Source organism: Pleurodeles waltl, chromosome 8, assembly GCF_031143425.1.
Source record: "Pleurodeles waltl isolate 20211129_DDA chromosome 8, aPleWal1.hap1.20221129, whole genome shotgun sequence".
Classification (NCBI taxonomy): Eukaryota; Metazoa; Chordata; class Amphibia; order Caudata; family Salamandridae; genus Pleurodeles; species Pleurodeles waltl.
In genome coordinates this window covers 206,355,311-206,499,489 of record NC_090447.1, presented here as the reverse complement: position 1 = coordinate 206,499,489, position 144,179 = coordinate 206,355,311, and positions in this window count along the sequence as shown.

The window sequence follows — 144,179 nt, the reverse complement described above, 5'->3', positions numbered from 1 at the left end:
CTAGGTACCAACTGCTTCCTTTTGCTAGAGACCATAGTTAGATGTTTTCTAAATTTGTGTTGCTAAATTGTTTTGCATGAAGCCCAACATGCCAATTTTAATACGAGGATAGTTAAGGAATTCACTAAACGAACGCAAATAGACAAATGACTGAATCTATGCTTGGTTGAATAATGCGCTAATGATACTCTGCTAAAATTAACCCATGTTGACGTCATGCTTTGTTCTAATGTTTATGATTTTTGCATTGATGAAGTCTTATTCGAGTTGCCATATTATTACTGTGTTGATGTGTTTCCTGGTACTGAGACTAATAAACTAACTCATAGAGGTGTGATCAATAGGGAATAAATATCACAAATCATACTAAATCCGTGTGGTTATTCACGACTGAGAGGTCTTGGTGTGATTTGATTCTTACTTATGCCATTATCCAAATTGAATCGATTTGTTATAGTGAATATTGATGATGTTATTGATCTATTGATTGCTATGTTGATTAATTGTCTCGTCCTGAGGTGTCTTCATCAGGGTCAAAAGATTCATTGGCCTAAAACGAGTCCCAGACTAATTAAATTATCTAAGACGGGACGCGTTATCAGTTCCAACATGTTTGATATGGGTGGGTGTGAAAAGGGACGGAGCATTGGACTGTACAATAAGTTTGGGAACTGTGGCCTCTCAATCCATCATAGGTTTGTATTAAGTGCACAAAGAGAGTGGACACTCGAATGACTGTGGGATACACAGTGAAATGGAGGGCCCTATGTTTCAATTGGAGATGTTGCAGCCTAGAAGTGTCAGGTAAATGGTAGTCCTCCTTACATTGGTCAAAGGATTTAAAGTCCGTCCCCACAAATACATCACGTATCGTCCTACAGTCCCTGTCCATCCAGTGTTTAAAGGAATTAGGAGATTATGATGGCAGGAACTCTCGATTATGTGCAATAGGATTATTGAGGGAGAGGTAGGCAGTCAGCCCTTTCACAAGTGACACCCTGTCCCAGATGGCCAGGAAAGTATTAGTTGGGGTGGCAATCTAAGCACTATGGGGGTGAGCATGTTTGAGTAACCATGCTAACTCAAAGAGGGGGTGACAGGTCGCTGCTCTGTCCATGTGAAATCAATGAGCTTCACTCTACTGTGCCACCCAAGCAGAGATGTATCATAGATGTGCTGCCTAGCAATATTTCATCGGATTGGGGCATGCAACACTGCCCTTGTCCTGAGGTTGTGTCATAAGGGTTGTTGATAATCTAGTCTATTTCCCATTCCAAATAAATTTGCAGAGATCACGTAGTAATTGCACGATGTCCTCCTGCAGAATGGGGGTGGGTAGGGTCTGAAATAGATAGTGTCTGGGGTAGGATATTCATTTTGACTAAGTTAACCTGACCCAGCCAAGAAATAGAGAAAGGCTTCCACCTCCTAAGGTCTTCCGGAATGGCAAGGCGGAGAGTGGGCCAATTCACACTTGACCAAGTAGCAAGGGTAGGGTGTGATAAAGACCTACATATTTGATCTTGTCAGAACGCCATTGGAACGGGGCCAACTCCCGTAATGGGGTAGGTCAGGCACTGGGATGGTGAGGTTGAGTTTATATGATTTAGACATGTTTACCTTGAATCTCAAAATAGAATTGAACTCTTTAAGACTGGTGACTACTGCCAAAAGGGAAGGAGCTAGCTGTGACGGTATGAGAAAGAGATCATCAGCAAACAGATTGATCTTATGAATCTGCCCTCAAAGGGTATGCCCTTGATGTCATCCAGACACCGAATCATTATAGTCAATGGTTCCACAGCATGCGCGAATATTAGGGGAGACAAGGGGTAGCCTTGCCTTGTACCTCTACAGATGGTAGTATAGTTGATGGAATGTTCTCTGACTGGGACGTTTGCTTTCTTGAATCATGGTTGGCCCCAAACATACTTTGAGCAGGACTACCTGGAGAAAGGCCTAGTGAACACAGACTAAAGCCTTCTCTGCAACAGCGAGAGGAGGCAGGCCGGAATCTGGTGTCGCTGTGCTTTTTCCAACCAGGTGTGCCATTCATCAGATGTTGTCAGCCCCCTGTCTGTTACGAGTGAAGCCTACCTGTTCTGGGTCTATGAGGATTGAAAGGAAATGATCTGTCAGCCATTGCAGGAAATCATGTAAAGTCACTGTCTACATCTCGCATATAAGCAACCAAATACAAATTCTAACCTGAATTCTGTGTCTCACTCCCTCCACAGGTAACCTTGCAATTGCCACCAGGGAGAGCAAACCTGAGACTGTCGGCCCCCCTCAGTGTGAAGGCCCCAGTGAGGACAACACCTTTGGATGTCTGGACACTGACGATCAACTTGGCCAATCTTGGACACCTGTGCAGTCAAAGACTCTCAGCCTCACCATTCCCACCTCAATCCCTCCCACCCCGGTTGCATCGACGTCACAGGCAACCATTCGCCCCAAACCTGTATCCGAAGGACTGTTCAATCTAATGTGTGCCCTACAATTCAAGGACCTGAGTCTAACCTTGACAACCCTGATAATGATGGACATACAACCACTGGGAGTGGGCACACTGTGCCAGGGGCACATGCATGTGGGGTTAGGGCGTGTGGGAGGGATACTGTGGGCCAGAAGATGGGACCTCAAAGGGACACAACTGACCAGGAAACAGTCTAGGGAGCATACCAAAGTTCCAAAGATAGGATGGGCCAAATCATCACCATGTTGGGGGAAAATCAAAGGTTGCAGAGGGAACACCACGAGGAAGTCATGCAGCAGTGGCAGGCACAACATGTCTGCATGTCTACCATTGCAGGGGTGCTAAGGGACATCAATACCACCTTGATGACCTTCTCCACACAACACCAGGACCCTTGCACCAGCAATGTTACATCTGCCCATTCTACATCTGCAGCAGCTAGTGAAATGGAGCCCCTGCCAGGAGAACCTCATGTCTCAGACACCCCTCCCTCTGTAGCTGAAGAACCCCCAGCACAAACATGGACATCTACCCAGACATCCAGCTGGAGTAGATGCAAGACCAAACCCACTGCCAGGAAGTGAACCTCTCCTGAGTTGTCACCCTTGTGTGCCACAGATACAACCTGTTGACTGTTCTGAAACCCAACTCAATTTTCCTGTGGTACAAGGACACAGGACTTATGTAACCAACTGGTATAGCAGTTACCCTGATGAAGACATCAATCATGACTTCATTCATCACTTTTATGTTCATGTGTGCACTTTAATTGTTACTGATAGTCTTTAGATATGCACAATAAATAACACTTAAACACAGCTACTGTGTACATGCCCTTTATAATACAGGTACAATAGTCATGCTTGCCAACTGTGGTCTGGTCATGCCCCCCATTTATCGAACAGCTAGTGTAATGTTCATCAGACGGAGGTTCATTCAGCAGGAGATACGTTACAACAGAAATGTCACAGGAAAGATGTCAGAGAGGTTGAAATCCAATAACACAATTGTACAGACAGTATTCCAATCTGCAAATAGAGCATGCCAGAGAGTACTATCAGGATGTAATCCATGGTGTCATACAATGCACATATACAACTTATAGAAGTCAGGCTCATGGAAAACTACATACAAAGCAGGGGCACACAGATAGGTCCTCTATTTCACCAGGTAGAGGCTATTCACATACCTGTGCCATAGCTACAAATTCACATATCCCAGGGAACACACAAAGGACATGACAGAGGAACCCAGTACTCAAAACATACATTAACACAGACCTCATACCTTTAGGATTGTCAGTCACCTATGTCAGTATACAGTTACATGCACCTTGGACAGTAAAGTTAGAACTCAAACACAGTTAAGTCCCATGGCCATCACAATGTACCCCAACTATTGTGAAGCGAGAGGCCATGAACCAACCTTCACACATGTGCCACAAACTTCACTTGAAATGTCATACACCATTTTATATCCTACTCAAGCCCACAGGTAAAAGAAAAGGACTAAGCATTTGCCACCCCACTTGTATGAAGGATAAACTGACAAGTTTCCACCCCAATGAAACTGAACTCATTTAATCAGGTATCTGTCAGGTACACCTCTCATGTCTGTCAGCAATTACCATTGGCTACTGACGATGAATACCTCAAGTTGAGGTTGCAGAGGCAAACATGATATACCTAAGTCAGTGAATGGAAGGAAAAGAAGCTAGAAGATTGCATGAAACTTACCTCAAATCTGAGAAGTCTTTAAGAGAAGTGTGTGTTAACATCTGCTGAAACAATACATTAAAGAAGAACACACTGTCCTATACACATTACAATCAATCAGTCTCCATCCACAACTCACACATAGGCATTGGAGCTCATGAAACCCCCATTAATGAAGCAAGAAAGGAGGTGCAATGGCAGCATCTACTTCAAGTTGTGCACATTCATCAAAGCAAACGGTCCATTACACATACCTGTATGTCAGTTGAAGTACTGGTTGATGAGATCTGCCCTAGAGTCACCTGCTCCTTCTTCCTCAGGCTCTTCATCACTTGCCATATTAGCATTCCCAGCCACTGGTCCAGCTGCCCCCCCTCATCTGCTATCAATTGTATCTGACACCTCAGGGCTAGATTGTGGAGCATGCAGCAGGCAACAATAATTTGGCATACCTTGTGGGCGAGTAGAGAAGGTCTCCTCTAGATAGGTCCAGGCACCTGAATCTTGCCTTCAGGAACCCAAATGCTCATTAGATTACACTCCCTGTCCTCCGGTGGGCCTCATTGTAACAGAGATCCTCTAGCGAGGTTGGGTACCTCACTGGTTTAAATAGCCAGTGTGGGTTGGAGATCATGAGTCACCTGTGAACACAATGGTTGAACAACTCAAAAATGTATGTGGTACTGACTATATTTTGATGACAGGAGACATAACTCATAAACACCCTCTCCAAGGAAACTTACAAACCAGCCAGGCCCTCTCTGATGGAGTCTTGCTATTAGCTCTGGGACATTGCTGTTCCGCATGATGTAGGAATCATGCACAGATCCTGGATACTTGGCTGTGACTTGTGAGATGTACTGGTCTGCCAGACATACCACCTGAACGTTGAATGAGTGGTAGTTCTTTCTGTTCCTCTACACCTGTTCATTGGCACGGGGAGGGACCAAGGCTACATGGGTGCCATCAATGGCTCCTACCAGATGTGGAATGTGTCCCATCTCTGGAAAGCCTGCCTTCAAATAGATCAAATGTGCTTGGTGGGGAAACCTGATGTAGCTGTCGAGGTGTCTCACCAATGCACACAGTACATCCTACAAAACCAGACTGAACATGGGCTGAGACATCCTTGTTGTTAAAACCATTGTATTCTGAAAGAAGCCTGTAGCCAGGAAGTGCAGCACTGACAAGACCTGAATTATGGGAGGTATGCCATAGGAATTGCGAATGGCAGGCATCAGATCTGGTTCCAACTGAGTACAAAGACCCATGATGGTATGACAATTTAGACAATATGGCCCTCATTATGACATTGGCGGTAAATCCCACTTACCACCATGCTGACTGCTGCCAACATACCGCTGGGGTGGTGAATTACCACCACCCATATTATGACACACACATAGCAATCAGTCCATACCATACAGCCACACACATGTCGGCCAGCCGAAATGTCAGCGATAAACTTGCAGTACCAAAACCCACACCGTTACACCAACAGAACTACGCCTACAGCATTATGACCCACGAATCACTGCGGCGGACATTCAATGGCGGTAAACCATTTTCGGTGCATACCGCTGCGCTCAAAATACACACACACATACAAAACAACACTACATTGGACAATTCAAACTACACACACCTGACACCTATTCACACACTACACCCACACTACTATAAAACACACACCCACATTACCCACAACCCTTTACGACTACAAATAATTGACAACTGAGAGGGAGAGACAAAAAGAGCACCCACAGAACTAGTTCCACATTACACCATCACCCATACACCGTCCACACACCTTACAGCACGCACTCCAACACATCACCCCACACATCCTCACACACACCACTCACACTACACCCATGCCACCACAAAGACACCCCAGCTTCTCAGAGGAGGAGCTAAGGGTCACGGTGGAGGAAATCATCCAGGTAGAGCCACAGCTATTTGGAACACAGGTGCAGCAGACATCCATTGCTAGGAAGATGGAGCTATGGCGGAGAATTGTGGACAGGGTCAACGACGTGGGATAGCACCCAAGAACAAGGGATGACATCAGGAAGAGGTGGAACTACCTAGGGAGCAAGGTATGTTCCGTGGTAGCAAGATACCAGATAGCAGTAAAGAGGACTGGCGGTGGGCCCCCCCCGTCCTCCTCCACAACTAGCAACATGGAGCAAGTCTTGCCAGTACTGCATCCTGAGCGCTTGGCAGGAATAGGAGGAGGACTGGACTCTGGTAAGTCAAATCTCTATTACTATCACCCCCACACCTGCATGCCATCACAAATCCCCACCACTACCCTCACCCCATCAATCCACCACCTCACATACACCCCACCATCAAAACCCACCCATCCCAATACCAATCCCTGCACATAACACCAATGCACGGACTCCCATCCCAGACCTTCATGGTCACCCATCAATAAAGCATGCACATTATAGAGAATCACCTAGCCCACAAAATCACTACTCACACAAGGCAAAGCTGCCAGGGCAATCACAACCATAGATGGCAACACACCCATGCACAAGATGTCACATGCAGAAACAATAACACTGCATTTACATCCCCACAGGTCCCCCACCCAACGTCACCGGAGAGGAGGTGCCAGCAACATCCAGTCCCCCCACAGAAGAGGCCCACAATGATGACAGCAGCTCTGGACACCTGGATCTGGATGACCAACCTGGCCCATCAGGGACAGTCGGTTACCCAGGCACAGTCCGATACCACCACAGAGCCCCCCCCTCAGGAAACACCACCACAGTACCCACCCAGCGTGCCCATACCTCTGTCCCCAGGACACGTCAATTAGCAGTGGGTCCACTACTACAAGGACCCCAGGCCACCCCACAAACACAGGACGATCAGGTACCTGCGGTCAGTGGCAGTGGGCACACGGTTCAGGGGACAGACTCACAGGACAACAGGGAAGCTGGGAGGACTGCTGTGACAGTGGGAGGACAGGCCCAGGGAACCGACTCTCCAGGAGGCACTCACCAACATCCTGGGAGCATACTACCATTCCCAGGAGATGATGGGCCAGATACTGGACATGTTGCATAAGACTCAGCGGCTGCAAGACAGACAGTACCTGGGGATCAGGGAGGACCTGAAGGACATCCACACCACCCTGGTCACCATGGCAGGGGTGCTGGCAGACATGGCCAATGCCATGAGGGAGACAGTGGCACACCACCGGGCCCCTGACACTAGCCACACCGATGAACAGCCCTCCACCTCCTCTGCCGCCAGTGGACAGCAGGCCCTGCCACAGGAACAACAGGCCACCAGCAATCCCCCCTTCAGAAGGAAAACCCCACCCCACACACGGTCTCTGCGATCCAGGCAGAAGCCAGAGAACATTGCCAAGACTCCAGCCAGGAAATAGGACTCCCCTGATTGTCACCCTTGTGTCCCACTGTGTCACCCTGTCCACCTTGAACTGCCATTGCTCCACTTCCTATGCCCCCTTGGACAATGCACCTGTGATACAAATGGACTGGACTCTATCCTGGACATTCCTCCACCATCACCCCAGGCTATTGCACATACCCCTCTACTTATTGGCACTTAAATAAACACCATTAAAAAAAATACAAGTATGGAGTCTGTCAAATGATTGAACTATGTATTATTTTAACAAGCTTTATACACTGCAATACAACTGTAAAGGAATGTATACATAGGAATGACATGTAGTAGGCTGCAGTCAACACATCAGGGGCCAAAGTGGGGCACAGATATCTGAAAATAGAGATGCCAAAGGGTACAGTAAGTGGCCATAGAATTGGGAGAATCTGCCTGCTTACAATGTCCAACACAAAACTGTCAATGTAAAGTGCAGTTACAGTGTTTTACCTGAGTGTCACTGGAAGTACTGTTGTATTATTGCTGTTCTGTTGACCTCATCCTCATCCTCTACCTCCTCATCTTCACTGTCCACAGGGTCCACTGCTGCCACACGCCCATCTCCAGCCTCATCCTCCTGCAGAAGAGGCACCTGGCGTCTCAAGGCAAGGTTATGCAACATGCAGCATGCCACGATTATCTGGCAGACCTTCTTGGGTGAGTAGTGCAGGGATCCACCTGTTAGATGGAGGCAACGAAACCTGGCCTTCATGAGGCCAAAGGTCCTCTCGATAATCCTTCTTTGTCTGCCAAAGTGCCTCATTGTAACGTTCCTCTGCCCTTGTCCTTGCATTCCTCACTGGAGTCAGTAGCCATTATAGGTTGGCTGTTGGCGATTACTGCCGTGGTGCCCATTGCTACCACCGTGGCGGTCGGTATGTTAAAGTGGCTGTCTGTGTTAGCGGTTTCCGCTGTGGTCATATTTCCATTTTTGTTACTGCTGACCTGTTGGCGGTATTACCGCCGCTTTATCACCGACCACCAAGGTTGTAATGACATGCCTTCCCTCAATGGTGTGCAAGTCTACTAGTGGACAGTACACTAGTGGTTGTCTCACTCTCCTCATGGCAGCATAACTATGTTTGGACACATGAAAATACAATGAGTTATGCAGTATGCACACATCAGGCACACTTTGTTTATTACCTCACTCCTAACATCTGTAGAAGATGCCTAGCACATCTGACATAGACAGTACAGCCCATAGATATGCAACAATTTCACCCTCCTTTGTGAACATTGGCAACTATGACAATGGGATTGCACAAATGATACTAAAGTTAGAGGATATGTGTGTAAGACTTAGCTGTCTTGCAGTAATCACACATATGTCTTGGAATAGATCAATATATTCCCATGGACTATGAACCTTTGAGTAGCTGTACAAAGTTATCATCATATTTACTCACTCCACACAGTTTTTACTTTACATTTGCACAATATGTTACACAAACATAACGGCAGTAAATACAGATACACAGCATTTTAGGAGAGTAAGTAAGTGACGCAGATTAGTATACACTTCCATCTATGAAAAGAGCAAAAAATCTACTTACTGTGACTGACCACTCCTGTTGGTATGACGCACGTGTACGTGACTTTCTCTTTTTGTCTGGGTCATCCATGCAGGTCAAAGCCCATTAGAAGAAAAGGATTTTGCTTGCCATAGCCAAGCAAGTACAGACCCCGGGGGTCCATGGCCGGTGGGGCACCCATTGCAGAAAGCAGTGGTAGGACCAGAGACACCGGGCCCGGAAGACCCCTAAGGCCCAGCTGGGGATGTCCTCCAAATGAGGGAGGGGTGCCTGTCGGACCCTGACCCTCCCTCCCCAATGGCCCGCATTTTGGCAGTGGAGTACCCTGAGATGGATGGGTGTTTGAGGCCAGCACAGCAGCCACAAGTGGGTAAGTACTGACTGACTCCATGTACTTTTCTCTGGTAGTTAAGTGTTTGCTGTAACTCTTTAGCAGTTGCGACAATGTAGTAGGTGCTACATTTCTGTTGACTACTGGGAATACATAGTACTGAAGTTGCCTGACTAAAAGTTGGAGATCTAGCCTCAGGCTTGCACATGTGTATGTTTAGATCACCTGTGTCAAGGAAGTTCTACGACTGCATGTGGAGATGCACAAATAACAGCACCACATGCGTGACTCTACTCAGCCATACATATGTATGTAAGCTGCTGTATCATCCTACCCATCAAGTATTCCCAGGTCCATTATTATGAATATATGAATATGTAGCTCTAAAGTGTCTGACCACTACCATCTGTAGAGATCAGCTGTATTTGCTACAAAGAGCCTCACATATTTGTTACACGGCCTACTTACCATTTGTCTTGGTACATGTTTTGACTCTACTTGAGGCTGGCATCTCATTCAGTCAATAGGTATGGCCAGTATTGGAATGTTCATATGGGTTTGTGGAGGTGTCCCCATTGTCTCTTCACATTCATACAATGGAGTATGTGAAGGTTCCACGGAAGGACATCCAACTATGGGAGAAATGTGGGCAAACCAATTTTATCCCAATGGCTTTGTTTTAGAGGAGGTAAGTGGTTAGGCTGTCCTACCCGTTGACAATGTGCAATGTCCATGCTATATGTGCAAATGCCCTACCAAGAATGGTGCAACATATGGTATTAGCTGCCTACATCATGTCACAATGGTTACTAGGGGGCAGATCTTGTTGAATGGGACATTCATTGCTACCCTTAGTCTAGCTGATGTGGCTAGTTTGGACAGGAATTGGTTTTGTCTCACCTCATATTTTGAGATGTTATTGTTTAGCCGTACTACTATTTATTATACAGGTGTTGTTCTTGTGGGATATGTTGCCAGTCGTGTAGGTCCATGTGTACATTATGTGTACATGTCTTTTCAGTGGCATATGTGTGTTGTCTGGACTTAGCTACTGGAAATCACACCAGGAATGGTGTGAGTGGTGTTTGTGTACTAGGCATGTAATTGCAATGGCAGGTGCTGTGTCGTTTGTGAATTGAGTTGTCTTTATTTGCATGGAACATGACTTATGGACATGGACTGGTCAGGGGTTGATTCGGAACATGGATGATATGGTGTTATCAGTCAACTGCATTTCCTAAAGGTGATAAGATTTAGGAGATTAATGACCTGGGTTAGGATGAAATATCAGCTTTAGCCAGGGCATGATGACCATGCTGACATAGGTTTACAGATGATTTGATGGAATTCTCCAGTTATGCTACCTTACATGGACAATGATATCGGTGAGAGAAATGACAATAAGGGGTGGATAGAAGTAACATGTTTTGACATGATGTAGGATCTGTGGTTTTCTATATGGGATTCTGTTAGACCTGGCATCCTTGGTGTAGTCTCCCCTAACTTTTTGCCTCTGCTTCCCAGGTTGTTGATGACAACACTCAGCTCATCCTCTCCCTCACGAAAGACCCTACAACTGCAAAGAACAACCTCCATAATGGACTTCACGCCATTGGCAGCTGGATGGAATCAAGCCACCACAAGTAAAACACAGACAAGACAGAACTCCTCATCCTTGGCACGAACCCCTCAACTTGGAATGACTCCTAGTGGCCCACCTCCCTAGGAACTGCACCCTCACCCACCACCCACGCATGCAACCTAGGCTTCGTCTTGGACTCCACACTCAGCATGACTCAGCAGGTCAATGCCATCTCCTCTTCCTGCTACAACACTCTCTGCATGCTCCACAAAATCTTCAAGTGGATTCCCGTTGAAACCAGGAAAACTGTCACCCACGCCCTGTTCAGCAGCCGATTGGACTACAGAAACGCCCTATATGCAGGAATAACAACCAAACTCCTACCAAAGCTGCAAAGAATCCAGAACGCATCTGCCCGCCTCATTCTGGACATCCCACGCCGCAACCACATTTCCCCCCCACCTCGGAGACCTTCACTGGCTACCAGTATCAAAGAGGATCACCTTCAAACTCCTCATCCACGCACACAAGGCCCTCCACGACACGGGCCCAGCCTACCTCAACGACAGACTCACCTTCCACACCCCCACCCGCAATCTTCGCTCCGCCAGCCTCGCCCTCGCCTCCGTCCCCCGCATCCGCCGCACCACCACTGAAGGAAGATCCTTCTCTCACCTAGCTGCCAAGACCTGGAACTCTTTACCGCTCCACCTTTGCCAGACCCAAGACCTCTTGACATTCAGGAAACGCCTCAAGACATGGCTCTACGACCAGTAGCTCCCCCCCCCAGCGCCTTGAGACCCTAACGGGTGATTAGTGCGCTCTATAAATCCTTGATTGATTGATTGATTGATTGATGTGTGCTGGACTCAGTTTTTGCAGTTTTTGTCATTCTGGGCACTTTACCACTGCTGACCAGTGCTAAAGTGCAAGTGCTCCCTATGTCCAATTGTATGTGTAACTGGCTTTTCCATAATTGGTATATTTAATGTACTAGTAAATCTCTAGTAAAGTGCACTAGAAGTCCCTAAGGCTTGTAAATCAAATGCTACTTGTGGGTGTGCAGCACTGATTGTGCCACCCACATCAGTAGCCCTGTAAACATGACTCAGACCTGCCACTGCAGTGTCTGTGTGTGCAGTTTTAAACTGCCAATTTGACTTGGCAAGTGTACCTATTTGCGAGGCCTAACCCTTCCCTTTTAATATATGTAAGACACCCCTACGTTACGCCCTAGGTAACCCCAGGGCAGGGTGCAGTGTATGTTAAAGGTGGGACATGTACTGATGTGATTTACATGTCCTGACAGTGAAATACTGCCTAATTTGTTTTTCACTGTTACAAGGCCTATCCCTATCAAGGGTTAACATAGGGGATGCCTTTAAATATTCTTAAAGTGCAATTTCCATTTGAGAGCAGATAGTTTGGTGAAGTTTGGGGTCTCTGAACTAACAATTTAAAAATAAATCTTTTAGTGAAGTTGGTTTTTAGAGTGTTAGTCTGAAAATGCTACTTTTAGAAAGTAGGCATTTTCTTGCTTTATCCATTCTGCGACTCTGCCTGTTTGTGGATTCCCTGTCTCGGTCAGACTGACAGTTGGGCTGTTTGTGAATCTCTTCTAGACAGTGACACAAAGGGAGCTGGGGTGTAGCCTGCATACCCTGATGAGCCATCTGGTCTAGAGAGGAGGGAGGAGTGGTCAATTACACCTGAATGGGCTGTGCCTGCCTTCACACAATGCAGACTCAAACCCCCTGTTGTGTGTCTAGGGCCTGGCCTGGGCAAGGCAGGATCCTGTAAACAACAGACACTTTTCTTTGAAGTTGGGCAACTTCAAAGGCAGAAAAGGGTATAAGTAGTGGACTCAAAACCTCAGAGTTTAGATTTCTTCAAGATTTGCTTCTGGAACCAAGAGGAATCTCTGCTAAGGAGAAGAGCTGAAGAGCTGAGGAGAAGTACTGCCCCTACCTGTGACTGTGCTTTGTTGGGATATCCTGAAGTTGCTGCTTCTGCTTGTGAAAGGGGACAAAGACTGCACTTTGTGGTATATTCCTGCTTGAGAAGAATCTTCAAGGACTTGAACTGAGCTTGTCCCCTGTTCTAAAGTCTCAGGGCCATCAAATACTTCCTTTGCCAGCACCTGGACTTTCTGCTGCGACTCCTGCCCTGCCAAGTGGTACCTAATCCGATCCCTGGGCCCTTGAGAGGAGAAGCTGGTGGAAAAACCAAGTAAACCGACTTCGGCTGACTTCAGACTGACCCTGTTGTCGAATCCCATGACGTCTCCTGCAACCCAAGCCGAGGTCCTCGCTGGAGTGTGACGACCCCGCAGGCCTGATGCCGCTGGAGCCACGCTGAAATCTGCAACTCCATGGAAGTCATTGTACCACGTCATGATTGCCGGATATCAACTCTGCTGGAAGTGCGCGGATCCAATGTTTCGCACCGACCCCACCTCACCTCCACTGCTCTGCATCAAGTACACAACACCTCTTTGTGACGCCACCGTTCCTTTGGTCTGCAGCACTGGAACCAATGTCACCTGAGATCCAGTGACACCGCAATCCCCAACTCTGTGCACCAGCTTGTTTCCACATTCGCACAAGGTACTGTACCTGGTGGTCCGTGTGACTCGGTGACCGGCTTTTAATCTTTTAAAAATTCATAACTTTGCTTGTGTATTTTGGATTTTTGTTTTTTTGGTCTTGTTTTGTTTAGATAAATGTCGGCTATTCTTCTAACCTGGTTTTAAATCATTTTGTAGTGTTTTCACTATATTACTGTGTGTGTTTCTCCAAATACTTTACTCATTGTCTCTGGGTTAAGCCTTTCTGGTTGTGCCAAGATACCAAGAGGGTGAGCGGAATTAACCGGGTGTGTTTCTCCTTGGCACTGACTAGAGTGAGGCTCCTTGCTTGGACAGTGGGAAACCTGACTGCCAACCAAAGACCCCATTTCTAACAGATTCCCCAGCCATGAGATGTATACCTACAGTTGTGCGTGTTGTAAGGTGTGTATGTGTGTATGTGAAGAATGTGATGACCCTCTTTCTCCCTCTCTATCTCTCCCTTTCTCTGTGTGCATTAGCGCAGGTGAAGGAGATGGGGCACAGGTGAGTGGGGATTCTGCCAGCCACAGGACCCGGAGTGCTGATACCACAGACAGCGAGGGACCTACTGGCCTGGAGGGTGAGGGAAGTGTCATGGGGGGGTCTGGATCTAGCACATAATTTTCAGAATCCTCCTCCAGTGGACACTCCCTGGCGGTGGCGGACTCATCTGGGACCACCCCAGCACCATCCTTGTCTGCCACCCCCCTTGCCACCACAGCCCTCCCTGTAGCTCCCCACCCAGTTGTCCGTGCCTGCTTACTTCAGAGGGTAGGCATCTCCTTTGCCACAGGCACCTCTGCCCCAACCCCTGTCAGCCCTGCTGCCCTCAGTGAGGAGGCTATTGACCTCCTGAGGTCCATCTCTGTGGGTTTGTTGACTATCATGAAAGCCATCCATGGACTGGCAACTCAAGTCCAGCAAAATAATTCATTCCTGGAGGGCATTTACGCTTCACTGGCTGGCCTACAGAGATCCTTTCAGGGTCTGGCCTCAACACTGATGGCAAACATTCACCCATTGTCTTCTGTCCCCCCTCCATCTTTCTCTTCCCAATCTCAAACCTCTCTTCCCGAACACAGCCGAAGCACACAAACACAAACATACAAGCATGCATCCACCTCAACATCAAAGGGTAGTGCAGACAAACGCAAGCACCACAAGACCTACCACCAGCATGAACACAAGCATTATCCTCCTGCAGACAGATCAACAGTCACTACCTGCACTGACAACCCCCAACACCCCCAGCATCACATACACAGCAAATGACACACCTTCAGTTACCACACCAACAAACACCAATACAGCCACTACACCTATCTTACCCACAGACATCACAACAGGAGACCCACAGACATCCACTCCATTCAGCACATCCGCAGCCACCACAACCACAGACACACCTACATGCAGCACATCAACCATGCCTGCAGTCACTACCCCAACAGACAGTCACTCATCCACAACGGCATCTCCCAGCACCTCCACCCCCTCTCCTCCCAAGACACTTAAACGCCCAATGTCACCTGCCCAACAGACACCCAGCACCTACAAGCATACCTTGCACACACATTCACCCAAGACATCCACCAAACCACTACAGACAACCACTCTCTCTCCCTCCACACCAATGCCATTTTGCTATGATGATCCCCGTGTGTCTAAAACATTTTTCCTCTCGAAGTTGAACCTTTTCCCTATTCATCTCCCACCCGGTGTGACCCTCAAACATTCTGTGTCCCTCCCAAAGTCCAGCCTTCCACATCCACCACCTCCCCTGCAAGTACCCATGCCATCCCTGCCAGGAAGGCAACCCTTCCCAAGAGTTCCCAACCGTCCCCTAAGTATTGACCTAAGCCCCTCCTCCCAAAGCCCAGCCCAAAGGTCCCCGCCCCAACCCTAAGCCCAAACCCCCTTCTCTCTGCCCCCCAATCCTTGAGGTGCCTGCCTGCCCCCTTGACCCCAATACCTGTGTAGGTTACATGGCAGTCAGGAGTCAAGTTGGGACACTTACATTTGCCATAAGTACAAGCTGCTCTCGTCTATTGGGACTGGCCTGTGGCCTTATTCTTTTTACATTTTGATGTATATATATTTATTTTTATTTATTTATTTATATATATCATGGCTAACCAGTTTTTGGTTCAAAGGTTACATTTTTGTCCTGCTTTTATTTTCTTAGAGCAGTTTAGGTCTTGGCAGATTTAGTTGGTGTGTGAGTACGTTTTGTGTGAGTGGTGGTTGTGCTACCAGTTGTGACTGGGCAGCATGTGTGGGTGTGTGCCTAGCATTTGTCCCCCAGTGATGGGTGTATGTTGTTTGATGGGCATGTGTATGTTGGGGACATGTATTGTGTTGGTATTGTGTTGTGTTTGTGTTGACGTGTTATTTGCAGTGTGCTGGGCCTTTGTGTAGTTGTACTGTCTGCATGAGTATGTGTGAGGATTGGTATGTCAGATCCGTAGTGAGGTGTGTTTGCGGGGTATGATGTTTGCCTCATTGTTTGGATATGTGATTGTGTGTGTTTGTTCTTTGGTGTTGTTATGTTGTGTTGTATGTATGGTTAATCAAGTGGTGTTGGGCATTATGTGTAGTTAACGGTGCTTTGGTGGTATTGAGGTGTAGGTGTGTTGTTTGGTGGTATTGTGTGTTGTGTGTGACTGTGCCAGTGCTCTGTATCTGGGGGTTGGTGTTTGGTTTTGGCGCGTGTGTGTGATGATCGTCATTTTTTGTACTAAGTATGTACGGGTGTGCATGTGGCTGTCAGTGAGTGTTTGTGTCAGTGTGAGGTAACGTGTATGTGTGTGTCACCCTCGCCACCCATTCCCGATTGGTATATTGTGTGTGCGTAGGTACTTTGACATTTTGCAACAGTGACAGGTAAGTGTGTGTACTCACGGTTGTGTCGTCCTCGCTGGTTCGAGAGTCGTTGAGCAAGCAGGAGCAGCGAGAAGACGTGTAGTTCAGGTTCCATGGCAGCTCCAGATGAGTCAGGCTTCCTGAAAGTGAGTGTCTCTATTTATACTGTTGGTTTTCGCCAGAGTTTCCATGGTGGCGTGACTGCTGTGGAAATCTTGGCGGTGTGCAGCCTCATAATATGTCCGACAGGAACATGGTCTCTGCACGTGGCTACCGTCGACATTGGCGGTCTGACCACAGTGGCAGTGCCAGAGGTGGGTTGGCTGTACTCTGTTGAGAATACAGCCATGGTCATAATTTGATGGTCTTCTCCACCAGCCTGTTGGCTGTACGACCACCAAAATGGTGGTTCTGAGTCTAAAAAAATCGTAATAACCCCTTCTGTCTTCCTTTCATCATATGTAGGGTCAGAAACCTGCCCTCTTTCTCCATTGTGAGAATCATAATGTGACTTGCAAAGTGTCCCCACACCTACAGTCTTAGAAGCAGTGGAGGCCCAGTGCCGTATGTGATATCAAGGGTTTGTCATTCTGTGGCGGTCCTCCCCCCAGAGGCGGGTCTCCTGCAAGAAGATGATATCAGAATCCTGTAAAGGAATACAGCTCCAAACTTGCCTTCATTTACTGGGGGAGTTAAGGCCCCAGATGTTCAGGGATATTAATTAGAGACCACTATCCACAAAGTGGGGATGGAAAAAGGACCAACTGTGATTGCACACAGAGAAATTGTCCGTCCGGAGCGGTGTACCCACCATCAAAATACCTAGCACATTCCTGCCGCAGCCCATACAATATCCACTGTTGCTCAATGACCAGTAAAGATAAAAAAACACGCTTAACCAATTAACATTAGATGACCAACAGGGTCCAGCCTGTGTGTCTGTTTCCCGCAGAGCCCAGAACCAGTGTGCCTGCGTCTCATCAGGGGAGTCACCCTCTTGGGGTACAGAAAGTGGGGGGCAGCCATCACCCTCCCAAGAAGGTGAAAGAGTGTAGAGTGTCAGATTGCTTCTACAGTCCCCCCACGACATTGCCAAGGGAAGCATCAAGTGTCAGATAGAGTGCTGTCAAATGAGCAGCAGCATGGTGGCCCCACCGGTACGGTGTAGTATATGCTCAGCCGCGTCTGAACCAGGTCGCTCCGGTGACCATTCTGTATCCATATTTCATAGGTGCTAAATGATGTCTCTTTTTGTTTCCTGTGTGATTGAGTGCGCCGGGCTGTTATCCAATCTGTACTTGTCTGCCTTTGTCCAGGTGGATTTAAGGGCCCCTGGGGGGTGGGGGGCTTCCATACTGCAGAAGCGTGATCATTCTGTTCCAGAGGTGGAATCCCCAATAGGTGTTTTGCCTCGGTCAAGGAGCACAGGATTCTCCATTTACCCTCCTGTGTAAAAAGCAGTGCAGAAGGATGGCCCCACTGATACAGAATGCTCACGTCTCTCAGTCTATCCATAGTCGGGTTAAATTATCTTCTGTGCCACAGGGTCATGGGTGATAGATCTTGAAACAATTGGATGATGGGTCCCTTACAGACCAAGTCAGCTTTTGTTCGTGCAGCAGAGAGGATGGGCTCCTTCTCAGTAAAGTAGTGTAGTTGAGTTAGGATATCTGGAGAAGCACTGGAGCTGAGTTAAATCTATATGCCCTGTCCAGTACAGGGGAAGGGGTGTCAGGTTCTCCCCGGATGGCATGGAGCAGATGCTTCATGAAGTCCTTAATGTCACTGCCTTCCACCCCCTTCAAGAACTCCCAGTATGCAAATATCACTCTGGTGGTTTTCCAAATCCTCCTGTTTGGTATGAAGCTCAATATGTTGTTCCTCTAGGGCTGTGAATCAGTGCCATATCATTTCCTGTTCTTCTGATCTGGAATCCATGGTGTGGTCTATGTCGTTAACCCTGTCCCCCATCTTAGAGATATATTTTTTTATGTGTTTAATGCATGTCTTGAAGTAAGCTCTGATGGAGACAATCTCTGAGTTTATCGCTTGAAGAAAGTGATTCATGTAGTCTTTTGTCAGGGGAACAGGGAGGGTGTATATTTCCATCTCTGTTGGCTGTGTTTTAGCTCAGAAGTTGGTCACCTACGCCTCCTTGGGTTGCTTGTTGTGCGGCATGCTGAGGGCAGGAGTGGCCACTGAGAGTCCTTCTGCGGTTATCTCCCCCTAGATTACTGATTTTACATCTATCTTCTTGAGGAGTGCAACAAGGGTGTGGCACCACAGGGAGGGCTCAGATCAGGACAGGTGGGGTGCTGCAGTGAGGCGAGCTAGTGGAATAGCTGTAGTGTGGGCCACTGTGCGGTTCCATGCGCTCCATCATCCAGCAAGGGCAATCTTGGAATCAACCATGATATGGCACTGGTGATACCTCCGGGAATAATGTCAGAGAAGTTGCGCCATAGATTGTATTCCATTCAGTGTTGCAGGACCCAGTTATGCCCAGCTGATGAGGCCTTGAAAGACAGGAGTACTGGCAGACAGGGAGGGAACGCAAGGGTTTGGGCCCCCACCAGTAGCCAGGCAACAGGCGATGAGTCTCGCGTGTCAGCTTGATAAGAGTCATAGGACCAGGTGCGACAAAGTTTTGCTTTCAACTGTGTCTCTATACGGGTTTGGCAGTTGCAAGTCTCCCCAGCATAGAAGCTCTTTAGAGTCACCCATGGCGCTCTGTCGCTTATTCTTTGACCAATTCCCAGTTTTAAAGAATTCCCACACCTTTGTATTTCCATCAATTCTGTTTTTCCCTTTCACCTGCTCACCTGGCAGAAGCCTCTCTTTACTTTTCTCTGTTATCCTGCCTCTCACCCTTCATTTCCCCTTTCATTCCTTTGCTATTCTACAGCCTGCATTTCATTTGCTTAGCTTAGATCCTTCACAGGATTAGTTGTTTAAATAACTGACAGACTCTCTAACTGTTCAAATAAAGAAACAGCTTTAAAAAAGAATGCAGTTAGAAGGTAAAGAACAAACACTGAAAGAAGTGCAGAGGACATGTTATTTGAAACATTGCGAGGCACATAGAGTTTCATGTAATGTCACAATGGCAGGTGCCAGGCCCAACAAAGGGCCTGATTCACAAAGGTAAACTTAGACGTTTGGTCTAAATTTAGACCAAACATCTAAGTTTACCTTTGTGAATCTGGCCCAGTGCTGGCAGGGAACAATAACAGAAAACTAGATTTGGAAGCAGTATGTTAAATAAAACTAATGATTTACAACCATAAATCATAATAAATATTTTCTGTGCAGTATACTCTTCAGAATAGTGTGCCTTCCGTTTGGCACTTTTGACTATATCTACCAAGCACTATTTGCTGAAATTACAAACTAGGTCTTGGAGGTGCCTGTGATAAATTGGGATGTTGGTTTCCTGGGGTGAGCCCTGATCAAGCAACAGCCACCATCCCTTGCAGGGTGTATTACAAAATGTCGTTAAATTAACCTGTCCTTAACCCTGAGTAGCTTGCCACAAAAAGCAGTCAGGTTTAACTTACAGGCAATGTGTAAAGTCTGTATGCAGCACAAAAAACAGTAATAAAATGAAACACAACACAAGAAAAATCAAAAACCAATTTAGAGAAATAGAGTCAATTTTAAGAAGATATTTGACATACAAATAACAATATATCAATCAGTAGAACCCGAGTTATGATTTTTTAAAGAATAAACTGTAAAATAGTGGCAAAAAGCATAAAGCACCAACCAGTGATATCTGGGAACGCTGGATCAGGTCAAAGTCAAAAAGTCAGGCCAACTACAATGGAGTGCGGGTCAGATAGAGTCCCAGATTTGTTCTGCTGATGTTTATCTTCTCAGGTTTTGTGCCAAGAGTCCTGTTCACACTGAAGAGGGTTGCTGGGAGCAAGGAGAGCATCAAGGTGGGGGTCAGGCGCCATAGACGGTGGACTGGAGTTTCACATTGACAGCCCTCTTGGGCCAACGATGCTATTGTGCAAAGAGACGGTGGGCAGCGGCTCGCACTGATATTCGGTGCAAGCAGCCCAGTTCTGATTCAAAAGGGCATGTTTGTGGTTGCCTAAGGCCCTAAAACCACACTAAGGTTTCAGGGCATGAGAGGCACCACTTGGGAGGGTTCAGAAACTCACTGAAGACAAGTCCAGGAGCAGTGGAGGAGCCTTTTATGTCCCTGAAGGGATAGATCAGGAGGCCAGCAGACTAGCCATTCGAGTCACTCTGGGTCCCTGAGTTCACAATGGAGTTGCAGGTCCAGTTCTAATTCCGAGGCACGATGGCAGCAGGTCAGCACAGCAGAGGAGCAGTTACTTTACAGCAGCAGTTCACCAGAGTGACAGTCCTTGTGGCAGCACAGCAGTCCTCCTTCCTCAAAGTGTATCCACACTTCAAAAAGTGTACTGAAGAGTTGATGACTGAAGTCCTTCTTTTATGCACTGGTGCCCTAGTTCTGGAAGGTGTGAGAACCTTCTAGACAGTGACTCAGTACATGCAATTTCCTGTCTTTCCTGCCCTGGCTCCAAGCTGCCTGAAGTGAAAATGCAGGGTTGTTAGGCCCTTTGTGTGGAGACAGGACCCATCCTATTCAGGTGTAAGTGAGGCTGGGCCCAACTCCTCCCTCCCATCCTGCTAGAGATGGCCCAGTCAGCCCCACCTAAGCTCCCATTTTATGTGGCTGTAGAGGAGGATCACAGAAAGACCAACTGCCAACTACACCCAAGCATGTGACCAGAGACAGACTGCAGGGACCAAATGGCTATGACCTGCAATGGCCCCAAGCAGCCAGTAGTGCAGCAGTGCTAACAAAGAGCTGGACTGTGCTATATATTAGCGGAAATGGTGCATTTCTTCTCTCTGCCTTTGACACAACACTGCACAGCAACTTCCCTTGCTGTTTTGCATTGCGTCGACTTTAGTAAATCTGGCCTTAAATGTACTTATTTATCAACTGCATCACATAAAAATCAATGAGATATTACTGCTGAAACTCTTCATTGAAAATCACAGGCTTCCAAAAATGATTAAAATGACAAACATTTAAGAGGCAAATATGATTCAGCAAAAACTGAAAATGCAGAAAAAGCTACAAAATGCTGAGGTGCATGTTATGAGAATATAACAATAGAAACACTACAGATATACAGGGTGACCATATTTTAAAGCTGTGATTCACTATGAGGCCAGTACTAGAAAGTAAGCATTTATGCAATCACTAACTAAATGTTGAATTTGTGTATAGTGGCAAATACTATGAACATGATTCTGTTCACTCTTAATTTTACCGCATTAGGCAGAGGGGGGGTCATCACATCTAGTCCAAGGTCACACCAGATGGTAAACAAGGGAAGCTGTGATTAGAACTCAGTTCTAATTGTTTAAGTCAGGTACCTAACCACAATAGCAAATCCACCTTACCATAAATTAATATCTGTATAGCACATGAGAGGTTTAGTCATTAATTTGTCAGCCAAATAGTACCTAATCTATTTTGACTCTACAACAATTAGGCTGAAAGCATGTCCTACTATGTTTTTCCTCCCTCTGAATACAACTTTCAAACCTGGGGAGTCTGCTTACCAAGTAATTTATTTATATTTTACATGATTATCCTGAGTACCTGTATAACTCTAAATAACTTAACATTGACTTACTGTTCCAAGCATCAATCCGATCTCCTGTAAATAGAGTACTTCGCTTCCTGCCCTTTCACTAACTCTCCTTGATTGGGCCTCTCTCAGTGGTTAAAGATCAGCTGGTGTATATCTGCCCTTCACTTCACCATTACACAGGAAGAAAAACCATCTCCCCACCTACAGTCCTCAACTAGGAGGGCTTTATGGGAAAAAAACATAACAAACCTCCATACTATACTGCACACTAACTCATTTTCTCCATGTCGCAGGTTTAGCGACAATCTGTATTGTGACTGTGACTCCATTCAGTCCCTTGTCAGGAGCACGCATCCGAGTCAATGATGATTTTTATTTGAAAGTTTTTGAGGAAATGGAAATTTAATTTTGTATGACAACATAATCACACACATATTTTATGACACGCTGGGACAAGGGTCGCAAACAAAGTCTCAGGGATCACAACTGGTTGCCTAGGGGTCACACCTGTAACCTCTGGTCTCCCCCAGTTGGTCTCAGGGACCACAACTGGTTGCCTAGGGGTCACACCTGTAACCCCTGGTCTCCTCCAGTTGATGTCCATGATCCACCCATGGATGTTTACTCATTTCCAGATTCATTAAGACTAGTAAACCTGGGAATGTGTCAAAATGCTACACTTTCCCGGTGCAAAGAGGAGATATATCTTTATTTCTCTTTGTTGTTTCCTCTGTCTAAGTGTTCTGCATTTTGCATTGGGCAGTAGATTGTGTGCTAGCGCCGGCAGAGAATGCATGTTTGTAGGAAAGTGCCCTCTTCCTTTGCATGGTTACCCCCATTTTCTGCCTGTTGTCAGTGTGTTTGACTGTGTCCACTGGGATCCTGCTAACCAGGACCCCAGTGGTTATGCTCTCTCCTTTTTAACTTGGTAAATGTATCTTTTTCTTCCCACAATTGGCATACTGGTCCCCCCCATGCAAGTCCCTAGTATATATGGTACCTAGGTACCCAGGGCATTGTCGTTTACATGAGAGGTTTAGTCATTAATTTGTCAGCCAAATAGTACCTAATCTATTTTGACTTTACAACAATTAGGCTGAAAGCATGTCCTACTATGTTTTTCCTCCCTCTGAATACAACTTTCAAACCTGGGGAGTCTGCTTACCAAGTAATTTATTTATATTTTACATGATTATCCTGAGTACCTGTATAACTCTAAATAACTTAACATTGACTTACTGTTCCAAGCATCAATCCGATCTCCTGTAAATAGAGTACTTCGCTTCCTGCCCTTTCACTAACTCTCCTTGATTGGGCCTCTCTCAGTGGTTAAAGATCAGCTGGTGTATATCTGCCCTTCACTTCACCATTACACAGGAAGAAAAACCATCTCCCCACCTACAGTCCTCAACTAGGAGGGCTTTATGGGAAAAAAACATAACAAACCTCCATATTATACTGCACACTAACTCATTTTCTCCATGTCGCAGGTTTAGCGACAATCTGTATTGTGACTGTGACTCCATTCAGTCCCTTGTCAGGAGCACGCATCCGAGTCAATGATGATTTTTATTTGAAAGTTTTTGAGGAAATGGAAATTTAATTTTGTATGACAACATAATCACACACATATTTTATGACACGCTGGGACAAGGGTCGCAAACAAAGTCTCAGGGATCACAACTGGTTGCCTAGGGGTCACACCTGTAACCTCTGGTCTCCCCCAGTTGGTCTCAGGGACCACAACTGGTTGCCTAGGGGTCACACCTGTAACCCCTGGTCTCCTCCAGTTGATGTCCATGATCCACCCATGGATGTTTACTCATTTCCAGATTCATTAAGACTAGTAAACCTGGGAATGTGTCAAAATGCTACACTTTCCCGGTGCAAAGAGGAGATATATCTTTATTTCTCTTTGTTGTTTCCTCTGTCTAAGTGTTCTGCATTTTGCATTGGGCAGTAGATTGTGTGCTAGCGCCGGCAGAGAATGCATGTTTGTAGGAAAGTGCCCTCTTCCTTTGCATGGTTACCCCCATTTTCTGCCTGTTGTCAGTGTGTTTGACTGTGTCCACTGGGATCCTGCTAACCAGGACCCCAGTGGTTATGCTCTGTCCTTTTTAACTTGGTAAATGTATATTTTTCTTCCCACAATTGGCATACTGGTCCCCCCATGCAAGTCCCTAGTATATATGGTACCTAGGTACCCAGGGCATTGTCGTTCCAGTGAATCCATATTGGCTGCAGAAAGTTATTCTGCCACCTATAGGGAGCCCATGCACAGGGTTCTGCAGGCCTGCCATTGCAGACTGCGCGAAACAGGTGCATGCAACCGTTTTCACTACAGGTCACTGCACCAGGTCTCTATAAGTCACCCCTCTGGTAGGCCCTCTCAGCCCACAGGGCTGGGTGCAGGTACCTGTGTGTGAGGGCACCCCTGCACTAGCTGAGGTGCCCCCACAAACTCCACATCCATTTTCGTGGACTTTGTGAGTCGGGGGACGCCATTTTATGCGTGTACTGGACATAGATCACTACCTATGTCCAGCTACATAAAGGTAACTTCTAACCTGGGCATGTTTGGTATCAAACGTGAGAATCATACCCCAATACTGTTACAATTATTGGAAGTATGATTCCATGCACTCTGGGGGCTCCTTAGAGGACCCCTACATTGCTATCACCAGTCTTTTCTGGGCAGCCCAATCTGCTTCCACCCCTTAGAAAGGTTTCTGCCCTCCTGCTGCTTGATCTGATCAAGCCCAGGAAGGCAGAACAAAGGATTACCTTTGGGAGAGGGAAGTAACACCCTCTCCCTATGGAAATGTGTATGACTGGCTTGGGAAGCCACTGGTATGCTTTGAAGGGCACATTTGGTGCCCTCCATGCATAACCAGTCCACACTGGTTAAGGGACCCCCCAGTCCCTGCTCTGGCACAAAACTGGACAATGGAAAGGGGAGTGACCACTCCCCTGTCCATCACCACCCCAGAGGTAGTGCTCCAGAGGGTCACTGGGTTCTGCTATCTTGTTTCTAAGGTTGGCAGAGAACTCTGGGAGCATCTAAGTGGCCAGGACAGACAGGTGACGTCAGCGCCCCCTCCTGATAGGTACTTACCTGGCTGGTTAGGTGACCAATCCCCCTTTCAGGGCTATTCAGGGTCTTTCTCTTGGGTGGGTCTTCAGATGCAGCTTGAAGACTCCAGAAGGATTTCTCTGTTACCTCCACTTTGACTTCTGCCCACTGGAACTGCGACTGGACCCTCCAGGAACCGACAATGCTGCAAACCCACAAAGAAGACTATTCTGCAACTTTGTTTCCATAGATTCTGCCAGCTTGGCAACATTTCCCCAGCCGTGCCTCCTCAGAAGACAGCAACTCTTCAGCCTGCACAAGAAAAAGAAGGAATCTCCCTTAGAGTGAAGGAGTCATTCCCCTGCATCCGCAGGCACCTGCTGCAATGACGACCGGCCGCATGGATCTCCTCTCATCCTGAGCTGTGTGGATACTGCATAACGGGTCATGGTCTGGAGTATTCCTCTTGTCCTCTTTGCCAGCTGTCCAACTTTGGTGGAGGTAAGCCTTTGCCTTCCTACACAGGACATATCTCTTGCAGCTGCCAAGGCTTGTTTGCATGTCCTCCAAGGGATCTTCAGGCGATGTGTAGCTCCAGTCCCCAGCGCTCCTTCCCGTGATGCTCAGGCCTCTGTGGAGTTCTCCTGTGCTGTAGGATCCTTTTCTGTAGTGCTGTGTGGGCTCCTTCTGCTCCTTCTGTGTCCTCATCGTGTGGGACTCCTGAGGGTGCTGCCTCTGCTCCTGTGGACTCTCTGTGACGCTGATGGTCCCCTATGACTCCCCCTCCTGGGCTGAGCCCTCCTGGGCCTTGCTGGTCCCCGGCAGCACCACTTTTTCACTAATCACAAATTTGCCTTTTTTCAAGGCTTGTTGGTGGAATTCCTGTACCGATACCATCTGCAATCTTTACTCTAGTGTCAGACATCTCATGCATCCATGAGGATCTCTTCTCTGGCTCCAGGGCTGCAGTGCTGACCTGTGTTTCCTCACCGTCGACCAACTCCTGTAAGTACAGCTGGGTAGGTAGTCGCTCCTCCTCCTGGACTCCACTGTGACTTTTGGACTTGGTCCCCTCTCTCCACAGGCCCTCTTCTTCCTGAATCCACTGCTGATTTCCTGCAGTCTTGTCTGGGTGTCTTCTTTTCTTCTTTTTCTTCCTTTTGGGTGGTTTGGGGAAATTCCAGTGATGTACTCCTGCTTTCCTGGTTGCTGGGGGTATTGTGTTACTTAACTCTGTGGTTTTCTAGTACCCCCAGGTCCCCTCTACACATTCCACTTATCTAGGTGAAGGTCCTGTGTTCGCATCCCATTTTTTTAGTATATGGTTTGGGCTCCCCCTAGGGCCACTGTTGCCTAAAGCTCTTTGCACTGTTTTCTAACCTTTTCTATGCCTAATTAAGGTTACTAGTGCACATATTTAGTGTGTTTACTTACCTCCAAAGGGAGTATTGCCTTCTAAGGAATTTTGGTTTTGTGTCACTAAAATAAAGTACTGCAAGCTGTCTTGCTATGCTGCTTTGCGTTCAATGAAAGTTTGATAAATTTGGCCCATGGGATGCCTAAGGGAGTCAGGGTGCAGGCAAAAAGTTATTAATTAAAAATGTCTGTTGTTTCTGTAGGGTGCATAGGCCTCTACCTGAATGGGGGAAGGCAAAAATTAAGTTAATTAAAAACAGCAACCATATACTACCGACCACTACAATGAGTAGTAGGGTACAATCAGTTTAACAAGGAACAGGGAGGAGTCTTGAGAATCGGAAGAGGAATGCATAGTTGCCTCATAGTCCCCCAAAGCAAAAAAACAAAGGTGCATTTCACACATGACCATTTTATTATTACAGTTTCAGCAACCAGGCATACAAAATACTGTACAATGTGACCCTACGCTGTACATCCTGGAAAGCAGTGTTCTTCTTAGTTGCTTTCTTTTGAACATCAAATGTAAGCCAAGGGTTTTGGAATGAGCGCAATTTCGTAACAACCTGCTCTTCTTTTCTCCCTCAAGGACGACATTAACCTAAAAAAAAAATCTTGATGTTGGTATTCAAATTATAATTAAAAACAGTCTGTCTTCTTTCACTACAGTAGTCACCACGTGAGCACATGATTTTAAAAAGGTATGCATTCTGTTCTGACATCAGGTCAGTAAGGCTTGTAGGCTGCCCTTGAGAAAAGCATGTTTTCCTCCTTGTTTCTGTATCCATTTCCAAATGACTATTACTGGAACCATTTATTGCACTGCTTAAGGTGTAGTACAGTGGTTTGAGGAAGTTAGAACGAAAGTTAACTACATCATAAGTCGTACAAAACAAAACAGTGTGATAACGCGTCCAGTCCTTATAAATTACTTGTACCTGGACACGCTGGAGGTCGGTGAACCTTTTAGCCGAGTTGGGCTCTTCTCATCCTAGAATAGTCGGATCGCTTAAACCAATAATCAATAACTATTGTAATCAATACCCAATACTCTATTTCTAGGTCAGAATAACCAATTAGGAATCAATAACAGTCGGTATTTTGACGCAACGTGACCTTTCAGTCATGAATAACCACACCGGTTTAATAAAAGTTAATGAGTTTATTTCCCTATATTAACAAAGCTAAAACAATATATATAAGTCTCAATATCAAATGATATATGTATACGAACATTACTAGCTGTCCATAACGGCAGAAGAAACGCAATCTATGCAAAATCTGAATTATAATACACTCGGTTATAGCAATGCAAATCACTAATATGAGTAACTGAATTTGACTAATTGCATACATCGGTCAGCATAACAAGATTTCAATTCAACATGGTGTGTCAAGTGAATACCTCGACTAACCTCTAATTGGCATTAGCATGTGGGGCTTCATGCAAAACGAATTTAGTCAGCACAAATTTTGGAAAACTTCTAGCTTGGGCCCTATCAAAATAGCAGTTGGTACCTAAAAGGAAAAACACAATGCATAATACAGTTAACCTTTCATAATTACCAAATACAATCAGCATTCAAGAAAGACTTTGTCCTTCAGGTACCGGTTCAATCAGCATGGGGCAGATTTCAAAGGGGCAGAGTTAAGGGCAAGTTTCCTTGCGGCAGCAAGGAGAGTGGGGCAAAGTTACTGCATGGGCAAGACGGGGCAAATTAAAGTTAAAGTCTCTAGGGTGAAAATTCTTAAAGCCTCTTTCTCTGGAATAGAGAAAAGGGCATCAGGATGTCGTCTAAGATGGCGTCTGGCATTTGGCTTCAAAGAGGGCATCAAGGAAAACGGCTGACTTCTCTTTGTCTGGTGGGTTTAAGTAAGAAACATTCCAAATTCTGCAGGGTCTTCCATTGGAGGTTTCATAGGGTGGCTTCAATTTGACCAATGAATAGTGTCTTTCTCCTAGTACTTATTTATGCATACATTGTCCTTGGAGCCTTGGAACACAAGTTGCAACAAAGTTTGCCAATTAATTTTATCTTAAAGCATTTATTGTCTGCACCTGCAGGAGCTGACCTTGTATCAAAGGGGATGAAACCGGCCTAGCACGAAACCTTGGAGATAAGTGTATTAGTCATCTCTACTGGAAAAATACAGAATAATGTCTTTGTTAGTAAAAAATGAAAACCACGCAGTTAAATTTGAGACCAGGTGACTAGGCCAAAGCCTCTACTAAATTTAAGCTAAACATAAAACAGTTTCAACAAGAAAATCCTAGAACACATTTGCAATTATGACGGATTACTACAATTTTAAATTCTTCATGATTAATTAAGCTTGTTTATAATAATGGCGAACTACTCCGTGGGCACAATTTCCCATGTACATTATTTTTCTTTGCTAAAATCACACTACCTTATACGATTTTGGTTACATGATATATGAATATATGTTGGTCCTTCTTTTTCTGCGTCATCAAGTGCAAAATCATACATTTGAGGAAGTCAAATATTCAAGGAACTTCTACGTAGCATTTGAACATAATCAAATGTACTGCTTTTGGGAACATTTGCTCTGCTCTGGATTGCGTCAAAAAGTGAATGTGAGCTAGAATTCTAACCACAAAGATTGCTCTATAAATTATGCCCCCGATTTAAGAGGGCCTAGCGCCTCCTTGTGCCACATTAGCATCATTTTATTTACACTGATGTGGCGCAAGGAGGCCAAATTCCTTGTGCCATATTTGAAAAGTGCTGCAATGCATGCATTGCTCCACTTTGTAACCCCTAGTGCCACATTATGCCTGCACCAGATATTATGAATGCAAGGGGGACCTCAAAATGGCAACTACTTTTAACGCTGCACAGAGCAGATGTTAAAACGGGCACACCGTTGCATTTAATTGCCCCTATGATCTGTGATGGATTTGTTCCAAAATTTGGGAGCTAATCCTACACAGTACATCAATAGCGTCAAAAACGTAGATGCTATTGCCATTATCCTGCACCATGGTGTGCCGTATAATAACATGGTGGAGGTAGGGTATGCCAGCATGCGCAAGAAAAGTGGCTCTACATTGGATGCAGCGCTACTTTTCTTAAATCAAGCCCTATGTACTTAAAAATTAGGGAGTGAAAAAAGTTCAAATTCTTCCAACAATGTGAACCCACTGAATTATTTTTGTATGAAAGCTATATGCACTCTCATTGGGAAACAGAGCAAAAGAGTATTAGGTAATTTTCGTTTCCCTAGGCCCGATTATATGTACATTCTGATATGTTAAGTATGCATTGTTAAAACATATATCGTATTTCCGAGTTGTTCAGTTGTTACTTCACCCTACAATTTTCTCCAGGTACGTTTCCACAGCTCAAACACACTGATATCTACTGGTCAAAAGGCCTGGTAATTATCTATACATTCACAATTTCTTTACAGTTTTTACCGAACTCTCTAAATACCACACCACCTAATGTTGTTCAAATGCAAATATACTCAGAATTTGGTGAGGTCAACTCAAAACAGCTGTTACTTAGTGAACTCTTTAAGTACCTCACACCCTAGTGTTGTTAAATACAGATATATTCAAAATTTGTTGAGGCCAAACCAGAACAGGTAATTTTTAGAGAACTCAATAAGTACCTTGTGTCCGGTATTGAAATATGGCAAGGAAAAGTCAGAAAAGGATATATTTAACAAATCCATTAAATACCGCACCCCCGCTCCCACCGGGTGTTCGTGTTTATTGGGTACCCCAAATATACCATCATAACGCAGGGCATTTGGGATCAGAGCTTAAGGCTGTAAAGCATAGGTGCTTTCATTAAACAAGCCATGTTCATATCAGTGCCCCTAATGGCTGGTCCTATGATGACTTTTTCTAGGCCTTCATTAAACAACATTCGTGTGACTAGAGTGCAGTTCTTCGAGGTGTAGTTATTAATCTGACCAGTATATACATTTTGTCTAGTGCATACCTAGCTGGGAAGTAATTGTTTGCAGCAGGTGAGCTGGGTATTACTTGATGCTATCCACAAGCCTCGACAGCTTCTGGATCCAAATTCTCCCTTGCCTGGGTATCGTGAACCAGATGCAGAATTTGATCATTTGATTCTTTTTTGGTTGATCTTGATTTGTCCACTGATAGGAGGTATGTGGTGTAGAATTAGCATGGTTCTGAAGGGCTACGCTTCCATGGGCAGGTTGCTCGGACAGCTCGGACTGAGCATTTACACATCTATCACCCATTTGCTAGTCAGAACATTAAGCATGTGTGTAGAGTCATAACCTGCTAGACTGCGGTGGCCTACCAGTTTTTTAGTGACATTTTAAAAGTGTGCGTGGGGTGCATGGTTGTAAAAGCCCCCCGTCAGTGATAGAGTATGACAGTCCTTTGGAGGAGCAGATGCTTGTGAGTGAAAAGCACACTCACTCTTCCAAAATCGTTTTTCATATGGCTCAAAACAGAGTATTTAAACCTGTGTTCATAGCTATTTTGGCTAAATCATGATGAGGCTAATAAGCAGATGGCATACAAATGAAGTACTTTGGAAACATTGAGGGGCATATTTATAAATGTGCTGCGCTGCCCTTGCTCTATGCAAGGGGGACACAAGGTCGACACAACACTAAGGGAAGATTTAGCAAGCCACACAAGGCCACCTGAATGGCTCGGTAAATCTAGAGTAACACAACACAACGCAAATTGCAGCTTTGGGTTACTCTGCCACAGGGAGGCATTCCACGGGTGGAGGGTGGGTGTTTCCACGCATCCACCCATGGATTTTGGCACATTCCCAAATTTACTGACACTGGTAAACCTCAAAATGTGTCCAAATGCTACGCTTTCCCAGGTAAGGCACAGCAAGGAGAAATAGTTGAATTTCTCCTTGTTGTTTCCTCTTTCTAAGTGTGCTGCATCCTGAGACACACTTAGAGGAAAATGCCTCTGAGGATTGTTTTTGGCAGGAAGGTACCCCTTTGTGCACAAAAGCAATCCTGCCTACAACCAGGAACCCTTTCACAAGGGTGCCTGCATTGGTGCTAGGCAGCCAAAATGGCATCAGCAGAAGCGAAGGACAGGAATGCTCCATGTTGTGTTAAAGATAACACATTCCTGTCCTTTCCGTTTCATGCAAGGTGGTGATAGCGCGTCCAATCCTTATAAATTACTCATATTTGGACACGCTGGAGGTCGGTGAACCTTTTGACCGAGTTGAGTTCTCCTCATCCAAAATTACTCGGATCCCTCAAATCAATAACTAATAATCCTTTATAATCAATAACCAATACTCAATTAGTAATCAAAAAACACATTAGGAATCAATAACAATCAGTAATTTGACACACCATGACCTTTCAGTCATGAATAACCACACCTGTTTATTAAAAGTTAATGAGTTTATTTCCCTATATTTACAAAGCTAGCACAATATAAGTAAGTCTCAAACTCAAATGGTATACATATACGAACATTACTAGCTGTCCATAGCGACAGAAGAAACGCAAAGTACGCAAAATCTGGATTATAATGCACTCGGTTATAGCAATACAAATCACTAATAAAAGTAACTGAATTTGACTAATTTCATACATTGGTCAGCATAACAAGATTTCAATTCAGCATGGTGCATCAAGTGAATACCTCAACTATCCTCTGATTAGCATTGGCATGTGGGGCTTCATGCAAAATAAATTAATCAACATGAATTTAGAAAACTTCTAGCTTGGGCTCTGTCAAAATAAGCAGTTGGTACCTAAGAAGGAAAAAACAATGAATAACACATTTATCCTTTCATAATTACCAAATAAAATCAGCACTCAAGGTAAGTCTTCGTCCTTCAGGTACCGGTTCAATCAGCATGGGGCAGATTTCAAAGGGGCAAAGTTAAGGCAGGTTTTCCTTGCGGCAGCAAGGAAAATGGGGCAAAGTTATTGCATGGGCAAGACAGGGTAAAATTAAAGTTAAAGTCTCTAGGGTGAGAATTCTTCAAAGTCTCTTTCTCTGAGATAGAGAAAAGGCATCAAAGTGTCATTTAAAATGGCGTCTTGAATCTGGCTTCAAAATGGCATCAAAGAAAATGGCTGACTTCTCTTTGTCCGGTGGGTTTAAGTAAGAAATGTTCCAAATTCTTCAGGGTCTTCCATTGGAGGGTTCATAGGGTGGCTTCTTTTTGACCAATGAATAGTGTCTTTCTCTTAGTACTGATTTATGCATAAGGTGTCCTTGGAGTTTTGGAACACAAGTAGCAACAAAGTTTGCCAATTATTTCTGTATCAGTGTCTTTATTGTCTGCACCTGCAGAAACTGACCTTGCTTCAAAGGGGATGAAACTTGCCTAGCACGAAACCTTGAGATAAGTGTATTAGTCATTCTAGTGGGAAAATACAGCCTTTAATTTTAAAAATAAGTTTTTGTTAATACAAGTGAAAACCACACAGTTAAATTCGAGACCAGGCAACTAGGCCAAAGCCTCTGCTAAATTTAAGCTAAGCATATAACAGTTTCAACAAGAAAACCATAGAAAACATTTGCAATTATGACGGATTACTACATTGTCGATTCTTCATGATTAATTAAGCTCGTTTATAATAATGGCGAACTACTCCGTGGGCACATTTTCCCACATACATTATTTTTCTTTGCTAATAATCACATTGCCTTATATAATTTTGTTACATGATATATAAATATTTGTTAGCCTTACTTTTCTGCTTCATCAGTGGCCTCCTGCACTTTGCTGTGTAAAACCTTGATAAATTAGGCTTGGGGTATTCATAGAGCCCTTATTCTCCCACATCTTAACATGCTGATAATAGTGTTAATTTTGAGACACAGGAACCCCGTGATATTAGTGCTTGCACCCTAAACAGCCCCTGTGAAATTGGGAATTTGCTAGAGAAACCAATGTTTCTTGTCCTGGTGTCTGTGGCAATTATCCATTTCAGTAATTTTTCAACTATGAAATTTTACAAGTGTTGCAATGTCTTGGTGTACGGGAGAAAGCAGAGTATTATTTGAAGTATACATGCTCCTAATTTTTTTTTATTTGAATTTATTGTGAATTCAAGATAACAAAAATACCAAAAACTGTGATACAACAAGGAATAAAACACAATTTGCTCACATCAAATGTCTGCTTTTCTAGCAAGGTTTTTAAGCATAGGATTAGCATAGTGCCATCCACAAAGGGACAACGTATTTTGCCATTTATACAGCAAAGTCTTTAAACCTAGGGTTAGTACAGGGCCATCCTTGACGAGCTGTAAATGACAAAAGCTTTTCACTACTCCAGGCACAGTATTACAGATTTGAGTTGGTAAAATACCATCCAAGACACCTGGAAGGAGCTATAGCAACCCCTGACAAGTGTTTCACATTCTCATAGCTCTTCAGAGAGGTTTTGCTTTGGCCAGCCAGACACAATGGAGCACCCAGTATAAGTCCCATTTCAGGCATAAAGTAACTCATAAATTATGCAAAAGAGAAGAGAAAGGCCTGGGCAGTTCCCAAGTTTAGGTGGAGAATAGCTCCAGAATAGAGCACCTTACAACACCAGAAACACTCTGAATTTACTCACCTTTAATGTCTGCTTTTCTAGCAAAGTTTTTAAGTATAGGATTAGCATAGTGCTATCCAAGCTGAGGAAGAAAGGGACAAAGGGGGTCATTCTGACCTTGGCGGTCCATGACCGCCATGGCGGAGTGCGGCGGAAGCACCGCCAACAGGCTGGCGGTGCTTCCTGGGCGATTCTGACCGCGGCGGTAAAGCTGCGGTCGGAAAAGGGGAGCCGGCGGTTTACCGCCGGTTTCCCGCTGGCCCAGGGAACCCGCCATGGCGGCGCTGCTTGCAGCACCACCATGGGGATTCCGACCCCCTTCCCGCCAGCCTGTTTCTGGCGGTGTCCACCGCCAGAACCAGGATGGCAGGAACGGGTGCCGTGGGGCCCCTGGGGGCCCCTGCACTGCCCATGCCACTGGCATGGGCAGTGCAGGGGCCCCCTAACAGGGCCCCACAAAGATTTTCACTGTCTGCTTAGCAGACAGTGAAAATCGCAACGGGTGCCACTGCACCCGTCGCACCCCTTCAACTCCGCCGGCTCCATTCCGAGCCGGCTTCATTGTTGAAGGGGCTGTCCCGCTGGGCCGGCCGGCGGTCTTCTGGCAGTCGGCCGCCGGCCCAGCGGGAAAGCCGGAATGGCCGCCGCGGTCTTTTGACCGTGGTGCGGTCTTTCGGCGGGAACCGCTTGGCGGGCGGCAACCGCCGACCGCCGCGGTCAGAATGACCGCCAAAGTCTTTTGCCATTTATGTAGTTTAAATATACTACATAATGTTCATGTTGTATACTCACATTTGGTACAATTTATTCTATTTCTTGAACAGAAAGTTTACTTTAAAAAAGTTAATATTTTAGAAAGTTTGGCGTGCCCTCCTTATAAACTTGCATAAAGTTGGCTTTCCATTTATATAGTATCAACCTTTTTTCTGTCATTACTACTTTTTAAACTGTAACTTTGTTGAGCAAGAGAGATAAACATCATCTTCCTAAGAATAATTGGTTAATCGAATACTTCAATGACTCTTGCAGCGACATCATTTTTAAAAAGGATGCTTTTAACATATACTTATAAAATACTAATTTGCATACATATTTCCATGACACATCCAAGTCGTTCAACTGCAGCCTATTGGCTCCAGTTGGGGTGTGGACGAGGGAGAGTGCTCTGAGACAATTGTTCTACAATCAATAACTACTCTTGGAATGTTAGTCGGGAACCTATCCTGCTCTAGTTCTGACAGGTCAATGTCTAATTCTGTTTCCCAGTGAAACCTGAAAGTATCCAATGCTCCATTTGTATTATAAATGCAATAATATGTATCACTTTACAGATCCTTTGAATAATGTAGATGTTATTCTTCCTACCATAGAACAGATGAGACAACAGAGTCGTAATCATAATCTTGTTGAAGCAAATATGCTAATTAGAGAGAGTAATAATAATGATAAAGGGTAGAGAAAAATAATGTAAAAAATTAATGTGCACTTTGAAAATGTGCCCACGGAGAGTGGTCATCAAGATTCACAAATTATACTAAAAATGACTAAAATATGTGAAATGCTGAAAATGCGTAATAATGACGTAGTAATATGTCATATTGAGCTATGTTTTACATTATATTGTGAGCTAACTTAGCGGAAGTTGTGGCCTAGTTTCTGCCACGCCTCATGCAGAAGCTGAAGAATCATGCAATGTAGAGAAGTTAACGTGCTGAACTGACCCTGAACTGCTTGTGTTAACAAAATCTGCTTAGCTAGAATTTTCTGCAATGAACCGACGGACAGGAGATGAGATGTACTTTCCCAGGACTCGAACAATAGAGACACTGACTGGAGAAGAAGATGCAACATTTTCGATACCTGATGAGCCGGATGATGAGAACATCGTACAGCGAACCAATCAACCCCTGAGAATGGCATAATATTAGAATTTATAAATTTGAAAAACAAAAGTTATTGGGTAGGGGAACAACTAGTAATCAACTGACCAATTAGGAATTATGGGATGGACTGGGCAACTTTGATATAATGTCATGACAAAAGGGAAAAACTTCAGAGTGAACTGATGGGGAGATGTTAGAGGCAGATGATCGGGAGAGACCTTTTGCTGAAACTTATGCAAGATTCTGTCATTGGGGTCATGCTTTTGAAAGCCTGATGTGTTGCTGGTCGATTGATGACCAGAAGATGAAGACTGAATTTGTTGCTGATCCATACTGTGGATAGGTAGCTATGACAATGTGACTGATTTACTTTTTGTGCCTTTTCTTTCTAGGTACCAACTGCGCTGTTTACAGATTTCTCCAAGCTAGATGTGTTTCCAAATTCATGTTCCCAAACTGTTTTCACATGACGTCCCACATGCTAATGCTAATCAGGCCTAGGTAGAGTTCCTATTCTGACGCTGACATATATGGTGACAAATGATTGATGGACTGATTTGCCGAACTCTGCTATTTATGTTAACATATGCATCATTATTGGCTTATGTTGAGGCATTAGAACGCATGTTTTCTCAAGTTCTGATTAGATTATGTTATTGGTGGTCACCAATTAATTAATACTGAAGTGGATTGCATAAAGTGTGAATTAACCTCATGAACTAGTATTGTAACTAATAAGGAAATAAAATTGATAAAACATATAAATGTGTTGTGGTTATTCATGAAATGTTGACGCTATTGTCTGATGATTAGTGTTTTTCTTAAAGGTTATCGATTTGTGTATTGATTACTGATGGACATTGGTTACTACACAGCTAGGATACTCCATGCGAATCAAGAGGTTCACCGACCTATAGGCGTCCCTTGTAAATTTACTTGCTAAGGACCTAGCGTGCTAGCAATCTCTATCAGATGCTTTGTTTGTAACTGTCAGTGGAGAAGGGGTAAAAATAATTTAGGAGCAATTATTGTAAAAATAATATTGTTAAGAACTATTTTATATTTCGAACAGTGTAGAAGTGATAAGAGAGGTTCCATTTTAGGGAAGTTACTGGAAAGGTTTCGAAATTATGAATTCTCAATCACATTGAGTCAGACGCATTGTTAAAATATTAACTACGCTACTTTACGATGGGGGGATTTAAAGTTCTATCTGAAGACAACGAGGCACAAAATAATAAAAAAGAGTTTTATGAAGAGTAATTATTTTAATTAATAACATATTATGGGTTTTTGGGACCACACCTCACAGGGTGCTTAATCCAGTAACGCTAATTGCAATCCGATAGAATGTTATGGACAGTTTTTAGTTGGTTGAGGTATTATCCTGAGCGATTTTTTTGGAAAAGTAACAGCTTATTGTAAGCACATTTGGACTCCATTCATCAAGTCACAACTTGGTAATATGTACAAACAGGTAAAAGAGGCAAAAGCTTGTTCTCAGTGTAGCACGTGTATTGGAGATTTAAAGTTTCTATACAAATACATATTGGCATGCCAGTTTCTATTTCCATGTTGCACCCTTAAAGCATGGATTGCCTTGCTGGCCGTATGGCTTAATAAACTGTGAACTTACCTAGAGATATGCAAGTCATAGGTTCCCAAACAGAACACTTACACCTTTCATTTTTCTTTCTTAAAATTAATTACATTGTGCTACTGTACTCATTTTGGTTTAATCTTGCTCACTCTCCTCCCATGTTGAAAATATTTGGTAGCAGTCATCATTCCAGAACAGCAGTTAAACATACTACCAATGGTTATGAACGCATCAAAGCCTTTGCCATCACATTCGCACCATGATTGGAATTTCGACAACTACTCGTCATCTTCTTTTCGGCAAGTTCCTTTACTGACAGGCCAATAGGACACAGAGCCAGTTGCCACTTTCACAAGTGTGACGGTCTGCTATCATTCACTTAAATGTATCTGGAAAATTTCTAACAGGGCTTCTTGATCTCGTAAAAAACACAATGACCAGTTAGAAGAGCACCTTCCTCATTGGTGTCCTGAAGATCTGGCTACATAATTCCTGCAGTGGTTTATAGCACTGAGTGATTGGTCACATGGACAATATTTGCTTGTCGTAAAGGTTGCCTACCCCACCAATATAGTTATTGCTAGCCTAATCCCGACTCTCTGTTCAAAGTAATTTTTTGCTGTGGTTTTGTTTTGTTTAGGACCTATCCTTGTCAACCTTTCTGTCATTAAAATAATTAAACATCAAGAAACAAAAATGTGATGACTCAAAGCTGCACCTATTAATCATAAGAAACTCTCAGCCAAAAGCATTGCCTTTCTACAGTGTGAACCTGAACCAAGTATCCCAATCCATTGTTATTTTGAAATACCAAGAGTGTAGGATGCAACTTCTAGCAGTTGTCTAGTGGCTGGGAGTAATTTTTGCAGTCCATCCATCACGGTTTTTATGGTTTAGTATGTCGTCCTACGTGGGGTGGGTATTCCCAGATGTGGATCCTATGTACACTGTGCAACTGGAACCATACTATGAGCCCATAACAAGGGCGAAAACATTCCTAGGTTTCTTTTGTTCTGGTTCAGGGGGGTCCTGCCTTAGACATTTTGGCTGGACTGTTCGCATTAGAGCAGGGTCAATGCCGATTTGCATATAGCTGGGTCCAAACTGAAGTGGCATGGTGTGCAAAATAACAATGGCTTTGGATGCAGTCTGAGTAATTAGTAGTGGCTGCGATTATTTCAAGTATTCCATCCATCACTTCTTGAACACCTTAGTTATTTTGTCCTAGGCACCATGCACATGTAGAAAAGGTGTTCTAATGTAGCTGTATGGAGCAGTATGGTGAGATTCAGAGTTATAGAGGATTTCCAATGTTTGTTATTTGATTACCTTTTTAAATCTACTGGATATTCATTTAGCTGGCAAATCAATTTGATTTATTCTAATGCTATTTTTCAATGTTGATACCTCTTTTGGTTTTCTTATTATTTGAATCACATCTCAAAGATGGCTATCGGCTGTGTGACTCATGGTTGAATAGTACTGGTGTATTAGTCACCTTACATTTATCCGCCATTAATGTTGCAGGCTTTGAAAGGTCTTGGAATGGTCTCGTTCCCACACGTCCCCTAATCTCTATATTCCTATACAGGTCTGTCTTTTGAAGCCTTTTGGTTTTCATACTTCGGCCTGTCCTGTCCCTCCCATAGGGGGGGTTCTAGCGTTAATTTTCAGTCCCAGCCTATCCATCTCAGTGCCACTCTCCATACATGGAACACCACCTAGGTCGCCTCTGAAAGGGAAGCCGGGATGCGTGCCCCACAAAGGATACCTGTCACCACTTTCAAGTCAATGGTGAAAAGCACGCCGTGAAATGCAGGATCTCCCCACCCTCTGTACATATATTTATTTATGGTCAGCAGTTGAACTGCCAAATAGTAAAGTCTAACATCTTCCATGGCGAGCCCTTCGTTATATACCAACCGGATGCATTTGCCAAAGGCCACTCTTGGAGGCTTACATGCCCAAAAAAATCTGTGTCCCATTGCTGCCACTGTGCTAAACCAAATCTGTGGGATGTGGAGGGGTAGTTCTGAAGGACGTACAAACAACTGGGAGGATCATCTTTTTTTAAAAGGCTATCCTATCCATGAAGTTTACCCCACTGCACCATGTCATCCTGGGCCCTCCATATTGATGGGCAGAGTTTGAGGCACCAGGTAAGGCCCAGCTCCCAGGAGATGTAAATTCCAAAGTACACAAAACTATGGTGGCGTATTAGGGGCCGGAGGAGCCAAATGTGATCTTGGCAGTTGCCCCTAATAGACACCAGGAGGGCTTGTCTTAATTAACTCTCAGCCTGGAGGCTGCCCCAAAGGTGTCCAGGATGTGAATCATTTAAAGCCCTGATTATGCAGGACAAGAGAGGAACAGTAGCATATCATCAGCATATAGGACTACTTGATCCTCCATCACCAGTCCCCAGTCAAAGCCCCATACCAGTGTGTCACAGCGGATCCAGACCACCACAGGCTCAATAGCCAATGCAAAAAAAGGGTGAGAAGGGGCAGCCCTGAATAGTGCCCCTCTTGATGGGAACCCGAGAGAAATAACTCCGTTAATATGCACGGAGCTTGTAGAGTAGCATAGAGGACCTTGACGTCGGCTCAACATTTGGGCCCGAACCCCATCATAGTGAGGTTTTGTCTAAAAAATGATCAGTTTATAGTTTAAAATGCCTTTTCACAATCTATCAAAAGGAGTGTGACCAGGCCCCCTTATGGACTTAATGCGGGACAGTGCTAATTTTATCCAATGGATACAGTGTCTAGTGCTGAGGCATGGTATAAAGCCACATTGGTCAGGGTAGAAAACGATTGGCTAGGAGTTTTGCATACAATTTGACCCCCATGTTAATGAGAGAGATGGGCTCATATGATGCACAACAGGACTGTGGGTGGCCCAGCTTGGGTATGACAACCAGTGTTGCCAGCTCTATGTCTAGGGGAAATGAGCCCTTGATGCCTACCTCAATAAATCATTTCAAAACTGGTGGAAGGATGTCTGGCCAGAGGTTCAAGTAGTATTACACCGGGGAACCATCTGGTCCTGGTGTCTTCCTGGAATTTATATCAGCCAAGGCATCTCCCACTTCCTCAAGTGTCTGTTTTTTCTAAGGCTGGTCTGTCAGCATCAGGTCATTGGGATGTCCATGAACAGGGCGGCTGACAATTTACAATCCAGTTGCGCATGAGCTGCGTATAGCGCCTCATAGTAGACAACTGCGATCCCATGTGCATCTTCCTCTACCTGGCCTATCTCATCCACAATATGGGGTGCTACTCTAGCCTCCATGTCTTTCAATACCCTTTATCATGACTTTCCAAGCCCCTGACAGTGTCCCAGCTGAATCCACAGTACCCTGATTTAGGGCCAGAAATATTTTTAGCTCCTCAGCCAGAAATTCCACAAATTGTTCATCATAGAGAAACCATGCATTAAGATGCCACACGGTACCCTGTGTGAGGGTACCAAACTGGGTCATCACAGGTGTATGGTCCGAAATCCCACAACAGAGTATTTGGGATCCTGTAGTGTGTAAAAGGGCAGATGCCCATAGGAATAGGTAATCTGTGTGGGAGAGCGAGCCATGGGCTGCCAAGGCATGGGTGTTTTCTTGTCATTCAAATTCCAAATGCGCCACCAGTCACTGAGTCCCGTACCATCGACCATTCGGGCAGTGCCCCCTCGAGACCTATACCAATCCTACTGACCCTTGACATCTTTGGATTACCCCCACAATTGTCACCCTGGGGGGCAGAGCAGCTATCAGTTCCCTAAGGGTTGCCAAGGTGAACTGGTATGTGGCTGGTGGAACATATCCACTGATTATTTTCTATGGGGTTCCCCCATGGATCCCTCAAGGATCACGTATTGTCCCTAATATCCCATGTGATGGTGGTCACTACCAGAGGCAGTGCCCTATGAAGAAGGATGGCCATACTCCTGTAGCCCCATGTGTTTCCTGCATGAAACACCCTACTGTAGTCCCTGCAGGCTGCGAAATGGCAGTTATGGCTTTGCAAATGGGTTTATTGGAGCAGCATGAACCGGGGATTATGTCTTTGTGCAAATTGTCAATCAATCAATCAATCAGTTAATCAAACCAATCAATCAGTACTTGTAAAGCACAGCTTATCACCTGTGGGGTCTCAAGGTGCTGTTGTAATGCGGCCCCCCCTTTCAATCTGGTCTAGCAGACCCTTGACATTGAAAGTCATTACTAAGTGTTCCCCCATGCCCTCGGTAGTGAAGTGGCATTACGGGCCTGCTTGTGGGGTGTCCACCCTGCCCTACTGGGTCAGTCCCAAGGGTGTATGTCCCTATAACCCTGAAGTGTCAGGCATAGAGGCAAGGCAAGGTTGGGTGATGTACACAGTTTCAGTAACAGAAAAACTAACCCTCTGCCCCCCCAGCCTCCCATCCTATACTTCCCACCCAGAAGAAGCATCAGTTGCCCAATTCCAACTTAAACATAGACCTATCTAGGAGGTAATGGAGATAGATTGTGTGGGCAAATCAACAATCCACCGTCCCCCAAGAAACCTGATCTTTTCTGGATACAATGGTGCTGCTGTGCAGAAAAGAATAGGAATAAGCTATTAATCAACATTGGAGTAACAGCTCAGGCCTGTCTCCAATGCTGGATTCAGTTAGTTTGAGGGTCCATTGGGCCATAGTTGGACCTTCTGCTCCCCTTTGAAATCCGTGGAGATCTCTGGGGCTGATTGTCCCTTTTGTCCCTGATACAACCATTTCCAGTGCTGTTCTACACTTGCCCCCATTGGTTTGTGGCCTTTTATAATAGCTGGAGTTGCTGATTGCCATTTTGGCGGGTGATTCACAGTTAAGGGCAGCTGCTTAGTGAGCCAGATACAGGCCTCTTCAGTAGAATAAAAAAATAAAGATTTAAAGTCATGAATTACCCACAGCCTGGTGGGGCAGAGGAGCATACAGGACCCATAGTTTTTGTTTTACCACATCCTATAACTTGTATTGTGTGTAGACCAGCAAGGTGTAGTCAGGAAAGATCAAAATTCGTCCTGTCAGGAACAGGAATTGTCCTTTCACTCTTGGTCCTCTCAGGACAGCATCATGGTCTCTATATTAAAAAAAAGGGCTATCGACAGGTGAGGTGTGGCACCAGGCAGAGCCATCTGGGCTACTAATCTGTTGACCCTCTCTAGGATGAAAGAGCAGGATAGACTTTAGGGATTTACCCATGAACAGATCCATTGTTCCAAGAATGTTTTTGGGGCCGAACTCTTGACTCATTCCAGAAATTAAATCAAGCAGAGATTATTGCGATGGGCCCTGCTTTTGTCTTCTTTCACATGGTCTTGCGCATCATGGTGTTGTGGGTCTGATGGTCTAAGGTGGAACCATTTGTCCATTCAGGCAGCAGTAGCTTGCAATGACCTTTCTACTGACAGACTTTCAATCCCCTCAATTATATCCTTCGGGTTTCTGCTACAGGCTTATTTGTTCAAGGTGACAGGGGCAGGTTAACTGTGAATAAAAGGTGTGCTGTATGTGTAAATATCAAGTACATATCTCACATCATGAGAGATACAGAAGACAGGGAATTAAAAATCACCTTCTGATTGGAAAGTCAGTTATAAACAACAGAGTTAAGGCCTATCTGACAAACTGACATGATGGGCTCTTCAGAGCTAGTCATTGAAAATGTGCTGACATCCATGATAAGGATTTAAAAGGATTCTCACCCCAGGATAACTGTTGCATGAATCATCAGAGTCCTTTATCCACAACTATAATGAATCTGGATGGGCTTGACCGTTGAATGAATGAATGAAATAATAAACAGATAAATGAGTGAATGAATGAAAATTGCCTCTAAAGCACTCACTTTCTCTAAGGTGTCAGGGTGCTAAGTAATCATTTTATCCAGCTGGAAGAGTAGGCCTAAGAACCTTCTAGGACTGAAAGACAAAAGGGTAAAGAGACATGTTTTAAAGATTTTCCTAATTAACAGATGGTTACCTATCATAGTAATGGGATGCAGCAGAGTGTTCCAGAGCTTGGCTGTGGTGTAGGAGAAGGATGTACCATCCCAACAAACACAATGAACTCTGGGCAAATCAAGAGAGTTACTGGAGGCCAAACACAATTTACTCTGAGGAACACACCATTGGAACTTGTATGTGAGAAATTAGGGCCAAGATTATGTAATACTTTGTGTGCCATTCTCAGGACCTTAAACATGATATGCTTCCTAACTGGGAACTAGTGCAATAATGTAAGCTCCTGAGGACCTCTGTGAGGAAGCTCCTGATATTTTTATCTAAGGGATCTGATTTAGGTATATATCATTGATTAAAATTACAAGATGGGATATCCTGTTAGAATCCATTTATTTGTAGGTTCCCCTAGTAGGATTACATTTGGATGAAGGTACAGGTTGACAAAAGGAAGTGATAATTACTCCGGGGTCATGAGGTCTAAATGTTGCGGCCATTTTTCATCATAAATGTCACCCACCTTTTATTCAGTCCAGAAGATCCCTAATAATTTATAATTGTGAGCTTAGCCGTAGTTCATTTTTGCAATAGAAAACCTCACAAGCATGAGCACACTTTTCCATTCTTACCCTCCAATTTGAGTGTACCAGGTTTTTCCTCTGCAGAGGCTACAATAATGAAAGACAATTATATTATTGACTACGTGTTCATTGAGCTGTGTTCGATACAAAACATGCAGTGAAACAATATTTTGAAAAACCACTCACTGATGTCAGGGCATTCCTCACTCTGTGCTGGGCAAAAGGTAACACACAAGACGATAAAACTAAAAAACTGAAAACAAGCATACATATAGGACAGCAGGACCTGAATATTGACCAATAGGTGATGGGGGAAAGTTGCCTTTGTCACACTTTAGTTTAAACAAAGGAAGCAATGTTTAGTATTAGTGGTTTCAAGAAGTCTCACATGAAGGAAAGCATAGTAAGGAAAGTGAAAATACATTGATTAAGTGGGAGGGTTTCTTCAATTAGCGTTGTACACATTTACTTACTTTGTCAAAGGAAGTCACTGACGTCCAAACGTATATTGTTCCTCGCCCCTGAATGTTAGAAAGAACCAAGAGTGGTATTTTACTTATAGACTACAATCATCCAAAGCTTGTTGGATAGGGTGTCTCAATTTAGGGGGTGTGCTACATGAATGCATTACACATATTGCTCATTGCGATTGGACTGGCTTGCCATGTAAATGCGTTAAACATATCCAGCATAGCCATTGGTCAACAGGTTGCATTATGTCCCTAATGCTGTAATCTATCAACCTCATTGTGTGTACTTTGTGGAATATACTGTACTACTGATGGAGCCTAATGGCGTCATCAGGACCCGACCACAGTTATAAATATATGAACCTAGTTGCTACTCTATTGTTTGATTATGGGAGATAGTGTTTGAGTGAACAATATAGAAACCATATTGTCTGTGGTGAAGAACACTATTTTTTAGGGTTTTTGTCTACCCCAATTATGTTATGATCCTCTACAAGATATCCTTACTAGGGGGAGTGTGATGTAAATAAAGACAAAAAGAGGAGGGTCTCTCACATGAAGTTCCCTTTTTTCCATAGGACATGTTGTGTCAGCTTTTATTTTTTAGGGGCCCAATTCAATTAGTCATGATTGTTGAGTCTCATAAGTAGGATATTCAATTATTCTTTCATTATACACAAACAGTACTGTATCATACTGTGGGATTTACCAATTTGGTGTATATCATGGAAGTTGATCATCATCAAGATCTAGTTATCTTGCAGCTTTTTGCATTAAATAGCCCAAAATATGTATTTTTCTATATATGGGATATATTTTATACAGTGTGCTGTACCACTAAATTAAGTGGCTCCTCTATAATATTGAGACATGTCCGTGAGATATCATCATTAAGGCCTTCTTGGTGGGCCTTAAGTTTATAAATCCATTGCTGTTACTTCTCCAGGAGTATTTTAAATATGTTACTGGAGGTTTTACAGTCTCTAATTTTCTCAGTTACCACCCAGGTTTCATCTTTATATATGTGTTCTACTTTAATATAATGATTCGTAATGTTTGTGGTGTTTTGTTATTATATCTTATGTTGCTTCGGTGTTCGCAATTTTTTTTTTTTTTTTTGCAGTTCATCTTTATTTAAGACCCAATCATTGATTAAACCCAATTCTAAGCTTATGACACTTCCCCTAAATGGCCAGCAATGCATTTGGCTCATTTGGCTCATCCAGAGATGTGTGTGCAGCCTAGTTGTTCCATGTCGGTTTTCAGATCTGTAAATACTGCTTTCATTATAAATTATTCTCTCACTTTCATATTTTAAATGATATTTATTTGATCTTTCAAAGCTTTTATTTTGAAAACGTGCCTTACACTATGGTGACTGCTTCGTGTATCTGACATTTTTCAGCCATTTCTATTTCAAAATCAGTGAAAAGAAAATCACATTTTTGCTTGAATAATTGGTCCAATACCATATATTCAATAAATTTTTTTAGATAAATAAAATTAAATCGAGGCAAACGAGTTTGAAACCTGAGTACAATTTATCCTTGTCTGTCTTTCTTTTAAAGTACCCTGTCATTTGTTGGACTCCAAAAAAATGTAATGCATGTGCGGTGCATCCATTACTTTGAAAAAGCGCAAATGTATTACTCACAGATATCCCTCCAAGGTTTGATTTTTCAAGTAGGCTACCCTTCCTTTAACAAATTATTATCATTTGTTCAATTCTATGATTTGGATTTCAACCAAAAAGAATGATAGGAAAATAAGTGTAATATTTTTTATAAGACAAGTAGTAAATTAATGCATACACTACCGGCTCCTGCATGAAATCCAGCTTCTGTAGTGCAGTTCATTACATGCTGTGATTAGATCAGTCACTCATTACGCCTTTAGGCCCAGATTTATGCTAATGTGGTGCAGCGGAGTGCTGCACCAAAAATAGTAGTGCCTTGCTGCGCCACTTTTGAAATGCAGGAGTGTGGTGTATTTAGAGGAATACGGCGCACCCCTGCATTTCCTCCTGTGCTGGTGCTGAATTAAGCTGCGTAGCACAAACACAGGCATCCTTGCACCATAGTGCAAGGGTGTCTGCATTGAGGGGATAGATTGTTTTTGTGCCAGAAGGTGCCCCTTCCTGCACATATACAATCTATAAATCAAAATGCAGCACACATAGAAGTACCACAGCGTCATTTTGAATGATTGTTTATGTGCAGGAACTGACACCTTCCTGCACTTAAACAATCGTCCACGGCATTTTGCTTCTTCTATGTGTGCTGCATAATGCAACACACATAGAAAAAGCAAAAAACGAGGAGGAATAAAAGCATTCCTCCTTGTTTTGCCATGCTAACGCCACCCCTGGGGTGATGTTAATTTTTGGCGCTGCCTCAGGTTTACGACAACTCTTAAATCTCAGGCAGTGTCAAAAGCAATGAGTGTTCGGTGGAACACGCAAAGCAGCACCCATTACATGCCCCTCTGACGCGGAAAACTGCATCGGAGGGACCCATATTTACAATGAGGCGTAATACAAAAAAGTGGCAATACACCTCCTTGTAAATATGGAGGAGTGCTTAGCACCACCGGAGCGTCACACAAAGTGAAGCTTTGGTGGCGCCAGGGGATTTTAAATATGCCCCCTATTATTTAAAGTCTGGCTTTGAATAAAACAAAGCACATGTTCTGTGCAAAGTCAGGCAAAAGTGGAATATTTACACCACACATTTGATATTTTACAGATGACATTGCCGGTGACAGTACATATGGTATTAACAGATAGCCAATTTGGCAATCTTCCATATGTGCACAAGAGGCATTGTGTTTCGGTGCATCCTTATTATTGTGCTGCAAAGATATTACTGAGCTATTGAGCAATAAATAGTGGTGCATCACAATATTTTTTTAATTGCTTCCTAATGGACTATTTGGATATGTGGGCAATGAGCATTCTTTTATGCATGAGATAAAGCACAAGCAAGTATTCTAAAGATCAGTGGGTGACAAGGCAATTTAAAGACTGTAACAAACTCAAAGACAACAATCCTTCTTTCACCCCAGTCCTCTTTCTTTTAGCTGACTTCCGACCACAGATTGATCAAGAAAGAGATTGACTGAGTTCTAAACTTGGTGCCTTTTCTCTACAGAAAATGAACAATAATATGGAAATTATTTCAGCATTTCCTTCTTGCACCCCTGTCTAAGAGGGGTACCATAGACTAAATGAGTTACCGATCAGGTAAACCCTCTTCTATGTGCTCTATGTAACCCATTCTCTAGATGCTGGTGGTGTGGCTGGTTTTTGGTAGTTGTCAGATATTTTATAAAGGCCAGATGCTTGCAAACTAGGCTGGGCATGTTTAGGAGTGGCCTCAACAGGAGGGAAAATCTCTGGAGGATAAAGTCAGTCTAACATAAACTAGGATGCAAAGTTAGATACAGACTACTTGCTTGTGTAATCCTGTGGATGTGCAACGTGTCCACAGTTTGGCAAGCAAAGGGTCTGCAGGTTTAAGAAGTTGGTGTATTTGGCAAAAGACCTTTGTCACATTTGCCTGGAGACCAGAAGTATGCTTTAGGCAGAGTATCATTCTGGCCTGTCTGACGTTGTTGCAGATTAGAACTCTATATGTTTTGGAACAGGAATAATTTGTATCTAAACTACAGATTATCATCACCTTGATTGTTGAATTTTGCATCACAAAGAGATGTTCTGTGGACCTCTCCATGTATGCGTGTTCCATGTGTGCATGTTCACTTTGTGCATCATTCACTTCATAGTTCTTGAGTCGCAGACCAGAAACAACGACAATTGTGTTAGACAGGTTTGTTCAGCCACACTTTAACTTCAGTAGATATGCATTTTCTCCCTTTTGCATGATGCTTTGGACCCTGGCTCAAAACAATTTTTGCCCTAAGACAATTTAAAGGATTTTTAATTTGCTTTACTTAAAACCGTAACGTGATACTGAACACAAGTACAGGATCCCACCGCTCCCACCAAAAATTGGTAAGGGCAGGTAGGTACCTACACTTAGCAATAGGCCACTAACCTCCACTTAGGTCCAGTTAGGTCTCAGTAAATTAAACCCAGCTCAACCCTTGGTAGCTTGGCAACGAGCGTCAAGGCTTAACTTAGGAGACAGAGTGTAAAGCATTCAAATATTACAAAACAGTAATTAAATAAAACTCAGGAAACAGTTTAAATATCCCAAACCAATTTATAAAATAGATTATATTTTTCTCTTTGAAATGACGCAAAAACGAATAAAATCGGATAAGGGGAACCGGAGATATGAATTTTTAAAGAATTATTGTTTTTTTAGTGCCTAGAAACAAAAAGCGGCAATCGGGTCATCTGGTTGCACCTCACCTGGGGAAAAGTCAAAGTTTAAGGCCGACCGCGATGGAGCCCGGCTCGACTACAGGCCGCGGGAGGCCTCGGTCAAAAGTTTACCTTCGCACTTAGTCGTTTTTCTGAAGATTTTCTTCAGCGGGACGAACCTGCCAGTCCAATCTGACCTCCTGGAACTCTTCTCTGGATATGCGTCGCGGGAGCCCTCAGTGGAGATTTTTACCTTCGTACTTAGTCATTTTTTTGAGGTGAAAATCCTTCGACCGGGGCAAACCTGGATCTTGATCCGATGTCCTTGGAGCCCTCCTCAGATACGCTGGCTTGGAGGTCCCGGTCAACTTTGTAGGTTCGGACTTAGTCTCTTTTTTGGAGATTTTCTTCACCAGGATGAACCTGCAAATCAGGCCGGGTCGCAGTCGGTCCCTCTATGGAGCCTTTTTTCAAAAGTTCTCCAAAGTTCTCCAAACTTCTGGATCTTCTCCCAGATGTCCCTTTAAGGTTCTTTTGGGTCCACAGCTCACCCCAAGGGTCCAGAAGCTCTGAGATGATCGTTGGGGCTGTGGACTACAACTCCCAGAATGCACCTGGCACAAACTCCTTTTTAGCCACTGGGCAGTGGTCAGCTGGTTGATTTCTTCAGGAGTTGGTGCAGGGGACTCTGGTTAGCATTTTTCACCTGTAGCAAACAGGGAGTCCCTCCTTGAACCAGTTGAAGCCAGGCAAAGTCCTTCTTGTGGTGAAGCCCAAGGGTGCAGCTGGTGCAGTCCTCCTGAGTGCAGGTTCCAGGTGCACGCCAGGGGTCCAGCAGGGCAGTCCTTCTTCTCCTTTGGTTCTTCCTTGTTGGAATTTGATGGGGATCTGAGGTGTGGGTGCAGGTCTACCAGTTTTATCCTTGCTCCTGGGTGAAAAACAGGGGGATCCTGATTCTCCAATCAGGTGCAGGGTCCTTCCCCCTCTGATGACCACTTCCTGGGAAGAGTGGCAAAAATCAATCCCAGGAGGCAACATTCTTTAACAATCCATCATGGCAGAATCTGATTTTTGGAGGATACATCTGGCTGAGCCCACCCACTGGTGTGGCTAAAAATCATAAGCACACCCCTCTCCTGCCCTCTCCTAATCTAATCAAGGGGGCACCTAGTTGTCTGGGGTTGCAGGATGTGGGGGTGTTGCTGGGTTGCTCCAAATGTCTTTCTCTACCTTTGAAGACCAGTTTGGCAGCCCTCCCCCTTCCTGCCTCACCATCTGCTGAGGGGAGATTCCCTCCCACAGGCACATCCCTTTGTGTGAAGCCAGACCACTTCACACCTCATCGAGGCAGCATGGCCAGGCTGCCAGAGGCTGGCCAATCAGGACACAGCAGCAAAAACAATGCAGGGCTGAAATGGGCAACTTTTCAGGTAAAGTTAAAAACACTTTACCTGAACAAGTTATATTAAATCCCACAACTGGAAGTTGTGGTATTTATTATAACAATTAATTTGATACCAAACACTTGGTATCCATTACTTAAGGGGACTTTTAAAATTAAAATAAAATCTCCCCATTCTAGCCTATGGAGGCCATTCACTACAATGAGGGAAAAACGAGTTTGGCTGTTTTTACCTGACCAGGGCTTATAAAACCATTTTTATAAGGTCCCTGCTTATAGATATATGGCACTCAGCTCTAGGGGCACATAGGGCACACCTTAGGGGTGACTTATATGTAAAAATGAGGCAGTTTAAGACTTTGGAAATACTTTTAATTCCAAAGTCGAATTTGCATATAACTTTAATTTAAAAGCAGCCAGCAAGGCAGGCACCTCAGCAGTGCACTACCTATGCTGGGGTCCCTAAACCTACATGCCCTACCATATACTAGGGACTTATAGGTAGGTTGACTTAGCCAATTATAATTAGCCTAATTTGAATACTGATTTTACACAGAGCACACGCCCTGGGACTGGTTAGCAGTACCCAGGGCACCATCAGAGTCAGGAAAACACCAGCAAAAAGTGGAAAATGGGGGCAAAAAGTTAGGGGGCCTCTGCAATCAGCCCTGTTTTCTCACAAAGAGGGTCTTAGTTCCTTAGGTTCTGGCAACACCATTCAGACCATGTTAAGTGTTTTCCTCCATTCTCAGCCTTATCTCTAGATTGTCTCAAGGTTCTTCCAAATTTTGAGCAACTGGTTTTCTTACTACGGGGATATCTTCGTGGCACAGTCAAATTGATCTACAGCCTGACGCTTCGATAATTTCATTGTATTTTATTTTATTTGTTTTATTTATAACACGCAGAAATGCAAGAATTCAAGCATCAAGGTGCACATAAAACACAAGACGTAGTACAAAAATATAAATTAGATGATAAGAGCTAATGTTTTTAGTTTTAATGTCCAAAGCTTCAAATTCAAATCAGAGCCTGTCTCCTGCACACATTTTCCAGTTCTTATCGTTCAAAATATGTGGAGAGAAAATGATGACCTACTAACACTTTTATCACGGTTCCGAATGTCAGATTAAACACAAACTCCCATTTGAGCCCAGTTTCGCGTTTACTGACCAGTACAGAATCCAGGCCTCTATTTCTAGAAGAAGACCTACTCACTGCATTAAACAATGGCTTGAAAAGTGTCACATGTTATGGAGTGTAGTTATATTAATCGTTGAGCCCCTGCTTTTGAAGACTAACACGTTTGCCTTTTTTAGAAAGTACAACATTTTGAATTTTGTAAATGTCCACTTCAATAATGTGAACGGTGTATTCCAAATATTACTAGATGCGATTTACATACCAAGTTAACATGTGCTACCATGCACACAGGATGCAGCTCATTTCAAACATGGTGATAAGTTATATCTGGATGGAGTGCAGACAGGAGAATATCTTTAATTTATTCCCTCTACTATTAAGGTCACTTATGGTGGAATATTAAGTAGCTTTTAAGAAACAATTGAGAGAAACTGTCCCGCAGAATGCATAAGCATTATCGTAGGACCTGAAGTGTGACATGATGCAGGGCAGCAGCCTGGGTAGTATGGCACACAGATGTATGAACCTAGGGACCCAGTGGCATCAAGACTTGCTTAGTACATCCTGAATTATACACCTTGGTGAAGGGGCATATCCACTGCTCTGCCTACTCCTAATGTTCAGTCTAAGTTGATTTTCGTTCAGTTTATCATTCAAGCCATTATGTTATTTATACATTGATTCACATGGCACTGTGCTAGAGATTTAAAATCCATTAATTAAATAAGTATGAATGAAAACTAGGCGTAATCAGTAGCCGTGTTTAAACGTGCACTTTCCAGTCTAAAATTTACATTACCCTCATTTGCTTGACCTGCTTGATTCCCTAACATTGACAAATTCTACCATACTTTAATTTAGCAGAAGTGTTTCTTTTGTAACTTTTCCATGGCCTATCTATGACACATACTCCTCTGTAAAAAAACGAGCTATACTATTTGATTCTTTCTATCTGGCTGACCTGCATTGGACTTCCAAAAATTGCTAAACTAATGTGAAACTAGCTTGTCTATGAATAGGCTTATAGTGTGAACATGTGCGCGACCGGAAGTAACAGAATGAGAACAGACTTAAAACATATACAAGTGCCTTGCTTTTCAGAGATTAAAGCGCATGAGAAAGAATGCATATGTATCCAGATTAATGCTGACAGAAACACGATGTGTTGCATGTTTAGGCTGCTCTTTGTTCAAAAAGTCACATCAACAGAAAATGTTCCGCTCTCAAAAAAATGCGGCTCCTGTTTGGATGTCTAATATCTTGAATGAAACAACATTGCTAATGTGTATTCTTCATGTTAGATGTATAAAAGAGTTCCTAGGAAACAAACAGAAAGCCCTACTATCCTAGCCCTACCTAGCGAGAGCGAGTGTGTGAGCAGCAGCGCTAGAGAACCATTATTGCCAGCTTTGTTAAGGCTTTGATAGTCACTTTCAGACCCAGAAACTTTTTCTTTCTGAAAGCCAGATTTGCTTCTTGCCTAGACTATTCTCTATTAAACGTCTGCTACAGTATTCTTTATTAGTATTGTTAGCTCCATAGACTAAACTGTTACTAGAGTTGTTACTTTTGTTATTCATTGATTAAAATGTTTTACTTTTACTGACAGAATTTTAGAATAGTGTCGGATTGTGAGGCACACTTTATGCAATGTTCTGTACACTTTAATTGATTAATAAAAAGAAACTGTAAACGTATGATATAATAAAGCATTTAAAACTTAAATAATTTTTTTTTTCATTGACTCTGAAAATGACATTAAGGGCATTATTCATGAACAGTGGACATGCACTGGGTGCAGCACCACTTTTCTTGCGCCCTTTAGCACCCCCCTAATGCTGCCATGAGTACGCCGTAACTAAGATATACGGTGCACCATGGCGGTAGTTAGGGGAACTAACGTTGACATTTTTGATGCTAGTTCGGAGCTTTGCAGGATTAGCATCAAAAATTTTGCAAAGCTCATTGAGGACCATTGTAATCAATGGTGTGCCTCCTTTTAACACCTGCTCTGAGCAGGCTTTAAAAGTGGCGGAAAAAAATGATGCAAAGAAATCTCTTAGATTTCAGCTCCCTTAACTGTGGAACACCCCCTTTGCATATGTTATGCCTGACTCAGGCATAATGTAGCACAAAGGGTTACCAAATGGTGCAATGAATGCATTGCGCCACTTTATAAATTTGGCGCTACAATTTTGACCTCATTGGGCCATATTAGCATAAAACAATTATGCTAATGTGACGCAAGGAGGCACTAGGGGTTCTTAAATCTGCCCCTAAGTGGATTGTCAATGTTGAATTGCAGCTTGACCCTACTACCTTCTCAGGCCCTAAGAGGTGCGGAGTATTTGATAATTTTAGGATTCTCTGCTCTCCCAATTGCCTTGCTCTGAATTTGCATGAAGTTTTTGTCTCAACATTATTTCTGCATTACTTCTCTGGTTAGATCAATCTGTTATTATTATTAGGAGATTCAGGTGTTCATTCATAGTTTGGCAGTCATTACCGAAGACCGCTGTACAAGCGGCCGCCGAAATACCGCCAGTGACACAACACCGCCCAAATACAGAAAAAAAAATCACACAGTTGGCTGAAAAAATGGCGTGAAGGTGCGGCTGCACCACCAACACTGCCATGCAGATAATATCCCGCCCACCAAATAACGATTCACAAATCAGCACTGTGGTCCCAACACGGAGGCAATCCATTGGTGGTCCGAACTGCTACAGGAAAAAAAGGCACCACCACCAGAACACGGCACCACATTGGACAATACCATTACCCAACACCTGAGATACATATACACACCTGTCCACATCAATACAAAACACCCCCCCACACATACCTAGAACCCTTTGAAACCAGAAACTCTGACAGAGTGAGGCAAGAGCACATTGAAAGGAGCACAGCACCTAGATGCAACAGGCACCATCACACTGAACAGGCATCACAGAGCACAAAACTGCATACAGACACCACAGAGTACACTCACATAACACTACACAAACTCAAATCAAATCAAATCAAATCATTAGCATTTATAAAGCGCGCTACTCACCCGTGCGGGTCTCAAGGCGCTAGGGACAAAGGGGGTGGTTATCGCTGCTCGAACAGCCAGGTCTTTAGGAGTCTCCGGAAAGCGGAGTGGTCCTGGGTGGTCCTGAGGCTGGTGGGGAGGGAGTTCCAGGTCTTGGCCGCCAGGAAGGAGAAAGATCTCCCACCCGCCGTGGAGCGTCGGATGCGAGGGACGGTGGCGAGTGCGAGGCCAGAGGAGCGGAGGGGGCGGGTGGGGACGTAGAAGTTGAGGCGTCTGTTGAGGTATTCCGGTCCCTTGTCGTGGAGGGCTTTGTGTGCGTGGGTGAGAAGTCGGAAGGTGATCCTTTTGCTGACTGGGAGCCAATGCAGGTGTCTCAGGTGTGCGGAGATGTGGCTGCTGCGGGGTACGTCGAGGATGAGGCGGGCCGAGGCGTTTTGAATGCGTTGTAGGCGATTTTGGAGTTTGGCTGTGGTCCCGGCGTAGAGGGTGTTGCCGTAGTCCAGGCGGCTCGTGACGAGGGTGTGGGTCACCGTTTTTTTGGTGTCGGCGGGGATCCAGCGGAAGATCTTGCGGAGCATGCGGAGGGTGAGGAAGCAGGCGGAGGATACGGCGTTGACTTGCTTGGTCATGGTGAGAAGAGGGTCCAAGATGAAGCCGAGGTTGCGGGCGTGGTCTGCGGGGGTCGGTGCGGTGCCGAGGGCTGTGGGCCACCAGGAGTCGTCCCAGGCGGACCGGGTGTTGCCGAGGATGAGGACTTCAGTTTTTTCAGAGTTCAGCTTTAGGCGGCTGAGCCTCATCCAATCTGCGACGTCCTTCATACCCTCTTGTAGGTTGGTCTTGGCGCTGGCGGGGTCCTTGGTGAGGGAGAGTATAAGTTGGGTGTCGTCGGCGTAGGAGGTGATGATGATGTCGTGCTTGCGTACGATGTTGGCGAGGGGGCTCATGTAGACATTGAAGAGTGTCGGGCTGAGTGATGAGCCTTGAGGTACGCCGCAGATGATCTCAGTGGGTTCTGAGCGAAACGGAGGGAGGTAGACTCTTTGGGAGCGGTTTGCGAGGAAGGAGGCGATCCAGTCCAGGGCCTGGTCTTGGATCCCGGTGGAGCAGAGGCGGGTGATTAGGGTGCGGTGACAGACGGTGTCAAAGGCAGCCGAGAGGTCGAGAAGAATGAGGGCGACTGTTTCACCGTTGTCCATCAGGGTTCTGATGTCGTCTGTGACTGAGATGAGGGCGGTTTCAGTGCTGTGGTTGGTTCGGAATCCGGTCTGTGAGGGGTCGAACAGGTTGTTGTCTTCCAGGAAGGTGGTCAGCTGTTTGTTGACGGTCTTCTCTATTACTTTGGCTGGGAAAGGCAGAAGGGAGATGGGGCGGAAGTTTTTCAGGTCGCTCGGGTCAGCCGTAGGTTTCTTTAGTAGGGCGTACCGCAGTGGCACTAGCATTCCACACATGTACTTAGCAGCAGTGCATTTCCACTACCCCTCATGGTAAGTCACCTACCCTTCAAGGTCAGAAACCAATGTGGAAGACTGTAGTCCCCATGCACACCTTAATGTATGCAAATATTGGCTACAGACTGGCTTCAGCTATACATCTTCCATGTGCAGGTGACATACAATTCACACATACCTTTACATTATTGAAAGTAGTGACGAATCATGTCAGTCCTGTTGTCATGTGCCTCATCCTCATCTGCCTCCCCCTCAGCATCAGAGCCACTGGCCCCAAACGCTGCTCCAGCATCAATGTCCCCCTCCTCCAACAGTGGGATGTGCGTTCTGAGGGCCAGATTATGGAACATGCTGCATGCAACAATGATCTTGCAGACTTTCCCTGTTCAGTACTGTGGGGCACCACCAGACATATGAAGGCAACAAAATCTAGCTTTCAAGAGACCGAAGGTCAACTTAATCACTCACCTCGTCTTGCCATGTGCCTCATTGTACCTATTCTCCCCTCCTGTAGTTGGATATCTCACAGGTATCAGGATCCAGGGCAGGTTGGGGTATCCGGATTCACCTGTGTGGAAAAGGCAACATGACTATAGGTAACAATGCTAGGCAGAGTGCTGACTGTGTTATGAGGGGTACAAACGTCTGACATGGAGAGCGATACAAATACCTACGAGCCAGGTCCTTTCTCCCTGTAACTGTGACATCATTGCAGGGATACTGCTGTTCCTCAGGATGTAGGAATCATGCACTGATCATGGGAATTTTGAGCAAAATAAGTGTCATGGATTCGTCTGCAAGACACACCCCTTGTAAATTGCGCGAATATGTACTCTTCCGGTGTCTGTAGACCTGTTCATTGGTTCTCGGAGGTACCAAGGCAACGTGAGTCCCATCAATGGCCCCAATTACATGTGGGACATTTGATATGTTGTAGAAGACTGCTTTTACAGTGGGCAATTCTAGACATTGTGGGAACCTAATGTACCTGTGCACATGCTTGAGTAGGGCATCCAGCATATCCTGCAACACCTTACTGAACTGGGGCTGTGAAACCCATGCAGCCAGTCCCACTATAAACTGAAAAGAACCACTCGCCAGAAAATGGAGGACTGACAACACCTGGACTGTTAGAGGAATGGCATGGGGATTTCTCAAACCCCGGCAGGAGGTCTGGCTTCAACTGGGCTACCAGTTCCCTGATGCAGAAATGGTTCAATCGATAGGTCAGGATGATGTGGTGTTCTTCCATGGTATCAAGACCTATAAGTGGCCAGTAAACTGGTGCATTCATCATCACTACATTGTGGCGATATCTGTGCAGGGACTTAAACTACAATCTGGCAACCTCTCACAATGTAGGGTACCAATTATGACTTACAACAGTCACAAAGTTGTATTCATGCAAGTTGGCTGTCATGTTTTGGGATGACACATTGCTCCACACTCCATTCCTAACTAGACGATGGCACATGCCCCCTGTATCAATGGATGTATACAGTACATGTACACGCACACCTTCCATGTGTTCCACTATACTGCTCATGTATGCTGACAACTGTAGTGACAAATGTGGTGATGTCACCAGACACTCACTACATGTGTAATTATCCACAATGTGTGACCTAATGTATCTATTTGTGATGACATGCAGGTAATTACGCAGTGTGAAACCAGGACAGTCATTTTACAGACTAATAAGGCATCTGCCTGTCTGGCATGCATTGGGCATCTGGAAGTACAACTCCTCATTGGTTATCATTGACATCTATGGGAGACTGGGACCAATGACGATCACCACAGGCGGTGATGGTCATGATCGCTGTGGTCGTAACCGCCATTTTGTATGGGCTAGCTCACTTGACTCGTGGCATTCAGGCAAGACAGACCTCTACTTTGTGTGCTGCTTTGTCCTGTATCTTGGAGCAACGATGGCACGCACTGAAGGGGATAGAGCCCCAGTCTACACTACAGAGGAATTTGAGAAACTGGTGGAAGGGGACCCCTGTATGAGCGGTTGAATGGTGCTCCAGGGCAACAAGTCAGTGCAACAAGCTTTGTCCCACATGTCGAGTGGTGCTTGATGATGTATGTGTGTGCACATTGACATGTCATGACTGATCAGGTGTTTAGCATGCACATAATGTGTGATATATTGGCAGTGTGCATGGTCCGTGTTTGTTGTGTGTCACCAAAGGTTACTGCTGTATTGGTATTATTTACATCATGTCCCCCATTTTTGGAATGCTTCCCATGCAGGTCAGCGACTAACAGAAAAAAAAGGTTATGGAGAGCCATCGCCAAGGAAATGTGGACCCTGGGGGACCACAGCCGGCAGAGCACCCACTGCATGAAGCAGTGCGAGGACCTGAGCGCTGCGCCGGGAAGAACGCAAAGGCCCAGCTGGGGAAGGCCTTCCAACGTGGGAGGGGTGCCTGTCGGACCATGACCCCCTACTGGCAGTGGCCTACCCATAGTTAGATGGGTGCTTGAAAGAAGCACAGCAGCCACAAGGGGGTAAGTGTTGACTGTCAGGTGACTACTGCATGGTTGTGTACTGTGACCCTCACTGGACTTGGAATTTATGTAGTCAGATGTGATTTAGGTAATGTACAGTCCTGGTTGTGTCACACCCATCATGTAGGAGTGTGCCACATTAGCTATGTTGAGCCATGCAGGAAAAAAAGTGGTGGTACTGTGACACACATTCGTCTGTGCATGTGGGCTGCTCAAGTATGCTATCATGTCACTGGCTGCATCTTCCATCTCTGCCTGTACTGTAGTAGTACAAGGTGGTCATATTGGCATTGTATATGTGTACTGACAGGCATGTTACATGAACATTGCAATTGCTCCACATGCTACATCAATGGACCTCTGTACCACATGTACTCCACACATTCCTGTCAGTTAGTTAGTGTTCTCAGTCCCTTTGTGCTCAGATGTGCATCATCCTGTAATGGCTGACATGTGGTTGGGTATGTTCCTGGGCTGGATGACTCATTTAGGCAGTTGATAGGCATGTAGTGGTCTTCATTCAGGTGTTTAGGCTACAAGGTTGAGGTGAGTTTGGGTATCACTTTCATGACTCAATTGTAAATGATTGCTAAATGGTCTTGTGTTTCCCCGGCAGGGTCTGTAATCTGTATTGTTTGTATGTGAAGTGGATGTGTGTGTTATCATCATTTCCTCCCTTTCTGTTTCTCCCACCCTCCTTCTCTCTCTCCACCTCAGTCTATGTGTGCATTAGCATCATCTGGAGAATGAGGAAGGGCACTGGCGAGTGGGGATGCAGCAGCCCACGGGACCCAGGAGGCTGACACCAGTGAAGCCGAGGGCACCAGTGGGATGAAGGGGGAGACTGGAGTTACCAACACATTTGATACAGATTCCTCCTCCAATGGCGGCTCCCTGGCAGTGGCGGACCCATCTGGGACCACCCCAGCACCATCCTTGTCTGCCACCCCCTTATCAGAGCCACCCTCCCTGCAGCACCCCACCCAGTTGCCTGTGTCCACTCACCCAAGAGGGAACTCTGCCCCTGCCCCAGTCAGCCCTGCTGACCTCAATGAGAAGGCTATTGACCTCCTGAGGTCCATCTCTGTGGGGCAGACAACCATCATGAATGCCATCCAGGGACTGGCATCCTAGATGCAAGTTCAATGTGTTCCTGGAAGGTATTCAGGGTGCCTTGTCTGGCCTACAGAGATTGTTTCAGGCTCTGGCCTCCTCAATGACGGCAGCTAGTGTCCCTTCATCTTCAGTGCCCCCTCCAGCTACTTGTTCCCAATCCACAACCCCACTCCCTACACCCGTCTGAAGCACACCTACAGACCGGCATACACCCACTACAACAGACAAGGTGTGTAAAGACAGTCATAGGCATCACAAACATTCACACAGGCATGCACACACACAACACACATCTGCAGACACAACAGACACTTCCCCCACCACTTCCATTATAGTCACATTTCCACTCACACCTGCCAGCACTGCATCATCACACACTGCTCCTGTTATAATTCCTGTCATACTCTTAATCACCACAACAGCACACTCACAGACACACACCCTACACACCCCATCTGCACTCATCACGACTACCATCTCTGCCACCTGCAGCACACCCACCTCACTTGCACCCACCACCACAACATTCACTCACACATCTCCCATTCCCTCTCTATACCTCTCTGCCCCCTTCTCCCAATGAATGCACATGCACCCACTCACACACCCAACATTCAGCCACACACACATGAACACATTGCACACACCAGCATTCACGTACATTACACCAACACATCAGACAAGCACTCCCTCTACTTCCACTCCCAACAATCAAATAAGTGACTGGACCGTGTACCTAAGAGAGTTTTCCTTGCCGCCCTTGACCTCTTTCCTACTCCTCTCCCACCCCATGTTGCCCGTAAACGCCGTGTCCCCATGCCCCTCTAGGCCCTTCCACCTCCCATCCCTTGGTTTCCCCCTCTGGTGTTTACCCTGCTCCTCCACCCAGCATGAAATCGACCCCTCCTAGTGCCAAAGTCCCCTCTCCCAAGTCCAAATCGAAACATGCCCTTTCCACATCCAGGCCTCCCCCACCGCCTCCACACCCCTGAGGTGCCTGCCTGTCCCATTGAAGCCCCTACGATGTGGAGGCCTTTTTGCTGTCAGGAGTCAAGTTGGGGCCATGATTTATGGACAATGTGTCCTGCATTTCTGGACATTGGACTTGCCATTGGCACATATTGTATATAGTTTATTTTTATAATCTGTTGTATAACACAACTGCACTCATTGCTGTGGTTGGCAAGATGAGATGCTTGTCGTGGTTTCCTTCTACATGGTGACATCTGTGTGCAATGGGGTGTGAGGTCTGTGTATGGGTTGTGTCTGTTTTGTTGTATGCGCTGGGTAGATGGGTTGTGCCATGGTCATGTTGTAATGTGTCTGTCTGCTTGCTTGTGGGATTGTATGGGGTGTTGTGTGGATCCGTGTATGGTACTGCATGTGTGGATTTCCTTGATTGTTAATTGTACGTATTGTGTCACCTGTGTCATTGTTCGCATGTGTGTTCACTGCTATTGATTGTGTGTCATTGCTACATAGAGTCCATGGTGTGTGTGTGTATGTGAGGTGTCGCACAATGTGCCTATCTATGTCTGCATTGAGGTGTTTGTGGTCTAGTTGTCATTGTGTGGTTATGGGGTGTGTTGGTGTGCGTTGTGCTGTATGTTTGGCACGTATCTGCTTGGCTTTGCGTGTGTATTGGGTACTTGGCATTGACATATATTGTGTGTGCCTGTGTGTGGCCTTCGCTGCCTGAGAGAGGAATGTACGTTATGTGTCAGAGTGTATCACTGCCATTTCCTCCCCTCTGGGCTAGGCGTACTTATGGTTGTCATCTTCGCCGTTGTCGGTTGCCCTGAAGGTGTATGGTGGGATACAACGCTGGGAAGGCTATCAGTTCATTTCTCATGGCTGCCGCGGACGTGTCTCTGTGCCTGGAGGAGGGTGTCTCCTTTTGTACTTTCTTTTTTTGTAGCAGCCAGTCTGCCTGGGATATCCAGGCGGCGTGATGACTTGTAATATGGTGAGCGGGACACTGGCTTCTGCCTGCATGAAGTTCACGTCTGCCGTCGGATGCTGCTCATTGGCGGTGGCAGTGCTGGTGGTGAGTTATCTGTGTTGCATTGGGTTCACCGCCTTACTCGTTAAATGGCGGTCTGCACCGCCACCCTGGCAGCGGTCAGGTTACCGCCAAACTCGGAATGACCACCTCAGTCTATATTTCCAGTGGCGTTTGCCAGTGTAGTTTTCTGATTTTTCTCTTCAGAACAGTTTCTCTCCCATCGCTGCTATCTATTGTTTCATTCCTCATTTTAAACACATTGAATTCCTTCTTTCTTTATTTCTGTATGAAGGAAAAGTTTGAACTGAAATGGATAATCAGCTGACTTTGGTCCCTTTGTTTTTCTAATAGTACCATTCAGGCTGTGTTCTCTTAAGCCCACAATATTTGATATTTTCCTTTGAAATTTATGCTCTTCACTTTTTTCCTCAGTTTCACAGTGCTCTAATCCACATATGTTTACTTTTCTCGTTTTCCTCTCTGCATTATAATGCACCAATGAAGTTCATGTTCTTTCAGAAGCGTGCTTTTCCCTTCTCTATTACCACCATCACAATTTCACCAAATTTTACTTCCCTTCATGCCTCGCCAGACTGCTGCATATTTGCTGCATAGGGACAAGTGTGGGTTATGTTACTTCCTGCAAAATAAATGTTTGATGGGGCACAAGAGGTTAAGAATAGAAGCTTGAAGTGAAGAATTCGTCAACATTTGACTGGGACTAAGAAAGTACAATGGCTGGAAAGAGTTATGGTTAGACTCCGTAACGGGAGGGACTGCCTTTTAGCCTGCTCTGAGGCAAATGTCTACATTTGGTTGTAATAAAAAGTATGGTAGGGCTAGGATAGGAGATGAGAAGAGGTGGAACTTGCAGATGGCTGAAGGGAGCTGGATGAGCCGCAGAGTGGTTGGCGTTACCATCGCCCCTAGATATGTGGCTGTTAGAGTGTATAAAAATGGCTAATATTAGACGTATCACATCTGACTGAAACACTACCCCTTGTTGGCCATCATCTTGGAGGGAGTTAGTGCTAGCAATTGCAGGCCCTCATGTTCATAGTGTGGCGTTAAGCTGCAGGGGATATTGACAGTTGATGGATAGAAGAGTGGGAATAGTTTAGGTGTCTCCATTGTCGGTTGAAATGTCTTACAGACTTCTATTGAGAAAGAGCAATTTTGTCTGGGGAGTAAAAAGGATGGTACTAGAAGACTTAGGCCTCATACCATGCCAGTTCCAGGGCATCACTAGCCATCCCAACAAATGGAGATATGGAAAATATGTGGGCAGGGATTCTTAACTTTGTGAGGGAACTGGCATCCTCCGGGTTGAGGAATTGATTAAACGTGTGTTACTATGGCCACTGATGTTCACATCCATTTTGGGTTCCATATAGTGCCTCTTGATGTGTCTCAGCAGTTACTCATACCAGGTGAGCTCTGAACCGTGCACTGGATTCAGATACTATTCGATGGGTGGCTTGGGCACTTGACAAAGCAAACATAGTGTCTGTGCAAAGATTACGTGTAGTGATTCAGGCCAAGGTAGTAAGGTGCCAGGACAACTCGTCATTGAGGGGAAAGTCCAACGCATCATAATAATTAAACATTCTTCTGAACATAGATTTTCTCCTTTTCTTTATTGCATTGCAAGTAGTTGTTGCAACCGCAAAATATGATCCTGCTAACGGTTGAATGTGAAATGACCAGACAGTGTGATTTTCTTCAAGGTGTTATTTGTTGCCCACTTTGTTGCATAGTAATGTTTTTCCTAGAAAATAAAATCACCTAGTAAATATTGCACTTACAAGCCAAATAACAGAAACGTTGCTGAAAAAAATATTACCTTGTTTGTTTATATTTTAGAAGTTTGGGATTTATATAATTGGGTATTACGTAGTACATTTCTGGAAGGTGATAGCCAACTCTCCCCAAACGGTAAGCCATCTTGTCTTGTAAAAGGAAGGATGTTTTCTTTTTCTATAGAAGAAGAAATTTACCTCTGTGGCTAAAAGACTTTGTTTTAGATTAAGGATTTCACTATTCAGTAGTTCTTCTTTTGTATTTCCTTTTTGAGGTTCTTTTGTTTTATTTATTTATTTATTTATTTTTTCTCTTTCTCTTTTTCATTGTATTAAGGAAGGGGGGTGTGTTGGAATGTAAGTCTTAGTCAAGTCTTATTGAACCAAGTCTTATTAAGGAAGGGGGATGTGTTGTGTTGGGATGTACTGTATTGTGGGTTGGAATTGTGGGCTGGAATGCACGAGAGGGTGGAATGTACGGGAGTCATGGAGACACCACGTCATGGATTGTGGACGCGGGTGGAACGGGAGGTGCGGTGACAGTTGAGGAGGGCAGAGGAGGAATGACCTGTTCTTGCTTACGGCTTACAAATAAAGAAGAATACCACTTACGAAGTTTGCTGTTTCTTTCCTGGATCGAAGGACCACACACAACAAGGATGTTTTCTTTTTCTATAGAACTACTCTTTGTTTTGTAAAGTTTCCAAACACGTCCTCTTTTAGATACTCTGCCTGTTTTATCGCATGCCAGTAGATGTTTTGAGATGCCAAAATCCAGACTTTGTGGGATAAGGTGTCCAAAAACTGGAATAATATGAAGACCAGTTTTACTTAATCCTTTTTCCAGGGGTATTCACATTTTTGGGACCATTACACTGCCATTTTATGCCGCAATTTAGCGCCTGCTAGGACCAGCTATCTAATTGCAGTGGGGGAAAGCTGCGGGTTGGAGTTTGGGGAGGGGGGCATGGTTTGGGGGAGCATTGACAGCTCCATTATGCAGGAGGGTGGTGAGTGGTGTCAATGCTTTGCAGATGCATGCTGCCCAAGTAGCACCACATACAGGTCCAGGTCCTATGTTTCTGGGCCTGGCTTTAGCAGGTTCATTATTTCCAGACTTGTCATTTCCAGGCCTAGGGAGACCTGTATACCTAGAATGGCTCAACACATTATCGCCTACACCGTGGCACTCTGGCAGGCCACTCTTAAAGAGGACCTGGTGGTGAAAGGTGGTAGCATTCCACCACCAAGGACATGCAACCTGGATGCCACTTGAAAGTAGTAGTGTAAGTGAAGATTGCGCCAAACAGATGGCATGTTACTCAGTCGGTTCCAGTGGCCCACCAAATCTCTGCAATGTCAGGTTCAGGTTCTGGCACTTCCACCCAAATCTGACATTACCCAGTGGATAAAAATTTTGTTTTTGTATGGCAGTAGTGCCCGCCAGTTCATAGTTGTTGGTGGCCAACATGTCACTCACTTTGGGGATCACCAAATCCCTACTGCCTGCCAAAATATGTAGAACTCTGATATAAGCCCCTGGGACTCCCTCAGCTATATAGAGTAGAGGATGATTTCTGTCAGTGCAATCACATCCGTAGTTCTGTACATCTAATTACACTGAAAATTCCAAGGATTGCCTTCCCAGGGGCGCTCACCCACATCATACAAAGCTAGAATCCCATGGATTCCTTAGCTGACACTACATATATGGAGGGGGGAGGTGCATCAGGTGATTTCCTTTTGAAGGTAATCCTTGTGATTAGCAGTGCATGTTGGCACCTGTGTCCAGGGGTATTTCTTGGCACTACCTTGCTAAATTTGCACACATTTATAATTCCTGCTAGGGAGTACTGGAGATTTCCTTGTGCCGGAGTACCTCTAAGCGGATCCATTTATGCCAGGCCGGCCAGCAAGGCGAACATGGAAAATATGATCACAAGCAGGGCATTGCTTGCACTATCATGCTCATCACCCCATCCTTGTACTCAACATTAATGATGGTGGACAAAGTGATGGCCTCAGGTCAGCCTAAATGAGGCCCATTGTTCGCACTGTTGCACTGAAAAACCCGCTCAAGCAATTTTCTGGCCACATGACCACTGCAAAGGTGAAATTTACACCAGCTCAGGCATTTTGGGGCATATTTATAATGCCCTAGCGCCACCTTGTGCCACATTAATGTCATCATTTTTTACCTTAATGTGGCCGAATGAGGCCAAAATCCTTGTGCAGTATTTACAGGGTCACTCAATGCAGGCATAATGTATGAAAAAAGGGGGTTCCCCTATTGTGCGTTAATTTAGACGCAAACTTGATTTACCATTAGCTTCCATTAGAAGCTGAGTCTAACTTGTGCTTGCTTCCATATTCGACTGACACTTACCACCATCACTATCATTTTTAGCTGATAACAAATGTGACGGACACAATGATGAAAAACAATGCACTAACAGTGCGTGTTTATCTGTTCTAAGGTACAGAAAGCACCCTCACAATTTTCACCATGTGCAATTGGACACAAAGTTTGCGCTCAAACTCCATAAGGTGACAGATGAGCACTTGAAGTATAACCCAGATTAGGTACTTGCACAGGAGGTAGAAGGAGGGTGGATAATTGAACAAACCACAGTCAAGGTAATGTGCAAATTTGATTTGCGATAAAGTATTTTTTGCACTTGGTCACAACCCCAAAATCTGAATAAAACCTTTATTTATAAAACATCATTGACAACTTCAAATACACATGCAGGCACAATCAGTACTCCGTTAAATCTCTGCTAACATTTTTTACAACATTGCAAAACAAAAGAGAAGATATGCGACCCCAAAAAAGAATTTGATGCTTTAGATGTTACAAACAATAGGTTTTTAATGAGTGCCATGGTTTAAAATAATCAAACTCTCAGCATGATGTCACTAATGCTGGAGATGAATTTGTAATAAACAAATTGCATGTTTGGCTGGAAAATTGTAAGAACATTGAAATGAAAAACATACATATTGCACGATGAAAAACGCCTTGTACTAGGTGTCATTTGGAATGCATCAAAGCAGAAACATTTCCCCCTGTTTCATGTTCAATAACAGATTTCATTTTTAATGTTGATAAGATTTGTTAGAAATATTTTGTTTTTATCTGTCAACATGCTTCCAGCACATCTGGTGAAAGACAGAGCAGAGTCCAAGAAGAATGTTTTAGAAGTTAAGGAGTAAATTGAGGACACAAACTAAAACTTAGTAAGTGGGCCACTTCCAATCAGCAGTTTATTCAACACATTTTTAGATGTCTGGTATTTAAAGCATTTAAAGCAGAAGGGCACGTGACCCAAAAAATTACAATATGTGTAAAACATACTCCAAAATCATCAGCCACAGCTCAAAGTTACCATGCAAATAAAAAGAACATTTTTTACCTGCATTTTCCAAAATACTGAGCATTACATGTTCAAAAATAAAAAGTAGAAATCACCAAAAACAGCGAATATTGAGCTGTCAGATTGCACACAGTCATAAACATCTCCATATAAACATCATTAACAAATGCAGACGGTGGCAATTACCACCACTGTGGTGTCCTCTGCATGTGATTCTATTTTTAGAGTCACATGCAGGCTAGTAGAATGTGGAATGCTGAATGGAGGTTTGGAGTTATGGTTGGGGGATTTGAATGGGAACAATAAAAGGACTGTCGATGGATAAGGTGTAACGAATACACTTATATGACGTGTTTCTGGTTCATCTTTTCATCTAGGTGGCAATTACTACCACCTTTTCCAAAATTAATAAGAGAAAAAGACTAGCATGAGGAATACATCACCATGCCCACTCGGGAAAATGCATAGGAGAGAAAATAAAGTAGCGGAAAATGTATTGTTACCTCGACTACATAACCACAAATAGACACGGGCAACTCTGAATTCCACATTTCAGCAATAACATCTTCATAAAAAAGAATTATTGATCAAAATGTAGGTTTCAAATTGGAGAAAATCAAACAAAAAAGAACAAATTATGATTAACTGTTGTGAAGTAGCAATCATTGTAAACAAGGAAAGTGCTTGCTAACACTATCAATACCCAACTATCCCTTCCCCATTTAACTCACAGCCATTATTGCACATAGTAGCTTGACATTTGCTCTTATACAGTATTTCAGGGGCATAGGTAGACCCCCAGCAAGAAGAAAGTCAAGCACTCTAGATCTACATTGACAAAGACTGTATTACATAGATTTTGACTCAATAAGCTAATCATCTATGGCTATCCCTTCATCATGCGCCAGGTTACACCCCCCCAAAATACTTAGGTAACCTTTCATCTATTTATCTGCAAACTATACATCCATTTGGTACGTGATGCCCAACTTTACTGCACACCCTACACAAGTGATTCCAGGGTTCATATAGTGATGCAGTCACTGTGAAATGCATTTGAATCATTGCCGGAATGCAAATACTAGATCTGTGTTCTAATAGGTTATTTGGCCCCCAAACACAGACATGACTCAAGACCTCTTCCACAAGACACTGGAAGCAATAATAAATTCCAAGCAAACATGACTCCCTCCTAACCTCATTTGTGATAGCTGACATCTATTGAAGCATGACTGATGACACTGTGTACCAACCTCACAACTATTAGACAATGCAGGTACAAAGAGGCACACACACAAACATATAGCACCATAGGGCAAGATTTTGGATGGCTAAAACCGAGATTATTGTGCCTGAATCAGGGCACACTCTGCTTCATTGTTGTCAACAGAGTATTCCCTTATATGGATGACCACGGAAAACTCCCGCCACGGCCATCACAACTAGAAGCCATGAATGGAGTGATTAGTTAGAGGTTACCTCATCACTATAGTGTAAAACATGAACATCATTGGCGACCAACACCACAATTGTCCACAAGTTTATTCTGTGATGTAAGATACAGCAACTTAGAAGTGGCGCGCTGGTCTCATTTTGATGTCGTTTTCAAACTAAAAGGGGTGTAAAGTTATATCATTTGTATCAGAATGGCCAATATTATTATTGTCATGAAACGGTGAAGCATTTTCTTTAATTACCCATGTTTTTAACTCGAGAAAGAAATAGATCAAAGCAATTTTAACAAAGGTTGTTCATTCCATTTATGTGGGTGCTGAGCTTTCCTGTTTTTTCATACAAGATAATTATTTTTACATAATTTCTGTAAGGAACTGCATTTGCTTAATTTGTTACCCCATAAGTTTGTTCTTCCGAACCTTAGAAGTGGGCCTTGTAAGATGCTTTTCACTACCCCAATGCAGGACCCGCTATGGTGGGCTTATGATGAGATGTGTCAGGCCACAATCTAAATCTGTCCTGTACTAAATTAGAATGTGCCCCTCTAACAACTGTGTGTCATCATAGGAGGCATCCTTGTTTGTCTAGTCGAGATACTTGAATGTCTAGCTTGAGGTCTAGTGGAAAGTGCACTTACCCATACTATCTATTATTATGTTACCTGAAACTCTGATCACAGACTAAAATCATTGTTGCACTTTGAATCTCTTTAGAAGTGCTTTTCATTATTCAGAATACATTGATTTTGAATCAAAACAGAAATTATGCCTCTTTGGTTGAGAATAAATAATCTCTTGAAAAGAAAATCGATTTTGCCCCTGTTGCTGCTAAGCTTTATAGAGCTTATCATACAAATCAGGAGCTCAGAAGAGTTCTTACTTGATTTGCCTTTTAAGCACAATCCATCCATCCATCAATCACCTTGGGTAAAAGAGTATCTTCAGGCAGCGAATTCAGAGACACAAAAGAGGTCACTATCCAAGTGATAATTAACTTTATTCTCATTTAGACTGGAATGTGCGCCAGAAGGTAGGATTTGAGGGAGAGAAGATACATGCACACAGGTTCTGGAGCATTTCAGGTATGTTCTTGCTAACGCGTCCCTTTATTATAATTTATTACACATCAGGACTCGTTTTAGGCCAATGAATCTTTTGACCCAGTTGAGAGACACCTTAGGACGAGATAGCTAATCAATATGTCAATCAATACGTCAATAATGTCATCAATATTTATCACAACAATACATTTCAAAGTCATTAATCAATTCAAAATTACTACCATGGCCTTGCAGTCATGAATAACCACACCAGTTTAGTATAATTTTTATGAGTTTCATTCCCTATTGTTTACAATTCTAAAAGCAGATGCGTTATTCTCAAAACCAAGAAGCATAATAGCATAGTCACGATATGGCAACTTTGATAAGATTTCATTAAGGCGAGAATCACAAACATCAGAACATAACACGGCATGAACATAGATCAATTTAGCAGAATGTCAATAACGCGTCAGTTCAACAAAACATAGATTTGGTCGTTTGTCTATTTGCGTCAGTTTAGTGAGCACCTGTCCTAACCACTAATTAGCATTGGCATGTTGAGCTTCATGCAAAACCATTTAGAACACCAATTTTGAAAACATCTATCTATGGTCTCTGTCAAAAGTAAGCAGTTGGTACCCAGAAAGGAAAAGCAAACAGACAAATCACATATGCGTTGTCATAATAACCCTCCAAAGTTTAGGTCAGCGCACAGGTTCAGTCTACGTCTTCAGGACATCAGTCAAATCGCCATCTGTCAGAACTCAGCTCCAGAGCAAAAAGGGGCACTTCCCTCATAAGGAGGTAAAGTGTAATATGGACAATCTAAGGGCAAGGATGGTTCTAAACGAACCAATAAGTCACCAAACAGAGTGACAAAGTTTCTGGATAAAATCAATAGCATTCCCTAACCCACCTAAATGGCTCCCCGTGTCATGGGTTTTTACCACTTTTTTGTTGTACATTCCCCCAAAATTCTATTGGACATTTGTTATACCCCACTATCTTTAACCTATCAGAAAATACATTAGGTCATTTATCTTTCACCCCATATTATTTTACATGTCTCTCATTGGTTCTCCTGTTCGATGTCTTCAGAGGTGGCACGTCCGGTATGATTTCATCTTTCTGTAATTCTTTGCACATCTTTTGGTCAGTAGCTCCATTGTCTTCACCAGTTTGAATGACCTTGTACATTACATTAACCTACACTGTTGCATTTTGTTTTAATATCCCCCTACAAGCAATGAAGAATGCATGAGAACGGATCTAGCATGGTTACATTCGGCTTCTAGTTTGAAGAAAACAAGAGGTCATGTCCTTTTGCGAGTCAGCACACTGCAAGATAGGAAAAATACATTTAATATGAGAGCCAAGCAGCTAAGTTCGGCTCATGCTAACTTAAGGCCTACAAGGATTTCAGCACAAATTCAATAACACAATGATTATTAATTAGTGTAGAACCTATTCAATATAATATTTTATAAACATTTTAGTCATCATTATTAGTCCAGGTATACATTGGCAGCCACTCCCCGTGGTCACATTTCAGGTGCACATTTAAGCAAAATTTTGTTTTCTATGCAGTATTATGCGTGCCCTCCCCAGGCCCCAGGGACACCCCTACCCACACCAGAGGGACAGCAGAGGATGGGGAACCCCATCCAAGGTAAGTATAGGTAAGTATTTTATTTTATTATTTAAAATGCCGTAGGGGGCCCTGGAATGGGACCCCGTACACGGCACAGGGTGCAATGGCCATGCCCAGGGGACCCTGGTCTCCTATGCTGGCCATTGGGGTGGTGGGCATGACTCCTACCTTTTCTAAAACAGGAAGAGTGTGGTATGGATGGTTTTGCATCAGAAAATGACTCTAGGCAGGTTGGAGTCGTATTATTTTTACCTAAACTGCCTAACGTCATTTTTTAGTGCAAAACACCCTTCTTCCATACCGCCAGCCCCACCCAACTAACTACCCTTTGCACTGGCTTGCACCATTCCATAAATATGGTGCCCGGCTGATGCACAGAAATGGTGCAAGCCAGTGCTAAACTTTTTGGTGCAAAACTGCGTTAGTGCAGTTTTGCCCCAAAAAGTATAAATCAGGGCCTAAGGGCCAAATTCACAAAGGTAAACTTAGACCTGAAATATAAGAGCCCAATTCTCAGAAGTAAACTTAGACCTCAAGTCTAAGTTTAGACCTGAAGTCTAAGGGCCTTATTCACACAGGTAAACTTAGACCTGAAGTCTAAGGGCCAGATTCACAAAGGTAAGTGTAGACCCGAAGTCTACATTTAGACCTGGTGTCTAAGCTTAGACCTGGAGTTTGAAGGTCAAATTCTCAAAGCAAACTTAGTCTTGAAGTTTAAGTTTAGACCTGAAGTTTGAGGGCCAAATTCACAAAGGTAACCTTAGAACTTACCTTTGTGAATTAGGCTCAAAGTGCTGCTGCAAATCTGTCAACTTAAGCTTTAATGATTTGCTTAACATTATTAATGTTCTGTCTCTGGCAGGGGTGTGTCTAATGCTAGCAGTGCTTCAGACTCGTTAAAAAGAGATAAAGGCCCTCATTTGGAGATTGGTGGTAAAAAACGCTTACCGCCGCGGTGACGGCCGCCAAGAGACCGTTGCCGCGGCTACCAGCCGTCTGCCGTATTATGACCATAGCTGGATTTCCACCAAAAGAATGACGGAAATCCAGCTGTGGCCTTGTCGGCAGATGGCAGTAAGGTGGCGTTGCTGACACAAGCAGCTCCACGCCAGTAGACCACCGCCAGCCGTATTATGACCCATAATACGGCCTGGCTGTGTTCTGCTGGTGGCAGCAGTGCCCCATCCCATCTCCTTCCAGAGGACCCTCTGACCACAGTTAATTTGGGACTCCGAGAGGGGAGGAGGGTGGGTGTTGTTGTGTGGGGGGGGGGGTGTGGGGGTCTGTGAATGTTTGTGTGTGCATGGATGCAGGGGGTTTTGCGTGTTGAATGCGTGTGAGCATGTATGGAGGTGTGAGTGCGTGTATGTGAATGCATGTCTTCGTGTATGTATGTATGTATGTATGATCTCGCGTTTACCGGACAGCTCACCACTACGCTACTACTCGGTCATTTTATAGGCTTATCAGGGCCTTCTCATATCTTCGATTTCACGCAAGCCTTTTACACACGCACCTGCAGCTGCCTGGCGCAGCCATACCTATTTCAGTTCTTTACCATTTACTTAGCCTTGATAAAGTCACTTGTGTGACGAAACACGTGTTGGCTGTATCTCCATGATGACTCAATGCTTTCTAAGCACCTACGAATAAAGACACCATCTGCAAACAGGATTTGAGACTCGTTTCAACTTTATACTTCCCTCAACTCTCGGAACCACACCAGGAATATCTTTTTCTGCCTTACTGTTGGACATTACTCTCTGTGTGCTGTGGCCAATGTTTTCCCTATGTATGAAAGTGTGTGCGGATGTGTGCGTGAATGGATGTATGCATGCGTGGATGCATGTGGGAATGGGTGTGTGTATGCGTGTGTGTGTGTGAAGGGGGTGCGTGAATGTAAGGGGGTGGGAGGGCTTTGGAGAGGTAAGGGTGGGTGGGGCTAACTGGAGAGGGAGGGTAGGAATTCCCTGTCACTGATAGTGCCTACCGCCATGGTTTTCGTGGCGTTAAGAAAGCCACGAAAACCATGGCGTGTTCATAATCCCGCAGGCGGAACCGTGACCCCGGCAGCTGTTACCGCCGTGGCGGTCAGAGTGGTACATTGGCAGGTTGGCTTTAGGCAACCGGCCAATGTCATAACATGGCGATATGTGCCGCCAACCTGTTGGCAGTACTTAATGCCATATTAACACCTACCGCCTGGGTCGTAATGACCCCAAAGTGTTTTATACAATATAAATATTAGTTCAAAACAAATTGCAGGCTCTGTGTGATCTCTTGTTCATTGAGTTAAGATATTTTTCTGAGGAGACTTCAACTGCTATTGTTGTGTGAATCAGCTCCCCATGCTGACCATTGTTTCCGATGTTACTTATATAATTGTTCCCTCATAGCACATTGGGTACTCTGAGATGGAAAGAATGGCATAGTGATATCCAGGCTATGGTGGGTAGGAAGATGGAGGAAGTCAAAATTAACATTAAAAATGAGGCATAACAAATAGGGACATTGTAATAGAGGATGGTTAGAATAGGGAAGATTAGCAATCTTAAAATAAACCTTGAAATGGTCATTCACACTATGTAACGTGATGATTTCCTACACACATTCAGTGCTGCAGCATTTTCATCCTTCACAGGAATCAATGCATCACAAGGAAAAATCTCTCCCATGGAACTTATTCTTTGAATAGGCCCATTCACCTACACCTGACCATGATGCATTTATATACTGCCTGCTTGGTTGATCTTCCACTACAAGATTTTGGTGATTTTGGTACCAGAAGCTGAACTGAGTTGAGTTAAGTTGAGTTGAGTTGAGCTGAGATGGGTTGAATTAAGTTGTGCAAATTAGTAAAGCTTAATGATTCACTATTTTGTCTTTAAACCAACTCCAGTTTCAATTAGTGCAATGATGGCTAAGACAAATATCTGTCTATCTATGTATCTATCTATCTATCTACTTATCTATCTATCTATCTATCTATCTATCTATCTATCTATCTATCTATCTATCTATCTATCTATCTATCTATCTATCTATCTATATGTATATCTATATATCTACATGAGTGTGTGTGTTCTCTACAAAATTGACTGTTTGGTGCAAAGAGAGCCATCCCACTACTGTGCATGGTAACAAGTGCACATATCTGTGACCTAGAGTGTAAGGCTGACTGTGCCTCCAGAGCCACCTCTTTCCATTTCCTTTAAGCTAGAAGACTTAAGGTATAACTTTGAAGGGGGAGGACAAGTACATGGGTCTTTGGATGACTATCATTGTCCATTGTGCTTTCACCTGGGAACTCATGGCTAGAGTTCATCAGTGTCAGAAAGGCACGTGACTCCCTGGAGCTGGATGAACAGCTGAACTTCTGCAGATTGGGATTAGGCAATTGGAGTTGCAAAGGTGTAGTAGAGCAAAGTCTTAACTCTGTGGTTTTGCTGAAACTACCAAAAATATAAAAACTGGGCTCAGAATTAGCTATTTTATGTCACGTTGTGTTACATTACAATATGTTAGGCTGCCACGATTGCTACATTATATTATGCGATGCGATGATATGTTGATCTTTTGTAAACTTCACTTTTCACCATAATTACTTGGAGCTCAGTCACGAAAAGTGTAATTTTAATGCACCAACTAATAACTTAACATGAACAGAGAATAGTCCAGTGTAATATGTTTTGTATTTGTGTATCTTTAAAAGGTTTTTACAATCAATTAATAAATCAACAAATAAGTCTTTATTTGGTTTAAACCAGTAAACCATAAACAATAAGCAATACAATACCATAAAAATCAAAATAGTTAAGCAAAGAATGAGGTGCATGATAAGCTTCGTTAGAGATCAAACAAGCAACAGTTAACAAAACACAATACTAAAACTACACTAGAACCATTATGTGCACCTAAAATCATTGTGTTTTTCATTCTAACACCACAGTTTAAAAACGAGAAACATGAAGGCAGGTTTGAAAGTCAGCTAGCATCTGTAAATGTAACAGGGCAAGCTTGGCTTGTCTAAAATTCCGCCCATCAAAAAGTGTCTTTAAAAATCTTTTACGCATATTGGAGTAAAAAGGACAAAGAGGACAAACACAAAAAAGTGCATTGCTTCTTGAATAGAGCAACCATCACATTGGCAGGGGGTATAGATTTCCTCAGTTGTCTTAGCATTTGGAACACACAACAAATGATGAAATAAATTAAACCTAAAACAAGTTAACAGAAGGCAATGGGTGAATTACAACCCATAATTTAAATAAGGTTCCAGAAAGGGAGTGGTTTGGACCAAGACGTAAGATCTCATAGGGGGCATAGATAGAGCCCTAATTTCCGTCTGACCGGGGTGTCAGAAAAGCAATCTTAACCCAGAAAATATCACCCTTAATTTTGGTTTCTGGTTGGAAGAACAAATCAGGGCAACTTAATTAAAAAATAAATCTTTAACATATTTAAGCTCTGGAATTTTGTTAGCATGGTCAAGGCTTAGATCGTTAATTATTACTCTGCTAAACTCAAGTTCCTTCTTGAGTCAGATAGCCAACCATAAGATAATAGCATGAATTTGACTTTAATCAGACACATAGCTAACAGCTGGTTCTTAATGCATGTTAAAAGTAGACACACTGCAAGTCAGTAAGAGCAGACTTAAGAGGAACCTGTTCTCAATGATTTGTAAATGGAACACATTGGAATACCCCCAAATCTCAGCATCATACGATGCAACAGGCAAACATTTGGCTTGGTAAATTTTTAACATTGTGGTAACACATCTATGCCATAGCTTAGAAGCAAAGTTGAATACTAACCTGATGCTTTTAGCAAATGCATGGTACCTAGCAGTAACCAAAGGGTTACAGCTAAAAGAGGTACAGAAAAGAATCCCCAGGAAAGGAAATGTCTTAGACTAGTTAAGTGTGTTACCATGAACAAGGTGTGCTCTGGTCTTGGTGTTCTTAGGCCCATTAACCATAATATTGGACTTGAAGTAGTTGGTGCTAAGATTGAGTTTACCCATTACATCAACAAAACTATTCAAAGGACGCTGCAGACTGAAAGCAGTTCTGGAATTCAAAACTGCATCCTGAATGTAAAGTTGCATGGGTCTAGGTGACTTCAACATAAAACATTGTCTAAGCTGTTAATGTTTAAAGTAAACAAGAAAGGAGCAGCCTTTTCTGGCACCAATTTTTAAGGCAAACCTAGTATTTGATTCCCCTGAGCACCAACTGTGAACAACTGTGAGGTCAGAATGTAAATCATTCGGTGGGCGTGGCTGAGATGCCTGCAAGATGGCCACAGCTCGTTAAAGCTCTGTGTCATCACGGAGACATTTTCACTTCATTTGGTGGCATTTGGGCACTGTGGACAATAAATAATAGAGGCACAGAGATGTGATTATGAGGGCAACAGGTATTTCACCCCTGGAATAGTTTGGGAGTGTGTTTTGTCGTGTTTTTGGGCTCATATGGCCCCTCCTCAGCTTTGGTGGCCGCTATTTTGGATTTAAAGAAACAACTGCATACTTTGCTTGGTGTAGAACGCCGGCATTTTCTGAAGCTAATTTTCTAAATGGGTTACTCTTATCCAGCCAACATACTTTTTTTTAAATTGTTGGTGCATGGCTATTATATTAACTTCACAATTGGGATATGGTCAGCATCTACAGCCTCAGGAGATATATGTATCATTCATAATTTTGCTGGTCAGAAGATTTACTGTATTGAGAGCATTTTAGACTGCTGTGCTGCAATTAGATAATTCCTATATTATGTACCAGTTTTGAGTTTAATCTCTTCAACAGTTATTGTATATGGAGCGTCTCTCCTCTTCATCTCCAACGGCTGCAACGGTCTCTGGAGCTATGTCCTCGTCACAGAAGGATTATAATAATACCTCTAAATGACAAAAGAAAGATCCCTCTTCTCCGACAAAATGTCCTCTGCCTCTGACCCTAGGACATCTCATGGATGAAATAAAACACTTGAAGCCCTTTGTAATGGAAACTAATGCTACTCTTCAAAGGATTGAAGAAAAGTGGTCTAATCTGGAATCCAGTGTCTTGGAGGCTGAGCAAAGGATAAGTAATATGCAGGATGAGGTTACTAATATTGATGTTATGTCTAAAGAAATTTTGCTTCTGAAGCTGCAAACTGAGGACTTGGAAAATCGTAACCGGTGTAACAATCATAGAATTTATGGCAATCCTGAGGAGGCGGAAGGCAATTACATAATCTCTTTTCTTAAAATTCATAGTCCAAAAATAGTTGGGCTCAAGGATGGTACTGCCCTTAATATACAACGTGCACATAGTGTGGGGCTCAAATCTTCCGGTGCCTTATCACCTGATAAACCGAGAGGCATAATAGTTCTTTTTTTCAAGTATACTGAGTTACTCATGGTTTTTAACAGCAGCCAAGCAAAGGAAGCAGATGCTGTGGTCGGGACATAGGATTTTCTTCTCACAGGATGTGGCACGTGCTACGGCTGCTCGCCGCAAAGAATTTATTTCACTGCATCCAGGGTTGAGATCTCTAAATGCTCGATATGGACTGGTGCATCCTTGCTTTTTTAAAGCGACTTACAAAGATCGTACTTTTTCATTTGCCTCTCCTGCTGATCTGAAAAACTTTGTATGCCAATGCAAGGGTGAAGAAATGGAATGTGGCAAATCTTGAGCATTCATTTTTTTTATTTTTATGACTGTCTATGTTAATATATTGTCCTACTTTACTGATCACTTTTATTTTTTATTTTTATTTTTTTACAGATACCTCACGCTTCATTTGTTTCTCTATCTCCGATGTGTGTCCCTTCTCTGTTTCATGTTCCAGACCCATTGTCTACATTATGTTCTCAGTTGTCGGTAAGTGTTTTGTATAAGTCAATATTGTTAATATTCATGCAGTTTCTATATTTTTCTTGATAAAGTGTCTTCATGACCTTCTATTTCTTCTCTTGTGAAGTTCCGCTTGTGGCTCATTTTAGCTTTTTTCGTGCTTCCCCACTCTCCCTTCTTATTGTCACTTTATTGTATTTATTGTGTCTTACTATGGCTCAAGCCATGTTGCTATTAGCCATCTACTCTGTTTTTATCACCTTTTGCTCTTTTTTCCTTTTTTCTTTTCTCTTTTCTTCCTTCTTTCTTTTTTACTTGATTGAGATGTGTTTGCCCATCCTACATAGCTTTTGTTACTATAGGATCCAGTGGTTTTCAGTTTATTGTCATATAATTTGTGTTATATTGAAAATGTTGTTAGAGGAATATCTTTTTATTGTTCCGCAAAATGGTTAAAGTCATGCGTGTTGTTTCTTGGAATGTGAAAGGCTTACGCAATCCCATTAAGAAGCAGAGAGTCCTTTCACATCTTTCCACGCTAAATTGCAAGGTTGCTATGTTACAAGAAACTCACATCTCTGATAAGGATATTAATTCTTTGAGGAGGCAGTGATTGGGTCATTTTGTTCTCCTGCACTTCACAATAAAAATGGGGTTCTTATTTTATTTCATAAATCACTCTCTATACAGATAGAGAGAGAGGAGAAGGATGATGAAGGGAGGTGGCTTCTTATTCACCTTACTATCAACAATGTCCCATACACCTTACTCAACATTTATGGTCCTAGAGGTATTGATCTACATTTTTGGGAAAATATTTCACATCTTTTACGTTCTTGTCCAACTGATAATCTCATATTAGGCTTCATTATTGACTACGTGGCCTCAAAAAAGAAAAAGTTTCGCAGAGAGTCGGCTCTTCTTTTATCATCTATTAAAACTCTGGAGAATAAATACTTTACCTCAAATGATAATGATACTCTTAAACTCTTTATTCAATCCAAACTGGATTTTAATAAGAAGTCTACTGAACAAGCCTCAGGCACGCTATTAAATATAAATTAAAAATTTTATGGTGGGCGTAATAAAGCTGGAAAAATGCTTGCAAATTATCTTAAAGTTAAATCCTAAAAATCTAAGATTCACATATTGTAGACGAAAGGGGATTAATCATTTTAGAAATTAGGATATTTTGCAATGTTTCTCTGATTTTTATCAAAATCTCTAAACACCTGAATCTTCTCCCTCTGAGGCAGCTCTTGAATCTTTTTTTGAATCTCTCCCATCTCGACCTCATCAGTCTCAAGACCTATCTTGTCTAGACAAAGAAATATCTGTGCAAATTATTAAGATTGCTTTGGCAAAATTACCAAACGACAAAGCTTTGGGCTCAGATGCCTTTACAGTAGAATTCTACCTCTGTTTTTCACACACTTGTCTTCCACACTTAAATTCACTTTACTATCAATTGATTCAGAATGATAGGGCTCAAGGTACGTTCTCTCAAGCAATACTTTGCCTCATCCCTAAAAAGACAAAGACCTTTCTCTGTGTGCCAGTTATCAGCCTATCTCTCTCATTAATTTAGACTGTAAGATTTTTGCAAAGATATTAGCACTTCGAGTTAATCAGATTAGCCAGGATTTAACTGACATTGAACAAACTGGCTTTGTTAAAGGTAGCATATCACTGACGATTCTAGAGCCTTATTAAATATTATACATCTTGCTTCTACAAGTACTATCCCAATGACAGCCATTACCGTGGATGCAGAAAAAGCTTTTGATCATATTAATTGGCTTTTTATGATGCAAGCCCTGAAATGGCATGGTTTTGGACCTGTACTTTTAAAATACATTAATATACTTTATTCTTCCCCATCTATGTCTATTTGTTTAAAGGAAGTTCAATCTTCTTATTTTTCCCTTCATTGAGGTACTAGGCAGGGGTGTCCATTACCCTGATTACTATTTATTTTATCTCTGGAACCTTTTTTATATTCCTTGAAGCAATCTAACTTGTTTACCGGGTTCATTCATAAAGATCTACATATTAAATTCACTGCCTATGCTGATGTTGTTATCTTGTATGTTTCCAATCCACAGACATTGTTACTTGTATTTATTGATCTATTGAACTCATCTTCTAGTCTCTCAGGCTACAAATTAAACTTGAATAAATCTGAAGTTCTTCCTTTGAATAAATTCTGTTTCAAACATATGTTTGCTGAAACGGACTTTAAATGGACCCCCACACATATAAAATGTCTAGGGATCAAGTATACCCCCTCAATTCCGGCTACTATTCAGCTTAATTTGGCTGATCTTTTTAATAAAATTCGTAGTATGTCATTTAAATGGTCTCCCCTGTAACTATCCTGGTGGGGCAGGTTGTAATCCGTTAGAATGATGATGCTCCCAGTGATTAATTTTTATTTGTCTATGCTACTGGTCAAAATACCTTTGAAATTCTTTAAATTGCTTAATAGCATATTGACAAACTTTTTATGGAATGGACGCAAAGCACGCATAGCTCTATCCTCACTGTGCAAACCCAAAGATATAGGTGGAATCAATTTTACTAATCTTCCCCAATATCATTCCTCATTTATATTGAAACAAGTTTTACCTCAAATATACTCTCCTAAAGAAATTCCCCCATCGATTTGGTATAAATTACAGCAGGCTATTATTTTCCTTTTTCCATTTCAATTACTATCATATTTTTCATACTTTCCCAGAGGGTTCTCATCTCCCAGTATTAGGCACTCCATCTCAAGTGTTTATCCATTCTTTACCAAACCGCTATCATCCTTACTTACATTTCTGGATACCTCTATTTGGCATAATAGAAATATCAAATTATATAATCGTACTCTCTTTTGGAGAGAGTGGGTAATTAAAGGAATATTACAAGTCAAACAATGTTTTGTGCATATGCAACCTCTTTCTTCTTCCAAGCTCCAATTTAAATATAATCTATCAGCCACCCACATGCCAAAATATCAAAGCTTAATAACCCTTATGGTACAACAATTAAGTATCTTATTGCTAGACCCAACCCCCACTCCAACCTTAGCTCCTATTCAGTTTTCTCCCTGCACCACTATTGAAGCCTCTCACATATATAAATACCAACACTATCACTTCCCAAGTCGTGTAAAAAATAAAATAGAACTTATTTGGGAATCTGGTCTCAATTGCTCCCTTTCTGTTCAAACATGGAATTGTATTTGGTCCAAAATCCATCATACATCCTGTAATGCCAGCACCACACAAACCACCTATTACTTCTTTCATAGACTTTTTTCAACTTCTCTCTCTCTCTCTAAGTATAACCCAAGCATTTCGGATTTTTGTTGGACCTGTTGTAATACACCAGGTCCATACTTACACTCTTTCTTCCAATGCCCAGCTATTGCTTCTTTTTAGCGGAAAATCTGTAATAAAATTGCACAAATATGCAATGTTAATTTTCCTTTTGACATTATAAAACTTATTTTAGGAAGTTCCTCTCCTATTTGGATTGACGCCTGCAAAGTGGGCCATTTTGTAGATGTGCTCATTGCTTTAGCATTACAAGTTAGCACTTCAAACTGGAAGGATGCTACTAAGATCACGTTTAATGGATGGTGGAACTTACTTTGTTATCATCACAGATTAGACAGAGCATCTGCCATTTCTACGAAACAACTTCTTCAAAAAGACTCATTTTGGTCACCTCTTACAACTTATTTATGTCTCCCACCATCTAAATCTCATAACAACATTTTTGTCTTCCAGCCACCATGAAATTATATTTCTTGTACATGTTTAAGATACTACATAATGGTTGTATTTATTGTTTGACGGTATATGACAATCTCTGGTTCTGGTCATGTATCTTCATCTTTCGTCTATTCATATCTCTCTTTCTCTTTTCTTTTCTTTTTACACCTTTTTCCCTCTCAATTCTCTTTGCTGCATCTTTCTTCTCTTTTCTTATTCTGAAACGAAAAACATAAATTGCGAGTTTAGAAGTGGTAAATTTTTGCTCATTATTTAATATTTATAGCTAGTAATATATTTATGCATTATCCTTTAACGTTTTATATAGTACATTTCCCTGTATTGCTTTTTGGTATAAGTTTGATTATTTTTCTGAAAGTTGTTCCTTTTTTTCATACTTTCATATAATAAGGCATGCGTTAACTGAAAAAAAATAATAAGAATGTAAATCATTCCCAACATGATATTTCAAATCTTGGACCTATTGACCCTGTCAAAGACACAGGTTAGGTCCATAAGCCCCAAATAAAGAGAACCCTCCTTCTCATTGGTATACTAAGATTTAATAAAATAAAGTTTCAAACCTTGATCTACAGTCCCTTTATCAGGCAGAAAGCCATATTGCACGTCAAACAAAACATGATGCTCCTTGGACCACAGTGTAAATCGACTCAGTAGAATGCACCCTTGTACCTTGAGTGAGGAATCAATCGAGGAGACCGGGTAGTAACAATGTGGGTCATCTCTATTGCCCCTTTCAAAGACTGGAACACTGACAGAGTTGCACAATGGCGAAGAGAATTGTTATGTCCAAATGCTGTGCTGGTATTAAGTGTTAAAAGTGTTAAACATATCAAGTGGTAGAGCATCTGGGCCAGGTGCGTTTTCATTGGCAAGATTAATGATCACATATCTGACATTTTCCAACTTACTTTTAATGGAGAAACTGGGAAGTAAAATGGGAAGATCTTAGCCTGACTGTTGATGGAACTGTTACTGATAGGGTTGTTATAGCTAAATGCAAAGTGTACAAGCCAAAAATCTAGAGTAATAAGCTGGGAAACAGGACTCTTGCAGATGTTCTAAGAATGGGAGGTTAATTACTCCCCAAAACTTGGAGCACTCTTTAAAAGAACATGATTCCATAAAGACTGTGAAGGCTTCCTGCTTAAGCATTTATTTCCTTTGCTTGATAGCAGAATCATATTCTAGACGGCAGGAAGCCACACTATGTTTATCCCTAGGTCTCTACTTCAAAGTTTCCATACATTTTCTATGTGTGATGGAACAAGAGTGGTCAAACCATCCACTAGAGATTTAGGTGTTGGATTTATTTGAAGTGAAGCTCAACTTCACCTTAGTGAAATAACAAGGAAAGAGGATAAGATGAGCTCACCCGAGGCACTATCATCCCCTGAGGTGCAGACTCTAAATAATTCAAATTAAAATTGACTAGCAATAACCTCCTAGTGAATTCTCCATCCCTAGTTTTTGACATATACCTGCCCACACAAGGCATGGTAAAAGGGGGCAGAATTGCTTTCCCAGCAAAAGGAACAAACCATTTCTTTGTGGTGTCACAGAACACCTTCAAATCAAGCAGGCAAGAGGAAACAAAGAAAAAATCTATAGTTGCAAAACAACTCCTGCCGGAAAAGGTGGGCACAAGTGAGGGTGAATTCTTTTTTGGGTTAAAACCACTTTGCATGGCATTGAGGCAATCACCCTGGGTACAGTGTCAGAAATGATTGGCAACTGATGGCAGAGGCGACCCGATGTGTGTTTTAAAAACAGGACAAGTGACACACAAATAAGTATTAAAATCACTAATTAGTACAATGAATATAATACCCTTTAGGGAGTAGGTGTACTTATCCAGTAAGCCTCTCAACTGGGAGGCACCATCATGGTGAAGCTGAGTAGGATTAGCATTATAAAAATGTATCAGTAAAACATTACATGAGTTTGAACAAGACATTTTTTTATGTTTTTCCAATCAGCAACACCCCTGCTTCTAGCCACCACTGCCACATTCCAGCATACAATTTCAAGTTTGATCTGTGTAAGAGAATTCCAAGAACCTTTAGAAAATATTGGACAATCACTCATTGTCTGAGAGAGAACTCAAGGGACCAAATCTGTTACCGGTGGGGCTGCCAAAAGAGGAACACCATCAATAGCGTGAATGTGGTTTAAGGAGGGAAAGTGAGGAGACAATAGGGGGATATTAGCCTTGGTCGTGGGCCTGCAGAACTAGAATAACGGCAATGGCTGAACATTGCTATGAGATACACTTGACCTATAGAGATTTGTCAGTAGATGATCAGCAATGCAGAAGTTATTAAAATTCACAATTATGCAGTCTCCAGCCAAAGTTTTAGGTGGCTTGCCAAGCTCTCTGCACCAAAAGACATATTTAAACAAATTCAATTCAACTTTTTCCCTAGTTGCCTCTCAAAACAATTAACTATTTTATTTATAATCATTGAATATTGTTCACCCTGCTCAGGTTTCGGGGGGGCAGCCCATTCGAGAAAACAATTACATAAGACGTAGAAGCTGGTGGTAAGTCAAGGTTCTGAGGGAGGAGACTAGAGTTTTTGTATTAAGTAGGTGGGTAAAGAGTCCCTCTTCTTATGTCCATCCTGCCAAATGATTCCCGCAGGGCCAGGAAATGGATGCATAAAATGTGTCATTCTCTCCTGTTAAATTGACTTGACACATTTGTAGAGCTGCTCATGGCAATAGGGGCCGAAGTCTCATAATGCAAATTAATGGGATGAGCCGACCACCTGCAAACGTGCTGGGCCCTGCAGGGAAGCCACAAAGTTAGTAATGGGTATCCGCTTCCCCATGGTGATGGACTGGGAAGGATGTGTGACAACAGACAGCCTGCCAAGTGCATTTTCAAATTTGGTAAGTCTGATGTTGCACTTTGCGAAAGACTTAAATTCTCCAATTTGATAATATGACTCATAATCAGATCACCAACATGTTCTGTCAATTCTGCACTCCTCGTCTCGCCACTGATTGGGGCTGCCTTCTTTTTTATCCAGGTGGCTTTGATGATGAGACGCGGCTAACTGCGCTTCAGTAAGTAATAATTTATTGTACAGATAATAAAATCCAATACAAATAATCAAGACAAAAGGAAAAAGGAAAAAAGAAAAACAAACAATCCAAAACAAATGCCCTCAAGAACTGAGTTCAAACTAAAAGCACACCATAAATTGCGCATGCAACATAATAAAAACATTATGAAACAATACAGTACAATACCGGCCACCTGACCCAAAGCCCCAATAGACACAGGCTAGTACACATAGGCACAGCCCTAAAGTGCATGGTGCATAAAATAATATTTTCACTGAACATCATCAAATACTGATAAAATTCCTCGTCCTAACCAATAACTGGCAAAATGGCAAGAGCATGGAAAAATATCAACTATGCGTGTTCATTGCTTGCAGTGCTATTAACTTTAGATCGTGCAAATTTAATAAATTTGGTCAGTAACACATTTAACATTGGATTGCCTGGGTGCAGAGATTGAATGATTGCTTGTTGGCAAGAGCGGATTCCTAATTCATTCCATTTACTCCAGAGCAAAAGTCTATGCTCCTTTGATAAGGCTGGACATCGGCAGACCACATGATCAATGGTTTCCTCCGCATCGCTACAGCCTCTGCATATCACACTGTCCCCAGGGGATAGCTGCCATTGAGGCGAATGTTTTAAAAAAAAACAATCACCCATCCTTGGGGCCAAAAAGGCCTTTTTCAACCAGAACCCATATGAGCAGGAGAAGAAACTGGAGGACATACCTGGTTTAAAAGAGCCAATTACTGCCCAGGCATGCTTCCCAAGAGCAAGAAGAGAACAGTCTGAGTGATAAGAGTACAAATGAATAAGCCTTTTAATCTCTGATTTAAACAAGGAATGGGGGGGATTGCTTTCCCAGAGATCGCCGGCATCCAATCGCCGTTTACAGTCAACCAAACATTGGGAGTAAGTGCACTTCGATTTCAGCTCACTAATTTCTTGCCACAGGACTACCTCCAGATGGCCAACTGAGGCCTGATGCAGTTTATGACACAACTTCAGGAAAGCACCAGCATCAACTGCCACCAGATCTGGAAGCCCAAACTGGGAGCCTTTGCCCAACAGAATTTCTTGACCATAGACCAACGTGGGGGCGATCTTTGCTTTCATGACTTTCATTAAAGGAATGAGGGTCGGCCTCTTTAACACTTTTGCTAATTTAGAAAAGGCCACCTGCAAAGCCACAGCTTTAAGTTCAATTGCCTTCTTGTGATTAACAAAGCTGCCCCTCGAATCAAAATGTACCCCTAAATATTTGTAATACTGGTCGGAAACACGTTTGCGGTTCTTATAGTACCAGCTAAAGCCCAAATGTTTTTTCCTCCCAAAGGGAACCACTTTTGTTTTACACAAGTTAACTTCTAATTGGTTAGCGGAAGTATACGTTGCATGTTGAGTAAGCAACCGTTGAAGGCCAATCTTAGTACAACTGAACAAAGCAAGATCATTGGCATAAAGCAAGTGACTAAGCCTAAGGCCACCGATTTTAGGGGGAAGAGAATTGATGGCGTCAAGAGATGTTGACATATCAGCAATAAACAAATTGAAAAGAAGAGGAGCGAGTATGCAGCCCTGTTTCACACCACGAGTGGTCAAAATGTTCCAAGAAATGGAGCACCCATCGTCAAGCTTAATACGGACCCAGGTGTTAGTGTGGAGTTCTATAATAGCACCCAAAAGTACTGGAGGGATGCCCCAGCTTTGTAATTTGGCTCATAGAGCACTCCGGGGGATCCAATCGAATGCTGCCTTGAAGTCCACAAAACAGCAACTCAGCGTCAAGCCTGATGAAACCGCCCTATCAATCAAAATAGAAAGGGCTAATATATAGGTTGAGGTACCTGAGCCAGCTGAGAACCCCGTTTGAACTATGGGGATTAAGGCCTTCGATTCAGCCCAAGCTCAAAGATCCTGCAACAAAAGGCTGGAATAAAACTTAGCCTCATTGTCCATCAGGGCTATCATCCTAAAATTAGCAGGATCAGACCTTGAACTGTTTTTATATAAAGGGTGGAGGATGGCGCCAGGGCTCAGGTATTGTTGAGGTTAGGAAACAATGTTCGAACAAATGTGCGAAATGATTAGCCCAAAAGAGAGGATCCTGTTTAAATAATGCCTTTGGAAGACCACTGGGTCCGGAGGCTCCAAATTGCTTAGCCCTCGAGATGATGTGGGGAAGGCGTGATTGGAAGGACTTTCTTACTCCCTGCATGGGAATTAGAGACCCTATAGATGAAGAACATGTTTTAAACAAAGCAGGAGTAGATCTGTGGGCCCCCTCATCCAATGGTTCCCCATCCTGCTCACCATCAGAAAAATGGCTGGTCAAATAAGACGCCCATGCTCTTTCTGAAATGTCAACAACGCCTGTGCCCCTTTGATTACTGATTAGATTGTTAATAAGGGACCAAAATTTAGTGGAGTTTGAATCTTTGCTTGCTCTTAGAAGTTTAGCCCAAAACTGACCAAGATAGATCTGATGGTCGTCATAAACAGCCTTCCTGTAATCTTTCCTTAATTTATTATATTCCATGAATAAACGCTCTGAATTGGGACTTTTCCTGATTGCCCTTGCTAGCCTATTCCGTGCTCTCTTTAAATTCTTAGTTTCCCTGGAGACAACAAAGGACTGGGGTGGAGCACAATTGTGCATGGGTTGGTGAAACTTTAACAATAGGAGGCAAGAAAGTTTAACCCATGACTCAATAGGGAACACACAACCCAAACTCTCAGAGTTAAACAAAATTGATGCATTCAGTCAATATTGTGCCACCGATAGAAGCATTCCATTTTTTGCGCTTTAGTGATTCGAAACAAATGCCACCACCCACAAACAGCATGACATCATGAACAGGAAATCTTGATTTAATAAATACAATTTGTGGACAATGGTTGCTCTCACTCCGAGGGGAAATCTGAAACTTTTCACTGAGAGGAAACAGTTCAATATTACAGATGGTATAATCTAAATAGGAGCAAGTTCGACCATCGGACCTGGTCCACAGTGGGGGTGCATCATCACATAAGCGACCATTCAAAACTTTAAAGCCCATACTATTAAGATGCTTGACTAAGAACTCTCCCAAAGGGCAGTGCAGACAACCATGGGGCCTTAATTGTTCAGGAATTAACTGGCGGTTAACACAGTCTGGACCCTCAAGAGCCTCCATTGTATCCTGAAACAGGTTTGTGTTAAAATCACCGGTTATATGATAACTAGCACATGGGTAAACCCCAACTAGATTGGCTACAATCTGCATCAATCGCAACAACCTACCCTTTTTTTCCTTGGTTCCAGGGGTAATGTAAACATAAATTATTATAATGGACTGCTACGCATGCCCATTCCTTATAGCAATTCCCTGGATCCAATTATCCTTCCAAGCCAGAGGTAGTATACTCCCGTCTAATTTAACGGTCACATAAATGACCAGGCCACCCTTGGCATGGCCATTCTTGCTCGTTCTCTGAGCAGATTTCCATATTTCTAAATACCCTGGCAGTGGACAACTATGCTCAGGCCAGGTTTTCTGAAGGGCAATTACATCACGACTGTTAAAAAAATTTAAAAGGTCGGCCGAAGCAAACTTATGCGCAACCCCATTAATGTTCCATGAACATAGGGACAGATGTCCAGAAGTTGGAACAGAACCGCCCACCCGTAGAGGTCAATGTGAGCGACCGTGCAAGAGAGTGGATGGCAGCCAGTCTCAGTTAGAAGATCCCTTGAAATCAGAGCCAGTAGGGAGAATGCCATTAAAAGTAGAGGAGCCACCTAGGGCATTTTTCAAGATTGAAAATGGTTTCAAAACTGTAGGAGCCGTCAAACATTGAGATTCTGATAATAACGCCGGGTATCCAGACTCCTTAAAGGAAGTTATTATAATACCCCATGAGCAAAATAAATCTCTCCTATGGAGAATAGACTGAGCTATTGTAGCAGAAATTAGTGTAACCAGAGTAGAGTCACTTGAGTAGGGCCCCCTAGAGTCTAAAAATCCAATGGACACAATGGGCCTGATTACAACTTTGGAGGAAGGTGTTAATCCGTCCCAAATGTGACGGATATACCACCAGCCGTATTACGAGTCCATTATATCCTATGGAACTCGTAATACGGCTGGTGGTAAATCCGTCACATTTGGGACGGATTAACACCTCCTCCAAAGTTGTAATCAGGCTCAATGTCCTTAGAACCAATATGGTTAAGATCCGAAATGGCATTAAGAAGTCTTAAAATATTCCCCCTATTCAATAGATCATGGAGACCCATGGAGCAATATTCTGGAGTAAATACAAGCTTTGAAGTTAAACGATCCACTGGGGTCATGGAGGGGTACATGGAAACTGGAGGCTGTAACTGTTCATCTGCATTCAATAACCTGTAAGAACCACCGGGACCTGATTTTCAGCAGAAGCAGTCCAAGGGCTTGATGGCAGGATTGCAGACAAACTGCTTCTATTAACAGGCGGCAAAAAAGAGTTAGAGGAACCAAGGTCCAGGTCATCGCCGTTCATATTCCCATGGGCGATTTTGGATACAAACAGTGTGGTAGAAGGGCAAGCAGAACCTCTGCTACCCCAATGTGGGGCTGCCGAAACTAACGCACTGCCAGGATTGCATTTATCACACGAAATCAAGTAATCATTAAGGGGAGAGTCAGACTCCTGTACAGTTGTTCCCACCAAGGGGGCGTTCATAAGCACAGGCTGGAGGGAATTAGGGGGTAAAGCCTCCCTAGGTGCACCTTGAAACTGCAAAGGCAGCTGCACCTCAGTATGCGCCAACAATCAGACGTCAATCGAGGGACTTTGAGATAGTTAGCTCCGCTTGCTGTTCCGTTGTTTGCAAAGTCTTTTTTTCCCCTCTTGCTCAACAGAGGTTGAGCCACAGGGTCGACTCCTGAGGACATTGGTTGAACTAAAACAGGCTGTACAAGGGTGCAAGATGGATGAGAAGAAGCAGGCACCACAAGCTCAGGTGCGGAGGATGGAGGAGACGTAGAGGCGCCCTTGGCCTTGATGACCAGCTCCAGAGCTCCGGTAACAGCTGACCGGGGAGAGTTGATTGAATTTACACTCATGACTGGACAAAGTTTGTCTAATATTTTCGGTTCCGTGGACCCCTGAACCAAATCATTAGGATTCGACAGGAGTGCCGATGGCACAGGCGGTGAAGATAGTCTTTTAATTTCACATACAACTTAACTTAAAAAGGTAGGGAGAGATGACAAACTTTTGATGATTGGGGAACAGCAACATGTCGGTTGAACATAAGTGGCACTTGTATGCTCTGGAAATAAGCTGATTGAGGTTCTCAATTTTTTTATCAATTCCAGCTACATAAGAAGCCAATGTGTTCAGCCAATGTGTTCAGCAGATCAACTTGGACGTCCAGTTAATGGTAATTCAAAACCAACACGGTCGAATGAAGGGTTTGCAGAAGCTGAGGCCAGGCAGAACTGGTTTCCATGAGTGTAGGGGAGGCCACATGATTAGATTCTTTAACAACACCGCTCAAGGAATCAGATAAAAGGCACAAGAGATCAAGGAGAGATTGATCGTTGAGTTCGCCTTTGATAAACTTGGTTTGGGAACTGTGAGCGGCCCCACTTGAGACCTTAATGGTAAAATTGGATGGATACTGCCTGTTGAATTCCGGATCCATTGGGCTGCCTGGGGGCTGGATAGCAAGAAGATGTCCTGGTCCTGAGGGAATCGTGGCAATCTGCAGTCTGCCCATCCGGCCAAGCCAGCTGGTGAAAAGTTGCTGGAGATGCCACTAAGAAGGATGCCCCCTCCCCTGGATTTAAGGAATGATCCCTGGAGATAATAGTTGGAAGGGGTTCGTGTTTTAACGAAGGTGCAGCCCGCTGGTCCACAAGGAGTGGTGGATGACACACTTCACTCTGAGGTGCTAACTGAGTGAAGACAGGTGAAGTGGGCGAAGCAGGACAGTAAACTTGTGCCACAGTTGTAGAATATCCGTGAGCAGTAAGTAAAGGATCGATGACTGCAAGCTCCGTAGAAGTGCTCTGGCCTAGCTCCAACTTGATCTCCCCTCCATTGACCAAGACTTCCAATTTAGGTTTTTTCTTAAAATACGACAGTTGAGAGGATTTGTGAAAATCCAGAGAGCGTGAATGAGGCTTAAGAGCAACAGAAGGAGAAGTCTTTAGAGTTTCAGAGTTGGATAAATCAGCAGCCGATGAAAGGGGTGCTGCAGAAGTTGCAGAGGCTGATGCTAACAGTGAGGGTGGAGTGACGTTGCCTGCATTTACTGCGCGATAGCATTTCTTGCGCTTTTGAGGGGGCTTTTGAGGGGTTAAGTACTCCTTCCTTATTTTGCCAGACCTCATAGTACAACAAGATCCTAACCCCTACCTTGAAGCAAGGTAGCCTTGGCAGCAGCAGCGTCCGGCGACTCCAACAACCGCACGGTAACCCAGATACCACCTCCTAAGTGACAGTCTCCACTCTCTGCAGGAAGACTTCAGCAGAGTCAACGTCAACTTTAGCCAAAAAAATAAATACAAATAAAATAAAATGGCGACCGCCAGGCTGCGGGCGTCTGGTGGATCAGACTCCACAAGTGCCAATGGTGCCAAGCCAAGAGATCACTCCGGCCCTCGAGATCCCAGTGGCAGGAAGCTGCCCAGAGCCAACTAGAAGGACGAACAGCTGTGTCAAGTGCCGCGTCCTGGTGCAGCCTTTCTTCCGAGGTCTGGGCGGAACAGAAAGGAAGCGAGTGAAGGAGTCTGGAACGAGGGAGGCAGCAGATCTGAAACAGCTGTGCACTGGAGGGCTATCTTTGTACAGGCGGCTCCTGGATCTGCCCGTGGTCGACCAGACACCTTGCCGCCACCGGTAGCTGAGCAGCTCTGTCAGGTTAGGGCACGGCTCCCCGGCTGCTGTTGGACTCGGATCGCCTCTTCGTATCACGGGAGCTCCTCACCCAGCCCCGTTCACTGGAGGCACTCAGAGAGGAAGCAGCACCGCTCAAGCGTGCTCGTCTGCTGCTCGTCTGGGAAAAGTCTCTCTCACTCACACAACTCGTGTCTTCGCCGGCACTCGCGTCTTCACTCTTTTACACAAGTAGGAAGTACAGACGTCCTGCTCCGGTTGATAATTCTTATACAGCAGCCCATTCGGTTGTTTCAGGCGGGGCTTGAAGCGGCCATTCTATCACCCGCAGTTCCCAAACTTGACTGCGCTTCCACTGCGCACGCGCAAAAACACCGGCCTCCAGGAAGAGTCTACACTCTCTATGCGGCTAACTGTGGAAGGTTTGTGAATGATGGCATCAACAAGCTGCTTGTTGGCTGACAAGAGCGGTCTTCTGTCAGAATCAACATCAGGGGTACTCCCTGCTAGTGGCTTGCTTCGATCCATGATGCATTCGAAGGGTTTAGCAGCAGATGCACCAAGACCCATCTCTTCTTCAACTGAAAGAATTACAGACCGCACTGATGCTGTCGGTTATGTGAAAATTATAGATCCACTGCATAGGTGTTTCTGAGCTTACTCCATTGGGAACAACTTCCATCCCCATATACTTGCACTTACTTGATGAACAATTGAAGTAGATGAACAGGCATTAGAGGGGTGGCCCAGCCCAGCCTCCTCCAGGCTTCAACGGGGTGGATGGGACTGCCCTTGGCTTTGGTTTCGCCTGGCCACATCATGCATGAGTCCCTGCACTGCGGGGCCACTCGGGCATGTCCAGCAGTCTCCTGCCCCACCACTGTGGATGCTGGGACTTGCGGGCCTTCCTGAGGTCCCTCTCTTTCCTGCACTGCAGGATCCCTCCAGTGCCTATGAGTGCGAGGAAAAAGAGCGTTTCCAACAGTCTCCTGCCCCACCAGTGTGCTTGCTGGGAATTGCAGTCCCCCCTTAGGCCACTCTCCTTTATAGACTCAAAAAGGATTCCTAATAATCTTTAATAGTGAAAGAGATTTTTAAGGAATGAGACACTGCCATTGTCAGGGACATGACGCACTTGGAGTAAAACCTGCTTTTTATTCTTACAGGCAACCAGTGAAAATCATAGATGGCAGTTGTGTGCACTTTCTTTTTTCAAATAAAGAGATTTCTTATTCCTTTGTTTTACAGCCATTGGATTTTTTTTTTTTTTTAAAGGAGTTATGGACCATTTCCATGTGTATTGTTTTTATGCTACCATATGTGGAGGGAATCATATCACGCAGAAATAATGCACAATATTAAAGGGCAGTTATGTTCCTAGATTTTTGGAATTCCTTACCTCATATATAAACTGGCAAAATCCTTGGGGTGGGGCTGGAGAGTTATAAATGCTTATAGAGAAGTAGTGATTCATAATAGGATTGATGTCTTTATGGGAAAAATAAATGTTTTCGTTAATACTGGGTAAGTATTCATTTCTACCTGCGGGCTGTATTGCAATGTGTTGTTAAATTTGTAAAGAGCTTCATATCCCTAATGTGGATGTAAACAATCCCATATGCACCAAGTTTCTATCTTACCATTCGTAGTGCATGGTTAAAAAGGTTGATCCATTTAAACCTATGTGGGGGTGTTTGGAAGGGTTGCGTGAAATTTGAAGGTGTATCCTAAACATGATGGCGTGATGTTTCTGCATGAATCGTGGAAATCATGCATCATGGTAATAGGGGCAGCTGCATTTACAGAAACGTACACTTTGTTTAGGATTTACAATAACATATTAGCTATGAACATGGAAAGATCTAGGTTTTTAACGCTGTTCGGATTTTCAGATGGTTATAAATCATGAATTCCATATCATAGTAGTTTGAATGAGTACAGCTAGAAAAGAAATCAAGATTGATCTGGTTCTCACGTTTTATTATAATTTGTTTGTAATCTGGCGTAGCGGGAACTGTTGAGGTTGAAGGAGGGATCGGCACTGGCAGTGGGCTAAGATAGAAATGTAGGCCTAGACTCACTAAACCTTAGCACTGTGCTTGCCCTATGCAAGGCAACGCAAGGACAAAACAGAAGCTTCAGCGATATTTACAAAGGCACACAAGGGGTGATTTACACCTCCTTGCATGTCTTTATAAAAAATGTAACACAACGCAGTGTTTTGCATTAGATTTGGAACTGGGATGCATAGTGTTCCTGTGCATGCAACCATGAATTTAACACAGTTACAGATTTACAAAAATGTGTAAACCTGGGATTGCATCAAATTGTTATGCCTGCCAGAGGATGGCTATAAGAAATTGGGTTATTAGTTTAGAAGGGTGGAGGTCTCACTCAATTAATAAACATCATCTTTGTCAGGGTGAACCACAAAAGTTGTTAAATAAACCAATGCTTAACTCTCAGGTAGCCTGTAACAAAAGCAGTCAGGATTAACTCAGAGGCAATGTGTAAGGTATTTATGCAGCAAACAAGGAGTGATAAAGTAGAAACACCCAAACCAAATAAGGACAATGGAGTAAATTTCAATAAATAAAATGACAAAAACTCCAATCAGTAAACCAGAGTTATGTTTTAGGTGACAATAGCACCTAAAAACACAAAGCACCACTCATGGTTATCTGGTTGTGCTAGACCAGGGGAAAATCACAAGTTTAGGCTGACCACAATGGAGTTTGGATCAGATATAGGGACCTGGTTAGTACAGCAGAAGATATACATTCTCAAGTGCAGCAGAAAGGGTGCTGTTCACATTGGCGTGGGTTGTGAGGAGGATGTTTTTGGCACAAGGTGCAGGTCATGCATTACGTAGGTCATTGTGAGATGGGCTGGTCATCGCTGGAGCTTCATTTTTTTAGTTTGAATCTGTTTATTGAGAATTTTTCATTAATACAATACAAAATCAAAGAAAAATGTTGAATAACATGATATACAGTGGAAGACATAGTGGCATATAAAGTAGTCAAAATATGGTAGTAATCATGTTATGCCAATAATACAATCGAGTTACAATAGTCGGCGAACACCAGTAAGCCCAGGTGATAGGAGAAATGCTGGAACTTAGCTGCAAAGTAGGACATATGTCCAAAAGGTACATATTTGCGTGATCAATAAAATGGCTATATGGCAACCCCTGTAACAAAAAGTAACTAACGTGGTATGCCAGGGGAATCACAGTTGTTCCAGAGTACAGGTCATTACATTTTAGGAAACACCTAACACTAAACCCCTCCCCCCAAATGAAACAACTTAACAGACCACACTGCTTGGCGATGTCGCCACTCCTCCTATTCTCTATCTTTGCCCGACACAGTATAAATTACCACTGCCAATAACCCAGTAAATTGTGTGTGTGAAGGGCATCATGATAAACAGAACCAATAACAACAGCTTCCCACAACCACTAACAGCCTCTAACAGCAATTCAGTATTACCATCTATCTAGTGTGTGTGATGAGACTTCAAATCAAATAAAATAGTGTCCCAATAGGCAGATTAGGGTACTTCTTCATAGTGTCCCAATAGGCAGATTAGGGTACTTCTTCAGTCCAAGCGTGTCTTCCCGATGCAGGTTTGCTTCCTGCCTGTGCCCAATTGTGCAGTGAGCGCTCTGAAACTGCGATCAAAGGGGGTTCAGGTGATTGCCGTCTACGGGTTATAAGACACTTAGCAACAATGAAGCCCAAGTTCAGAAATCAGGAAGTTTTACACCTACAATATAATCCCAGGAGGCATATTTCCCACCTATGTAGATCCGGATGTTCAGTGCACACAGATAAACATGAAGTTATGCCGGCCCAATATGCATGTAGGAAAGGGCAAGACGAAAGAATATGCAGCAAGTCAGCATCTATGAAGGTGCATCCTCTTTGAGATCAAATCTATTGATATTGGCAGGTGTGAGATAAGCTCTGTGTACAATATAAATCTGAATAAGCTCAAACCGGGTGTTTCGTGGCACGTGCCCTGGACCTTCTAGTAGGATGGCCCATTCCACATCAGTGAAAGGGCGTGTTGAGTCCACCTCCCAGTACTGCCACCGGGTGAGAAGCTGTGGAATAGTATGTGAGTTGACAGATTCAGTAAACCAAGGTATGAGGTGTCTACCCCTACCTATCTCTCGTGAATATTGGATTGCAAGATGCATAGGTGGTTTGCTGGTCATTTCTGCCCAGAGGGCTCCTAGTGTGGTGAGCAATGAGTTATGTATCAAAAATTGGCCCAGGACTAGGTCATCTCTCTCCATCAACATCTCATATGTTGTCAGTGTACCATGCCTGTACAGGTACCCCCCCTTGTGTGTAGGCCTGCAGAGTACTGCCAGGAACAGTGTGCACCAGAAAGCCATCTGGGAAAGCAGAGATGTTATCTCTTGAGTGATGTTGCCTTCACAATGGCATTCACAAAAAGGTCAGTCATGGAATGGTACACCTGCACCCGAGGTACCTGAATGTGTGTTGCTGCCAGTCCTGTCATGCCCCACCAAGCACAAAGTAGAGATTGGAAACATCAGGAAGAAAAGGGAACAAACATGATTTGGTCCAATTTACTTGAAGACCAGAAATTGTAGCAAAATGGGCTAAAGTTGAAGCAATCATGGTAGGAGTGCTGTGCATGTCCCTGATGTAAATCAAAATATTGTCTGTATATTCAGAGAGGTCGCGTCACACAGGGAGGCGGGGCTTCAGAGTTGCTGCGGACGCTGGACACCGGGAGCTGTTGCTGAGGCCAGGCTAGTGCCGGCATTTGGATTAGTGCTTGAGTACGAGAGGCCCGCTCCCACACTCGCACCCGCTGGTCTTGTAGATGCAGAGGGGGCAGCGCCTCTGAGCCACCAAATGCCCGGAGCTGCAGTCGCAACTGGGAGCAGGAGTCGGGGGCTGAGGAGGACCAAGGGGCCGTACGGAGAGCAGCTCGTGAGAGTGAGGGACTGCCCCGCTCAGCGGACCAGACGGGCGTCTTCCTGTTCTGACTGCTAACCTCTCCCCTCTACTACCTACTAATTGCCTGTCTCTGACTTCCTGGACCTGGGCCCGCCTGTTCGAGGAGCCTTGGGCCCGGAGGGGGTCGGGCCAGGGCCCCGCTGGGTCCACCCTGCTCTCCCTTCGCGACGAGGTGGCCATACGGGGAATCTCTGGGACAGCATCGATCTCCTCGGAACAGCAGGACTGGTCTTGTGGGAGGAAGTCGCTAAGGAGTCATACAGGAGTAACAACGGAGCAACAGAAGTGCAACACAGGAGCACCAGAGGGGCATCGCAAGAGACGGCAAGAGACGGCAACCCCTGGCAGATGTCTGAGATCTTACAAGTTGCCTCAAGCTGGGTAGTTCATGAACTCCACTGTTGGTCGTAGGCATCCGGTTCCGACGGAAGCGGCTGGCGCCACGCCAGTGCGGCTTGTCTGGACCGTGTTGCCTGTGTCCCTTTGTCTCTTGCCTCCCCTTGCCTCCCAATTCAATCAGGACGCCATCTTCCATGCACTCTAGTCTGCTGGTTCAATTGGTGCGCTGATCTCTCAACTGAGCGCCGCAAAGCGCCTCTCAAGTTTTATCCACTTACGTTGAGTGTCACTCTCCTCCTCAGGAGTTCTCCCTGCTTCAAGGGAAGCATCCGGACCCTGCTGCACTATGAGGTCTAGTAAAATAAGGAAGGAGCACCCGAACCCTCAAAAGTGCAAGAAATGCTGCCGTGATGTTGATGTAGGCAATGCCTCCTCGCCTTTACCATCAGCCTCACCGTCAGCCTCTGTTATTTCAGTGGCACCCTTCTCACAGGCTGCCGGTCCGCCTAGTTCTGAGACATTCAAGTCTCAACTTGCTGCTGTTCTTATGCCATATCCATGCCCCTTGAAGCCTTGCAAGACCTCTCTATTGTCATATTTTAAGAAAAAACCTCAATTGGAACTCTCGACAAATGGTGGGGAGATTAAGTCAGAACCAGGACAGAGTGCTCTCATGAAGCCTGCAGTCACCAATCCTTCATCTATTGTTTGTGGCCACCTCACAACAGTGGCACAGGTTTACTGTCCAGCTTCTCCTGCTTCACCTGTTTTCCCCTAGTTAGCTTCTCAGAGGGAAGTGAGCCATTCGCCACCCCTTGAGGATCAGTGGGCTGTACCCTCACCAAAACTCGAACTCTCTCTGATAACCATCTCCAGTGACCTTTCCTTAATTGAAGGGGTGGGGGTGCCTCCTTCAGTGGCCTCTCCAGCAGCTCCTCATAGGTTGGCTGGGCCATTTGGGTCGTCTGCAGGCTGCCATGATCCCCTGCAGGACCACAGCTCCTTCCTGCCATCCAGCCCCCCGGCAGCCCAATGGATCCGGAGTTCAACTGGTAGCATCCATCCAATGTTACCATTAAAGTCTTCTAGTGGGGCCGCCCACAGCTCTCAAACCAAGTTCATCAGAGGTGAGCTTAATGACCAATCACTCATTGACCTCTCCTGTCTTCAATCTAATCCTCTGAGCTGTACCGGCAAGGACCCTAACTCTGTGCCCCCTCTTATGCTCATGGAAACCAGCTCGGCCTGGCCTCAACTTCTGCAAACTCTTCAATCGACTGTGCTGGCTCTGAACTACCACTCTGATAAACTGGATGTCCAAGTTGATCTGCTGAACACATTGGCTTCTTATGTAGCTTGCATCGATCAAAAAATTGAGAATCTCAACCAGCTTATTACTAGAGCACAGACAAGCTCCAATTATGTACAACCGTCATGTTCCTGTTCTCCAATCATCGAAAGTTTGTCATCCTTGCCTACCATTTTAAGTTTAGTTGTATGCGAAATCAAGAGGCTATCTTCAGCTCCTGTGTCCTCGGTTCCCTCGTCGAATCCGAGCGCTCCTTTTGATTTGGTTCGGGGGTCCTCCCAGCCAGAAACTTTGGGCAAACTCTGTTCAGTCAAGAGTGTAACTTTGATCAATCATTCTAGGCGAGCTACTACCGGGGCTCCGGAGTCTGTCATTGAGGCCTTGGATGCATCCACGTCTTCCCCTTCTCTTGAGCTTGAGCCCGTGGTGTCTGCCTCTTCTCATCTTCCCAGCACCCCTTCACAACCTGCCTTAGTTCTACCAACATCCTCAGAAGTCGACATTGTGGCTCTCCCTTTGTTGAGTAAGAGGGAACAAAAAGACTCTGCAAACAACGGAATGGTAGGCGGAGCCAACCTCTTCAAGGGTCTTTGACAAACGTCCAACTATCGGCCCGTCCCGAGGTGCAGCTGCCCTTGCAGCCCCAAGGTGCTCCTAGGGTGACTTCACCTTCCAACCCCCTCCAGCTTGTGCCTGTCAATGTTCCCTCTGAGGGAAAAACTGGGCAGGAAACTGATTCCTTCTTTAAGGACTACTTGGTTTCGGGTGAGAAATGCAACTCCAGCACTGTGTTGGTTTCGGCAGCCCCTCATTGGGGTGGTGGAGGACCTGCTCGCCCAATCACCACACTGTTTGTATCCAAAACTGTCCATGGGAATACGATTGCTGATGTTCCGGCCCTCGGTTCCCCGAGTTCCTCTAAATTGGCATCTGCTAACAGAAGCAGTTCTCCTGCAATCTTGCCTCTAAGCCTGCGGACCGTTTGCATTGAAAATCTTGTCCCCGGGGGTCCTGCAATCTTGCCTTCAAACCAGCGGACCGTTTCTGTTGAAAATCTGGTCCCAGGGGGTCCTGCAGGACTACCGATGGTAGAGGAACCGCCACAGCCTCCAGTTCCCATGCACCTTTTCAGGACTCGAGTGGAAAGCTCAACTTTAAAACTTGTGTTTACCCAGAATATCGTTCTAGGGTCCCCCACGACATATTGAACAGGGGGAATATTTTAAGACTCCTTAATGCTACCTCGGATCTTAACTACATTGGTTCTAAGGAAATTGTGTCCATCAAATTCTTGGATTCTAGGGGGCCTATCCAAGAGACTCTACCTTGGTTACACTAACGTCTGCCACAATAGCTCAGTCTATTCTCTCCAGGAGAGATTTATTTAGCTCATGGGGTATTACAATAACTCCCTCTAAGGAGTCTGGCTACCCTGTGTTACTATCAGAATCTCAATGTTTGATGGCTCCCACAGTTCTGAAACAATTCTCAATCTTGAGAAGTGCCCTGGGTGGCTCCTCCTCTTTTAATAGTACTTCCCATACTGGCTCTGGTTCTTCTGAGTTTTTTAATCGGGATCGGCTGCCATCCACCGTCTTGCACAGTCATCCCCATTGACCATCACGGGTGGGCGGTTCTGTTCTAACACCTGAATATCTGTCCCTATGCTCATGGAACATTAATAGGGTTGTGCATAAGTTTACTTCGCCCAACCTTTTAACATTTTTCAACAGTCACAATGTAATTGCCCTCCAGGAAACCTGGGCTGAGCATGGTTGTCCACTGCCAGGGTACCTAGAAATATGGAAATATGCCCATAGAACGAGCAAGAATGGCTGTGCCAAGGGTGGTTTGGCCATTTATGTGACCGTCAAATTAGATGGGAGTATACTACCTCTGATCTGGGATAATAACTGGATCCAGATGATTGTCATAAGGATTGGGACTGTGCAGGAGACCCTCATAATAATCAATGTTTACATTGCCCCCGGAACTAAGAAAAAAAGGGGAAGGTTGTCTCGACTGATGCAGATTGTAGCCAATTTAGTTGGGGATTACCCATGTGCCAGCTATCTTATAACTGGTGATTTCAACATGAACCTGTTTCAGGATACAACGGAGGCTCTTGAGGGTCCAGATTGTGGTAACCACTAGTTAATTCCCGAACAATTAAGGCCCCAGGGTTGTCTGCACTACCCACTGGGAGAATACTTAGTAATGCATTTTAACAGTATGGGTTTCAAAGTTTTGAATGGTCGCTTACGTGATGATGCCCCCCCCCACGGTGGACAAGATCCGATGGTCGATCTCACTCCTATTTAGATTAAACCATCTGTAATATTGAATTGTTTCCCCTCATTGAAAGGTTTCTGATTTCCCCCCGGAGTGAGAGCGACCATTGTCCTCAAATTGTATCTATTAAATCAAGATTTTCTGCTTATGATTTCATGCGGACAGTGGGTGGTGGCGCTTGTTTCGAATCACTAAAGCGCATAAAATGGAATGCTTCTATTAGCGGTGCTGTACTGATTGAATGTATTAACTTTTTTAATTCTGAGGGATTGGGTTGTGTGTCCCGAATTAAGTAGTGGGACAAACTTTCTTGCCTTTTATGGTCAAAATTCCATCAATCCGCGCGCAATTGTGCCCCATCCCTGTATTTTGTTGTCTCCAGGGGAACCAAGAACTTAAAGAATGCACGGAATAGGCTAGCAAGGGCAATCAGGAAAAGCCCCGATTCTGAGTGTCTATTCATTGAATATAATCAACTGAGGAAAGATTATAGGAAGGATGTTTATGATGACTATCAGACCTAGCTCAACCAGTATTGGGTCAAACTTTTAAGTACAAGTAGAGATTCAACCTCCATGAAATTTTGGCCCCTTATCAATAATCTAAACAGTAACCAAAGGGGCTCGGGCGTTGTTGACATTTCAGAAGGAGCGTGGGCGGCCTACTTGACCACCCGTTTTTCGGATAGCGAAGGATAAGCAATTTGGAGCCCCCGGTCCCAATGGTCTTCCACAGGCATTATTCAAGCAGGATTGTCAGAGTCACCAGATCCTCAGGGCCTGTGCACGTTCCCAACACGTCCACCACTGAACAGCTCCAAGACTCTGATAGATAAATCACAGAGGCTGAGAGAGTTCAAGAGGGGAAGGGGGGATTAGGAAGGGACCAGCTGGGAAGGAGGCCTGTAGTAAGAAAAAGGTTAGAACACACAAAATGAACATTATATCTCCTGAAATCAATACTAGACTATGATTCTAAGCCTAGTCATTCTGAAAACATGAACAATCTAAGAATTAAGTTTAAAATGACTAACTTTCAAGATGGCCGGATACCTGTAGGGGAATCAAGATGAATTAAATGAAAACTTTCTTATTCAAGTACTTTCCTTTACATGAGAATCAGAAAAACATTCTGACTAAATCCTGTTTTGAGAATGCATACTAGGACCATACAATATTGCATCTAGAAACTCTGGCCTTCGGTGTACTCTTAAAATGTTTCAACACAAATTGCGCATATTGCAGATATATATGCATATATATATATATATATATATATATATATATATATATATATATATATAAAACACCATAAGAGTATTGTGCACCATGAATAACACAACATGGATTCAGGAAACAAATCACATAACTTGTCAACTCGAATATTACATAATAAATATCTTAGAATAGTGGCATACAATAAACAACATGAATTAAACTCAAGGAGAGAATCGCGCGTCTTGCCGATTCGAGTGTCACCATGTAAAATACCAAGAAATGGTAGCACGCAATGAATATCAAAGTCAAATCATCATTAAACGAATCGCGTGTCTTGCCGATTCGTAAAACACAATGTCATTGCCAAGAAATAACAGCTCACAATGAATAAAAAGATCAAAGTAGAATGAAACGAATCGCGCTTCTTTTGCCGATTTTTAAACCACCATGTAAATGTCAAGAAATGGTAGCGCCCAATGAACAACAAAGTTAAATCCTCATGAAACGAATTGCGTGTCTTGCCAATTCGTAAGACATCATGTAAATACCTAGAAATAGTAGCGCGCAATGGACAACAATGTTTAAACACCATAAAACGAATCGCGCGTCTTGCCGATTCTTAAGCCACCATGCAAATGTCAAGAAATGGTAGCACGCAATGAATAACAAAGCCAAAACCTTTATGAAACAAATTGCGCATCTTGCCTATTTGTAAACTACCATATAAATGTTAAGAAATGGTAGCGCGCAAGTAATCTGTTACTCATTAAAGAATTAAACCAAGAGTATGAAAATTCTCGATTACGGTGTCGGGACAGTCCAACCACCGTCTTACCGCCTGGAACAATGATCACCAATGAAGGATGAAGGGCAGAAGACTGGAAGATCCAAATAGGTCGCCGGGACAGGAGCTCAGGAAGAAGCTGCTGCTCTGCACCGGGACCTCTGAATAGTGAGCACTGTGAGTTGGGCTGGCTCTCTTTTATAGAGTCTTGGCCCAGCCCACAACCACGCCCAGGCATGTTGCAGGGAAAGTCTCTGGAAGGCCCTGGAAAGGGGCCACACCCTAACACACTCTGAAAACCTGCAGCAATACATTGCAGAGGAACAGTATTTGTAAGCATGTTAAAAATAAGTTTTCAGGATTGAACTCTGCAATGCAAAAGGTTAAACCACAACATATCAGCACAATGCATAAATTACGTTGTTTTGGGAGTGCTGGGTTTTTGCATTTTAGTCGCCAATAGAGCACGTACTGCTCTGGTGTTGAAAAGAATCCCCTCCTCTGGGCCAACCATTTTGCACATTTGTTTGAACATTGCCTTTTAACTTCAACCATACCTGAGTCCTGGCATGGTGCCATCCTTCATCCTCTATATAAAAAATGGCTCAAGATCAGATCCTGCCAATTTTAGGATGATAGCCCTGCTGGACAATGAGGCAAAGTTCTATGCCAGCCTTTTGTTGCAGGATCTCCGTGCTAGGGCTGAATCGAAGTCACTAATTCCCATAGTCCAAACAGGGTTCTCTGTTGATTCAGGCACTTCATCTAATTTATTAGCACTCTCTATCTTGATAGGTCAATCTCGTCAGGCCTGATGCTGAATTGCTGCTTTGTGGACTTCAAGGCAGCATTCGATCGGATCCCCCAGAGTGCCCTATGGGCCAAACTACAAAACTGTGGCATTCCCCCAGTTCTTTTGGGTGCCATTATGGAACTCCATACTAACACCTTGGTCCATATTAAGCTTGGTGACGGGCGCTCATAATCTAGGAAAATTCCCACCACTTGTGGTGTGAAATAGGGTTGTGTATGGGCTCCTCTTCTTTTTAATCTGTTCATTGCAGATATGTCAACACCTCTTGACGCCATCAACTCTAATCCCCTCAAGATTGGTGGCTTCAGGCTTAGTCACCTGCTTTATGCCGACGACCTTGTTTTGTTTAATTGCACTATGATCAGTCTTCAACGGTTGCTCAACCAACTTGCAACGTATACTTCCGCCAATCAGTTAGAAGTTAACTTGTCTAAAACAAAAGTGGTCCCCTTTGGGAGGAAAAAACATTTGGCCTTTAGCTGGTACTATAAAAAACGTAAATTTGTTACCGACCAGTCCTACAAATATCTAGGAGTACTTTTTGATTCCAGGGGCAGTTTTGTTATACATAAGAAGGTAATGGAACTTAAAGCTGTGGCCTTGAAGGTGGCCTTTTCCAAATTAGCTAAGGTTTTAAAGGGGCCGACCCTTCTTCCTTTAATGTATGTTATGATAGCAAAAATCACTCCTTCGTTGGACTATGGTCAAGAAATTCTGTTGGGCAAAGGCTCTTGCATATTAAATAGGTTCGTAAGTAAAATCTACAAGAGAGTCTTTCATGTTCTACACCTGGCCTCACCCGCTCAGGTACAGCTGGAATTTGGGCTTCTGGTTTTGGTGGCAGTTGACGCTGGTGCTTCTTTGAAGTTGTGTTATAAAATGCGTCAGGCCTCGGACGGCCACTTGGAGGCGGTCCTGTGGCAAGTAATTAGCGAGCCAAAATCGAAGTGCACCTATTCCCAATTTTTGGTTGAATGCAAACGGCGATTGGTTGCTGGCAATCTTTGGGAAAATAATCCCCCCTATTCCTTGTTTAATCAGAGATTAAAAGTCTTATCCAACTGTATTCTTATCATTCAGAAGCATGCCTGGGCAGTAATTGGTTCCTTTAAGCCAGGTATGCCCTCCAGTTTTTTCTCTTGTACATACGGGTTTTGGTTGAAAAAGGCCTTTCTTGCCCTAAGGATGAGTGATTGGGTTTTTTTAAAACACCGGCCCAAATGGCAGCTACCCCCCGGGGACAGGGTGACATGTAGAGGCTGTAGTAATGCGGACTAAACCATTGACCATGCGGTTTGTCTGTGCCCTGCTCTACTAAAGGTGCGTAGACTCTTGCTCCGGAGCAAATGGATCAAATTAGGAGTCCGATCCTGTCGACAAGCTATTTTCCATTCTCTAGACCCTGGCAATCCAGTGCTAAATGTGTTACTGACCAAATGTATTAAAATTGCACGATCTAAATTTAATGGCACTGCAAGCAAAGAACACGTCTAGTTGGAATTTTTCCATGCTCTTGTTATTTTGCTCACTATTGGTTAGGATGAGGAGCTCTAACGGTATAAGCTGAAGCTTAGCACAATTACTAATTCATGCACCATGCACCTTAAGGCTGTGCCTATGTATACTGCCTTGTGTTTTATGTGGGGCTTTGGGTTGGGTGATTTGTATTTTATTTATTATTAGGAGAAACATCTTTTAACATGTCGCATGCGCAGCTTATGATGTGCTTTTAGTTTGAATTCAGTCCTTGAGGGTATTTATTTTGATTGTCACAGATTTTTTTTGTTTCCTTGTTCGTTTGTATTGGATTTTATTATCTGTATAATAAATTATTACTTACTTACTTACAGATATAACATGTATTCCATCACCCAGTGGGATGACCCATGACAACCCTGCATGTTGCATTGCCAGTGTCAGCAGCTCAATTGCGAGGGAAAACAGTAGGAGCGATAGCTGGAAGCACTGTCTCGTCCCCTTGTACTCCTGGCTCCTGAGATAAAAGGCCCCATTTTGACCCTAATGAGGGGGTTAATGTAGAACAATTTCACTAAGCGAAGAAAGCAGTGCCTGATGCCATAGCATGACAGCACAGCAAACAGGTACCCCGACTCCAAGGAGTCAAAAATCTTTTCAAGATCTAAGACCAGGCACCCAGTACGAGGCTATGATTCATGGGCATAAGTCATCACTCTGAAGAAATGACATAAATTCAGGGAGGTGTTGCATGCTGGGACTAACCCATTTTATTTTTGGTGGACTAAAGACGGGACCAAAGGTCTATAAGAGCCAATGAGCTCAGGGTGTTTGTTGGGTTTGGGCAAAGAGATGACAGATGCCTCTTGCTGGGAGGCAGAGAGGCTGCAGATGGAGAGGTCCTCTTCATACACTATCAACAAGTATAGGGCTAACTGAGATGCACAGACCTTGTATAACTCTGTCGGCACACCATCAGGCATGGGTGAACTGCCAGGGGGCAATGATTTAATGGCATCTTTAATTTCTGCCAACAGAATGGGACCATCCAGGTAAATTCTCTGGTCCAGGGTAATTGGGGGCCGCATCAGGTTGGTGAAGAAGGACTTATAGGTATCGGAGTCTGCATACCAAGGGAATGATACACCAGTGTGTAGTGTCGTGTGAGCTCATTGTGAATAGCGTGTTGTGAATAGACTATGGGGCCTGCTTCGGAGCTCAACATCCTTATGGGTCGCTGAGGCCGATCCTGCCTGATAAGCCACACCAACAGCCATTTAGCTTCTGTGTGAACCTAGTGTACGGCATAATTAAAGCACTGCAGTCTTTCCAACAGTGTTACATGTTCGTGCAGCATTTTTGACAGATCTCGTGGGGCAATGAGATCAGTAGCTACCCAAGTCTCCAGGCCCATAAGTGTATGTTGTAACTTGGAGAAGTCCTTGGTAATCAGCCAACCTATCAATGTGAGCATGTAAATTGTGAGGTACCGAGTAGGAGTGCACCCTCGTGAAAGTGTTCCGGGAGCGCCACAAGTCGGTCAGCTGCCACTGATTGAGCCAATCTGTCAACATTTGTGCATTGGCGGTTGCAAGTGTGCAGGGTAATAGAGGGAAGGAGTGATCAAGAGTGATGCCTAGGACACTGTTAAAATCCCCTGATGAGCTATGGTTTGGCACTCCAGCATGATGTTCTAGAGCGCATGGAAAAAGGTGGTTTAATCTGGATTTGGGGCATAAATAGATCCCCGAAGGATGGAGCGGCCATCTAGGTGGCCCATTACTATTACATATCGGCCCTCCCAGTCTTGCTCTATGTCAGCGACTACAAATAGGGTCCTAGGCCTAACACATAGCAGGACGCCCCGGCATAAGTGGATAATTGGTGCAAATACCTGCCCATGCCAACGTTGCTGCAGTTTGTTGCTTTCTGCTTGTATGAGATGAGTCTTCTGTAGCAGTTCAAAATGTTTAGAGTGGAGTAGACTGAATAGCAGCACAAAGGCATGTGCATGCCTCTCCCATTCCACGTAAGTATATTTAAATGGGTCATAAATGACTGGATGCATCGCCCATCGTCTGGGCGTAATGCATGTGGTAGCGAGGGTGTGGCCGCGCATACAGTGCATAACAATGGCTGTTAGCGGCGATCTGGGCCAGGAAGAGGCGTTGGTAGGAACTGCAAACATTTTGATCAATAACAGAACAATGTAAATACCAACAGAGCAGAGGGACAACATGTTTCCGCCCAAACAACCAAATAACCAAACCAGGCAAGGGTTAACCAGTTGTGAACTGATGGGGGAAAACCGGGCAGACATTAAAGGGGACATCCTTTTTCATGGAGGAGGAGATCTCTGGGGCCCATCTGTGGTACAGAACCTTAACTATGGCCCTCATTATGAACGTGGCGGTAATCATCGTCGACTGCCATGGCGACAGTGAACAGACGACCGCCAGTGGCGGTAGACTGCACACTGCCAAATAATGATGCCAATAAGTCAAACCTCCAAAAATCCTGCAACCTCCAGCCACCACCAGGGCCTACGACGGTGGAAAGGCAGTACACCCCACCCCGCCACCACCATGCAGACAAATCCTCTGATCACCAAATAATGATGCACAAATCAGCATGGTGGATATTGAATGCCCAACGACAATGGACAATACTGCCCGCCACGGCCAGCAATGGGACCCACCAACAACAAATGAACACATTGGCAAATGTGTAACCCACACACCTGACACACATCCAAAACACTATAATACACTCACATACACCCACCACAATCCTTTGCATCAGAATAGCAAGACAGATATTGACAACATAACACACATACACTGAGCCAACCATTACACAAGTAACACACGCAAACACACCACCAAAACACATACATACCCCAAACACCATCACAAGCCACACACCCAACCACACAATAGCACCCTCACCAATACACCTACAACACACCACCCACAACACACACCATGGCACCCCTGAGCACTCCCTCTTCACAGACAGGGAGCTAAGGACCATGGTGGATGAAATACTCAGGGTAGAGCCACAACTATTCGGGGCACAGGTGCAGCAGACACCAGGGGTCAGGAAGATGGAGCTATAGCAGATGATAGTCAACAAGGTCAATGCACTGGGAAACCATCCACGCACAAGGGGCGACATTTGGAAGAGATGAAACGACCTGCGCGGGAAGGTCTGGTCAATGGCATCCACGCACAACATCACCGTACAAAAGACTGGTGGTGGTCCCCCACCTACACCCCCAAATACATCAACTGGAAGGAGAAGGTCCTGGCTATCCTGCACCCAGAGGGCCTCACCGGACTCACTGGAGGACTGGACTCAGGTAAGTCAACTACAATACCTTAACAGTCACCACACCTGTAATGCATGTATCACCCCATCACCCTTACTACCACCAGGACCCCATCCCCTACCTAGTCCCCAACACCCACATCCAACTTCCCTGCATGCCCACAATCCCACAAACAGAACACCACCCAGCCCCCTGGGCACAGTAACCTACCCCAGTGGCACTACAGCACCCACAATGCACCTCCAACCCCACATAAAATGCAACCAAATTCACAGAAAGGGACCTTGAATGCCACAACAGGGGAATATAACCATCAAATAGTGCAGAGCTGTGCTGCAATTGCCGATAAAGTACCTGACACCCTCCTGTCTATTCCCCCACACACAGGCACCATCACCCATGTCACTTGGACGGAGACGTCAATGAGTGGCAGCGCCCCACCTGAAGACAGAGGCCCCTCTCAGTAGAGTGCAGAGGGATACCTTGAAATAGAGGAACTCCCTGGTCCATCACACAGTCCTGGACTGTCACCCTCCAGCAACCCCACCTAGGATACCACTGACACCCCTACCACCCAGCCACCATCATCAGCTCTGGCCAAACAACCCCACATTAGTGTCTTCTGGCCACAGACTGGTGGCCCACATGTACAGAAGCCAGAGTCTCCACCCACCAACAGGCAGGATGACGAAGGCCCCAGTGCAAGTGGGACTGCTAGACCTTTGCAGGTGACACAGGCACAGGGGGCTAGGCCCAGTGGGAGGGCATCAGTGGCCCAGGTGGGAGGCCAAAGGATGGGTGCAGCAACCCAGGAGGTGCTATCTGAGGTCTTGGGAGCATACCACCATACCTAGGACAGGATGGGACAGATCCCGGCCAACTTGGAGCAGAGTCAGAGGCTGCAGGTAGCACACCACTAGGAGGCCATGGAGCAATGGAAACAGCTCAATGCCACCATGGCCTCCATTGCAGGGCTGCTGCAGCACCAGTACCACAGTCAGCCTGAGTCCTCTACCCACCTGCAGGTCCCTATCACTATCCAGGACACTGCCCTACCATCTACATCTGCAGCATCCACTGGACTGGTGGCACTGCATCAGGACATCAGCACCCCTATCAATGTAACGCAGCTGCACCTTCGCAAACATGCTCTCAGACCCAGATATGCTACTGAAACACTAGCCAAGACCAAGCCCAGCACCAGGAAGTGACTCTGCCCTGAACTGTCTCTATTGTGTGCCACTGAGCTAGCTTGTTTAGATGTCACTGCCATCACACCATCTTACATTGGACAGATGGACTATACTCCAGTGCAACCAAGAGTTGAACATATGTACTTGAGTATGCCATGTGCCCATTCCTTTTCACTGTACCAACACTTATGTATATATTGCCATTGAATAAAAACACCTGTGCACTCATATTCTATGTCCTTAATCAATATGAGAGATGAATTGTGAATGTGAATGCATTAGCCAGTTACCATCATAATCCCACATTTATTGCAGGAGGAGATCCAACACACTTTAGTAACTGAACTATGTTACACTGTACATACAATTGTATTACCTGGCACCTGCCACTTCAGTCATGATTTACCACTGTCACTCTCAATAGACACCACAGACACCACAGTACTTATGACATGGTCAGACTGAAACTATGCAGTGAAGACATTAGCATCATTGAAGAGTACCTAGAGTCACTGGAAGTATAGGTGGATTAGCTGGGTCCTGGAGTTGAGATCTTCCCCCTCTTCTTCCTCACCATCATTCTCATCCCCTCTCTGAGTTTGCAGGGCTGGTTGGACAGCACCTTCCTCTTCCAGAAGGGGTATAGCTTTCCTCACAGCCAAGTCGTGCAGCATGCAGCAGCAGGCCACCACTATCTTACGCACCTTGTCAGGGACATAGCACAGGGATCCCCCAGAGAGATGGAGACAACGGAATCTAGCCTTCAGGAGACCTATGGTGTGCTCAATCGCCCTCCTACTACGTCCATGGGCCTCATTATACTTCCACTCTGCATCTGTCCTGGGATTCCTCACAGCTGTCAGGAGCCATTGCAAGTTTGGGTAGCCAGGATCACCTGCAAAAGTGTGCGAAAGAGGACTTGAACAAACTGCCTTTACTTGCATACAACCTGGCTGTCAGCTATGTACTGATCCAGTGTCAAACGCACTCACCTACGAGCCATCTTCTGTCCCCTTGTAGTTGTTCCATCATGTGTGGCACACTGCTGTTTCTTAAGACAAATGAAACATGGACTGATCCTGGGAACCTGGCATTCACATGTGAAATGTACTGATCAGCAGTACACACCAATTGTATATTCATGGATTGATAGTTGTTACAATTCTGATACACCTGTTCATTCACTCTTGGGGGTATGAGAGCTAGGTGGGTTTCATCAATGGCACCTATCACATGGGGGATATTAACAAAGGCATACAAACCTGATTGGGTGGCAGGAAGTGCATCCCTTTGGGGAAACTGGACTTATATTTGCAAGCGTTGAATGAATGAATCCAGGAATTTGGACAGGGTGAGGCTCAACATTGGCTGTGAGATCCCAGCACCCATGCCCACTGTCACCTGAAATGAGCCCGTAGCCAAAAAATGGAGCACAGATAGCACCTGCACAGTTGTAGGGATGGCATGCTGATTACGATTGGTTAGCTTCAGAACAGGATGCATTAATGCACAGAGGTCATGGATTGCAGCTTTATTGAGTATGTAGGTAATTATGATGTGATGATCTGCCATAGTTTCCAGATCTACCAGGGGTCTGTATACAGATGGGGCCCTCCCATGCCACATTGGTCTGTACCTATGGGGGAGTAAAGAAACACATTCTGAGTGTCAGCTTACACTTGCATCCCATGATGTCACTGTATTTTAAATTGTACGACATGTAGGTCACACTCAAACGGAAAGTATGAGGTACACCGTCAGGCAAATGTGGGCTAGGTTAACTCTGTCATAATGGCATCACAGTGTGGACACACTTCCAAAGATGGGTACATGTGAGGATTGTAGATTCATGTCAGCAAGCGACGAAGGGGGGGAGAGAATTGGGCCCTGGATGAGGGCCCTGGCCAGGATCTGGTGACGTGGTGGTAGCAAAATGGCAGCCTCCTGCCATCCAGGTATGATAGAGCGGAAGTGACTTCATTCCGCTAGCGTTAGTCGTCATGGCGGAAAGCGATGTTCACTGCTGTGCACCTGATCATTGCATTACATGGTTGTCCATCTGGAACCTGGGCCAATCATGGTAGCCGCTGGTGGTGACGGAGCACACCGCCGCAATACCTGCCTCATTTTGTCATACCCTTGACACTTGCATCCTGATTCCCATGAAGAGTAGTACTCCACTGCATGTGCTGCTGTGTCCTGACTCTGGTCCCTGAGATGGTGCGAGTTAAAGGGGAACGGGGCCCGGCCTTCACTGAGGAGAAGCTTCAGAAGCTGGTGGATGGGGTACTACCCCTGTATGTGAAGTTGTACGGGCAACCAAAGGAGCAGGTGAGTTGGCATCTGTCATGCTTAGATGTGTATGATTGGGGCGGATGCCTGTATGCATGTGTGTCCGATATGTGACTGGCCAGCCGTAGATTTTCTGGCACATCCTGCCTGTGAGTTGAAAACATGCCTAGCAACAATGGCTTCCATATGGAACGACATGGTAATTCTATTTGGTGCACACCTACTGATGTCTGTTTCTTTTCTCTGTGTGTCCCATGCAGGTCCGCGCCCATCAAAAGAAAGGTCCGTGGCAAGCCATCGCCAAGAAGGTGCAGAGCCTGTGGGTCTGCAGAGCACCGACTACAGGAAGCGGTCGGAGGACCTGAGGCGCTGGGCCAGGAAGACTGGAGAGGCCCAGCTGGGGAAGGCCTCCCAACGAAGAAGGGGTGCCCGTCGGACCCTGACCCCCCCCATGGCCTGCATTCTGGCGGTGGTCTATCCGGATCTGGATGGGCACTTGAAGGCATCACAGCAGACACAAGGAAGTGAGTACCAACACTGTTGTGGTACCACTTTGATAGATGTATGTTAGAGCTGTAATATGTATGCATTGTAGTGCCAGTCACTTGGACAAGTGTGTTTCTGCAGTCCTGCCCCTCAAAGTCCTTGGGATGGTGTAAGGGCTAGTTTGGGCAGTCTGCCTGCCTATGAGGGGTCCCCTTGCAGGCATCTGCTATTTATTGTGGCCTTATGGGCTTGTAAGTACATTGGCTGGGCATGGTCTCTCATGGGTATACTCCACACAGTGTATCAGGTTTGTGTTCCATGAGGGTTATGTGGTGTATTTTGGGGTCCTGTCCACTAGTCAGTGGCACATTCATTATGTATGTTGACTGTGCTGAGTGTACGTGCGTGACCTGGATGGGAGTGTGTGTGAACCAAAATGTACATATATTCACAATTCAACAATGTTCTCCCTTGTTTTGTTTCCCCACCCCTGTGTTCTTGTGTCCCTGTGTACATTAGCATCATCTGGCGAGGGAGCTGAGGCACCGGCGAGTGGGGATGCAGCAGCCCACAGTTCCAAGGAGACAGAGTTGAGCGATGCCAAGGGGACCAGTGGGTTGGAGGGTGAAGGGAGTACCACAGGTGAGGTAACTACCACTGTAGGTAGTGACTCTGATACCTCCTCCGTTGGCAGCTCCCTGGTGGAGGCGGACCCTATGGACCCACCCATTCTTTGCCATCTTCCGCCACCCCTCAAACCATCACTGCCCTCCCAGCTGCTCCCCACTGAGTTGCCCATGCCCGCTCAGGAAGGAGGCAGGGCGTCTCCTTCGACCCAGGCACTTCATCCCCTTCCCCAGTCAGCCCTACTTCCCTCACAGAGGAGGCTATTGACCTCCTGAGGACCATCTCTGTAGGGCAGACAACCATCGTGAATGCTATCCAGGGGCTAGCATCCCAGATGCAGCAATGCAATGCATACCTGGAGGGCATTCACAGTGCCATGTCTGCCATACAGAGATCTTTGCAGGCTCTAGCCTCCTCTTTGACTGCAGCCAGTGTCCCTGGTCTTTCTGCCCCCTTCCCACCACCTCTACCCCTTCCAGCACCCCACTCCCTTCATCTATCCCAAGAACATATACAGACAGCCATGCACACAGATCAACACACAAGAAGCACACAGAAAAACACAAGCACCACACTTCCCACAGCAGGCAGGCACACACCCAACATACAAAAGCACACACAACAGCAGCCACTTCCCCTAGTGTTCCACCTCCCACACCACCCTGTCTGCCACCTCACCATGCACACCCACATGCACTGCAACCTCAGTCACTGCTGCTGCCACCATTCATGCAGTCACCACAACATCTGACATCCAGACATGCACCCCAGACACCACACCTGCACTACATTGACAGACACTTGCAGCACACTCACCAGACCTGTAGACACCCAGACACCATCCATGTACACTGTCAGCCTGCCTTCTCCCACTGTGTCCACTCCCCCTCTTCCCAAAACACTCAGGCCCTCATTCTGACCTTGGCGGTCGGCGGAGAGGCGGCGGTCGGACCGCGAACAGACCGGCGGTGTTAAAAATGGCATTCTGACTGCGGCGGTCACCGCCGCGACCGACCGCCACTTCCCCACTCCGACAGCCACGGCGGTCATGACCGACGGGCTGGAGTCTGCGCACTCCGGTCCGGCGGTCGACCCAAGACCGCCAACGGTATCATGACCCTGCTTACCGCCGCGGTTTCTGGCGTTCGGGAACCGCCATGCGAACCATGGCGGTAGGCACTATCGGGGCCAGGGAATTCCTTCCCTGGCACTGATAGGGGTCTCCCCCACCCCCCACTGCCCCCCCGAGTCCTTCCCCCACACCCTCCACCCCCCTGCCACCCCCCAGAGGTGGTACGAACCCCCTCCCCACCCCCACCCCGACATGCACATACACGCACCCCGACATGCACACACCCCCAACATGCACATATACACACCCCCTACACACACATGCACAACGGGGGCACATACCCGCACACATACATGCCGACATGCGCACCCGCCGAACTACACACATCGCCCATAGGCACAGCAGCACTCCCCGCCCGCATGCACGCACTCACACCCCCCTCTACACACTCACACGCACACCCCCATGCACGCACACATCACACAACACCCCCCCACCCCCTCCCCTCACGGACGATCAACTTACCTTGTGCGTTGGTCCTCCGGGAGGCGACGGGAGCCATAGGGACGTGACCGCCAACAGAAGACCGCCAACAGAAGACCGCCACACAGAAATGTGGGTCGTAATTCTGTGGGCGGTGTTCTGCTGGCGTGGCGGTGGAGGTTGACCAGTCTCCACTTTCCCGCCGACCGCCAGTGTGGCTGCTGGCGGTATTCCGGCGGAACGCTCCCAGCGGTCGGAATACGCGCAGCGGCATACCGCCGCGGTCGGCGGTCTTTACCGCGGCGGTAACTCGGCGGTCTTGCGAAAAGACCGCCAAGGTCAGAATGAGGGCCTCAGACATTCGTAGACATCCACACCACACACATCCACCACACATAAGCATACTTTACAGGCACCTGCATCCATGTACGGGACACCTACACCTAATGCGAGCACTCCCTCAACCTCCACTCCCAGACGTGCCTCCAAATCCACTCCAACTGCACCTAAGAAGCTTTTCCTCCCCTGTGTTGACCTGTTTGAACCCACTGTCCCACCCCCTCTTGTCCCTAAATGTGCCTATGTCCTTGCCCATTCCACTCCTTCCATGTCCAAGTCTGCCCCAGTCCGACCTTCCCATTCCTGAGCCTCTTCCCCAGGGAGAAAGAAGCCCCATGTTGCCCCAGGTCCCTCTGCCAAATCCAGTCCCAGCCCTCTCCCCCTCCTTCCAAGGTCAAGCCCAAACCCCCTTCACCTCCCAAACCTAGGCCCAAGCCCCCCCTTCCAGACTTAAGTCCCCAGCCCTACCATCCCTGTCCCTGTTTCCTGAGGAGCCTGTCTGCCCCATTCATGCCCCTTTCCAGTGGAGTACCCTTTGTACACGGGGGAGTCACGTTTGGGCTGTATTGGCCCTTCAGGGACATACCGATGGACTGGCCAATGGCATTATTTGGACATTTGCTTTGATTTGTAAAATAGATTTCAGTGCCTAGTAGTGCTGTTGGCACAATATAGTGACATTGTTCGCATTTCACTGTTGAGGTGTGGTGTGCACATGTTTGTTCTTTGTTGGCTTGTGTCTGGTAAGTACATTTTGTTATGGTATGTCTGTCTTGGGATGTGGGAGGGGTTGGGAGTGCGTTGCAGGGTGGGTGGGGTGTTTGTGTAACTGTGCCCTTTCTTCCCATGTGAATTAGGCTGCGTTACTTACCGTCGTCGTCTTCATCGTAGGTCACGGTCCTGGAGGAATATGGCAAGGAGCAGCACTGGCATTATCTCCAACTCTTGCTCCATGTCTGCGTCGGTGTTTTCTGTGTGCCTCCGGCGAGTGTTTCCTTTTATATTGTTAGTTTCTGCCACAGTTTGCCTGGCGGTGGTTCCTGCACCGGAACTAATGGCTGTCTGGTGTTTCATTATTTGGTGGGTGGGTAGGGCCTTTCCACCGGCCTGTGGGTGACCCCCCCTCTGTCCTCGTCAGGACTACAAAGTTGGCAGTGGGTGGGTGGCCGCTGCCTGTTTCTCATGTGCTTCATTATTTGGCGGTCCAGACCTCCAGCCTGTTGGCGGTAGTTACCGCCAGCGGTGCAGTGTTTACCACCATGTTTCTTCGGGCAAGCGTGGTATAATAAAGATTTCCTAAGTTTAGGCTAGACCGCGGCCCCATAACATTCACCCCTCATCTCTGAAAAAAAAGGGAGAGCAGATAAATGTATACATTACGAGGGGAGGCCATGTCGATACATAGTGTCCGGGAGATACTGCAGTGTCTGGGGGCGTCTGCCATGCCACTTCAATGTGACACTGCCACAAGTCGAGGCAGCAGTCTGCGAAGTGCAGAAAGCTGTGGAGTGTCAGGCAATCACCAACCAGTCCCATGCATCTCCAGAGAAATTGAAAAAGTGTGTCTTACCCCGTCTGTCACCCACAAGCGTGCCAGGAAAAGGAGAGCATATATGATGTCAAGGTCTTGAAGCAGGGCCCTATGGTCATCCCCCAACATCAACAGGTCATGCGGAGGCCCCTGACATGCAGAATCGCTTCAATCAAGGTGTGGTTACTCTCTGCAGTGCTTCACAACTAGCAAGGCAGTCAGCAGGCAATGGTGCTCTCCGTCGGTGAGAGGCAGTCCTCCCCCAGCAGCCCTGGAAAAATCAGGTTTTGTGAGGAAGTGTGAGGAAGTGTGCAGTATCAAGCACCAGTTCAAAGCACCAAAGGGCCCCTTTACTGGAACGGCTGCCTTCGGCTGATCCTCACCGCAGTGAGAGTTGGAGCTCTGTGCCGCAGAGCAGCCAATGCAGCAGCCAGTCTCTTCTTCAAGACATGTGGCCCACACCGCCAGGCCTCAAGGGAGAAGTCCGGCACTCAGCGCTCCTAAGGCTCCTATGTCTGTCTCGTCACAGGCTCGCTTGGCTTGGCTGGTGCCAGTGTTCTCACTGATTGACACTCCACAATGCCTCCTCATTGCCCGCACCATGTAGGCGGCAGGGCCACTCCCGGGCCTCAGTATTTTTTAGCCAAAGCCCTTCACCCCCACCTCCCACAGTGACTACTTCACCAATGTGGGCAGCAGTGTCACTGACGAGTGTGGGGAGGCAGGCTAGGTGTGATCAAGATGGGTCCCCGACAAGATAATTGTATGATGAGCGGGGTGAGCAGCAGAGGTTGCTTAAAGCGTGTCCGCCATGTTGGCTGCACAAGCCAAGCCCCATCGCTGGAGCTTCCAGTTGGTTGACCATAAGAGACAATTGCTATTTACATGAGGTGCCTGTCCCGTTTTCTTGGTTGTCATGGATGGTTGTTGACAGTGGGCAGAGCAGTCCCTGCTGGAGCTTCAGGGTAGCGGTCTTCACAGTTGATTGATTCTCAGTAGGAAGAGGTCACTTCACAGTTATGAGGCCCTGTTAGAAATGGGGTCTCTAGTTGGCAGTTGGTTTGCAGCCTGCCCAAGTAGGGACCCTCTCTCTAGTCAAGTTAAGGGAGATACCCACTCAGATAACCCCTGCTCACCCCCTTGGTAGCTTGGCATGATCAGTCAGGCTTATCTCAGAAGCAATGTGTAAAACAGTTGCACATAACACACAGTAATAAGTCAAAACACTACAAGAGGACACTACACCAGTTTTAGAAAAATAGCCAATATTTATCTATATAAAACAAGACCAAATACAATGAAAATCCAACAGTCAGTAAGAAAAATAAGAATTCTGCTGGATTTACTCAAAACTACAGTTCCTTGAAATCAATAGCTTCACCTGGGGCTATCACGGCGTCGTGATCAACAAAAAAACCAACAGTTCAGGCCAGCCGCTGCGTTGCGGGCCAGCTTCGGTGTCAGGAAGACCCGCAAACAGTAGCTTAGATTTGCAGGGCGTCGTGATCCTCGATGTGAACTCCGGAGAGCGGCATCACTGATGTCGCGATGTCGGTTCCAGAGTCGGTGCAGGAGTCGTCGGGCCTTTGAGGTCACACACGTTGCAGATCAAACTCCAGGCTGATGAAGTTAGGTGCGCCGGCGTGGATGGCGTCAGGGCTGTGGTGCGAAGTGGAACAATGCGATGTGCGTTGTCCACAGGTCACGGTGCAGGCAGCGGCGTCGTCATTGATAAAGCGCTGTCGTCGGTAGGCCCAAGCCAGCGGTGCGGGATGGGACGGTGCTTCGTGACCCTCACGAGCGGTGTCCACAGGCCACGGTGCAGGTAGGATGCCTGATGACGACACGGGAGTCAATGGTGCTGGCGTCGGTGGACTGGGGCTGAGGTGCGGGATGGGGCGGTGCTTTGTGTACCTCACGAGCAGTGTCAACAGGCCACGGTGCAGGCAGCGGTGCCATTGTCAGCAGGAGCATCGCCGTCGGGGATGCCCAGGCTGCGGTGTGAGCGGAGTGCGGGGCCCACAGGTCGCTGTGCGAGCAGCAGTTCGGTGAAGTCGTCCGATGACGGTGTCGGGGAGACCAGGGTTGCGGTGCGAAGCAGGGCAATGCGAATCCGTGTGGCGTCGGCAGGTCATGGTGCAGGCCAGCATCATCGTTGGTGGCGTTGTGGTGGGTTCTCCTCTTGAACAGCACAAAACACACAGTTCCCAGTGATGCAGGTCGAGGAAACTGAAGTCTTTGGTGTCCCTGAGTCTTCCAACAAGAGGCAAGCTCTACTCCAAGCCCTTGAAGAATTTTCTCAAGCAGGACACACAGCAAAGTTCACCCTTTGCACTCTTTTCAGTCAGAAGCAGCAACTGCAGGCCAGTCCAGCAAAGCAACACAGCAAAGGGATAGTACTCCTTCAGCTCTTCTTCTGGGCAGAGGTTCCTCTTGATTCCAGAAAGATTCTAAAAGTCTGGGGTTTTGGGTCTTCTTCTTATACCCAGTTCTGCCTTTGAAGTTGGCAAACATCAAAACAAAGTCTCAAGTGTTTGCAAGATCCTTCCTTGTCCAGGCCAGGCCCCAGACATTCTCCAGGGAGTCGGAGATGGCATTGTGTGAGGGCAGGCACAGTCCTTTCAGGTGTGAGTGACCACTCCTCCCCTCCCCTCCAGCACAAATGGCTAATCAAGATATGCAGGCTACACCCCAGCCCCCTTTTTGTCACTGTCTAGAGGAGAGGAGTGAACAGCCCAACTGTCAAACTGACCCAGAAAGACAATCCACAAACAGGCAGAGTCACAGAATGGTATAAGCAAGAAAATGCCTACTTTCAAAAAGTGGCATTTTTAAACAGACGATTTAAAAACCAACTTCACTAAAATATGTATTTTTTAATTGTGAGTTCAGAGACCCTAAACTCCACATTTGAATCTGCTCTCAAAGGGAATCTGTGCTTTAAGGATATTTAAAGGCAGCCCCCATGTTAACCTATGAGAGAGATAGGCCTTGCACAGTGAAGACCGAATTTGGCAGTATTTCACAATTAGGACATATAAAACACACTAGTATGTGTCCTACCTTAAACATACACTGCACCCTTCCCATGGGGCTACCTAGGGGCTAACTTAGTAGTGCCTTACATGTAGTAAAAGGGAAGGATGAGGTCTGGCAAGTGGGTACACTTGCCAAGTCGAATTGGCAGTTTAAAACTGCACACACAGACACTGCAGTGGCAGGTCTGAGCCATGTTCACAGGTCTACTAATGTGGGTGGCATAACCAGTGCTGCAGGCCCACTAGTAGCATTTGATTTACAGACCCTGGGCACCTCTAGTGCACTTTACTAGTAAATCAAATATGCCAATCATGGATAACCCAATCAACAGTACAATTTCTATAGGGAACACTTGCACTTTAGCACTGGTTACCAGTGGTAAAGTGCGCAGAGACAATAAACCAGCAAAGACAGACCTAAAAAAATAGGAGGAAGAAGGCAAAAAGTTTGGGGATAACCCTGCAAAAAGGGCCATTTCCAACAGGCCCCAAAACTTCTATACTTTCACCTTTTATTCAGGAGGCTACTTACTGAGACCAACCATGGGTCCAGGACCTTGGGGGGCGCCTCTTGGGGATCATGACTCACTCCAGAAGAGGCAAGCAGCAGGGCTCAGGCAGGACCAGGCAAGTCCAGTTTATGCTGGTCAGCTGGGCAGTTATGTCTCTTTAGCTCACACAGTAGATCAGCCAACTGACCCTTGGAGTCACTCTAGTATGGGTTCAAGGCAAAAAGGCCCAATCCTTCTTCAGTAAGCAGGGCAATCCCTCTTCCTCAGACAGCAAGGCAGTCTTTATTTGGAATCTTCAATAGATCCAGGAGTGTTGAGACAATAGGTTCTCGAGGTCCCACTTTTGCATCTGGTGCTAGCATTTGTGTGAGAGATTTCCCTGACCAACCCTAATATTGTTTCTATTCATTTCTTCCCCTGGTCCATGGCCCAAATGGTCTAGAGCAGTGGTTCTTAACCTTTTAACTTCCGTGGTCCCCCACTTAATAATTAATGAAACCCAGGGACCCCTGCTGAATCACAATCAGAAGCTGGGGACCCCCCCACTGAGTCATTACTGAAAGTTGGGGACCCCCACCCTTGACATTTTTGATTATTTGTCCCGCAGAACAACACACAAAAAAAATTGAAACAAGCATTAATTGAACAAATGCACACATTTTACATTTTTTTTATTTCATTTACAAATGTAAACAAATCAGAATTTTAGCTACTGTGGGAAGGTTGGAGCCTTCCTAAATGGTTTTCAGGCTACTAGATTCTGACTGATGCTCCCACAAATCAATCTGAGGATACTTACTTAATTTTTGGCCTCCAATTTCAAGTTCTAACAAATTTATAGACAGTATTAAAAATATACAATTTGCTTCTTTAATTTTATACACTTTGGGGCATATTTATACTCTGTTTGCGCCGAATTTGCGTCGTTTTCTTCGACGCAAATTCAACGCAAAACTAACTCCATATTTATACTTTGGCGTTAGACGCGTCTAGCGCCAAAGTTCATGGAGTTAGCGTAATTTTTTTGCGTGAACACCTTCCTTGCGTTAATGATATGCAAGGTAGGCGTTCCCGTCGTAAAAAATGACTCCGATGCAAATGCGTCGTATTTATACTCCTGGGCAAAAATGACGCCCGGGAGTGGGCGGGTCTAAAAAACCCGCATTAGCGCCGGATTTTAGCGCCTGGGTCAGGGCAGGCGTTAAGGGACCTGTGGGCTCAGAATGAGCCCAGAGGTGCCCTCCCCTGCCCCCAGGGACACCCCCTGCCACCCTTGCCCACCCCAGGAGGACACCCAAGGATGGAGGGACCCACCCCAGGGACATTAAGGTAAGTCCAGGTAAGTATTATTTTTTTATTTATTTTTGTGGCATAGGGGGGCCTGATTTGTGGCCCCCTACATGCCACTATGCCCAATGACCATGCCCAGGGGACTGTAGTCCCCTGGGCATGGCCATTGGGCAAGGGGCATGACTCCTGTCTTTGCTAAGACAGGAGTCATTTCAATGGGGGATGGGCGTCGTAAAAAAATGGCACAAATCGGGTTGTGGCGATTTTTTTGCCTCAGCCTGACTTGCACCATTTGTGGACGCCCATATGCCATTTTCCCCCTACGCCGGCGCTGCCTGGGGTACGTCGTTTTTTTCAACGCACACCAGACAGCGCCGGCGCCTAACGCCGGCTAACGTCATTGAATAAATAGGGCGCCCGCATGGCGCTTCAGAATGGCGTTAGCCGGCGCTAATTTTTTTGGCGCAAAACTGCGTTAGCGCAGTTTTGCGTCAAAAAGTATAAATATGGCCCTTTATTCACCCATTGCACTTTATTTAATTCTATTTCATATTCTAAGCAGTCACAGACCCCCTGAGTAGGCTTCAGGTATGCCATGGGGTCCCTGGACCACTGGTTGGGAACCACTGGTCTAGAGTGACAAACACAAGGGCAGGCATGGTGTCAGGTTCCTTTGTGTGTGCTGCAGACAGGGCCATTTGAATTGTAATCAAGGAAGGGGACAGCTCCTCCTCAGCCATCCTGTCAGGAAGACCCTGTCTCCTCACACCTGGGCTTCCTTTGTCTCACTGCCTGGAAACAGTACACAACAAATGACAGAGATATTTATAGTCATGTAACCCAGGACACTGACAAAAAGGCTTAGTTAATTTGGGCAGAAAAATTCATTTTTTTTTTATGTCTCATTTTCTAAATTGCTGCTTTTTGTCCAAATTTACAGTTAAAGAGGATTTTGAATTACAGTTCATTTGAATGGAACCAGCATTTCTATATCTTGTCCCAAACTGTAGTTAGCACTTAATAAGTGTATTAAGGTAACTCAATGTTAGTCTATGGGAGTGATAGGGCTTACAATTGTGAAAAATGCCTATACGAGTTTTTCACTGTTACGGCATGTTAAACTTAAATACACATGTCCTACTTTCAAATAATGTTCACCCCAGCCTATGACTCTTGAGGGCCTACCTTAGGGGTGACTATTAAGTATTAAAAAGGAAGCTTTAGACCTGCCTAATGTTTTTTTTGCAAGGGCAAAATAGCAATTTAAAACTCCACTACAGGCTGCAGTGGCAGGATTGAGACATTTTTCAAAAGGCTTTTTTAGTGGGTGGCATCAATAAATAAATCAATCATGGAATTGCTAAAGTGCACTACTCACCTGTGAGGGTCACAAGGTGCTGGGGGGTGGGGTGGCTGCTACTGCTCGAACAGCCAAGTCTTGAGAAGTCTCCTGAAGGTAAGGAGGTCCTTGGTCTGATGCAGGTGGGTGGAAAGAGTGTTCCATGTCTTGGCGACGAGGTGCGAAAATGATCTGCCGCCAGTGGTTGTTCTGTGGATGCGTGGGACAGTGGCGAGGGCGAAGTTACCGGAGCAGAGCTGTCGGGTCGGGTGTAGAAGGATAGCCGTCTGCTGAGGTATTCTGGTCTGGTGTTGTGCAGTGCTTTGTGAGCGTGGGTGAGGAGTTTGAAGGTGATTCTCTTGTTGACGGGGAGACAATGCAGGTCTCTTAGGTGGCCTGTGATATAGCAGTGGCAGGGATGTCCAGGATGAGGTGTGCGGAGGCATTCTGGATGCGTCAAAGCCTTTTCTGGAGTTTGGCTGTGGCTCCTGCTTAGAGGGCGTTGCCGTAGTCCAGTTTGCTGCTTACGAGGGCATGGGTGACTGTTGTTCTGGTTTCCGTGGGGATCCGTTTGTAGATCTTTCGGAACATGCGGAGGGTGCTGAAGCAGGAGGAGGAGATGGTTTTGACTTGCTGGGTCATAGATAGTGAGGAGTCCAGGATGAATCCCAGGTTGCTTGTGTGGTCGGTGAGTGTTGGAGCGGTTCCCAGTGTGGCAGGCCACCAGGAGTCATCCCATGCGGAGCGGGTGGAGCCGAAGATAAGGACCTCAGCCTTGTCATAATTCAGTTTAAGGCAGCTGTTCTTCATCCATTCCACAATGGCCTTCATTCCTTTGTGGAGGTTGGTCTTGGCGGTGTCCTTGGTGAGGGAGAGGATCATCTGGGTGTCATCGGCGTATGAGATGATGTTGAGGTTGTGAGATCGGGCGATGTTAGCGAGCGGAGCCATGTAGATGTTAAAGAGGGTCGGGCTGAGGGACGAACCATGGGGTTCGCCGCTGCTGATTTTGGTGGCTTCAGAGAGGAATGGAAGGAGGCGGACTCGCTGAGTTCTGCCGGTGAGAAAGGAGGTGCTCCAGTCCAGTGCTCTGTCACGGATTCCTGTATTGCTGAGGCATGTACATAGGGTGTGGTGGCAGACGGTGTTGAATGTGGCTGAGAGGTCCAGGAGGATGAGTGCCTCGGTTTTGCCATTGTCCAGTTTGGTTCTGATGTCATCTGTGGCGGCAGTGAGGGGAGTTTTGGTGCTGTGGTTGCTGCGGAATCTAGACCGGGAAGGGTCCAGAGTGCTGTTCTCCTCGAGGAAACAGGTCAGTTGTTTATTAACAATTTTCTCTATGACTTTTGCTGGGAAGGGGAGCAGGGAGATGGGCCGGAGGTTTTTGAGTTTCTTTGGGTCCGCCTTAGGTTTCTTGAGGAGGGAGTTGATCTCAGCATGTTTCCAGCTCTCCGGGAATGTGGCGGATTCAAAGGAACTGTTGATGATCTTCCGGAGTTGGGATGCGTTGACAGAGCTTGCTTTGTTGAGGATGTGGTGGAGTGGATGGTGTTCATGATTTTGATAGTGTCGTTGACGTGGGTCCAGAAGAGCAGGAGGCTGGTAGGTGGTGAGTCTGTGGTGTTGGTGGGTGACGGGGGGGTCTGAGTGCTGAAGCTGTCATGGATGTCTGCGATCCTGCGGTGGAAATAGGTGGGATATTGTTGGCGTTGGAGCTGGGTTTGGAGAGTTCCTTCACGATGTTGAAGAGCTCCTTGTGGCTGTGTACGTTGTTGTTGATGTGTTCTTTGAAGGTGGTTCTCTTGGCTGTTGTGATGAGTTGATGGTGTCTGCGGATGATTTTTCTGAAGGCTGTGTGGTTGTCCAGAGTCTGATCTTGACGTCACTTCTTTTAGAGTCTTTGGTATGTTTTCTTAGATTCTTGGAGGTCGGCGGTGAACCAGAAGGCCTTTCTGTTGGTGCATCTGTTGGAAGGATTTTTGATTGAGAGTGTTGGCACAGTCGTCTATCCATTGCCTGAAGTTGTGGGCAGCTGTGTCAGTGTCAGTAGTGTTGATGGGTGAGTTCCGGGAAAGGGTAGTGATTAGTTGTTCTTCGATGACCTTGTTCCATCTGCAGTGTGGGATCTGTTGGGGTGATGGTGTGTTGAGGTTTTTTCAAAGGAGAAGTGGATGCAGTGGTGGTCTGTCCAGTGGAGTTCGGTGGTGTGGCTGAAGGAGACGTGTTTTCTGGCGGAGAAAATTGGGTTGAGTGTGTGTCCTGCGAAGTGGGTGGGTGTTGTGACGAGCTGTTTGAGGCCGAGGTTGGAGAGGTTGTCGAGCAGGGAGTTGTTATCGTTGGTGTACTCGAGGTGGAAGTTTATGTCCCCAAGGATTAAGTAGTCTGTGGATGTGAGAGCGCGCGTGCTGATAATGTCGGTGATGGAGTCGCTGAACTGCTGTCGAGGGCCAGGGAGTCTGTAAAGGAGGGTCCCTCGGAGGGTGGTGTTTGGGTCAGTGTGGAGGTGTTCGGCGGTGCTGAGGGTGTCTTCGGTGCTGGTCGTGATCCTGAGGGTGTTCTTCTATACGATGGCGATGCCTCCTCCTGGTTTGATGGAGCGCGGTCCCTGCAGGTGATCTTGTATACATCTTGGATGACTATGGCGCTGAGGAGCTGTTCATCCAGGTCTCGGTCAGGAAGGGGTATCTGGGAAAGCTGAGTCGAGTAGATTCCATAGTTCGACAGCGTGTTTGTGGACCGAGCAGGTGTTGAAAAAGTTGCATCTGAAATGGTTGTGAGATGGTTGTGTCCTGCCTTGGTGGGTGGCTTGGTGGGTGGGTCGTTGGCGTGGAGGCTGGTGAAGGTACAGTTCCATCAGGAGAAAGGTCCATGGGTGATCTGCGGGGTTGCTTGATAGCAGGCAGGTGAGCGGCCAGTGTTGGGAGAGCCGAGGGTGGAGGCATCATAATGAAGAAGGGTGTGGCCACGGTGGGGAGGCAAGAGCCAGGGATTCCGACGCTGGCCGTGGTCAAGGCATGGACAGGTGCAGGCGGGCTTGCCTTTGGCATGCCTTCGGCGCACCAGTGGCTCGGCCACGCAGCGGTCACCATTAAGTAGGGAGGGGGGAGGAGAAGACAGCTGGGAGATGGGAGGGGGGAGCCGTGGTGAAAACGGCACAAAAAAAGGGGGTGGGGCAGCAGTGGCAGGAGAGCTGCGTGAGAGAGCAGAGGGGGTAGGGCCATGGGGGCAGCAACGGCGGGGGAGAGAGAGAGGCAAGAGGGCAAGAGTGAGAGAGAGAGTGGAGGGAAAAGCAAAAGTAAAGCAAAAATAAAGCAAAAGTAAAGCAGAAGTCAAAGGGGCACAGAGGAGAGCGAATGGCCAAAAGGGGCACAGGGCGGCAGACATGGAAGAGAGAGCACACAGAGAGAGAAGCAAAGAAAAGGAGGAGAGAGGCAGCCTAGTAGGAAAGCAGAGCTCTCCCACTAGACACCAGGAATGAGGCGCAGGCAGAAGCCTGCGGGTGGAAGAGGGCCTCGAACTTCTGACAGGGGTCAGGAATTCAGAGGAGCGAGGAACAAGGGCTCTACTTAGCAGGTGGAGCCACAGGAGGTAGAGCAGTTCACTGACCAGGGTATAATGCTTGCTGATACCTACTAGTAGCATTTAATTTACATTTTGCATTATGCTTAGAAAGAGAAAAACGCTTGTTTGGACTATTTTTTACAACGGTGCCTCAGTTGGTGCTAGGAAACACGGGGGGCATATTTAGTGATGTGTTGCATTGCCCTTGTGCCACGAAAGTGGGGGCACAAGGATGAGGCAGTATGATTTAGCAAGTCATGCAAGGTCATCTAGCATGGCCCTAAGTCGCTTGATAAATCTGGAGTAATGGACTGCAGGGGAAATTGCTTTGTCGTGTTACTCTTCCTCAGGGAGCCGTTCCATGGGTGGAGCAATTGTGCTCCCACACATTCTCCCTTGGAGTTTGGTGCATTCCCAGATTTACCATTACCTGTAGACCCAGCAATGCATCAAAATGCTATGCCTTTCTAGGTGAGATGTAATGTGAAGAGATATTTTTTTTCTCTTCATGTTTCCTCTTTCTAGCTGTGCTGCAGAATGTTAAATGAGGAAAATGCCTCAGAGAATTGGTTTTGTGCGGGAAGGTGCCTCTTTCTGGACACAAACAATCCTCTCAGCAATGCAAGGCACTCTTGCATCATGGCACAGAGGTGCTTGCATTGGCCCTAGGACAGGAATGCACTGGTATAATGTTAAATATGGTGCATTCCTGCACTTTCCATTTTACGCAATGCAGCAAGGAGGCTTGCTGTACTGCATGAAATATTAACCCCACAGAGCACCCGAGCAAGGAGAGTGCAGAAATACTTGATACCCTTGTAAAGATAGAGCATGTCTGCTCTCTCCTTTTCATGCAATGCTGTGCTGCATTCCACTTGCTACACTGCATTGTGTGAAATAATAGTAAATATGCCCCTAAATATGAGACACTGATGGGGACCTCCATTTGTCTGGAGAAAGGGACCAGGTGAAAAGAAGAAAGAAATATTTTGAGAGATCTGTCGATGATAAGGACTCAACCTCGTGAAGGATGGTGCACTGTATCCTGGGACAATCACATCTAATGACATAAGCAGGATAAAGAACTGTGTGAAAAGTGAGGCATGCAGCATCAAATGAAAGCCTCTCCACCACCCAACCACAGGGTGGATCATTCCGTTTCGATCTTTGCTGTCTTAACTTATTTATTTATTTTATATTTGTGATTAAAATCTTTCCAATTATTGTTTTCACCTGGTATATCAGGTTATAATATTGTATATTTTTAGAGTGAGAAATATTTAACATGATGTTTGATGCATTGCCATTTTTTCAAGTGGGAATGCCTCAGCTTCACGTTCGGGATAATGATAAAAGTGCACGTATGTAGTGGGATGACGTTGGAGCTGTGCTATGCAGAAAATGAGCCAATTTGTTTTCCCGAGGCTTCAGCTGGAGTAATAAACTGATATGAATATTTCTGGGCTGTCATTCTTTCTCAGACAATGTTTTCAGGATAAATATTTTTGACATGTAGGCTGTATTGTCAGCTGGAAATTATTACAAAGAGATGTCATTAATATTTAGAAAGAAATTATAGATCGCTAATAAACAATATAACATATGTTGCCCACCACTCTTACATAAAAAACGATTCATTATTGAAGTAGCACACAGATGTATAAATTATATTGCATATGACCTTTTAGCTTTTTTGAGGAAGTTGCTATTGAAAAAAGGAAAGCAGAATCCAAACTGTGAAGACACAGAGACCTTGCACGATTTGTTAGTATGTGAAAAAGCAATGTGAAAATCAAGAAAAATTGTCATATTCCGTAAGAGTTTCATCAGGTCCTACAAGACAACAATTGTCACCTTGATTGCCACTGCCACAGATTGAAAAATGGCATTTAAATCCGAAGTTGAAAATCAGCTGCTTGTGTAGCTGCCTCGCTGAAGAATAGAAACCATTAAAAAAAATTCCAGGAAAAACTGCACCCTGGGAAGCACTGAGAGAAACAATTCAAATGGAATAAGAATTCTTAGTGTGGGGCAGTAATAACTAAAGAAGAGGACCCAGAGGCCCAGATTTATACTTTGTTTGCGCTGAATTAGTGTCATTTTGTTACCCTATTTCAGCGCAAACCTAACTCCATGTTTACATTTTGACGTCAAAATATTGGAGTCAGTTTTTTCTAGGGGAAACTACCTTGCATCAATGAGATGCAAGGTAGGCGTTCCTGTGCAAAAAATGACTCTAAGGCCTTGGTGCCTTATTTATCCTTCCATGCAAAAAAGGTGCACAGGAGGGAGGCGGGCCTAAATAATGGCACTAAACTCGCTTAGCGCCATTATTTAATTTAACGCCGGGGTCATGGCAGGGCAGGCGCTAGGAGACTTGTTGGCCTATTTCCATGGAATAAGCCCACAGGTGCCCTTCCCAGGCCCCAGGGACACACTCCCCACACCCACACCAGAGGAACAGCGGAGGATGCGGGACCCCATCCCTGGTAAGTAGAGGTAAGTAGAGGTAAGTAGAGGTAAGTATTTGATTTAATTTTTAAAAGTGCCATTGGGGGCCCTGAAATGGGCCCTCCTACATGGCACCGGGTGCAATGGCCATGCCCAGGGAATGCTTGTCCCCTGTGCTGGCCATTGGGGTGGTGGGCATGACTCCTGTCTTTTCTAAGAGATTTTCTAAGAGATTTCTTTGCATCATTTTCTCAGAGCAGGTGTTAAAAGGAGGCACACCACTGGCCCTCAACGAGCTTTGCAGGAATAGCATCAACATTTTTGAGGCAAATCTTGCAAAGCTCCAAACTAGCGTTAAAATGTTTGACACTAGTTACCCTAACTACCGCCATGGTGTGCCATATCTTAGATACGGTGCACACATGGTAGAGTTAGGGGAGCACCAAGGGTCACAAGAAAAGTGCACTGTACTTGGTGCAGCACCACTATTCTGAAATGGGGCCCTAAGTACTTACCATATTGTGCATAGTAGTTTCTCCATAAAGCTGTAATTCTTTCTATTGCTACAGAAATTAATAGACTATTTGAAAAGGCAAACATAAACAATATTCAGTGGGGTTCTTTTAATGATCTTGTAAGCTTTTGTCGTGAAGATGGTCTCACTCTTCAACTACTATAGATATAGAGACCGAAATATTAATGTTATTTCACTTCTTTTCATCCTGTAAAGAGGACTGCAATCTTTACCAATAGATAAATTACACAATAAACTTTCCTTCACAAGATTGGATCAGCACATACCTGACCATTACTACTAACTACTTTGGACATTTATGCTGAGTGCTAGCACCTAGAACCCCACCACACATTTTTTTCACTTTGTCCCTTTATTGTTATGTGATGTTATGTTTAAATAATAAATATATCCACCCTTCAAGTATCGCTTGAATTCTAGCCTCTAAATTACGGCGAGTCAACGGCAGGGTAGCGAACCCTTATGAATCCAAACAGCGCGTTGTCAATAAAACACACGAGGAATCTCGGTGTTCAGAAAACAATGTACCGTGACTCTTGTGCAACAGTGTGTTTATTTTTCAATTCAAAACAGAATCCTGATGCATTTCGAAGCCCCCCCAAAAGGTCCCCAGTACTGCCACTTCCCCAGGGCTTTATACACATTGGATGTGGAAAGGTCACCTGGCCCCCATGCAGCCCAGGGGACTGCCACCTCCCAGGGGCTAATCTTTATTGAGTTGCAGGAGAGGCATGCAGCCCTGCCACAGCCCCAAGAACCATCAGCTCCCTGGGGCACAATTTGTAATCAAATGTGGGGGAGGGACTCCCAGCCCCCCTGCAGCCCCGGGGGGGGGCCTGGGACAGCTCTCATTTGCTGGAAGCAGAGGTTTTCTTTGTTTTCCTGCCTGCATATTGCTCTCAAAGAGAGGGAGGTGCATCTTTAGCAGCTCCCTCTCTGTGATGGCAATGCTGGCTCCTGCTGGAGGCAGAAAGTCAGCTGTGACTGCGTGGACCTTTAGGCTGCCCGAGGTCCTCAACTATATTGATCGGGTGTCCTGGGGGGCATCCAGTTGACATGGCCAGTCCCTGGGGCCAGGATTGGCCTGGGGAGGGTGGCCATGCAACCCCCTCCCAAAAGTAGGGGATGGGGTCCCCGGCACCAAGATCGGCCCAGGGACAGTGGCCCTGCAGCCCCCTCCACACAAAAAATATGTAACCTTGTGCCCTGGGTGATGGGGTCCCTGGGGTCAAAACTGGTCAGGGAGGGGGCTGTGTGGCCCCCTTTTCCCCAAAGCTTTTTAGAAGACTGGGCCCGGGAGATGGGGTCCCTAGGGCCAAGATCGGCCCAAGGCCAAGAGCCACATGGCCTCCACCAACAAAAATATAAATATTAACAGCAGGCCCTGGGTGATAGGGTCCTGGGGCTTAAACCAGGTGGGGGTTGCATGTCCCCCACTCCCTTCAAAAAAGAGCATTTTTGAAAGGCTGGCCCCCAGAGTCTGACCTGCGAAAACATCATAATACGATGTTTCTGCCAGTCAGCGGACACATCGTGATACAATTGGGGTAGGCCACCGGTATGATGCCAGCCTCCTCCTCACGGCCAAAGTCATAATGAGGCCCTAAATGTTCTATGTGATGAGCACCTGCTGGTAGAGGGTCATTCTAGCCAAATGGAATTAAACTCTTTGTAGCTTGCTCAATTATGTATGTAGCTACTGGATTAACAGAAATATTTTTGACTGATAATCTAGTGCTGAGTCCTATTTAGTCTATTTGAGTAGTTTGTGCCTACGGCTCCATAACCTTTTCCAACATAAGGTATAAATGATAAAATTGCGTCCTTGTTTTCTAACATTCTGGAGATTCTAGAGGACTCTCCTGTATGGGACCGAGAAATCAGCAAAACTCTAGCTAAATTTTGAGTTATGTGGAAAAAAAAACAAAAAGTGTTTGGAAATAAGTGTATGTTTTTATTCCTAAAACTGGTGACAAAAAAAGGTGTGCTGTGCCAAAGTCACCATCTTCCCAACTTTCAGGAACATGCAGAGCTGTATAAAAAAAAAAACACAGTTTTGTCATTTTTCAGGGGTTGCCAATTTTTCTATTTTTTTAGAGATTCCTACCTACTCCCAGTTTGTGGTGGAAACAAGTCTGAAATCCATGGGTGGACCAGGAAAGCTATTCATTTCTGACAAGAAGACACAATTCTGATTTCAACAAGAAGTCATATGTGTAGAACCCTAAGGATTTTCCCAGAGAAACTAACTGGTGAAATAAGAAATATTGAAAATTAGTAGGAAAAAATGGCCATTTGAGACAACGTTTTCTTCTGTAACTTTTAATCACTGTTGGACCTGGCCCTTTTGGCAGGTTCATACCCTGACTTTTTGCCTCCTTCCTCCTATTTTTTCTGACCTCTTGCTGTTGGCTCTAGGACTCTGAGCAGTTTATCACTGCTGATCAGTGCGAAAGGGCAGATGCTTTCCTTTCTAAAGTTGGTATGATTGGATTATACCTAATTGGCATATTTAATTTACCTATAAGTCACTTGTTCGGTGGGATCTCTATACCCAAGGCCTATAAATTAAATGCTACTAGTGGACCTGCAGCACTGCTTGCGCCACACACTGAAGTTGCCTTTCAAACCTGTCTCAGGCCTGCTCAGGCAGGGGCTGTGTGTGCTGTTTTCTGCCACCAGGACCTGGCATCTAAATTTACTTGCCAGGCCCAGAACTCCCCATTTAATACATATAAGTCACCCGTAAGGTAGGCCCTGGCTAGCCCTAAGGGCAGGGTGCTATGTATGTAGAAGGCAGGACATGTGCTAGGTAGCGTGGCCTGTCCCGCTAGTGACAAACAGCCTATTTGGGTTCTCACTGCTGTGAGTGCTGCCTTCTCATAGCGTTGGATTGGAAATGCCCTGTCTTATGTGTAGGGGGTATTGTCTGATTTATGAGGGGTAGCATAGGCATGTTTGGTATGGTTGTAATGGTGGTTACTGGTGTAAGTTTTTTATTTTTTATTACTATTACAGAAACGTCAGTTCTAGAAAGTGAGCATTTCTCTGTTCCTATGACTCTGGTGTTTTGCAGCTTGACTCCAATCCATGTCAGGGCAGAGCGAAAGTTGGGCTTTGTGTATAATTTTCAGACAGCCTGTACACAGGGAGGGTGGAGGTGTCACAGAGGTGCTAATGCATACTGAATAGTCTTCCTGGGCTGAGAGAAGGGAGAGGCCTGGCACACCTGCATTTGTAAAGGCTGGGTCCTGGCCTCACACAAAAGGGTTGATTACCCCAAAATGATGTTTGGAGCATGTGCTAGAGGATAGAGGAGACACTCCCAGGACCAGTTGTAGCTGGTTGAAACCCCCTCTCCTCTCCATTGGAAATGCTTGACAAAACTGAGTATAAGTACAGGGGATTTCCCCCCACAATTTAGACATTCTTGGGACACCAGAAACTTACTTTGAACAGGACACTGAACGCTGATGAAGAGGACTCACCAGGACCCAACTTGGACTGCTGCTGCTGTGCTGACCTGTGACCTGCTGGATCACTAGGAGGATCTGCCACCATCTGTATCCCTTGTGCTGGCCTGTTGTTTTGGGCCTGGTAGCACTGTGCTTTCCCCCCTTCTGTCTCCAAGGGCAGGATGCTGTGGCCACTGACCCCTGCAACTGTCGACTGCAAGAAGAATGCCCCAGCTGGAACCTCCATAGCGCCTAGGGATGCTATCTTGCTTGGAAACATATAGCACCTTGCGAGCATCTCCCCGTAGTGCTGAAGAGCGTGGTGAGTGCTTCTGGTGTTCTCCTTGTTTAGCGATTCAAAGCACATCGCCATAGGAAATCACCGCCGCACCCTGGGCTTTGTACTACCAAGCGTGTTGCCCTTGCGCTTCATCCAGTGCCCCCGGGGCGAGGCCCACTCTGAAGAGCTCCCCTAGGGCATCATCTGAGATCCACTGCGGGTCCAAATCATGTCATGGCCCGAGAGGAGTTCAGGCACCAGCATCGGGTGTGGGTGCCATAAGGAGGAAGCGAGGCCCTGGGCTATGAACAGCTCACGGTGCGCCCTCTCTGCTTCCCACTCTATGTGGAGTCATGGCCTCAGGAGGTCCCCCTCCCCTGAGGTGATCCATCGTCCTGCCTCCTCACCCCTGACTGCCACAGAAGGTGATGCGGCCGGGCGGGCAGGAACAAACCCTCGGGAGCCCCATGGCTCGGGATACAGATAACCCTACTGGGATTAAGCCTCTTTTGGCCAACCCTCCAAGGAGGGTCAGTCACAATCCATGGGGGCCCCCAGAATGTGTCAGCCCCCTTCTCGTCATGGGCCCCAGGAAGGGCACCGACACCCCAATGCCGAGGGGTGCGCATCGACCCCCTGCCCCCAGGATCAGCATACAGCCCCTGTTTTGCGCAGGGCAGCATAAAAACAGGTACTCTCACAGAACATGTGACTTCAAAAGTTCGTGATATGGACATGGTGGATTATGATGTTAGCCTGTGTCTTTTTGCACCATATACATGCTGATGTGCCTTTTAAGGGCCAGACATACTGTTACATGTTGGTTACTTGCTATATGGTTTTATGATGTAACTGATATTGCCATTTATGATATTTCTATGACAAGTGCATTTTCCTGGTAACGTTTTTCCTGACTAATGCTTATGTTGCAGAATAATAAGTAACCTGTGAGTTATATGTGACTACTTCTGGTTCTGCAGAGTAACTAATGTGTAACATTGTGACAACTGCTTTAGTACCAAGATATTACTGACATGTTGTGTTTGGTCTAATAATTGTGTTGTGTAAAATACAGTTTATTTTCATATAACTTGGAGTTGTGTTTCGTTTGTGGTGGGGACAGTCCATCACAAGTGTTGTGTGTATTGTGCAAACTCTTTAAACATTGCCTCTGGGGTAGGCCTGACTGCTCGTGCCTAGCTACCAAGGGGATGAGCAGGGGTTATCTTGGACGTGTAACTCGCTTGCCCTGACTAGAGTTGGTGGGTTCAGGCTAGCTTAGGTGCATACCCTAGCCAACCAGAAACCTTTTTCAACAGTCACAATGGTCAATTTACAAAAGCAATACACCATTATGTCTGCTTGACCCTTCTGGCTATGGGGATATATAAGATTTGTAGGTTTCCCAAGAGCTCTAGATACCTAGAGCCTAAAGCTGAGCCCCATCGTGCAATGGCTTTTCATTGTGTACCAAATAAAAAACTGTTCATATGATGAAATATGCAAAGCAAAAAATGGGTAACAAAGAAACCTATGTATTTCTGAAATGGGCACAGCTTACATTTGAAATACACAAATGAAGCAAAGTCCAATGGGTAATAGCAAATTTTCTATGCTCCCACATGTCTTCCGACAAAAATAGTTCCTGACTTTCGTAGCCAGGCCTATTGCCCCCAAAAAGAAATGGACCAAAATTCAACATGGACACATCACTTTTTTCACTGGAAGCAAACCATTTTTTCCCAATGTGGGTAGCAGGGGATTTCAGCCCCTAGCTCAGTCAGCACCTGGGAAACCTAGTTCATATGTACATTGTCAAAAATAGACACTTAGGATAATCCAGGGTGGGGTAACCTGTGTGGCTCTCACCAGATTGTCTTGCCCAGAATGCCTTGGAAACCTCACACTTTGACTAAAACACATTTTCCTCAAATTTCTTTGATGGAAAGTTTTTAAGACTGTGGGGAACCACAAACCTCCATTCACGTAGCATTCCCTAAGTCTCCCAATAAAAATTGTACCTCTCTTGTGTGGGTAGGCATAGTGCCAGTGTCAGGAAAGGGTAAAAAATGCAAAATGGATATAGCACATTTTTCCACTCAAAACTGATTATTTTTATAAAAAGTGTGTAGCTCTGGATTTTGAGCCTCAGCTCAGCTGGCTTAAGGAAAGCTGAGAAATACTCCAAATTTTTTAAAAAATAGGCACCAGGGGGAATTGAGTCTTAGAAGGCTTTCATAGCCCTCACTGGGTTTTCTTTACCCAGACTCCCATGCACATCTCAAACTTTGACTACAAAATAAACATCTTCCTAATATTTCTGTGATAGAAAGTTCTGGAATCAATGGTGAGCTACTGACCTTCATCCACGTAGCATTTCTCCAAGTCTCCCAGCAAAAATGGTACCTCACTTGTGTGTGTATCCCTAGTGCCAGCAACAGGAAACAGCCCAAAATGCAAATGGATACATTACATTTTTGCACTGAAGACTGACCATTTTTTGCAGTGTGGGTAGTTGTGGGTTTTGAACCCCAGCTCAGTTGGCAACTATGGAAACCTAGTAAACCTGCACATATTTGAAAACTAGACAATCAGGGAAGTCCAGACGTTCATGACTTGCATGTCTCTCACTAGGTGAACAATTACCTGAAATACCTCCCAAATGTCAAACTTTGGTAATAAACACACATTTTCCTTACATTTCTGTGATGGAAAGTTTTGAAATTTATAGGGAGCCACAGATTTTCTACCACCCTGAGTTCCCACATGTATCCCGATAAGAACAGTACCTCACCTATGTGGGTGGGCAAAGAGACCACAACACAGAAAGGCCCTAAAGCCACACGTGTAGAGATAGGCAATTGTGGTAGCTGTATTTGGGGCCATGCTGTGGTGCCACCCATGCTAACCTGCTGACTACAGGCATCTTTGAAAACTAGACAACCAGGGGATTTGAGGATGGTGTTCCTTGTGCATATCTCATAAGGTTTTTTTTACCCACAATGCCCTGCAAACCTCAGACTTTTCCTGAAAGCATGTATTTTCCTACATTTATTTGATGGAAACTTCTGGAATCTGCAAAATGCTTACCACCCACCACCACCTCCTTTGTGCTATTAAAAACAGTGCACTACTTGTGTGGCTGGGTCTAATTCTGTGACAATAACAAATCAACCAAAGGTCAGTGCGAGGGGATTGCTCTGCATCCTGATCATCATTACAATAAACAAAGAAGAAGCGGGCTACTCAGGACTTCCTAGGACGCTCAAGGTAAAAATAAAATGAAGGAATCCTATTGGTCCGGAGCATCAGAGGACCTTTTATATGACTCCTCAATTTCAGCTGATATCTAACAAATGAACTGGGAACATAGTACGGCTGTTGGCCATTGGCACTTACAGGTTAAAACATTTCAGACATATAAAATCAGAAGCAGTAATTCAAACTTTTCAATGGGTCATATGATACCTCCTCAGTGCCTCTGCTCATAAATATATCATTTTTATTTGCAATTGTCATCATCATCATCATAAATCTTTATTGGGCTGACACAGTAAACCATAAAAGCATAACATATATAAAGGAAATAAAGCCTTTGTCATAAAACATACACATAAAAACCATTCCACACTAGTCAGGTCATGAACTTCTGGATGTCAAGGCAGAGCATAAAAAACATGATACAGTGAACATGACAAATTCATTAGGGAGCATCTGTAAATAAATAATGGCTGGCCTAACTTGAGTAAAATTCAACACTTTCAGCAAGGGCACTAGAAATTGCTTTCTTGGTCTACTAAAATAACCACAAAACATAAGAAAATGAAGGGTGTCCTGGGGTCTTCAGAACCATTTAACCTCGCACCAAGGGCTTCACCAGCTATCCAACTGTGCCCACTCTAGAAACAGTTTCTTAATGGATTTTGAGTCATGGGAGGTCAACCGATTAGGGTCAGTAAAAATATCCAATCTCCCCAAGGAGGCAAATGCTGACTTAACATAAGGTACCTAAGGGATTCTACATGCCCGGTCAAGGACTAACAATCAGCATGGATCAAGCGATTCAACTTCAAGTCCTCCCTGGTCGAGACCTTGATCCAACACAGAAGAGGGCTAAGGTCCACAATATCTGACATATGACAAAGACTCAATTCCTCATGCACTGAGAATGCAGATGTAATTATCATATTTGTGTATCTCTAAGGTTGCCTGATTAAAAGATGTCTTTCTGAATTGTTGTCCTGCTTTGATCATTACTGATAAATGTGAAGCTCCGCCCCATCCTTTTGATGTTATTAGGTCATGACTGATCATTTGATTTGCCTGATTAGCCTGATTAGAGTAGGTGCTTAATGATGATTGTGGCAGGGAATATCAAAGGCAAAACTTTGAATGATCACAATATTGTGAGCAGAATATTGAAGGACAAATACTGAAGAGGTAAGTGCCCTGAGGGAGGTATGGATTTACTATTCTTAACTCCACATCTATGTATACAAAGGCACACAAAGGTACCTATATGTAGAGCTAAGTATAAAAAATGTGTACAAGCATACCTTTTAATATTTTGTCCCTTGGACATTCTGGGGGTCATTCTGACCGCCGGGGCCGGGGTCGGCGGGAGCACCGCCAACAGGCTGGCGGTGCTCCGCAGGGCATTCTGACCGCGGCGGTATGGCCACGGTCAGAACAGGAAAACCGGCGGTGTCCCGCCGGTTTTCCGCTGCCCTGAGTAATCCCCCATGGCGGCGCAGCTTGCTGCGCCGCCATGGGGGATTCCGACCCCCTCACCGCCATCCTGTTCCTGGCGGTTCCGACCGCCAGGAACAGGATGGCGGTGAGGGGTGTCGTGGGGCCCCTGGGGGCCCCTGCAGTGCCCATGCCAATGGGCACTGCAGGGGCCCCCGTAAGAGGGCCCCACTTTGAATTTCAGTGTCTGCTTAGCAGACACTGAAATTCGCGACGGGTGCTACTGCACCCGTCGCACCCTTCCCACTCCGCCGGCTCCATTCGGAGCCGGCTTCCTCGCGGGAAGGGGTTTCCCGCTGGGCTGGCGGGCGGCCTTCTGGCGGTCGCCCGCCAGCCCAGCGGGAAAGCCAGAATGGCCTCCGCGGTCTTTCGATCGCGGAGCGGCCATATGGCGGTTCCCGCCAGGCGGGCGGCAACCGCCGCCCGCCGGCCTCAGAATGAGGCCCTCTGTCATCAATATTACTGACCCACACCTTCAACAATATCAAACTTAGTTCACATCGTCCATCATTCAAGATAAATTAAATTTAGTGGTATGTGCTCATGATCAATTGTTGCAGAATGAGCCCCTGTTGAGATTAAAAGCTAAAGTATACTACTGGACAGCTTTCCATTGTAGTAGTTAACCAGTGGGCATGGTGTCAGATTGCATCCCATTTTGAAGGGAAAGATCCACAAGGTTTAGATTGCCCGTTAGAATTAAGACTATGACACAGCAATATACTTGTTAATTTGATACACATAATGCATAAACTTGTCTCTGAGCAATTAACCATTTTTCATTAAGTAGAATTGAACATCTTTACAATCATAAATTTGGTAAGAATGATGCACGATTGTGTACATAAGCAGGTGGCTAACAAAGGAATATAGGCCCTCATTTAGAACATGGCAGTCTGGACTGCCATTCCGGCGGTTGCGGTAACTGCTGCCAATGGCATGGCGGTCCACCACCACATAATCAATGCGGCTGAACTGCCACATTTGAAAAGCTGCTACCACCAGGCTCCTGCCACCGGGCAGCCTGGCGATGGCAGCGTTTCTGATCCGACTGGGCAGCGTTGCAAGCAGCGCTACCCGCCGGATAAGACTGGCGGAATGAGTGACTCGGCCCCCCCTGGGGGCCCCTGCACTGCTCATGCACTTGGCATGGGCAGTGCAGGGGTCCCCATGCACAGCCCCGTCACGCATTTCACTGCCTGAATTACGGGCAGTGAAATACGCGACGGATGCTGCTGCCCCCTCCACACTACTACATTGCCACCGGCTCCATTTGGAGCCAGTGTCAATGTTCAGGCCCTGCTTCCAGCTGGGCCGGCCAAGCTGGATATATATTATGTGGCTGGCGGGGAGTTCTGCACGCTGGCGTTCTCCTGTTGACCGTCAGCGCCAAGATCCTAATGACCCCATAGTCTTTGTTCTTAGGTCTAGGTAGTGGTCCAAACTTGCTTAGTGGTAAATCGAATGCTAAAGACATCCATTTTCAATGTTTCTAATAATGCAGAAGTGAAGAGTTAAGACTAGTCTTTAGAACAATATTGTTCCCAGCCCATGTGATGTGGCTCTTGTCTTGTGTTGCTGTTACTTGTGCAAAACCAGCTTCATTAGGAAGACAGTGTGAGAAATGGCTTGTTGGTTGAGAGGGGTGTGAGCCTTACTGAAGCAAAAACCACAATCCTCATCAGGGTGAACCACAAACAGTCACTAAAGTAACCTGTGCTCAAATCTCTTGGTTACATGGCAGACAAGCAGTCAAGCATTCAGGCAAAGTGTAAAACATTTATGAATAAAGTCCAGCACAAAGAGTTCGGTTAGCCATGGAAGAGGCTGTGAGGAGAGGGAGAGTGTCACAGAGGGTCATCTTGTAACACGAAGATAATTTCCAGCCTTGTGGGCAGTCGATGCTGGAAAGTTGAGTTGTCGGACACCGCAGGCTCTTGATGCTGTAGCACAAGGAATGTAAGGGCAGGCTTGAGACATGTTTATGAAAGCTCTGTAAGTGAATGGCACAATAAGTGCTGCACTCCCACAAATAACATTTAATTTACAGGCCCTGGGTACATATAGGGGCTCATTCTGAGCCAGGCGGGCGGCGGGCGCCGCCCGCCGGGCGGAAACCGCCAAAAGACCACACCGCGGTCAATAGACCGCGGGGGTCATTTTGACTTTCCCGCTGGGCCGGCGGGTGATCGCCAGAAGATCGCCCGCCGGCCCAGCGGGAAAGCCCCTGCAACGAGGAAGCCGGCTCAGAATGGAGCCGGCGGAGTTGCAGGGGTGCGACGGGTGCAGTAGCACCCGTCGCGATTTTCACTGTCTGCATAGCAGACAGTGAAAATCTTTGTGGGGCCCTGTTAGGGGGGCCCTGCACTGCCCATGCCAGTGGCATGGGCAGTGCAGAACCCCAGGGGCCCCACGACACCCGTTCGCGCTATCCTGTTCTTGGCGGGTTTTACCGCCAGGAACAGGATGGCGGGAAGGGGGTCGGAATCCCCATGGCGGCACTGCAAGCAGCGCCGCCATGGAGGATTCTCTGGCCCAGGGGAAATCCGACGGGAAACCGCCGGATCCCCTTTTCTGACCGCGGCTTTACCGCTGCGGTCAGAATGGGCACTGAAGCACCGCCAGCCTGTTGGCGGTGCTTCCGTTGCCCGTGGCCCTGGCGGTTTAGGACCGCCAGGGTCAGAATGAGGGCCATAGTATCAGTTTACTGAGGAACATACAAGTACATTTAAATCTGGCAATTGTGTGTAGGGCAATTTTACCATGTTTTACGGGGAGAGCGCTTTAGCACTGGTCAGCCAAAGTCAATCAGATTGGACAAGAAGTAGAACCAGAGGTATGCAGTTTCAAAGTTTTAAATGAAAATAGTGCCTAGAAGCACAAAGCAACAACTGTGGTCATCTGGTCGCATCGCAGTTCTAGAGTCCTAAAAGTGAACAAAAAGAGGTTCCGAAAACAATAAGTTCAAGGCAAAACATTTTGGAATGACCCTGCAGAGTGGGCCAAGTCCAACACTAGCCATAAAACTTCCACAGGTATAATAGCATTATTTTACTTTCTTGAAATGTTTTGATTTCCTTTTCTAAAATGTTTAAAAAGGAGCTTTCCTGATAGATGGTGGAAGAGGATTCCATTGTTTGAAGCACTGCTCCAGTAATAGCTTGTTTCAGGATCCTCTTAGGTAGAGTTTTTGGGGTCTCTAGTCATTGTTCATAGTGTTTTGTGAGAAACAGAGAGACCTTGCTAGGTATGTAGGTGTGGTCAGGTGCACTACATTGCAGGTTGCTCATGTAATTTGTATTTGACATCTAGACTCTAGAGGAAACCATTTAAGACTCTGAGGATTGTTTTTTCTGCAATGAATTCCCACCACCACCCTTGCAGCTTCCTGAGGGGTGATGGGATTGGTGCCAGCCTTGATTTGAGCACACCAGTTATGAGTACAATTGCAGAACCACTTTCTTTTGGACCAAGTCTAGGACTGTTAGTTTAAGATCATTCATTCAGCGTCACTATGCGGGTCATTACGACTTCGATGAACAGTTTTAACCGACCGCCAAAGCACCGCGGTCAGGTTGCCGCCAGTGCGGCCACCTTTCCCCGTGCCCCTTTAAGAGTTTCTCACTGGGTCAGAGGGCAGAAACAGTGTTTCCGTTCACTGGCCCAGCAGGGAATGGCCTACAACATTGACGGTGGCTCATACTGGAGCGGCGGCAATGCTGTAGTGCGTAGGGTGCACCAGCACCTGTTGCGATGTTCACTGTCAGGCACTCTACATCCTGATGGGGCTTGTTCAGGGGGGCCATGGCGCTGCTTGCAAGGCTGCCCTGGTGGATTGGGTCCGCCAGCCCCTCCCATGGAGGGAAACTGACAATGCTGGCGCTCTGACTGTGCCATGACCTCTGCAGACATAGGCGGTCATTCTGACCCTGGCGGTTGAAAACCGCCAGGGCAGAGTGCCGCGGAAGCACCGCCAACAGGCTGGCGGTGCTTCATGGGCAATTCTGACCGCGGCAGTAAAGCCGCGGTCAGAAAAGGGCAACCGGCGGTTTCCCGCCGGTTTACCCCTGCCCCAAAGAATCCTCCATGGCGGCGCTGCTCGCAGCACCGCCATGGGGATTCCGACCCCCTTCCCGCCATCCTGGTCCTGGCGATAAAAACCGCCAGGAACAGGATGGCGGGAACGGGTGTCGTGGGGCCCCTGGGGGCCCCTGCACTGCCCATGCCACAGGCATGGGCAGTGCAGGGGCCCCCTAACAGGGCCCCATAATGATTTTCAGTGTCTGCCTAGCAGACACTGAAAATCGCGACGGGTGCCAATGCACCCGTCGCACCCCTTCAACTCCTCCGGCTCCATTCGGAGCCGGCTTCATTGTTGAAGGGGCTTTCCCGCTGGGCCGGCGGGCGGCCTTCTGGCGGTCGCCCGCCAGCCCAGCGGGAAAGTCAGAATGACCGGCGCGGTCATTTGACCGCGGTACGGTCTTCTGGCGGTTCCCGCCAGGCGGGCGGCTTCCGCCTCCCGCCGGGGTCAGAATGACCCCCATAATGTGGTGGTCAGACCACCACCAAAGAGGTCGGACCACCGCTTTGATGGCAGTCAGACTGCCACCGCAACCCTGGTGGTCTGAAGACCCACAGGGTCGTAATCAGGCCCGATGTCTTTAATGTGTTCATTAAGATGAAAATTAGAATTTGCAGTTAGTTAGCTATTTGGCAGTCATTGGTGACATTACAAGGAGTGTGGTGAGGTGAGGTAAGCTATTAAAGTCTTGCACTTATAGGAGCAGGAATTCAGTGTAGTCAGAATGGAAACCAAGTCAGTATTGTGCCATACAATCATTAATTTGTCCAATGCATTTTGTGCACAATAATAGAGCAATACAATAGTTAACTCTGAAGGATGGTTGTGACCTCCCAATGTTTCTGGGGTAATATATTCCCAAGTTATTAGTAAGTTCACCCAGGACTCTAAGTATAGATTGAATGGCATGGGAGCTAAAATAGAGCCTTGAGAGACACTGTAATATTTAGGAACAAGAGAAGGACAATAATTTCACCATGTCGATTCCATTTTTTGGTTTGGGGGGTATGAAACTAACAATTCATTTATAAGAGCCGCAAATCTCAGTCTAAATTTCGGTTGTAAATAGAATGTTATGGTCATTGGTACCAAATGTAGTCGAAATAAGTGGGAAGAGATATGATGTCATTCTTGTGGTGCAAAAAGATATTTTACTAAGTCACGGCTCGGTCTACCATCTCTTCCTGCATTAGGTGTTAAATGTGGCTGACAATTTAGCAATGGCCTGAAATGAACTCAACATTGCCGGCATTTATTATACATTTTTACAAAACAGCTAATCGTCAGTGTTACTTCATTCATCTACAAGATCCCTACTACATTTTCAAGATTCAATCACTTGAGAAGAGGGGACCGTGTGGGGTTTGTCCAGCTCAGTGCCAAAAATATGTCTAAGGTGAATCCAGCACTGTCAGCCACCAAAAACTGACCCAGTCAATAGTTTACTTTTTTGAACAAATACACCTCATGTCTAGTCTATTTCTGTAGTTAATTTTCATACTATTTTGTACTGTTTCTATTAATCAAAGGGTAGTTAGTTAAATACAAGCCAGAAATGAAACACATCCTTGTTTGATTTAATTTCATGCATCGTCAAATCATTGTTTTCCCCCTATTTCAACTGGAAAATGTTGAGTTTAACTTGACCTACATTATTTGTTTAGAGAAACATAAGTCACTTGGGGAAAATCATTTTACGTTTTTGTCTTCACTTGGTTCTGGTGGGAGCTCTGATTCAGGGACATACCTACCTTTCCATGGGAGGGACCACATAGGCTAAACACAGTTTCTACCATGGCATTTACTCTGAATAGTGGAGATATCGAGGGACATTTATATAGAAATAAAACCACCTCTGATTCACACAGTAGGGGGCAGTGCAAACATTTTTTTGTGGATCTTAATGAAAACCTAGTTTTCTGCTGGAAATTTACCTTAAAGTGTACTAAGAAGATACGTGCACTGCTTTCCATTACTCTGCATCACGGGGGAGTTCTGTGGGTGGTACACAGGTTGTCCCAACCCTATCTACTAACAAAAGTAGGGAAGATTTTGCACTAAAAACTATACCACTTTGAAGTAAGTATTAAAAGGAGAAATACTTTCATTTCTCCTAACTTTACCAATTTTACAGGTGTGCTGCTCTGTATAGCACACCTTCAAAACGGGAAAGGTTGTTGTGCCAGATTTCTGAAGGTTTGCATTGGTTTGCAATACTTTTATAACACAGACTTGACGCTGTTGGAAATTAGGTTACTGGCTGAGGGGGTGAAACTCTACTCAAGCAGCAACCACAATCCTTGTAAGGGTGAAACAGAAGGAAACCCCAAATTGACCTTGCTTAACCACCTGGTAGCTTGGCACGCAAGCAGTCAGGTTTAGCTTAGAGGCAATGTGTAAAGTATTTATGCAGCACTTCAAACAGTAATAAAGTGAACAGAAACACAAGAAGGATCCCAGAATACGTTAGAAAAATAGAGTAACATTTATTAATTTATTTGACACCAAAACTACAAAAATCCAATCTGTAGAACTGGTGATTTGCAACTTCAAAGTGTTCGACCTGGCATCCTTGATGTGGTTACCCATAACTTTTTGCCCTCTGACCTCCTGTTCTGCTGACCTAATTATTGCTGGCTTTAGCACCCAGGGTATTAT